Raw genomic sequence first — 144,179 nt, 5'->3', positions numbered from 1 at the left:
TAAGTTTGATCTTTCTGCAGTCCATGGGACTCTCAAGAGTCTCCACCAGCACCATAATTCAAAAGCATCAATTCTTCGGCGATAAATGGACATAAATCTGATATCAGGAATCACAAGACAGAGAAACCAGTAGGAGAACACTTCAGTCTCCCAGGACATTCTATACAAGATCTCAAAGTAGCTGTCTTACTGCAAAGGAATTTCAGAAATAGACTGGAAAGAGAAGTTGCTGAATTGCAACTAATTACCAAACTTAGAACCACAGAGAGACCTCGTCTAAACAAAGACATTGGATTCTTATCTCATTATACATGACAAAGCTTAAATGTGAAACTACTATATGAGATAGACTCATGGCATGCAAAGTGAGATATGTCAAGCCCTTATTTGTTATAATTGTGGATGATTATGGCGTACAGCTGATGAGAAACCCAAATTAACAATTTCAACTTTGGGGTTTTCATCAGCTGTGCGCCATAATCATCACAATTATAACAAACAAAAGCTTGACATATCTCGCTTTGCATGTCGTGAGTCAATCTCATATATTAAACTCCAGTAGCTGATGAAAACAATTGCTTACATAAATGGACTCTTCCACGATATTCTAATTTTTCGAGTTTCACCTGTACACGGAAAAGTATGGTAACCCTCCCGCCCGCCCGTGTTCTTACTAGAAAGTATGAAAAAGATTTCGTCCGGATTGGCACAAGGCATAGTACTGCCTCTTCCCTCCTCCACAGACTGACTTCTGCCGCTGCCTCCTGCCCAGCTTTTCCTGTTGTGTTAGCGAGACAGTCTGCGAGCAGGTAGGGTCTCAGACTGCGTACCAGATGGAGCTAACTCATCTGCCCATCCCTACACTGAAATACGTCCCCTAAATCTCTAATCTGTCCTATCAACAGAAAACAACAAAGAATGTGTCCCATTGCTGAAGGCTCCTCAAAATGAATGCCCACAGGAAAAAAATAAATAAATCTTAAGGTCAGGTAATAATCTTCAACCTCTGTTGTTCCGGGTTTTGTGGCATCCAGAAAGACAAAATGAACTTCCTACATAGAGCCAGGATCTTTTCCTTCTTGCACAGCGGGAAAACAGGAAGAGAAGCATATTTTATAATTCTCTTAGGTTTATAGTAGAGGACCCATACGTAAAGCTGTGTTTTACAATATGTGGCCCAGAAAAATTACACAAATGTGCACACATACAAAATAAGTGAATAAACAAGAGGGGATAAATGAATACTCTCTTGCGCTGAAAAGCAACTTGCCTTTAATAGGAAGATGTCTTTAATAGCAAGATGATACACAGGTATTGGTTCATATTTCGGGGCATAGAATACCAAGAATAATATAATTGTGCATTTGGATGTAATTCTAGCTTCCTCTAGTGGCCCAAGAGTAGAACTGACACCCTTCTATTGCACTCTGTCCAAATCTTCAACACGCCAGGCACATTCAGAATTAGGCCACAAGTGCTTCCTGGTGGAAGTGTTTCACATGTCATGAGCTGGTCCTCCAGGTGATTGTTTTTGCTCCCAATGGCCCGGTCAGGTCAGCACAGGGGGCAGAGGAACCATGGGTCTAACCCAGTGAAAGTAATGTTAAACTCCTGGGTTCCTAGGTGCCAATTCTTTCAGGCATTCCATGTTTTGGTGTTGCCATTATTGGGAAAGCTGCCAACTGGAAGTACCCATGGATTCTTTTCTGATCTGTGCCCAAGCTGGACTGTCACTTTGTGATGTTTGGAGACAGAACAGATCGCAATCCTTCCAGTCTGCTGCTAGTGCAGCCTCAAGGCAGCGAGAAGGATTCACAAGAGAGTGACTTAGACAAATACGCCCTTGTGAGAGCCTAACTGCTGGGTTTTGCATTTTCAGAGGGTTAGGGTTTGCTGCCGAAGAATTGATGCTTTTGAATTATGATGTTGGAGGAGACTGTTGAGAATCCCATGGGCTGCAAGAAGATCAAACCTATCCATTCTGAAGGAAATCAGCCCTGAGTGCTCACTGCAAGTGTTACGCCTGTATGCCTTGACCCAATAAGACCAGACGAAAATATTTCAGGCAGCAAAGTTTTCAGAAAAAAAGTCTCTTTATTGCAATAAGGTGCATTCAGTAAGCAAAAGGCAAATGCACACCCCCCCTCCTGTGGGGCAAGCTTAAGTACTCTCTATGACATAGTAAAGCTCCTCCTAAATCCCTCCTCCTGGCCTATCAGAACTAATATTATAATACTGCGTTAGCAAATCAGAACATTTCCTTTGTCCGGCTGCCTTTGTCTGTTTCAAGCTGCTTTAGCCGCCAGGAGGTGCTATATGCTATTATTACAGTGCCTAAATGCCTAGCCGTTGACCTCCAACTGCACCTGGGACCTTATTTTGGCTTCTGCTGATGTTCACAGGAAATGGCTCGGTCAGGGGGTGAGTTGTGGTTAGCTACCCAGACAGAGTGTGGAAAAAGAGGAAGTCTGCGGTCGGCCGTTTACTGGCATTCTGCTGAACTGCTGAACTGCTGAAACTGCTGATATGTCTAAGTTTATCTAAGAAGCTGCAATGTAAGGATTTTAGCTGGCAAAGTTGAAGCAAAGTTCAAGCAAAGTTGAATCTCTAAAATGGAGTGGGGGCATCTCCAAAATGGGGTTCAGGGGCTCGTATCTTGGTGCCTCATTTCCCCCCTTTCAATCGAGAGGAGCAGCTTGTTCTGCTTCCTCTTCAGATTGACCTACTGAGATTTCCTCTATAACTTGATCCATCCAGTGTTCAAACACCCCTATAGGGTCTTCAAAATGTTCATCAGGTTCCCATGTATCATCATCTGGTGAATAACCTTTCCATCGTACTTTGTATAGTATTTTACTATCTGTGGTTTTCATGTCCAGGATCTTCTCCACTTCAAAGACATCCGTATCATATTCATTGATACCTCTGCCGCTTTCCACTATCCCTTCTCCTCCTGCAGCCACCTTCTCCTCAGCCCCACTCACAACCGTTGCCATGTATGAGGCGAACGTTGTAATGGTGTCCTTCTCCAGTCAGTCCCTTGGACTGTAAGCAGTTGCGTGGCAACCACAGGTATATTTGGTAAGCCTGCGGTTCCTGTACATAAAAGGACTTCCCACCCCCCTTTGGTGACTCTGGGTGGCGTGTCCCCTGGTGTGAAAGCTTCAAATTTCCTTGTGACTACACTGGAGAAAGTCGAATAAGAGCCAGTGCCTCACCCCAAGTTCATTCCTCGAGGACTAAATTCTGGTTTACTGTTACAGCTGAATATGGCCCATATTTCTTATGGAGGGTGATGACATTTACTGGAGGACTGGAAGGGACTAATGAAATTAGTGTGAGAAGAATAGGATCAGTGAATATTTTACCTATTCTGACTTCTTGAGAGCAGTTGCAATGTAGCAAATAGTCAGGAATAACTTTCTAACAGTAAGAACTGTTTGGCTGTAGAATGGACTCCCTATTCTCTTTTCCAGTAAAAATACACCCATAGGTATAAAAGACTAGGCCCTCCCCCTCTGGTTCCCAACTATATACACGCAAGGGAATAGAAAGGGATATTGTTACTTTGACAAAGTCAATTTCAAGGGGTCAACAGGATTTTCCCTTCCAATTTCCCGTCCAATCCCAACAGCCTAGACCAACATTGTTCAAACCTCTAACACTCCCAATCTATAGAGTTATGCCCTGTCTAACAACTGGTCGACAAACCACTAATAACAATGTCCTTCTGACCAATTTTTCTGATGTGGTTCTGCTGGAGATGGTCTCCGTTGCATAAACTGGAGGTTTCCGGTGGCCCGTGCGTCGAGTGACAGCGTCCAGTGTGTCACAGCAGGGGCTACTTCAATTCGGTCTCCCGTGCGCTGGGCGTCCTTGCCGGTCAGACGCAGCAGGGGAGACTGGTGCACCGTGCGTTGAGTACCTACTCCTGGCTAGGCACAGCAGGGTGTCGACTCCAGGGGGTCACCTCCGCCTTTCACCGCCGTTGGGGTGGATAGGAGAACCGTGTATGGACCGTGTAAGAAGGTTGCGCTTCCACTCCTTTACCCACAAGCTATAGCCAGGCTGGAACTGATGGACTGGCTCAGCAAAGCTGCACGGTGTTTGCTCGAGGGCCCACCTGCTGAGGGAACGACAACACACAGACACAGAGAGACAGACAGACAGATAGAGAGATTATTTGTTTGTGGAAGGTGATATGCTCTTCCACCTGTCCAGTCCAGCTGGTTTTTCACGAACAAATGGAGGTGGCCTCCCATACAGGAGCTCAAATGGTGACAGTTCAAGTCTCTTGGTGGGGGCGCTTCGAATTCGGAACAGAGCTATAGGGAGGACATCTGTCCACTTCAGTCCGGTCTCTTGGGTTAATTTGGCCAATTGGATTTTCAAAGTCCGGTTCATCCTTTCAGTTTTTTCCCGAACTCTGTGGCCTATAGGCAGAGTGCAGTCTCCACTTTATCTGAAGTTTCTTGCACACTTCCTGCACTACCTGATCGATAAAGGCTGGTCCATTATCACTCCCTATACTCCTGAGCAGTCCGAACCTGGGTATTAGTTCGGTTAGAAGTTTCTTAGTTATTTCCCTGGCTTTTTCAGTCCGTGTTGGGAACGCCTCTACCCATCCGGTCAGCGTACAAACAAACACTAGCAGATATTTGCAAGTCCTTGCAGGTGGCAACTCAGTAAAATCCACAATCACATTCTCCATAGGGCTGGATCCCACATGTTGTACACCCGGTGGGGGTTGCATTCCTTGCTTGGGGTTGTTTTTGGCACAAAGGATACACCTCTGGGAGATAGCAGCAGTTAATTGTCACATACAATTTTCTCCCGAGATGTTCCCTAGCAGCAGTGCCACCCAAGTGTGTGGACTCATGATAGTTTCTCACAATTTTGCTGGCCAAGTGTTGGGGCACGAACACTCGGTTGTCTGGGAGGAGTAGCCATCCATCTTGCAGTCGGGCTCCCTCCTGTTGTGCCCATTCTTGCTCTTCAGGAGAATATTGAGGTTCCAAGTCTTCAGTGGTTATTTCTGGGATGAGTGCAGCCATGGTTGGAGGTGGTGATTGCATAGCTGCTTCTCGGGCAGCCTTGTCTGCCTTATGGTTGCCTCTGGTGACCAAATCCTTGCCTCGCCCATGTCCTTTGCAATGCAATACAGCAATCCTCTCAGAGGCCCACACCGCCTCTAATAGACTTTCCACTTCTTGTCCATACTTCAAGGCTTTTCCATGGGCTCCTATCAGACCTCTTTCCTTCCATAGAGCTCCATGCGCATGCAGGGTTAAGAAGGCATACTTTGAATCCGTATATATATTCGCCTTACATCCAGCTGCCAATTGCAGGGCTCTAGTGAGTGCAATTATTTCGGCCTTCTGGGCAGAGGTTCCCGGTTGCAGAGCTTCTGCCTCTACAATCTCATCGTTGGTCACCACAGCATACCCAGCCCTCCTAACGCCATTGGATACAAAGCTGCTCCCATCTGTGTAATATACAACATCAGGCTCTTTCAGGGGTTCATCTTTCAAGTCTGGTCTGCTAGAATAGACTTCGTCCATCACCTGGAGACAATCATGGTGTTCTATTTCCTCGTCGTCTGGTAGGGGCATCAGGGTGGCGGGGTTAAGGGTATTCACCACTCTTAGGTGCACTCTTGGGTTTTCACACAGCAGGCCCTGGTATTGGGCCATTCGGGGGTTTGTCAGCCAGTAGCTCCCTTTGTACTCCATGAGGGTGAGAACAGCATGGGGTACATTTACATACATTTCTTGGCCAAAGGTGAATTTATCTGCTTCTGTCACCAAGACTGCAGTGGCTGCCACTGATCTCAAACAGGGTGGCCATCCTTTAGCCGTTGGGTCCAGTTGCTTTGAAAGATAAGCTACAGGCCGATTCCAGCTTCTTAGCTTCTGAGTCAAAACTCCAGCTGCCACGCCATTCTGCTCATGCACATACAGTTGGAAGGGCTTCTCTGGGTTTGGCAGCCTCAAGGCCGGAGCCTCCATTAGGCATTTCTTAATAGTCTCAAAAGCCTCTTGCTGCTCTGGTCCCCACACAAAGGGTCTTCCTTCACTCCTCCTGTACTATCATTCAGGGATTCTGGTAAAACACTGAAGCCAGGTATTTAGCACCACCCTGCATTTCCCTAGGAAGTCCCACAACTGCTTCCTAGTGGTGGGCTCTCTTATGAGACATATGGCTTCTTTCCTCTGTGATGTGATATATTGAAGCCTAAATACTTGATTTCCTTCAGATACAATTTATGCCTTTCTCTGAGAGGCTTTGTATCCTGTCTCCCATAACAAGTATAACAGTTCTTCTGTAACTTCTTTTCCTTTTCTTCCAAGTTTTGGCCATCTTTACCAAATTTTTTTTTTTAATCCTTGTGGCCAGTATCAAAGGGGTTTGAGTAAGCCAAGATTCAATAATCAGTTCAAGTGTTTCTGGGCTCCTTCTGCCGCCCATCGTGGCAGGAAAGTGAGAGTAGTGTTTTACTGAGACTGGCATAGCCTAGGACCTTACATTAAGAATTATATGCAGGATATTTTTGGCCAACTCTGGGGATTATCTTCAGCCCACACCCCTGGTGGAGCTTGGAGAGTTTCAGGTATTTATTCTGTCACTTTTCCCAAGAGTAAATGGATGGGATTTTGTGATCAAGGCTGCCAAAAGTTCCTAAGAGTATTCTCTAGGCGCCATTAGTGACAATATGCTGGTCACTCGTGGAAATAGCTGCATTTCTGGTCCTTTGGGGACAAAATAATTTGTGCCTGTACCTTGAGGGGACGTCTCTTTCCAGTGAGGGCACTGGGTATTTGGGCATATACAGGAACTGATTGGTGAGGTGGCATCCTTCAATTTGACATTCCAAATGCCTCCCTGAACAAATCACTTGTGGCTCCCACAATGTTCACTGATTCTAGGCTTTTGGATTGTACAGGCGTGGTTATAACAGAATACTGGGCTCCCAGCGAAATATCTCTGGTTGGTCCCTCTGGGGTATCTTCCTCCAAGCCCTCTTCCTCTTTGTCCTCTTCCTCTTCCTTCTCCTCTATTCTGGGGCCATTCTCACTTCCAGTGTGTCTCCCTTTTCTACATATGACACACTGCTTCCTTCCTAGCAACTGACCTTTTCACCGGCCTCTTCCTCGGGTCAGACCCCTCTGGCCTCACCCGGGTCACCAGTCCTAGGACGCATGTTGCTTGGCCTTTCATCCTTACATACTCCTTCAATGCCTCTTCTACTGCTTTCTTCCAAGCGGCTGACCTCTTCACCGGCCTCTATCTCGGGCCTCTGGGCCCCTCTGGCCCTCCCGAGTCGCGGGTCCTCCTTGGGCCAAAGCTGCCGCCATAACTGCCGCCTTCTCCTTCATCCACTTCCTCTTTTCCTTCTTCTCCTCCTCCCCTCTATAGTCATACACTCGCTGGGCAATTGCCATCAATTCACTCCGGGACTTTCCTTGAAACCCATCCTGCTTTTGTATCTTTGTCCTTATATCTTTAGTGGATTGTGCGATAAATGAGCTATTGACCATCGCCGCATACTCGGGGAGGTCGGGGTCAAATGGAGTCCAGATTCTATAGGCTTCCATTAACCGTTCCAGAAAATCTCCAGGGCTCTCATCTGCCTTCTGGGTCACAGCCGAGACCTTGGACAGGTCTGTTGGCTTCCTAGCTGCCCTTCGAATACCTTGTAGGAGAGTTTCCCTATATGCTTTCAGGGCGTTTCGGTCTCCATCATTGTTTGCGTTCCATTTGGGATCAGACGAGGGATATCGAGTGGGCCAATCTGTTTCTAACACTCTCTGTTCCTTCAAGTGTTCTAATGCTTGTTGATCTATCCTCCTTCTTTCCTCTGTGGTAAAAAGGGTATTCAGCAACTGCTGGCAATCTGGCCAGGTTGGTTCGTGGGCAGCGAAGATAGATGCCATTAAATCCACCATAGCTTTAGGTTTTTCACTAAAGGGTGGTGTGTGTACCTTCCAATTCATCAAATCTGTGGTGGTAAAGGGAACATACTGCATGGTGTACGTCCGAGGTGGGGGTCCACCATCGACTAAAGGTGCATCAGGTGGGGGTGGATTGTCCCATACCACCCGAAGGGGGGCAATTAGGTCTTCTGGTGGTGCTTCCTTGCACCTTTTTGCATAGTCTTTCAGTGCCTGATTACGGGCCCTGCTGTAGGCTGCCGCTGCACTTTTATGCTTAGGATTGGAGGACCTATACCGGCTTATCCTTTCCCTTAATTCTCTGAGGTCTGGGTATATTTCTTCCAGGGTTTGGGTGTTAGGGACCTTCACCCTATTCCCCTGTCCCCCTTCTGCCCCAGCCGGTGGGTCTGCGTTCTGAGGCTGTTGTACTAGGGGCGCATAAGGGGGTGGCCGCGGAACCATAAGCTCCTCTTCTTGACTGTCCAGTACTGGCGGGTGTTTTGCTAACTTCTGTACACTGCAGATCTTAGCCCTTGGTGGCAATTTTCTGCATCTTTGCAACCACGGGGGGTTATCATCTACAGCCACCTTCCAGGTGGAGATGTATGGGATCTGGTCTGGATGATTGTCAATTATAGTCCGCCATAAGGGATTAATGAGATTCTCATCAAAGCTTCCCTCGGAGGGCCAGCCTGTACCCTGTGTTGGCCAGTCTACTTCACACAGGGATCGTAGGCGTTCTTTCCTCAACGGGAATCCCCAATCGTCGCCCTCTGTGGCTTCCTTCCAATGGTCCAGAAAACACTGGAGGGGAGTCCCTTTGCTGGACCCTCCTCCCATCCTGGGCTGCTGAGGTACTCCGCTCCTACCAGGGTACAATCACACACCTTTCTCCACACGTCGCTTGGCTAGTGGCACTAACGCCCCGGCCTCTCATGCATACACACAATCACTGGAGTACCTTATTCACACACCACACACATATACCTCCCAAAGTTTTTCCCCTTTTGTCCTTTTTTGCCTACCTACACATATCTATGTATCTACCTGCCCTACCTGCCCTACCTGCCCTACCTCTGCGTATATGGGTTCGCCAGAGGACCGCTTACCTGCTGGCTAATACCATACGCTGGGGAGCGATCAAATCCCCCTTCCTCTAATTAATATAGAGGGTCAGTACTCACCAAAAGCCGGCTGTCTTCCCTGTCTCCCCGGTTCTTTGTCCGTTGCCACTCCTTGCAGGGCGGAGGGGGGTCAAGATGCCTTCTGATCCCTTCCAACTCTTAAGACTGAGGTGGTGCGCGCAAGGTCACAGGGCTGTTGACCAACACCTGCCGCCCTACCTGGAGGCAAGGGGGCTGCCTCTGGTCGAGGGCTTAAGGCCCGATCCGAGTCCTTGACGGCACCAGAAATGTTACGCCTGTATGCCTTGACCCAATAAGACCAGACGAAAATATTTCAGGCAGCAAAGTTTTCAGAAAAAAAGTCTCTTTATTGCAATAAGGTGCATTCAGTAAGCAAAAGGCAAATGCACACCCCCCCTCCTGTGGGGCAAGCTTAAGTACTCTCTATGACATAGTAAAGCTCCTCCTAAATCCCTCCTCCTGGCCTATCAGAACTAATATTATAATACTGCGTTAGCAAATCAGAACATTTCCTTTGTCCGGCTGCCTTTGTCTGTTTCAAGCTGCTTTAGCCGCCAGGAGGTGCTATATGCTATTATTACAGTGCCTAAATGCCTAGCCGTTGACCTCCAACTGCACCTGGGACCTTATTTTGGCTTCTGCTGATGTTCACAGGAAATGGCTCGGTCAGGGGGTGAGTTGTGGTTAGCTACCCAGACAGAGTGTGGAAAAAGAGGAAGTCTGCGGTCGGCCGTTTACTGGCATTCTGCTGAACTGCTGAACTGCTGAAACTGCTGATATGTCTAAGTTTATCTAAGAAGCTGCAATGTAAGGATTTTAGCTGGCAAAGTTGAAGCAAAGTTCAAGCAAAGTTGAATCTCTAAAATGGAGTGGGGGCATCTCCGAAATGGGGTTCAGGGGCTCGTATCTTGGTGCCTCACAAGGACAGGTCCTGAAGCTGAGGCTCCAATACTTTGGCCACCTCAGGAGAAAAGAAGACTCCCTGGGAAAGACCCTGATGTTGGGAAAGATTGAGGGCACAAGGAGAAGGGGACGACAGAGGACAAGATGGCTGGACAGTGTTCTCGAAGCTACCAACCAGGGCCGTCTTAAGCCTATCCTGCGCCGTGGTGCAGGGATCTCTCCGGCACCCCCACGCCCCCCCCATCCTTTGGCAAACAGCGCCCGCTCGGGACCCCTCATGTTCCTTCCCGTCGCCCCGCGCCCTACTCCAGTCCTGCGCAGCGGCAGGCTGGAGAAGCGCTCAAAGGAGCGGCGGCAAGTGGTGTAGCGTGGGTTGTCAGCACCCGGGGCAAGGCAAGTAATTTGCGCCCCCTAACCCAACCAGATGCCTAAGGGAAATCTGCAAGCAGGATCAAAGCATAACATCACCCTCCCCTTCTGTGGATTGCAGGAAGCATTTCTGCTATTGAGGCCAAGCTGCTTAAAGCACAGGAACCCCTTTGAACCAGAATGGGAAATATTCTCTGCATGAGCAGGGGCAAGTGAGGAGCAGAGAGCAGTCATTTTGTCATGTAGGAGGCCACTAGCCCTTTAAGACAAACCTTGGATGACCAATTGAGGAGCGGATCGAGGCCGCTTTTGTGTGCATGCACACTTCTTCAGATACACTGAAATAGAAATCACCAGACCCTTAGGTATAGTGAGAGGGTGGGGAGGGGTATTACTCAGAAGGGTGGTGGGAATGGGTGATTGGCTGATAGGTATGGTAAACCTGTTGACAACTTAAGGACAGCAATTGGTCTTACAGGACCAATTTCAGTGTATCTGAAGTAGTGTGTGTTATTTTATGTGCATGCACACAATAGCTCATACCAAGAACAAACTTAGTTGGTCTCTAAGGTGCTACTGGAAGGAATTTTTTTTTTAAATTTTGTTTTGACTACAGCAGACCAACATGGCTACCTACCTGTAACTAGAACACAGAGGAGAATGCATTAATATAAGCTACTATTATTATCACAACAATTGAAACGCAATACTCAAAACGGTTTAAAGCAAGCAGAGAAACTCCCAGTTTTTCTTTTGGTTCCTTAGGGAAACGTGCAGAAGGAACAATTAACCAGAAACAGAGTATCAGCAACAATAGGCAAAGTTAGAAAACACCACCTCTTTTCAGAGGCTCTCAGATTAGGAGCATCTCACTCACCTCAGTCTGAGAGAGAGAGAGAGAGAGAGAGAGAAAAGTATCGTAACTTGGAAAGCTTTTCCTACACGGCTCCCTGCGTCATTTGCTGGTGGGGGGGGGGAGAGCCTGGCTTTGTGCATTAATGCAGGCTGGGGAGGGGGTTTGTTTTCTTAAAGGTGCACGTGTGCCCAAAGTTGGTGCGCCGTCTTCGGGGCGCGCGAGCCAAGGTGCCCTCCTCCTCTTTCTCCCGTCTCGAGAAGCCGAGGAGCTGGCCGGGTTGCAATCGGGAATGGACAGCCGGCAGGAAGGGGCTGGAGCCCAGCGCCCGAGTGGGAGGATCCGCTGCAGGAGCGGACGACGCGGGGGCGAGAGAGGGGTTGAGGAGCGGATCGAGGCCGCTGGGTTGCCGAGGTGCTGCTGGGGAGGTTGCGCGCACGGCGCACGGTTGGGTGCGCTCACCCAGCGCTGGGGCCGCTTTTGGAGAGGGGCCAAAAACAATATCCGTCCTTCCCAAAAGACCCCTTGGCTCCTCATCTGCTCATCTGCTCCCCCCCACCTCCACCCCTGGCTTTCCAGAGCGGCAGGGGCAGAGAGCTGCGGGGCTCTGCGCGCCCTTCCAGTGCTCCCTGGACGGGATGCGAGGGCGGCCAGCTCGCAGCCCGCCCGGGAGTGGCATGGGCGGCAGAGGCTGTGCTGCCGGCGCGCAAGCGCCCGGCTGCCAGCCCGCCCGTGGGGGCGGGGGCGGGTTGGGGAGGGGGGCGCCCGGTATGCCAGCGGGCTCACGGGGGCGCCCCTGGGGGGCCCGGCGCCCTGGCGCGCCGTGCCACTAGCCCCTATGGGTGAGACGGCTCTGCTACCAACATGAGCCTGACCAAACTGTGGGAGGCGGTGGAAGACAGGAGTGCCTGGCGTGCTCTGGTCCATGGGGTCACAAAGAGTCGGACACGACTAAACGACTAAACAACAACAACAACAAGGGTTTGCTGCTCTGATTTCTTTGTTAATAAATAGCTTTCACAATGCACACATTCTCATTTGATTAGGGTGCTTTCAGTTGGGGGGGACGACTTAATTTTGCAAATGGATCGTTGAGATGTCGTAAATGGGATGTTGGCCACAGGTTTTGTTTTTTACTTATTGGACCCCCCTTGAAAATTGGCAGATTTGAAGTAAAGAGGGGAGGGATACAGACAACAATTGGATGCCATTAGCTTGCATGGATGAGGAGCACCCATCTCACAACGAACACCCATCTGGAAGCACCCTAAGTGTGTAAGAGCTTCATGTGAAGACTGAAAGAAACCGAAGGAAGCAGAACACCTGTTCTTCAAAGACGAAGATCATTCCAGGGATACAAATGTGCATAGCTCCTAACAGGTTTGGTTTTTTTTAATGAAGAAGAAGAAGAGTTTGGATTTGATATCCCGCTTTATCACTACCCGAAGGAGTCTCAAAGCGGCTAACAATCTCCTTTCCCTTCCTCCCCCACAACAAACACTCTGTGAGGTGAGTGGGGCTGAGAGACTTCAGAGAAGTGTGACCAGCCCAAGATCACCCAGCAGCTGCATGTGGAGGAGCGGAGACGCGAACCTGGTTCCCCAGATTACGAGTCCACCGCTCTTAACCACTACACCACACTGGCTCTCTTAATGGGGGACGGGACTTAGGTACAGTTAAGTGGCAGTTGGTTTTTTTGTTTTTTGTTTAGAAGAATTGTGAACAAGGCAAAGGAATGGTCCACCCTAGGTCCTGATGGTGTCCCTCTCCCTCAAACAATTTTTTTTGTTATACTCATTTCAAAAAATTCATTTTGGTGCAATCTAGAATACACGTTAACAGCACAATCCTGTGTATGTCTACTTAGAAGTTGACCCTATTTTATTTTAAAGTTGTTTTTTTTAATTGGCTTTTATAAACAAGAATAATGTTATATAAACAAGTATACCAAGTTTTCTTATGTCATTTGTACAGTATATCACAAAATAGCAAAATAAATGTGTGTGGGGGGGGGAATCTACAACATATGTTTCATTATTAGTGGTCAATGTACAGGTTGAGTTCTGTGGGACTTAGGTAGGCGATTGTAGCCTTGAGGAGTGATCCTATGCTCTTTGGGAATGGTGGGTGAGGGGTCATTGGATGGTGTGGACCTCCTGCTCTGAAGTCACAACTGGAGGTCTCCTCAGTGGGGCAGAAAAGTCTTCATTGCTGTCTCTGTTGCTCCACTGGGAGCGTTCTGGAAAGGGGCATTTGAAGGATCTCAGGACTCCATGTTATACTGACAAACCACGTCGGTCTTGGAGCTCATGAAGTTAATTCTCCACCCCATTAGTGTCAATGGGAGGGAAGATCTTTAAAAAAATGGAAAGGGTGGGAGGAAGGAAAGCTACCCCCACCTCCTGGCCTAGCTGCAACTAGGCAGCAGAGTATAAGAGGTCGCAGTAGTTCTGCCATTGTTTCTCCCACCATGACACCAGACATCTTCATAGGATTGCTCTGTAAGAAATTTACATCTCAGAATTTAAATACGACCCGTCCAGAATATCAAAGTGTGCCCTAGCAAAGTTGTGAGAGCATCAGTCCCTGCAATTGATGTTTTTCGCCACATGGGTGTGCTTTTGCACAATTTTAAATGGCTAAAATAGAGGCACGAGATCCGTATGAGACCACTAGTTTAAATTGGCATTGCAAGCTTTCACGTTTCACAGAACTCTTGCGGCAACAAGCTTCCCTATTTAATTTTATTTGCATTAGGTCACAGAATCTAGACGTGCCAAGTAAAATAATGGAAAGCACACATCAATCCACTTCTAAAATTCTTCAGCCTCTGCGTTGGCATGCCACACTTCTGAAACACACATGCGCATCAGAAAAAGTTAATCCACTGATTTAAATTAAATTTGGGGAGTTGAGCTGGTTCTATTGTTAAGCAGGGTAAGGCGGTATTTGTGGGGCTCCATTAAAGGCTGGCAAATTGTACCACGGAGACAGTAGTACAAATCATTTAGGTTTTCTGCCTCAGGTGCAACAGTCCCTTGTGCTGACCCTGTGCTATGAAGGACCTGAAATGGGCAAATCAGAGCCGATTCATTCACATCCCTTGCTGGCTGCTGAAGGTCATGATCAAATGAGCCGAAGTATGAACTGTGTATAGGGATGGCAGCCTCAACAGCTTTCACCTTACTTTGTCCTCCTCCTTACAAGTTCCTGTTTAATCAATGAAATATTTCAGGTTTTGTATAGTACATTAACTGAAGGCATCAAGGAACACACTGCCAGCCGAAACGTACCCTTGCTGCCAATCTGGGCTGGCGCGTCCATTTAGGCGAACTAGGGTGCCAAAATGGAGGGGGCGCTGGCCAGGCTTGGGCGGGACGGGCTAGCAGCAGCTTCTCCGCTGTAGCGGAGAGGTGCTGCTTGCCCCCTACACCACCCCCCGGCTCCCGCTAAAGCAGGCTTTGGCGGGGGGGTGGGGGGGCACCAGAAGGTGGTTCGCCTAGGGCGCAAGAAGCCCTTGCACCTGCTGCCAATAATTATTCAGTGACTACAGCCAGGGGTAGATATAGGCAAAATTTAGCACAAAAGTAATAAATTCACCATTTAGCTTCAACCTACTTGTTGCATACTGTACAAGTTGTTGTTATTATTATTATTATTATTATTATTATTATTATTATTATTATTATTTATTGTTTGTAAGCCGCTTGGGGACTCATTTGAATGAAAAGTGGTATAGAAATATAATGCACAAATAAATCAAATTCAATCACTGTTGCAAGGCTGATAGCAGCGAAGCGTTGGAAAACTCCATCCGGTGATGTGCCAGTGGAACGGACATCTCAAATCCAGCACCTCGCGCTGGTGGAAAAATGGATTCAGGAAATTAGAGCAAGAAGGACAAAACGACACAGCAAATGGCTTTTACAAAGTTTGGGAGGACTTTATTTCACACACAATGTCAGCGGAACGTGGCTTTCGACCAACTGCCAATCATGGAAATCTATGGAAAAGTACTTTGGAATATGAGTTTGACCAAACTGTGGGATGCAGTGGAAGACAGGAATGCCTGGTGTGCTTTGGTCCGTGGGGTCACGAAGAGTCGGACACAACTAAACAACAACAACACTTTGGAATAAGAGAAGAGGACACTTTCTGTCCTGAGCGGGTTTGGGAAGACAACAACAACAACAACAACAATTTATTATTTATGCCCCGCCCATCTGGCTGGGTTTCCCCAGCCACTCTGGGCAGCTTTCAACCAAATATTAAAAAACAATACAAGTTAGGGGACAGATACCGGTACATTTGTATTGTTTTGGATATCAACGAAAATATTGTGGCAGGAGAACAATGATGCTTCTGTGCTCTACAAAAATTTGGCCCACATACCTTAAATTTGTTCAGTTTGACAAGGAATGTATGAAACAGCCCTTGGGTATCCCTCCCACCCACGCCTGAATCTACTTGTCTTGTCTCTTTCTTAGTATCAGGACTCTTTGGTTGTCTGTGATGCCTAGCAGGCAGACTCTTTCTTCTTTCCACTTTGCTGGCAAACGAGATCTTGTTTGTGCTGCAGAGAGAAGCTCAGCTACCTCGGCATAGCTTTGTGCATTATCCCCCTTGACAGATCATTGCGCTTCTTCTCGCAATGCCTTTTGTCAGTCACCTTGCTTGTTTCCGCTTTGGATCTTGCCATTATCCAAGGAGACTTCCCCTCCTCTGTCCCTTTCACCTCTCCACAAGCACAGTGACATCCACTGGCAGTCTCTGGACCACTCCTCCGATGGCCAAGGCTTTTGTGAGCGATCTCTTTTATGACATGACACCCAGCATCAGTGCAGTCATTAAGCATAAGCTTTCTGGATACGCTCCTTAACAAGGCTGATACAAAGTGATCACTGGTGTCCAATCTGCAGACAAACAGAAAATTGGATAACATGGCAAACAATGGGATAATGGCTGTGGTGAGGATGCCCAGAAATATACCATGGCTTTATATACTGATCAGTGCTCAGCCTTAGTTGCTCAGAGACACACAAATAGCAGTCACCAGCTGCACCAGAAATCTGTGCCAACTGGGCAAGTTGGCAGTAAATATAAAATCAGAACGGGAGGTCAGCAAATCAATGTCACAGACCTACCAATAAGGTGCTATTGTTAATATGATGAATTTCTTGCATTTCTTGCTTAGGCTGAGAGGCAGTGACTGACCCAACGTCTCCGACTGAGCTTCACAGAACCACACTCACAGAATCTCAAAGAATCTCTTTATAGAATCATGTGATGGAAGGGACCTCAAATGTCATCAACCCCATACAACACAGGAATCTCAACGAAAGCATCCATGACAGATGGCCACCCAACCTCTTTCTGGAAACCTCCAATGAAGGAGAGTCTGCCAGCTCCTGAGGGACACCATTCTACTGTCAAACAGCTCTTACTGTCACAAAGTTATTCCTGATGTTCAGTCAGAATCTCCTTCCTTGTAATTTGAAGCCATTGGTTCGAGTCTTACTCTCCAGGTGTCATCCCCCCCCCCCATCTTATACAGGCGAAACTCAAAAAATTAGAATATCGTGGAAAGATTCATTTCTTTCAGTAATTCAACTTAAAAGGTGAAACTAATATATGAGATAGACTCATGGCATGCGAAGCGAGATATGTCAAGCCTTTATTTGTTATAATTGTGATGATTATGGCGTACAGCTGATGAGAACCCCAAATTAACAATTTCAACTTTGGGGTTTTCATCAGCTGTACGCCATAATCATCACAATTATAACAAGCAAAGGCTTGACATATCTCGCTTTGCATGTCATGAGTCTATCTCATATATTAAACTCCAGTAGCTAATGAAAACAATTGCTTACATAAATGGACTTTTCAACGATATTCTAATTTTTCGAGTTTCACCTGTATTTGTGCAGCTGGTTTTTCAGTCTAAGTGCTGGTATTTCAGTCTAAGTGCAGGACCTCACATTTGTCCCTATTGAAATTTATTTTGCTAGTTTGGGCCAGTTCTCCATCTGTTAAGGTCATCTTGAATCCCGATTCTGTCTTCTGCAGCATTAGCTACCCCTCCCAGTGTGGTGACACCCGCAAATTTGACGAACATCCCCTCAATTCCTTAATCCAAATCATATATAAAGACGTTGAACAACAACGGGCCCAGGACAGAACCCTGTGGCCCCGCACTTGTGCCATCCTTTTCCAGGATGTTGAGGAACCATTAATGAGCCCTCTTTGGGTTGGGTCAGTCAACCAGCTACAAATCCATGTAACAGTTACGCAGCCCACATTTTACCAGCTTCCTCGCAGCAATAGCATGGAGGACTTTGTCAAAAGCCTTAGTGAAATCAAGATACACTACATCCACAACATCCCCCTGATCCACCAAGCTTGTAACTCTATCCGAAAAAGAAATGAGTTATGTCTGGCATGACTTTTGAGAAACCCATCCTGGGTTTTAGTAGTCACAGCATCCTTTTCTAAGTGCTTACAGACCAACTGTTGAATTATCTGTTCAAGGACCTTTCCTGGTACTGATGTCATGGTCACCAGTCAGTAGTTACCTGGGTCTGCTTTCCCTTCTTTCTGAAGATGAAGACAACATTTGCCCACCTCCAGTCTGCAGGGACCTCACGTGTTCTCCAATAATTCTCAAAGATCATAGACAAAGGCTCTGAGATTACATCCACAAGCTCCTTGGATGCAGCTTGGATGCAGCTCATAAGGCCCTGGAGATTGGAATTCGTTTAACGTAGCTAAGTGTTCCCTTACTACCTCTTTTCCTGTCTTGGGCTGCACAAATCTTTTACTATCCTGTTGCATTTGTAGAATGTGGTGAAAGCATTCAGAAGTTTAATTAATTAATTAAGCTTGTTCCAGAAGACATACACACATTGGATTCGCCAAGGACCATCATATAAAGTCTAGTGTGCATGGACCAGAATATCCTGGTAACATCCCATAATCTTTTCTTCTTTGATTTTTTTTTTTTTGGGGGGGGCTGGGTGTTGTATTATTCCAGACCTATCTTCCACCCTTCAGAATCAGGGCCAGACAGGCTGGAGATCTTCTTTGTTAATTTGAATTTCAATTGAGACAAATGTAAGATTCTGCACTTAGCCAGGAATAACCAGAAGGAAGAGGACACTTGTCTTGCCAGTAGTGATCTCAATATGGGGGACCACTGTAAATCTAACCCCTCTGGAGGTAATTCAAAACCAGTTTTTGAGACGGCTGCTAAAATTACCCCAGTGTGTAAGCAACTCTGCTATCCGCCTGGAATTAAATATTGCATCCTTAGAAAATACTCCTCTGTTACTGGTTGACATTATGGCATAGACTCCCAAAACTCCACTTGATACAGTGTCTCTGGAGAGATGACCTTTCCAGCCCTTGGGCAAAAGTAATACACTTGAAATTTGTGTCCTTTGGGTTATCCCCATCCGAATTATTAAAATTGGACTTAGCCTTAGCCAAGAGAACTGTTATTCAAAAATTAGAGGAGATTGATCTCCAACATAATATCACGACGGGCAGTGGTACCTGCTCGCTGATAAATCTTGGCTTAACACCATCACTGAAACTACCATTTTACTTAACTCCTCTATCCGTTGCGACATACAGGTATGCTTTTATAAAGGCCAGATTCAATGCTTTTCCGTCAAACGTCATGGGTAACACACTCTCCAACGGCCTAATTTCACTTCTATGCGACTGTGATAGTGGTTCAATAGCATCCTTGAATCATACAATCTTTTGTTGTCCAATATGAATGAGGATACTTTAAAAAAACAAAACAAAACAAAACAAAATAAAATTTCTGGAACCACCATGCAATATTTGGCTATCTTTGAACACCTGTTGTGTTCAAATGCATAGTGAATAGATAGCAAAAACAGCTTTCCAAAATACAATATAGTACAGGGGGTCCCAAACTGTGACAGCTAGCCCTAGCACTATGTCTTCGGATTTGTGGTTGAAGGCAGGTGATGGCACCCCCATCGCATTAATTCATTTACTTGTATTTTATTACCGGTACTTCTTTCATTGGTTATATTTTATTGTATTGCAATTTGAATTCTGTGGAATTAAAACTGTGAAACAATAAAGTGCAATGTAAAGGAACTAAAGGGACGCGGGTGACCCTGTGGTCTAAACCACTGAGCCTAGGGCTTGCTGATCAGAAGGTCGGCGGTTCGAATCCCCACGACGGGGTGAGCTCCCGTTGCTCGGTCCCTGCTCCTGCCCACCTAGCAGTTCAAAAGCACGTCAAAGTGCAAGTAGATTAATAGGTACTGCTCCAGCGGGAAGGTAAACGGCGTTTCCATGCGCTGCTCTGGTTCGCCAGAAGCGGCTTAGTCATGCAGGCCACATGACCCAGAAGCTGTACACCAGCTCCCTCGGCCAGGAAAGTGAGATGAGCGCTGCAACTCCAGAGTCGTCTGCGACTGGACCTAATGGTCAGGGGTCCCTTTACCATTTACCTTAAAGGAACTAAAAGAAGCAGCAAATTGCATTTAAACTCATGCAACAGTCTAGCACGTTGTGTTCCAATAACGATAAAGTGGCCTGTCGAGATCCTCAGCTATTTTCAAGCTGTCTGCAGCCTGGGGAGTGGGAGTTTGGGAACCACTTACCTAGTAGATGAAATTTGGTCCACAATGAAATACTGGAGCTGCTGTTCATGGATTGGCCTCAAGATGGAGGCTTCTCCATTGAAACCAGAAAGCTTACTCTATTCTGGGAGGGGAAATAGTTTCTGCTTCTGAAGGTGACTTTTGCTATGAGGAAAGGCACCAGTGTGTTTTCCAGAGAAAATGCATGCAACCACCCATCACTTCTCCCCCTGCAAGGCTGCAAAAGGACCATATTTGGGTGTGATTTTCCCATAATTTTCTGAAAGCAGGTTAGCATCAAATTCTCAATATCTGCACAGAATATTTTTTTGGTGGGGTTGTAATTCTTGGGATATCTGGACAGCAAATGCCCATGAAAATAGCTGCTGTCATAATTGCTGTAGTTCCTATAGGTTAAGGAGACCACACTTAAGTTGCACAGCTTTCTCTTATTCGAAATAGAGCTGTGTCAAAAAATTCTCTTTCATCTCTCATAGGGTTGCCCTATTTCAAAAAGTGAAAATCCGGACACAAAGGTTGTTGCAAAATCTTGAGTTATTTTTTAGGAGATTCGCCTGGGCTGCTATACGCCTGGGTTTCCCCTGTACATTTTAACCAATTTTAGAAATTTCCACCTGGACGCTGTTTGCGACGGACGAATCCTGGATATGTCTGGGAAATTCTGGTCCCATGGCGGCCCTCTCTTTCAAAACATCAGAGGGAGAATTTTCTCTGAAATTTTAAAGCAGTCATTGCTGCCTGCTTAACTCAACCTTATGAGGTAGCCAATGGATTCTCCCATTTTTCCTTGCCTTTTAAACTTCTGGGGACAGGATGGATGCGCCCCACACCATTCACAATGGCTCAAGGCTCACTCCACAGCTTCTCACCTGTCACAACTTCCTGAAGAGCCTTAGGACTGACGCCTCGTCACATTGGACAGCATTGAACCCCAGGCATTTATGGAAGTGTGCAGCTTCCCCCACAGCTTCCTAACTTTCTGCAATTCCTGGTATCCCAATAGATTCAGCGGCAACCCTATTCCCAAAACATCTGAAAAATCTTCCCCTGCTCAGGAAGCTGGGTCAGCCCAGACTTATTTAAACTTGAATATATCTCTAGGAGAAGAACTGGAATGGAGTCCCTGTGGGAATGTTCAGCATGGCAGGAGAGGATATATTGTTTATTAATATCCTTCCTTACTTGCCTTAGCAAGTTCCTTTATGTAGCAGAGTTACATTCCCCCTTTTTATATGCACAGCAGATAAGCTGGTTGCAGGCTCATGTGAGCCTCTCACTATTATACAATTCAACCTGCCTCAGATTGAATTGTACATTCCTGGTAAGTTCCCTTGAATCCCACTTAAAGGAATAAAGACGTGACAATTTTATTCAAAGTCACTAAAATAACTTTACTCACATCAGTTCACAGTTGGATTCCTGAAGGCAGACTTAGTTACAAATATGTACATGTGGATTTACCCCATATGGGGGAATAATCCCAGTGCTTCTGCTAGCTGAGAGCTAGCAGAGCAGCCCTAGCTAAAAGCTGGTCAAACGAAGAAGGAAGTCAAAAAGAGAGAGGTGTGCTGCGTGACTCATCCTTTTGTTACCTGGACAGGTTAGGTCACGCCCACCTTCTATCACATGCAAAAGGAAGGATGCTCCAGCCAGGAGGAACAGGAAGTTTCGACTGGCTGGACCAAACATTCCCTCGCATGTCTTCTCTAGCATTACAAGGAATGTTGTACTTGACTGCCTCTCATGGATCACATCCCACAGTCCCTCCTTCCAGCAACTCCTGCAGCCAAAATGGTGCCCAATGTCCTGCTTTCCTTTCCTTCGGGCCACACCAGTGAGACTGACGGGGAGTTGGGTCTTATTCTCTGAGCAGCCCAGCCTCCATACACACTGCCAGGGTTTGCACCCCGGAGAGGCCACTTGGGTGCTGTTAATGCAACAAAAACAGCACAGGAGGCAGCAGTTACAAGTTATCTGTCTCTGCGGACACAGTGGGTGCTGTGATTCTCCCACGATTCTCTCGAGACGGATGAGTGCTGACAGCAATAATATCCATGAGCTGATCTTCGAACATTGTTTAAATCTTGCCCCTCGCTGGTCTCATACCCCTTGCCACAGAGATAAGTGGTGCATGGGTGTCTGCAAGTAATTTTTTTAAAAAATATATAATTAAAATAAGTCTTTATTAAATTTGTTTCTTTAAAAAAAAGGATTTCAAACATAAAACATAACAAAACATTAAATCTTACATCGCACAAATAATAAACATAAATTTACAATAGTCTCTTTCAAATTACACATCAACTTTAAAATATGACTTCATATTGCTTCTACAATGGTTTTCTTAGTATAATACTCATTTCATTACTCTAACTAATAATTTAGTTACTCTCATTGTTACAAACAAACAAAAAACAGCAACTATATATATATATATATATATATATATATTTAAATCTCCCACGTGTGTAACTTAATCTAAGCAAATCATTAGTTCCGTTTTCAAACCTTCTTTTTAAAAATATTCTTCCACATATTTCCATTCTGCTTTTGTTTTCTTTTTTTGTATATTTCTTATTGCTGCTGTCATCCTTGCTAAATTCATATATTCTATTAGCTTAATTTGCCATTCTTGGACTGTTGGTATTTTTTCTCCTTTCCAGGTTTTAGCTATAAGTATCCTAGCTGCGGCACATGCGTACAAAAGCATGTTTTTTCTGTCTTCAGGAATATTCTCAGGGGTCATACTTAATAGAAATATTTCAGGTTTCCCCCCAAATGTAATTTTCAACATTTTTTTCAAATTTTCATATATAATATTCCAAAATTCATAAATCTTTGGACATTTCCACCAACAGTGGAAATACGTACCTATTTCATTCTGACATTTCCAGCACTTACCCCAATTTGTTCCATATATTTTTGCCAACTTCTCTGGGGTAAAGTGCCATCTATATACCAGTTTCATCATGTTCTCTTTAATTCCAGAACATGCTGTAAATTTCATATTATTTTTCCATAATTTGTCCCATTGATCCCTATATATGGGTCTCAAGGAAAATTTAATGCGCAAGCTGCTGGCTGTATGTCAGGACTCCGCACCACCAGGGTACCTGCATAAACAAGACAACCAATCATGTGGAGCCCCTATAAGTGAGCATGAGTTTGTGGGCTGAGGTTTCTTTAACCTATATCCTGTGAGACATAAAGCCAAGGGCCCCATATAGCGGGTCTAAGATTGCCATGCATTGTGTGATATGGCATGTGCGAAAGAGATACATGTACGGGGGTTAGTGTACATGTACGTGCATGAGAGGTGTGCAAGGTGTGAGCTTTTGTTTTTTGTTGACGCATTCACTGTTCATGGGCACTCTACGATATTGCAGTGATCGCTGCTGGAGGACTTACAACCACAAGGCCTCGCAGCCCGCTACGTGACTCCAGATATAATTGCTCCAGTGTGCTCTTGTTCCATTTGATGCGCTGTGGCTGAGCCCTTGCTCTGAACACAACCCTGAGGGATTTGTAGCACCTTGTTCAAATTGAATCCAGCTCCTACGATCTGAGGTCAATAGATCTATGTCTTTCCTGGGCACAGGTTGGCTAGCAAGCTTGGTCAATAGACAGGTCACCCTAAAACAGGAATAATGCCAAGAAGGGCTTTTGACTTGCATGGTGCTATGTTGTTGTTGTTCAGTCATTCAGTCGTGTCCGACTCTTCGTGACCCCATGGACCAGAGCACGCCAGGCACGCCTATCTTTCACTGCCTCCCGCAGTTTGGTCAGACTCATGCTAGTCGCTTCGAGAACACTGTCCAACCATCTCATCCTCTGTCGTCCCCTTCTCCTTGTGACCTCCATCTTCCCCAACATCAGGGTCTTTTCTAGTGAGTCTTCTCTTCTCATGAGGTGGCCAAAGTACTGGAGCCTCAAATTCAGGATCTGTCCTTCCAGTGAGCACTCAAGGCTGATTTCTTTAAGGATGGATAAGTTTGATCTTTTTGCAGTCCATGGGACTCTCAAGAGTCTCCTCCAGCACCATAATTCAAAAGCATCAATTCTTCGGCGATCAGCCTTCTTGATGGTCCAGCTCTCACTTCCGTACATTACTACTGGGAAAACCATAGCTTTAACTATATGGACCTTTGTCGGCAAGGTGATGTCTCTGCTTTTTAAGCTGCTGTCTAGGTTTGTCATTGCTTTTCTCCCAAGAAGCAGGCGTCTTTTAATTTCGTGACTGCTGTCACCACCTGCAGTGATCATGGAGCCCAAGAAAGTAAAATCTCTCACTGGCATGGTGCTATACTATCTTGCTATTTTTGATGGCCCACGGTGAGAATTTGCGTGCTGACATTTCACGGCGCAACCTCGTTCTCTGGTTTATCTCTGTCCTTCCTTGGAATCAGCTTGGTCCCAGATAACCGCAGCCATTTCAGAGCAGACCTTGGCTGCTGCCTCAGCTTAGTCAGTTAGACCACTTAGAAAGAGATGGGGGAGCAATAACCTTACCGACTTTAGGAAGCTAAGGCTACCTCAATGTACAGGCAGATGGAGGGACGGTGCTCCATGTTGAGAGAGACAAAAGCCAGCTCAGATCTACTTTCCTGTCCAAGTCTCTGACTTGCCTTCTGCTCCTTTGCCTTGTGACGCTCCTCACTTTAGGTGAGAGATTGTCACGACTTTGTGGCTGAGGTGATTAATTAGAGGCATCATAGGGTTGGGGAACATGTGTCGGACTCCACATCTGCCCCACGACAGCAGGGTTCAATAAGCGAAGTGTCATATTCTCCTGCTCTCCACTTTGCCACTCTAATCAGCTGTGACACATAGACCAGCTGTTCAGAGATACAACCCCCCCTCCCCTGTTCCCAAAACTGTTCCGGAGAGGGAAAGATGGGGCCATGCCAAAATATGGACATAAGATATTGCCATCATACCAACAAGGCCTGGAAGATCAAATGGAACGCATAGGGGCGTACCCCATGAAATAAGGGCATTTAAGCCTGCAACCTTGGTTTACCTATTGTCCCTTGCAAATAGATAAATGAATTGCATAAATCTGCTTAGTTTGTGCAACATGAGTAGATATATCTACAGTGGTACCTCTGGTTAAGTACTTAATTCGTTCCGGAGGTCCGTTCTTAACCTGAAACCGTTCTTAAACCTGAGGTACCACTTTTGCTAATGGGGCCTCCTGCTGCCGCCGTGCGGTTTTTGTTCTCATCCTGAGGTAAAGTTCTTAACCCAAGGTTCTATTTCTGGGTGAGCAGAGTCTGTAACCTGAAGTGTTTATAACCTGAAGCGTATGCAACGCAAGGTACCACTGTATATCCTTTTGGGGGGTTGGGAACCTAAATACCTTCGGAGGATATTCTATTATTTATTTATTTTTTGTTGTAGAGTACAAATACTTGGTGCACAGGGCAGGAGGGATTCTATTAGCTCCTCTGTAAAACCGTGATGACAATGCAGCTTAGTTTGTTCCTGTTCAATGTTTTATTGGCTCTTATTTAGGGGGGGCGGGGAGGTAAAAAGAGCTTCAACCTTTGAACAACTTTGTGAACTTACGTGTGGTGTGAGGAGGAGTGATCGTCTAAAATGTGGCCTGCGATAATAATGAGTTGCTGGTAAGACCAAGGAAAACTGAGCTGAGGTGAGTTCTCTTAGCAACCTGAGGTTTCTGTTGGTCAGAAAGCTGAGAAGACCAGGAGCGTAGCAAGGTAAATTGGTACCTGGGGGCAAAAATGTTTTTGTCACACACACCCCAGAGGTGTAGGAAGGTCAGGTGGTACCCGGTGCGAAAAATTTCTTGTCACCCCCCCCCCCATTGATTCCCCCCCCCACCACAAAAATGGTTTTACGTTATTTCATATTTTCTTACATAGGAATAATAACTAATAATAATAATAATAATAATAATAATAATAATAATAATAATAATAAATGTTTATTTATATCCCGTCCTCCCCGGCTGAAGTCGGGCTCTGGGTGGCTAACATCAGATACATAACATTGGTATAAAATCAAACAATAATTAAATTACCTCCTAAAAACACCTCAAAATCAAATTAAAGTCTAATTAGATGGCTTTCCACAGGGTTAGGGTTGGGAACAGTAAGTGTTCTCTGAACTGAACTTTCAGCTTTCATGACATAGGAAAACAGCCAAGTAAACAGCTATTTTGGAGAAGGAGGGTCAAGATATTAACCGATATGCATGAAATTTCATATATAGCTGTATAATCCCTAGTATAGTAAGATAAGACATTTGGAGCAGGCATTTTCCAAAAAAAAAAAAAGGTTTTTTATGAACCGCCCTAGTAGGGCAGTAATTGTTCCTTGATAATTTGTCACCCCCTCCATTATGGAACATGGGGCGGACTGCCCCCTACGCCCCCCTGGCTACGCCCCTGGAGAAGACCCTGCCTGAAAGATGGAGCCAGGGGTTCTGCTTGATTAGAGGGGAAACTCTGCTTTCTGAGCCTATGAAAGAGGGAGACCAGGAAGAGTGGCAACAGAGACTGGCATGGAGGAGAAGGCCTTCACCACCAGAACTTCAGAAGCTGCAAAGAGACATCCTGTCACAGGAGAGGAAGGCTTCCACCTTAGTGCAGAGGTTGCAACAGCTCCTAGGGCAGACGTATCCTGTGTTGGGCTGTCATCACAGGGTCAGTAATGTTCATTTAAAACACCTCTCATTCCCTTCAGACCTGGACACCATGGGAGTAATGGATTTGGAGAGCAGCATTCATCTCTATAGTTACATGGCCATCGATTGTATACTGGAATTCAGACTTAAACAATGCTATTGCGAGGAGGGTGTGCCACACATAATTTGCGTGTGTCAAGTTGGGGGGAGATTTCTTTGGAGAGTTGCAGCCTCTGTAGAAAATGCTGGTCTTGACAAATCATTGGTCTGCCTCAATAAAAGGTACTTGCTTCTATTCGGTGGTGATGCTTGCTGAATGGTCATGGCTAGTTTTTCTTTTCTTAAGTATTCCATACTCTTAGCCATAAACTAACTTCTTCTTTTTCTTCCTCCTCCTCTTCCTTTTCCAATTACTTCCAAACCCTGGGGATATTATAGGTAAAGATGAAAAAAGGATAAAGGATCCCTGGATGGTTAAACCCAGTCCAAGGTGACTATGGGGTTGCGGTGCTCATCTTGCTTCCAGGCCGATGGAGCCGGCATTTGTCCACAGACAGCTTTCCAGGTCATGTGGCCAGCATGACTAAACTGCTTCTGGCACAACGGGACACTGTGACAGAAGCCAGAGAGCACGGAAATGCTGTTTACTTTCCCACCACAGCGGTATTTGCACTGGCGTGCTTTCGAACTGCTACATTGGCAGGAGCTGGGACAGAGCAATGGGAGCTCACCCCATCACAGGGATTCGAACCGCCGGCCTTCCGATCGGCAAGCCCAAGAGGCTCAGTGGTTTAGACCACAGCACCACCCACTGAGGGATATTATATACACCTAACAGTAAAACAAAACAAAAAAACCCCACCAAATTGGTTATTCGTTTTTTAATAGGACAAGGTTAAATGAACCAAGAGATAATATATATTCATTTATGGGATGCGGGTGGCATTGTGGTCTAACCCATTGAGCCTCTTGGGCTTGCCGATCCGAAGGTCGGCGGTTCGGATCCCCGCGGTGGGGTGAGCTCCCATTGCTCTGTCCCAGCTCCTGCCAACCTAGCAGTTCGAAAGCATGCCAGCGCAAGTAGATAAATAGGTACTGCTGCGGCGGGGAGGCAAATGGCATTTCCATGTGCTCTGGCTTCCGTCACAGCGTCCCGTTGCACCAGAAGCTCACTTCATCCTCCCCTACATTCAAATCTCTTTGAAAGAGCCAACTTTCTGTTCAAAGGCAGGGATGACTGGCAGCAGTGTGGACAGTTTCAGATCAATGGGGGCTACATCATAAGCCACTCTACACATTACAGGGGATGTGCCTTTCCAAATCAAGGGGATGGAGTTGGATATAACATTGATCCTGAAGTTTAACAGTTTAGGGTATTTCTAAGTTACATATGGTCTCCAACATGGGCATTGTACAGTACCTTCCTGTCAGTTTGCATTTCTTAGTACCAGGGACATCTTTTCTATTCTAATTAATTCAAAAGAAGCTTCTCTGTGTGAAAGAAACAAGCAGAAGGTTCATGATGTTTGGGTTATTCCTTCAGAGAAGCTGAGTACAGCTGGCTTAAACTGGCTGTTATCTCTTTCTGTCAAGGTCATGCTGACTATAATAGTAAGGCCAGAAGGAGCCTAGGTTTTACTCTTTTCTATCTCTCTTTCCATCTGTGTGGTGTTCTGTATAAAGTATCCTTAGTGTTAAGGTTTAGACTTACAATGGACACTCAGGTTGCGAATGTGATCCGTGCGGGAGGCACGTTCGCAACCTGCAGCGCCACTTCTGTACATGCGCGGGTTGCAATTCTGCACTTCTACGCATGCGTGAGCACCGAAACCCGGAAGTAACCCGTTCCAGTACTTCCGGGTTCGGCGGAAGCACAACCCAAAAAAAGTAACCTGCAGCGTTCGCAACCTGAGGTATGACTGCACTGTATTATAAGTGATTGTAAGTTTAAGTTAAGTCTGCTGCAACTGGATTTCTTTTGGACAGTGCCAGTCCTGAATGTCTAGGATTTATGACCATGATGTTCATTTGCCTTCAGTAGCAGTAAAGCTCTGATGGATGAAATACAATTGCCTCTGGTCTATTTTTGGGGAATCCTGCAACATGTTTAAGTATTTACTCTGCTAACTATACATTGGAATCTACTCTGGAACAATGTTGAGTAGAATACATGACCCTTCCTTACTGAAAACCAAGCAATGTGCCGGCATCCAATAAACAGCATCCTGTGACAGCTGTTGGCATCCTTTGTAGAGTTGATTCCTTACTTGTAGTCCAGAACGTTTGGCTGATTGCCCCATCAGTCAACGACCAAGTCTCCAGATAGTTCAGAATAATTTCCCAGTTTTGGGAATCAGTCTGGAGAAGGTGACAACCTCCAGCTAAAGGGAAGAAGCAGAGAAACAGGAAAAAGCAGTCTGAATTGAGATAGACCAAAACAGAGAGCTTCTAGCTTCCAGCTTCTAGCTGGTGTTTGCTGAAAAAGAAGAGTTTGGATTTGATATCCCGCTTTATCACTACCCAAAGGAGTCTCAAAGTGCTCAACATTCTCCTTTCCCTCCCTCCCCCACAACAAACACTCTGTGAGGTGAGTGGGGCTGAGAGACTTCAGAGAAGTGTGACTAGCCCAAGGTCACCCAGCAGCTGCATGTGGAGGAGCAGAGACGCGAACCCGGTTCACCAGATTACAAGTCCACTGCTCTTAACCACTACACCACACTGGCTGCTGGAGGGAAGCTTAAATTGCTCTTGCGAGGGGCTGTTACCCTGTTTGCCTCCACTTAGGTAAAGGTAAAGGGACCCCTGACCATCAGGTCCAGTCGTGTCTGACTCTGGGGTTGCGGCGCTCATCTTGCGTTACTGGCCGAGGGAGCCGGCGTACAGCTTCCGGGTCATGTGGCCAGCATGACAAAGCCGCTTCTGGCGAACCAGAGCAGTGCACGGAAATACCGTTTACCTTGCCGCTGGAGCGGTACCTATTTATCTACTTGCACTTTGACGTGCTTTCTTTAAATTTTTGTCTCCAGTGGCAAAGTGCAGTGCTAGCCTGGAATGTCTCGCCAGCGCTTGGAAGAAGGAAGCATGTAAGAATACTTACCGGGAGTCTTTTCCACCAAAGTCAAGAGGACTTTCTGAGAGAGAGAGAGAGAGAGAGAGAGAGAGAGAGAGAGAGAGAGAGAGAGAGAGAGAGAGAGAGGAGGTTTCTGCCACCCCATCTCTGTGTGGGAACTGGGGGACGGAGCGAGCAGAGGCTGGTGTGGGCTGTCAAACAGCAGGGTAGTAATATCCTCATTATTACCTCAGAGATGCCAGGGCTGCGGACGCAGCAGCCCTTGTGCTGACCACACTCGGCTGCTTGACAGTTTGCAATGCCTGTAATTGCAAGAGAGGCTCCTGCTTCACACCTTGCTTCTCATTAGCTCCCCGCTGCTCTGCCACATGGGCAGATGAGGAGGAGGGCTTGTTGAGCCCCTGCCCACCCCCCACCCCCCAGCCCACCCCACTTCCCTCCCCACACACACAGTGCTGAGAACCGGTCCAAGACAAGCAAAACGGTGAACCTCAATGCAATGCCCAGATTGGTAGCCATGTTAGTACCTAGCAATGAAAATAACAAAGGATCTTGCAGCACCTGAAAGGCATATTTATAATGTAATTTTTTATTATTATTTACCAGTTGCTGCAAACGGCAGGAGGGTAGAGTGCTGATCTGCTTAGCTCTTGCTTTTATAATAAAGATATAACCCAAAGTTGACTGAACACAACTCCCAAAAATGGGGTCAGGGCCCCTAAACAACTAAGTGGGAGTAGACAAATATACCGGTGTATATATATGCTATATACTCAGAGAGAAACTGACTTCTTATCCAGTGAAATGAGGAAGAGCCGGCATCTCGTTAGGGTTTCAGTTATGAGAGTTTTCATTTGAGTAGTGTATATATATATTTTTGTCTAATTGCACTTAGTTGTTTAGGGGCCCTCACCCCATTTTTGGGAGTTGTGTTCAGTCAACTTTGGGTTATATCTTTATTATACCTTTACCTCGTTTTAGGGATTAGTCACGGCTGAGTATTTTATACTTTTTTCCTTGGTTATTACACCCCGTGATTGTCTTTCTGTTTTTTAGCTCTTGCTTGTAGGCTTCCCATGAACAGAATGCTGGACCATAGTGGACTTATGTTCATAACTTCTTATTTGTCAGCATTTAAGGTGCCGTGAGGCCTTTTTCTCAGTTTAATGTATATCTTCTGTGTTTGTCTCTAAAGCCACAGCCTGGTGCTGTTACAAGCAAAAGCAGCTCTCAGTTTATTATATATTACCTTGGCTTAGAAGAGGGGTCAGCAAACTTCTCCAGCAGGGGGCCGGTCCACTGTCCCTCAAATAACCCAGAGATGCATTTTAAATAAAAGGACACATTCTACTCATGTAAAAACACCAGGCAGGCCCCACAAATAACCCAGAGAGGCATTTTAAATAAAAGGACACCTTCTACTCATGTAAAAACACCAGGCAGGCCCCACAAATAACCCAGAGATGCATTTCAAATAAAAGCACACATTCTACTCATGTAAAAACACCAGGCTGGCCCCACAAATAACCCCGAGAGGCATTTTAAATAAAAGCACACATTCTACTCATGTAAAAACATGTTGATTCCCGGACCGTCCAGGGGCCGGATTCAGAAGGCGATTGGGCTGTATCTGGCCCCCGGGCCTTAGTTTGCCTACCCATGGCTTAGAAGCTATGCGTGTAGAGTTTGCCTTGATAATGTCCTACCTATTTTGCACCATTGATGCAGTGAGCCAAGCAGCACAACATTCACACAAGTGCGGGGAAAAAATGTGTACTTTCACATTTTGACCCCCAAAATTATGGCCAATTAGTGGGGCAAAAACAGTAGCGCTCCTTGTTGTAACTGTATTATAATTGCTATCTTTATGATGTCTCTTTAATGATGAAAAAGTGATAGTATTCGTTTTGCAAAACCCAATAATAATTATAACTATAATTATATGCACATGTATCTGATGGAATAGCAGCCCAAACAAGGTTTCTCTATTTTATATACTTATTAAGGACAGAGCTCCTGATATATTGCCCATGAAAATTATGGGGATGTAGCAACCAGCCTTGTTTGGCTCAGGGCATAGTTCTACTTTGTTCACTCCATGTGGCTGGGTCTTAAAAAATGACCAAGCCACCACTTAGGGCAGAATGCGTGAATGTTGCTGGCTGTTAACCAGAAAGTTGGTGGTTCAAGCCCACTCAGGGACAGCTGTGGGCAGGATTCTTCTGTTGCAGGGGGTTGGACTAGATTACCCTCAAGGTCCCTTCCAACTCTACGATTCTACGATGGGTAGCCATGTGAAAAGATTTCATTTCATGTTTTGAAGGCAAAAGAGGAATTCCTCTATTGCACCTGGCCTGCAGCAGTTTCTCTGGGAGAAAAATTGCTCCCTCTCCTGGACAAAAATACACACTGTTTGAGCCAGGACCACAGGAACATGGGAAACGGTGGAAAGGGAAATGTTACTGCGCTGAACATGTATTTAGAACTGGTTCAAACACCCTGCTTATCGAGCATGCATTCTGATTTGTTTGCACATAGCTTGCGCAGAGGTTAGGCTACGCCTTTATGAAGCAGTGGTTCCGATACGTTTGTGGGGAGCTTATTCAAATAATAAGCATTCATCCTGATTTGCTTGCATGTGTTTATACACATTCCCATTAATTATACTTTCATCCTGCACATTACAGTGCATTTCCCTATCACTTTCCTAACAGCAAAAGCCTGTTGTTGTTGTTGTTGTTGTTGTTGTTGTTGTTGTTGTTCATGTGGCCATCATGACTAAGCTGCTTCTGGTGAATCAGAGCAGCGCATGGAAACGCCGTTCACCTTCCTGCCGGAGCGGTACCTATTTACCTACTTGCACTTTGACGTGCTTTCGAACTGCTAGGTTGGCAGGAGCTGGGAAAGAGCAACGGGAGCTCACCCCGTCGCGGGGATTGAAACTGGCGACCTTCTGATCGGCAAGCCCTAGGCTCTGTGGTTTAACCGACAGCGCCACCCGCGCCGCTTGTTCCAAATGTAGCCACGCTATAGATTTGCAGGAGACTGCTGCAATATTGTGATTTTGTTTTAATCTCTAGGATTTTTGCCTTTCTACACAGCTTCCCCACACTGGGTCAACTTTTTATAGATCTATCCACCACAAGTACAAAATCTCTTTCCTGGCTAATCACTGCCAGGAATAGGAGCCAATTCCTAGAGATCAAGGCCCCTTCGCCCACCAATAAAATATTTGAAGGGGCCAGCCCCCCCCCCATGGTCCAGTGGTTTGGACTCCCTTCCAAGTCAGTGTTGGAAAACGCCCTGGGGGTGCCTGCAAGCCCCTGGAACTCTGAGTGCCCTCCGGTATGCGCAGCTCTGGAAAAGGCACCTCCCTTCTCTTCCAGTGCGCTTCTAGCGACATACATCATATTGATATATGCACACTAAGCTTTTGGCATAACACAACAAGAAGCGTGAGACATCATAGAGCTAATCTACTATTTATTCACACAATATGTACAGACAAAAGCATAATGGCGTCCGTTCTCTCCGGCGCCGAGAGAACAAACAGGACAAGTAAAAGTGAAAGTACATTACAGCGGAAGAAATAAGACTGTCTTCCATTTCCCACACTCCTCCCAGACAGGCATGTGATTTACAACAATCTCATCTGCAGCATCGGAGGAGTGAAATTGCTAACCGTCAGTAGCCTGCATGCGAATCAGCCTCTTCCCTTGTTGGAAGACCGGTCTCCCCTTCCCATAATTTAGCAGTGTTTAATATGCCGTGGGTGGCGCTGTGGGTTAAACCACAGAACCTAGGGCTTGCTGATCAGAAGGTCGGTGGTTTGAATCCCCACGACGGCATGAGCTCCTGTTGCTCGGTCCCAGCTCCTGCCAACCTAGCAGTTCGAAAGCACGTCAAAGGGCAAGTAGATAAATAGGTACCGCTCCAGGTGGGAAGGTAAACGGTGTTTCCGTGCGCTGCTCTGGTTTTCCAGAAGCGGCTTTGTCATGCTGGCCACATGACCCAGAAACTGTACGCCGGCTCCCTCGGCCAGTAACATGAGATGAGCGCCGCAACCCCAGAGTCGGATACGACTGGACCTAATGGTCAGGGGTCCCTTTTACCTTTTTAATGTGCTTGTGGAAACACCCAAAAGTCCTATAACAACTATGGCATTTGTTTCCTGATTATGTCACAGGCTCCAAAGTAGGAGAAGCCAGCAGATGATGAGCTTCGATAGGTAGCAAGTAAGAAACAGAGCTTTACTTTAAAAATAATTCACCGCTGAAGGCTTTGCACGTGACAAAGAGGAATGGATTTCTTTAAATAAAATGTTGCAGCAACATGAGAACATCTATCCCATGTTTTCAGGAATGAGTGCCTATGCACTTTTGGAATTTTTTTTTAAACTCTTCAGCATGGGAGCATACAGCATAGCATGCATATGTATAGCCTCAGTAATTAAAATTGTTCACTCAGATATTAGTTGTCACATTGTGTTAAAGGAATCCTCAGCATATTCCCTTGAAAGGGTTGGGCTGCCCGCCGTCCTGTCATCTGTTCATGTGCCTTGAATATACCCAGCCAGAATGCCTCATTGGCAGGTTCTGTGGAGTTTCAACCGCTTTGTTACCCCCAAACCATGAACAGCAACAACACAAAACCTTCCCTTGGTGAGAAAGACGAGTGGTGGTTGGGGTGGGGACGAGGTGGAAGCAAACTATGGGACACAGATAGTCTAGTATATTTTCCAGGGTGGTGAGAGGGAGACATTCAAAACTGGTTTGGGTGTGGTTTGCTGAGTAAAAGAAAAGAAAGAATTGAACTGAACTCAACAACAAAAACAAGGTCAAGGACACCAATTGTAAAAACAACAGACGATGCCATCCTGGTAATAATAATAATAATAATAATAATAATAATAATAATAATAATTTATACCCCGCCCTTCCCAGTTTAAAAACCCGGCTCAGGGCGGCTAACAGCAAATATAAACCACTGATTAAAATGCGACTTAGAAACAGCATAAAACAGCATACATTACAACATAAAATGCAATATCAATAAAATTCAAAAAATCAGGGGTCATTTTTTTGGGGGGGGGGTGGTGGAACCCAGTCAGTAGACATCAAATGAGCACCAGGGCTAACTGGCCAAGTTGGTCCTACTAGGGCCAGCAAGAAGACCAGGGAAGAATTTTAATGTGGGGTCCCAGAAAGGGTTTCTTAATAGAAGAGGAAAGGGAAAAGGGAATGGACGATCAGGCTAATTCAAATTGGGCTTGAGAATACCACAGGCTGTGTGCTGGTAGGAGTTATTAGAATTGCGAAAACTGGGCTCCCAGCTACCAGGCCTCTAAAAACTACATCTTTAAGTGAGAAATGGATTGATCTTAGACCCTCCAAGTGTCCCTATTTTCCAGGGACAGTCCCAGATTTACAGAAGCCGCCCTGGTTTCTGATTTGATCATGGAATGTCCCGCTTTTCCTTGGGGCGTCGCTCTTTTCATTGAATAAATGTTGGAGAGTATGGAGTTACGTGACACACACACATACCCCGAGCCAAGGAGATAAGTATATAACCTTTAGAATGCAACTGAAGGCAGCCTTGTATAGGAATTTTTAAAAAACTGTTTAATGCTTTTATATGTTGGAAGCTGACCAGAGTGACTGGGGCAACCCAATCAGATGGGCGGGGTATAATGAAAATGATGTATAGGTGGTATTTGACCCCTGTGAAATTATCAAAAATGTATCATGGACAAAGTAATAAGTGCTGGAAATGTAAACAGACAGAAGGAACCTTCTTCCATATGTGGTGGATGTGTCCCAAAGTAAAAGACTTCTGGGAAAAGATTTATAATGAAATGAAAAAAGTGTTGAAAAAGAAACCAGAAGCCTTTTTACTGGGCATCCTAGGCCAAGATATTTCTAAATGTAGTAGAAATTGGTTTATGTATGCCACAACAGCAGCTAAAATTTTGATAGCTAAAAACTGGAAGACAGAAGAATTACCATCGATAGAAGAATGGCAGATGAAAATGATGGACTATATGGAGCTCGCTGAGATGACCGGGAAACTCCGTGACCAGAGGGATGACGCAGTGGAAGAAGATTGGAAGAAATTTAAATTGTATTAAAAAAATTATTGTATGATTGATAATTAGATATAACTAGGAGAAAGTTAGGCTGTAGATGTAAGTGAGGACAAGTGATTAAGATAGATGATTATAAGTTAAGAAAAATAGATAAGACTAGATATTTAGATAAGTTTTGGTACAAATATGATTTGGTAAGATGTTTAGAAGTTACTAAAGATGATTGACAAGGAACTCAGGAAGAGGAGATAGGAGGAAGTCCAATACAATGTGAGGAAGAAATATTAGATATAAGACAGAAATGTATGTTATTTTGTTTGTCTCGTTTATTTTTATGTAAGTGTAGGTATGTGTGTATTTTTTGTGTTAAAAATGTTTAATAAATATTACTTTAAAAAAACACAGATGGGCGGGGTATAAATATTATTATTATTATTATTATTGACATCCCTATTTTCATTGGAGAAATGTTGGAGGGTATGTTGTCATCTATTTAATCTACAAGTGTATCAATGAAAAAGCATGAATATTAACAGCACTATCTGAAATATGCCTAATTAGTAGCAAGTTCCCTTGAGTTCAACATTACACTTAAGGAGCCATCAATAGCACAGCCTGCGATTTCACAGTCTACCACAAGAGTTCTGTAGAAAGTAGGAGACTGGCGTCTATGTGAGCAGCGCTCAGCCATTGATTCTTCTTGTGGGAAGAGTTGGGGGGCAAACATTGGAGCCAACCTTGCCCCCCCAAAAAAAATATTTGAGGGGACCAGGTGCCCCCAAAGCTGGTGGGAATTGCCATTCTAACAGTGCGCGTGCCCCGCGTCATGTGATCGATTATGTGGGGCAGGGCTTACCTGGACTCCCCAATATTTTATTCAAGTTGGCACCCCTGGGTGCAAAAATTGTGTCTCTATTGTCTCTATTTTCACATGGGAAACAGTGGAGGGCAGGGAATATGCTGTCTCCTTCCTATAGCAGAGGGATTGTACACTTCCCATTCATTATTGTATTTTTATGTCGTACCTGGCAAGGATATTTGATAACGTTTAGTAGTGTATACATTTTTCGAATAAATATATAACCGTCAATGAAGCTTATGCAGAAGCATCTTATGGTAAAGCAAGGCAACACACACACACACACACCTGATATTGGTGTGCATTAAATTCCTCGCGCAGACAAGGCCTCTCTCTGTTTTGTGATTCTTGCAAATCCCTCTCTCCATCCAGAGATACCTGTTCCTTTCAGTGTGTGCCCAGCTCTCTTCCCTCATGTGCTGCAGAAAAAATGTGAGGCATGAGTTGGCCAGAGCTTTCAGTGGGCAGAAGTCCATAGCAAAGCACTTGGGCTATGCATGGTATTTTCAAACCTGTGCCAAGGCAAGAGATTCACCTGCGTGGGGCAGACAGTGAGGAATTGTTCAAAGCAAAACACTGTGCAATCAAGTAGAGATAGTGGAGGCAATGGGGTCAGGCAGGCTGCCCAGGATGTCTTTCATCTCGGACTTATATTGGTGGCATGTAAAGGGTGTTCTCGATGGCCTGGTGCGCAGGTGAAAGGCAGGCTTGTTTCTGCTGTCTATCTGCCATCTCACTGAGGTCACAGGTTTCGTTCGGGTAGCTCACTTCAAAGGCACTTTGGTGGGGCTTGATTTTTTTTTAAGTTGGGGGATAATAGCAAAGCTTTTCAGAAGCATTTTGCTGCGCAATAAAATCAAATATGTTTAAATGCAGCAGGGAGGGCTGACCCTGTTGGAGCAAAGCAGCTTTACAACAGAAGCCAGGAGGGAGATTTTGAGGCAAATCCTCAGGGGAGCCACGGGCAGGGACGTCTTACCCATAGAGGCTAGTAGTACAGGGTGCCAGGGCCAAGTTCTGGAAGGTGCCAGGGAAGAGGCGGAGGCTGGACGTGGTGCCTCCCTGCATCAGCTCGCCACCCTCGCCCACCTCCACCATGCCACGACGAAGCAGTGCTGCACCTGGAGCCTCCATCTGCCATGGCCACTGCAGCAAAAAGCGGCCAGCAGAGCCGGGAGGCGCTGCGTCCAGCCTCTTCCTCTTCCCCGCCAGAGGAACCCCCTCCAGCCACTGCCCACTTCCTCCAGCCCCGCCGGCAGCACCGTCCTCCCTAAAAAAATTCTGGGAAACAGGGAGGTGGGCGCCGGAGGGAGCTTTGCACCACGGCGCTGGATATGCTTAAGATGGCCCTGGCCACGGGGTTCACTTCTCCCTGTTTACGAACTTCTCTCTGTGCAGCACTCATTAGGCTGCAAGATGGTGACCAGGGAGGGAGGAGAAATTTGATTTAAAGGCGAATCTATCCAGTTTGCACTTTCTGAAACAAAAGAGGACCAAAACACACCCATCCTTTGAAATCTGCACTTGTCTGAGTTTTGTGGCACGATTCTCCAACCATGCCATGTTTACAAAAATGCATGTATTAGTTAAAATTGCATGCAAAAATATTCTGCCACCACACCATACTGCTGATTTTTGTTTTGCTTGTGGTGTAGATCCTTTTCTGCATGTGCTACTGTCAAGTCAGGTGTCGCCCACACTTTATTTGTGCATCTGATTCTTCCTGCCTAAATGCAGAGCATGACCTCTGTTGAAACTTATTTTGTTAGTGTTGGCCAAGTACCGTATTTTCCGGCTTATAAGACGACTGGGTGTATAAGACGACCCCCAACTTTTCCAGTTAAAATATAGAGTTTGAGATATATTTGACCGCAGATTCTCCACCCAGCGTATAAGACGACCCCCGACTTTTGAGAAGATTTTCCTGGATTAAAAAGTAGTTTTATATGCCAGAATATACAGTACTCCACCCTGTCTAGGTCATATTGAGTCCTGTTTCTGTCTTCTAAGGTATTAGCTACTCCACCCAATCTGGAATCATCTGCATAGCTGATTGGCATCCTTTGTCAAAGTCATTTATAAATATGTCAAACAATGGCAGCCCCAGAACACTATCCCCAGGACATTCTTCTCCAGACTGAGAAACAGGCAGAGGGCCTTCTCGGTAGTGGCACCCGCCCTGTGGAACGGCCTCCCATCAGACGTTAAGGAAATAAGCAACTATCTGACTTTTAGAAGACACCTGAAGACATCTGAAGGCAGCCCTGTTTAGGGAAGTTTTTAGTGTATGATGTTTTATTGTTTTTAATATTCTGTTGGGAGCTGCCCAGAGTGGCTGGGGAAACCCAGCCAGATGGGTGGGGTATTATTATTATTATTATTATTATTATTATTATAGCTGAATGGACCATAAACCAGCTACACGTCCACTGAACAGAAGCATCATCTAGTCTAGACCATATTTTACTAGCTTGCTTATATCAATATCAATATCAATATCACATGGGAAATTGTTAAAAGCCTTGCTGATACCACGATATTCTATGTCCACAGCATTCCTCCGATCTGCATTGATCTGGTTCTTTAAAAGTGTTTTCCCCGCAAAGAAAGCAAATCCCAGACTTCTTAATTTCCATGTCTGTGTACATCCACATTTCGCCTGAGCATTTGTGACACAAACACACATTTGATTAAGGTGCATTTGAAACGGCGGTCCAAGCTTTATAAAAGTGCACCTGTCTGCCTGCCTGTCAGTCTTTTCCAACAGGTGGACCAGAGTTTAAAGGGAAACCAACTCGGCGCACCTGTACTCGCTTGAGCAGCGGTAAAAATGTTCTGCGTTTTCCAATAGTAGTCCACTAGTGATGAAAGAGGTTGAGGCGATACGGCTTTGATGCGGAATTTTTTCCTTATCCTTCTGTACAATAATTTGAGTTTTGCTAGCTAGTTCCCATAGAAACCTGTCATCCACAAGCCTCTGTAATCTAAACACAACCTGTACAACTAGTTAGTTGAATTTTCTATTTAAAAAACAGCATGCCATGGGCTGCATTAAGCGTGAATTCCTCCTGTTTATACCTAGACTAACTACACTGACAATATGTCTTCATTTGAACTTGCTGCATCCCAGCGTTGAATGATTCAAGGGAAAACTGGGGAAACCCCTTTTCAACAGGAATGCCAAAGAATTTGGTGACTAATTAAGCTTTCTGGGTCTGTTCCTTCATACCATTGCTTTGGAAGCTTACTTTATCAAAAAATATTCTTAATTTAATTGAAGATTGTTACATTATTAAATCATAGAATCATAGAGTTGTAGAGTTGGAAGGGACCCTAAGGGTCATCTAGTCCAACCCCCTGCAAAGCAGGAATCTCAGCTAATATACCCCACCCATCTGGCTGGGTTTCCCCAGCCTCTGTGGGCGGCTTCCAACAGAATGTTAAAATACAATAATCTATTAAACATTAAAAGCTTCCCTAAACAGGGATGCTTTCAGATGTCTCCTAAAAGTCTGGTAGTTGGTTTTCTGTTTGACATCTGGTGGGAGGGTGTTCCACAGGGCGGGTGCCACTACCGAGAAGGCCCTCTGCCTGGTTCCCTGTAACTTGGCTTCTCGCAGCAAGGGAACCACCAGAAGGCCCTCAGCACTGGACCTCAGTGTCCGGGCAGAACGATGGGGGTGGAGACGCTCCTTCAGGTATACTGCTAAAGCATCCATGACAGTTGACCATCCAACCTCTGCTGGAAAACCTCCAACAAAGGAGAGTTCACAGCCTTCTGAGAGATACCATTCCACTATCAAACATCTCTCACCAACAGAAAGTTCTCCAAGATGTTTAGTTAAAAATCTCCTTTCTTGTGACTTGAAGCCTTGGATCGAGTCTACCCTCCAGAGCAGGAGAAAACAATCTTGCTCAATCTTCCTTGAGATATTTGAAGGTGGCTATCATATCTCCTTTCACTTTCTTCTCTTCCAGGTTAAACATACCCACCTCCTTCAACCATTCCTCATAAGGCTTGGTTTCCAGGCCCTTCATCATCTTGGCTGCAAACATTCCAGCTTATTGATATCCTACTTGAATTGTGGCACCCAGAATGGGACACAGGATTCCAGGTGTGATCGCAGAATAAAAGTAAAGGATTAAAACCGAAGGTGAAAAGGCGGGGGAAGTCAAACGTCAAGATTCAGAACTAGATTTTTTTTTTTGTGTAAGGTATATAAACAAGAAGAAGAATCCTGACTTTATGTGTATTTGTATTTGTTTTTGTATTTGTAGGTGTGGGGTTGGGTTTGTGTTATACTATGAAAATGCTAATAAAATTTTGTAAAAAAAAATAAAAAAAAATAAAAGTAAAGGGACCCCTGACCATTAGGTCCAGCCGTGGCGGATTCTGGGGTTGCGGCACTCATCTCGCGTCACTGGTGAACCAGAGCAGTGCACGGAAACGCCGTTTACCTTCCCACTGGAGCGGTACCTATTTATCTACTTGCACTTTGACGTGCTTTCAAACTGCTAGGTGGGCAGGAGCTGGGACCGAGCAATGGGAGCTCACCTCGTCAAGGGGATTCGAATCGCCAACCTTCTGATCAGCAAGCCCTAGGCTCTGTGGTTTAACCCACAGCGCCACCCGCATCCCCCATCCCTTGTTCTGCACACCATACTTCTATTGATGCAGTCTAGAATAGCATTAGCTTTTTTTGCTGTGGCATCACACTGTTAACTCATGTGAAGTTTGTGGTCTACTGAGACCCCTAGATCCTTTTCACATGTACTACTGGCAAGCCAGGTGTTCCCCATCTTATATTTATGCAGTTGGTTCTTCCTGTGTAGAACCTTACATACATCCCTATTGGAATTTATTTTGCTAGTTTTGGCCAGTTCTCCAATCTGTTACAGTCATCTTGAATTCTGATTCTGTCTTACTGTCAGAAAGTTATTCCTGATGTTCAGTCGGAATCTCCTTTCTTGTAACTTGAAGCCATTGGTTCGAGTCCTATTCTCCAGGTGCGGCCCCCCCATCTTATATTTTTGCAGCTGGTTCTTCCAGTCGAAGTGCAGGACCTCACATTTGTCCCTACTGAAATTTATTTTGCTAGTTTGGGCCAGTTCTCCAATCTGTTAAGGTCATCTTGGATCCCGATTCTGTCTTCTGCGGAATTAGCTACTCTTCCCAGTGTGGTGTCATCTGCAAATTTGACAAGCATCTCCTCAATTCCTTCATCCAAGTCATTTATAAAGATGTTGAACAACAACAAGCCCGGGGCAGAATCCAGTGGCCCCCCCGCTTGCCACCTTTTTCCAGGATGATGAGGAACCATTAATGAGCATTCTTTGGGTTTGGCCAGTCAACCAGCTGCAAATCCATGTAGCAGTTACTCATGCAGCCCACATTTTACCAGCTTCCTCGCAACAATATCATGGGGGACTTTGTCAAAAGCCTTACTGAAATCAAGATACACTCCATCCACAACATTCCCCTGATCCACCAAGCTTGTAACTCTATCCAAAAAAGAAATGAGTTCTGTCTGACATAACTTGCTTTTGAGAAACCCATGCTTGGTAATCACAGCATCCTTATTTAAGCATCCTTATTTATTGAATTATATGTTCTAGGACCTTTCTAGGTATTGATGTCAAGCTCATTGGTTGGGAGTTACCCGATTCTTCTTTTTTTTCCCCATTTTGAAGATGGGGACAACATTTGCGTGTCGAGGACCCCAAGCCACCCCCCAATAATTCACACTTCAGACATAATCTTTGTTTGGGTTTTTGGCAATAATTTAGGCCACAACTTTATTAAAATACAAATTATGTGAGTGGTTGCGCAGGCTTTGGTTCTGACTAGCTGTCCGATGGGACAGAGCTGACCACCGGTCAGCGGCAGGAGATCCCATCCGGGGAGAGATCTGGAGGCTGGGGGCAGAGCCCTCCCCCTCCCCGGAGGTTCCCAGGGGCTCCTGCGTGGCCCTGTCCCCCCACCGGGGGTTCGGACAAAAGCAATGTCGAGCCCCTGGCTTCCTTTAACGGAATTCCCTACACCATCATCATTTGGAGGGGCGACCACCCCTCCAATCACAATCACAATGAACCAATGCCTAACCGCCAACCTTACAAGTTGTGACTAGTTGCTACTGCAGTAGGCGAAAACCAGATGGCCACAGCCAATCAGCCAAATGGAAAAATTCCTACTGGGCCCCTGACCCAAAAGCAGATGACCCCATGACAGGCAGTTGCAAGGTCAAACAGAGGCCTAAGGGAACTAAGGGAGGGAAGGGCGAGTGATCCGAAGCACGCAGCCAAGAGAAGGCTTACCCTGCATGCCAGAGTATAAAAAGGACGCTGGGCTGTCCATCACGAATGGCAACATATAATTCTCCCTAGCAACACAGCAAAGGCCTATTGAAGCTGTGGCCAGCCAACTATCCCGCCCAGCTGCAAGGGAGGTGGCTTGCTAGCCCCCACCGCCACACGTGCTCTCCCTGAGGAGAACCCGATTTGCCCACCTCCAGTCTGCAGGGACCTCACGTGCTCTCCAAGAATTCTCAAAGATCATAGACAAAGGCTCTGAGTTTCCATCCGCAAGCCCCTTGAGTGCATCTCATCAGGCCCTGGAGATTTGAATTCGTTTAAAGTAGCTAGATGTTCCCTTATGACCGCTTTCCTTATCTTGGGCTGTAGCTCTCTCCTTACATCATTTATTTTGTTATCACCAGGTTGGCCTTTTGGGTCAAGACAGAGGCATATTAGGTGTTAAGTAGTTCTGCCTTCTCTCGGTCACACAACAGCATTTATCTGTCTTCTCCACGTAGAGGACCTGCCACTCGCTTGTTCTTCCTCTTGCTTCAAACATAACCAAATAAACCTTTTATTGTTATCATTTTTAACCTCCCTTGCAAGCCTGAGCTCATTCTGAGCTTTAGCCAGCCTGACTTTCACCCTGCAACTGCTGGCTACTTGTGTATATTCCTCCTTTGTGATTTCCCCTTTCTACCATTTCTTATATATGGCCTTTTAAAAAAATTCTCAGCTCATCTGCAAGCTCCTTATGCAGCCATACCAGTTTCCTTAGATGCCTGTTCTTTCCTGTTGGAATTGTCTCCATTTGGGACTTCAGTATTTCTCCTTTAAAAAATGCCCATCCATCTCGGACTTCCTTTTCTTCATGTGTGTCATGAAGAGTGCTTTTTGTATCAAATTGACTATATTCAATTTTGATGAATTTACTGAATCTGAGAAGTTACCGTATTTTTCGCTCTATAGGGCACACCGGATCATAGGGCGCACCTCGTTTTTAGAGGAGGAAACAAGGGGGGAAAATATTTTTCTGGTTTTCCTCCTCTAAAAGCCCTGGTTTTTTTGAGGATCAGCTAAAGGTTTTGCAGCTTTTGGGCAAAGGGAAAAGCCCTGCTTTTTGAGGATCAGCTAAACGTTTTGCAGTTTTTTTTGCAAAGGGAAAAGCCCTGGTTTTTTGAGGGTCAGCTAAAAGTTTTGCAGCTTTTTTGCAAAGGGGGAAAAGCAAAGAGGAAAAGCCCCATTTTTATGGGGTTCAACTCACATTTCTGCAGCTTCTAAAGGAAAGGGAGCCTTTTCTAGTTTCCAGACAGATAATCTAATCAGCCAGTCACATGTCGCTGGGGAAACAAACAACCTCCCTCTGCAGCACATTCAACAATGGAGGGTGGGGCTGAAAGGGAGCCAGGACTCTTATCTCTCTCCTGATCTCTTGCTGATCAGCTGCTGAGCGGGGTCCTTTCAACACCCCCTTTTCTCTTTGTAAAATAAAAAGCATGATCCTCTTTTGGCCCCTGGGCAATTCAGCTCCAGGGACCACCATTCGCTCCATAAGACGCACAGATATTTCCCCTTACTTTTTAGGATGAAAAAAGTGTGTCTTATGGAGCGAAAAATACAGTAGTATATGTATGTATGTATGCATGTATGTATGTATGTATGTATGTATGTAAAATATTGCTTCATTTTTTCTCCCTTACAAATTCCTTCCCTAGTTTTATTTGTTATTATTTTGATCTGAAATGTGGAGGGTGGCAGCAAAATGAGAGTGGGACTTTTCTGCAGTGGCTCCTCTCTTGTGGAATGCTCTCCCCAGAGAGGCTCACCTGGTACCTTCGTTACATAACTTTAGGCACCAGGCAGAACCATTCCTGTTCTCCTAGGCCTTTGGCCAATTAAACTATCTATGGTCTTTTAAATGGTGTGCTTTTTTTGCTTGTTACTATGCTGTGTATTTTTGTGTCTTTCTATTGTAAACCAACCTGTGATCCTCGGATGAAGGGCGGTTTAGAAATTTAATAAATAAAAATAAATATTAAATACACAAATAAATAAATAAAAATCCAGAGAAGTGCAAAAACCTAAGGATAATTATGATCCGATAAATTTGGGAGGTGCAGATCAGGTCAGTTTGCACTGGAATTCAGAGATGACTGGGGAGCTCCTGTTCTGCCCTCAGTGTTAGACAAGCTCATAAGCCAGTGTGGTGTCGTGGTTAAGAGTGGTAGACTCGTAATCTGGTGAACTGGGTTCGCGTCTCTGCTCCTCCACATGCAGCTGCTGGCTGACCTTGAGCTAGTCACACTTCTTTGAAGTCTCTCAGCCCCACTCACCTCACATAGTGTTTGTTGTGGGGGAGGAAGGGAAAGGAAAGGAGAATGTTAGCCGCTTTGAGACTCCTTCAGGTAGTGATAAAGCGGGACATCAAATCCAAACTCCTCTTCCTCTTCCTCCTTCTCTTCTTCTTCTTCTTCTTCTTCTTCTTCTTCTTCTTCTTCTTCAGTGTAGTGGTTTTCTGCAAGGAAGGAACCTATGTGATTGGATTGGTGCGGCTCCATGTGCAGGGACATGGGTGGCGCTGTGATCTAAACCACTGAGTCTCTTGGGCTTGCTGTTAGCAGGAGCGTCCTACTCTCATGTAGGACCCTGGCAGAGGCACATGCCCGGCTGGCATGTTCTCTCCTCCTGGTCATTCGTTCAGGAGCTTCAAAAGCTTTCTTTTGCCCGAACATCACAGCGACTGATACCAAGAAGCATCAGCACACTTAGGGATCCGCAGAGTCTTCGCAGCATGCGTAAACAGACCACAGCAACTCTAGCATTGTGGCTAATCTACTTTATTTACATATAAACACACACGGAGCACTGCAACTTGGCTCCCTCTCTCTCTAGCATCAGACAGCAAAGAGAAAGAACAAAGGACAATAGTCCCACTTCACAGAACACAATAACACAAACATCCTGTCTCCGTCACTTCCAACTCTGTGGAATGAAAACATGCACCGTCCTGTGATAGACAAAAATCCCATGACTGCAGACGCTGGGAATGAATCTCAAACAGGGACACGGGTGGCGCTGTGATCTAAACAACTGAGTCTCTTGGGCTTGCGAATCAGAATCCCAGTGACAGAGTGAGCTCCTGTTGTTCTGTCCCAGCTCCTCCCAGCCTAGCAGTTTGAAAGCACGCCAGTGCAAGTAGATAAATAGGTACCATTGTGGCGGGAAGGTAAACAGCAACAGCGTTTCCATGTGCTCTGGCTTCCATCATGGTGTCCCGTTGTGCCAGAAGTGGTTTAGTCCTGCTGACCACATGATCCAGAAAGCTGTATGCGGACAAAAACCGGCTCCCTCGGCCTGAAAGCGAGATGAGTGCCGCATAGTCGTCTTTGACTGGACTTTTAACTGTTCGGGTGTCCTTTACCTTTTTACCTATGTACCAGCTGTAAGGAGTAGCATTTTATTCCGCACTCAATCTTGTGCCCAAGTCGGAACAGATTTAACTGATTTTATCTGGGAAAGGTTTAGCAAATTGGTTGCAGTGTGACTCCGAGGGCTAAATTTAATTGATTAGTTAGAAAGCAGATACAACCCTCTGTTAATAACCCCAATAAATATAAAATCTTATCACCTGGTGGTGCAGTGGAATTAAAGGTCACCACTGAAAAACAGCAAAGAGAGTTTGCCTGTTGATTCTATTGCATCTTAAATTAATTTTATAAAATTATTATCAGACCACGGGTAATCTGCAGAACAAATCCTCCAGTTTGGTTGGACTCTGCATGGGCTGCAGTTTAACCCTGGGTTGCACCCAGTGTGGCCAGGGACTGAGAGAGTACACTTGAGAGAAAGGAACAAAGTTCCACGCCTGGTGTGTCAACCTTCTGTGGACAGAAGCCTTGAACCACCCAGGAGGGATACTTTGAAATCAATTGGGCACTAGGACACTGGCTAAGAACTGGGCATGATGGCTAGGAATCACCGTAAGGACAAGTGACGAAAGAGGCATATAAGATTTCGAGTCCATTCTTATTTAATGGGGTCTTTACTTACCCCTTGCTTTGTTCTTGCCATTTTGCACTCTGCCTCCGCTGACATTTTCCCAAGAAACAGGATCCTTGCAGACATACAATGCTTCTTCTGTACTGGGGATGATGTTATCGGAGCGAGCTTGGCCTGGAGCACACAGTCAGACAGCCGCTAAGCTGGGGTGGCCGAGGCTGACAGACTGAAACAGGACTCCTGATCCCCCATCTAATACACTCTGGGCTTTGTGAGGCCTTTTGGGAGCCAAACACATTTCTGCTTGTGTGTTGTTGGTATTTAGGGTCACCAACTTGCCCGAGAGAGTAAAATATTTTTTGTTGTGTGTGTGTGTGCGTGTATACATACGTGTGCGATAACCACTAATGGCCGCACTGTGCATGTTGATCCATTTGAGTCTTTGCACATGGAACAGGGGCCACTGCCCCCAAATCAAGCTACTCCACACACTCCACTGGAAAAAAACCCACTAGCGAGATTAATATAGCATTAGTCAATTTCATTTAGTCTGACAGAGGCCTGCCTTTAAAGCTCTTTTGTTCTATTTTTTTTTTATAAGAAATTTATTGGTATTTCAACACAAAGCAAACAAAGCAAATACATACATACTACAAAAAGTACATATAAACTACAAAATACAAAAAACAAACAAAAGAAACACATACATTACCTGACAACCCACCTACCACAGGAACACACCAATTTAATTATTATAACCTTATTTCAAATCTTACTTAGGGGACTTCCTCACGTCCTCTCTTCTGCGTTCAGTACAATTTTACTGTAGTAACTTTGTAACTACTTTAACTCTTATTTTACAATTATTCTTAATCCTAATCTAACATCTTATCTCTATCAGCTTATTCATAACCATAATACAAAGCATAAAAAGAAATCACAATCTTAACTTGTTCTAGACCCCCCCATCTGTTTGTGTTACACATACTGCATTTTATCACCCATCTCCAAAGAAACGTTCAATCTGCCTCTTTGCTCCCTTACTACACGTGCTTGATAAATGCAATTACTTCTGTTTACACCATCTCAATCCTCTCTGCGTTTTCTGTTTCTCATTGCCCTGGCTCAGATATAAAGGGAAGCCAAGAGTTCTCATTCCCCTCCTTTGTACCTGAGAAGTAAGGATAAGAGCTGTTAAGACTGTGGAATATTTGGTGCTTATTTCTGTTTCTAGACAAGGGTTTCCCATAGTGCTCAATATTGACCCCCTGAGGTCTATGGGACTGTGCAGGGAGTGAATAAAGACCTAGGGACTGAAAGGGGGTTGAAATAAAAAAAAAAGAAGTTTACGCGGTACGGCGTGAAAAATGTAATTAGGTACTATGAGCTTCAGAAATAAAGGGCATTCACAGGTACTGAATTTTTGCCAGTGAAGAACATCTGTATTTAATAAGACGATTCCACAATACAACAGTACCCTTATTTTTTACGATTCCTAGTTATGGTAACTGATGATGAATAAATGTTGATTGTACATGGATTTTTCTTGACTATTTTACTATTTCATTTTAAAGGCTACTCAGTTTTGTTTCTCTGCTCCTTTGGCAAAATCAAAGCGATGCTAGCTTGTAGCTCCATTTGTAGCAAAAACTTTAAATAATAAATTTAATCACTGACTGAATAACCCGTACTTTTAATACAGCTGACATTATAGTTTAATGCAAAAGCAAATGTAATGCATTCCCCCCCCCCAAAGTAAATTTTCTGGAATAATTGCCTCTCTGAGTCAGAGATTAGTGTTTAGGATTGTCACCTTAGCTTTATGGAATTGCGTATTGAATTATGGGCAAGGAAACAATCACACACACACATACACCCATCACAACTGATATGTTAATTCAGAATTGTTGATCCCATTCACACCTGAAGACAGAATTTTATCTGTTTTGAAAATGAACTTCTCTTGCTGTAAACCGTAATAATAGTAATAATAGTAAATTATTATTACTATTATTATTAAGATATGAAAGAATTTGGACAAAATAAAAAAATTCCTTCCAGTAGCACCAACTAAGTTGGTTCTTGGTATGAGCTTTCGTGTGCATGCACACTTCTTCAGATACACTGAAACAGAAGTCACCAGACCCTTATATATAGTGAGAGAGTGGGGAGGGGTATTACTCAGAAGGAAGTGGGAATGGGTGATTGGCTGATAGGTGTGGAAAACCTGTTGACAACTGTTAACGACTGCAATTGGTCTTACAGGGAAAAGCAAGGGGTGAGATGGCTAAAAATAGCTTTGTCATGTATAATGAGATAAGAATCCAATGTCTTTGTTCAGACCAGGTCTCTCCATGGTTTTAAGTTTGGTAATGAGTTGCAATTCAGCAACTTCTCTTTCCAGTCTATTTCTGAAATTCCTTTGTAGTAAGACAGCTACTTTGAGATCTTGTATAGAATGTCCTGGGAGACTGAAGTGTTCTCCTACTGGTTTCTCTATCTTGTGATTCCTGATATCAGATTTATGTCTATTTATCGCCGAAGAATTGATGCTTTTGAATTATGGTGCTGGTGAAGACTCTTGAGAGTCCCATGGACTGCAGAAAGATCAAACTTATCCAACCTTAAAGAAATCAGCCCTGAGTGCTCACTGGAAGGGCAGCTCCTGAAGTTGAGGCTCCAGTACTTTGGCCACCTCATGAGAAGAGAAGACTCCCTGGAAAAGACCCTGATGTTGGGAAAGATGGAGGGCACAAGGAGAAGAGGACGACAGAGGATGAGATGGTTGGACAGTGTTCTGGAAGCGACTGGCATGAGTTTGGCCAAACTGCAGGAGGCAGTGGAGGATAGGGGTGCCTGGCGTGCTCTGGTCCATGGGGTCACGAAGAGTCGGACACGACTGAACGACTGAACAACAACAACATCCTTTGGCGTAGGGTTTGGCCTGTTTGTCCAATATAGAGAGCTGAAGGGCACTGTTGGCATTTATGTATAAGCTCATCAAGGGGTAAATGAACTCAGAAGTTTGAGAAGCCCTGATCTAGACCATCTCCCTGGCCTGGTGCAGATATTATGGGAAGCTGTGGTTTTCCATGATGAAGGCATGCCCCAAACCCTTCCAGCCTTCTGTTTTCATGGTTTCCTATTACATCTGGAACAAGCCTCTGAAGAGCTGGATGAGGTGGCTGTGCCTGCCAAAGGCTATTGGCTATCCACCCAACAACTGAAACGAACAGTACAAACAGCTAGTCTTGCCTCAAAAGCCGGCAGGCCTCAACCATATGGCCAGCACTATAAAAACTGCCCATTAAAAGAATAAAATTATTCACAGGGGAATAGGCAGTGCCATTCAACAAGCAATAACGCATACGGGCGATCATGATCAGATACTGCATGCAAAGCTATGCTCTTAAACAATGAGAATGAACTGTGCATGTGAATCAATTCGAATAAAATATCGGGGGGAGGGGCAGGTAAGCCCCGCCCCTCATAATCGATCACAAGGCACAATGCACACGCACCATTTGAATGCCAATGCCCCTCAACTATTTTATTGGGGGGGGAGGGAGAGAGAGACCCTAGGATAGGGGCAGGCAACCTAAGGCCCAGGGTCCGGATGCGGCCCAATCACCTTCTCAATCCAGCCCGTGGGCAGTCCAGGAATCAGTGTGTTTTTACATGAGTAGAATGTGTCCTTTTATTTAAAATGCATCTCTGGGTTATTTGTGGGGCATAGGAATTCATTCACCCCCCCCCCCAATATAGTCTGGCCCACCACATGGTCTGAGGGACGGTGGACCGGCCCATGGCTGGAAAAGGTTGCTGACCCCCTGGGGAGCCAGCCAGCTCCTATGAATTGTGACTTGTGCGTCAAGCTTGTGCGAGGATCTGTAAACGCAATGGAAAGGAAGATGTTCAAAAGCTGGGCAAAGGAGTGTGAGACACACTGCTTGCTTGCCTGGGATGTTCCTTGGCACAGATGTAGACATCAGGGGGGTTGGGGGGGCCGTCCCCCGATATTTTAAACAAGGGGGCCGCCCCCCCAAAAGATCTGCGGTGATCCTTAAAAAGACGTGCCACGATGGAGATGCATGGCCCTACCACGTCCTTTTGAGGATTGCCAGCATCTTCGCCCTGCGCATCCTTTTCACAAGGTAAGGCAGGTGGGGGTGGGCCGAGTTGCCCTGACCAGACGGGGGGGGGGGCATTGTACGTGTGACATCATGCACATGGGCACAGCTCGGCGCGCCTGGTACACATGCATCTCCCCCTCTCTGTCTCCCTATGTACAACCTTTCCCTTCAACCACCCACCCCACATCAATCAGGCATCAAAGTACCAATCATTTGCTAGCAGCTCCTTGCAAGTGCTGGCCTGAGGTGAGTGGGGCTGTATGAGAGCTGCTACTCCAGAGAAACAGATGTGAAACTGCAGGAGCAATTAATTAAGTGATAGCCCCATCTTCTTTAATAGGCCTGTTTGCAGTTTAAAAGCATTCTGGAATAAGCGATAATTACTTGATTGATGGTAATTTCTCCTGCTAAGGGATGCTAGGATATGGTACCCTGAAGAATATCAGCTAAGTAAATGGTTGCCAGCCTGAGCTATGGCTATCATGCACATTAGGTTATTTGTCTGGGCTTATTAGCTGTCGTTACATTTTTTTTTAAAAAAAAAAATGTCCAAAGTGGCTATGAAAGCACTGACGGAAAAGAGTGCCATAGAAAGAACATTGGCATAGGAATAGAAGAGAAAGGAGCCCTGATGTAATGGGATGCTGCTATGACCTCATATGACCTTCAAGAGGCCACACGCCAGGTAAGAAATCGAATCAATCAATCAATCAATCAATCGTATGTGTGAAAGATTCTATTTGAGCAGGCATTTTAAGCCTAGCCGAATTCCAAAGGATGCCTTACACTGTGTGAGAGAATAGGCTATCTTAAGACCTGTACAATGTGCGTTTTTATTATCACGGCAACTACCAAACTTGGAGATTCTTCCTTATCAGCTAAGGTATAAGCAGGGAAATGCTCTGTGGACATTTTTAGGGAACATGACACCTGGTCTGTCGTTTAAAAGACAGGTTGTATTATTTTATTGTTTTTACTCATTATTTTAAGGCTACCAGGCAGAGTTGCTACAAGTTCACTGGCACCGGAGCAAGCTTTGTCAAACAGAGAGTGTAATGATTGTATCACAAATATTTGATGGTGTTACAATTTTATTGCTTAACTGCCAAAAAATTAAAAAAAATTGGTGTGTGTGTGTGATTTGTGTTTTCTTTGGCTTAACTGTAAAAATGTATTTGTGTGTGTGTGTGTGTTCCATCATGGCTAATGCCTAAAAACAATAAAATGAGCTGAAGTTTGAAATTCTCATAATGTTATATAATAATATATAATGCAAACAATATGTATCCTCACCTCTCTTTGTGGTGAATGCAAGTGAAGTGACTTGTCTGAGTCTGTATTTATGTGTTTCCATCCGTTTTAACCATTGCAACGACCCTGTGTATTTATGTGGGCATGCATGCCCTTTTCCTGATTAAACTAACTAACTAACTAACTAACTAACTAACTAACTAACTAACTAACTTAAAAGTGAAAAATCACTATTAGAGTTGGAAACTAAAAGCTAATGGTGAAGGGAGCCTTTCTAGGAGGTGGAGCTCTGCTATAGTAAAAAGATGCAAACTTTATTCATATATACCTGGAGGGAAGAGGCACATTTATCCCTGACCCCAAGGTCACGCAACAATTTGAGCCCCTCTTGTGATGAGTGTGAACTTCTGTAGCAAGGAGCCTTTTGAATCCATGGCAGCTCCCTGCGTGACTAGGTACCCTAGAAGACAAGGTCACGCTTTAAAGATCAAGACCCCTGCCTTAAATTGTTCCCAGTAACTAGTGAGGTGAGGTTGCTGCGAAACTGGAACTTCCAGGTGAGTATGTCCTAGACCAGCTGTAGCTTCTGAGCATGTTTTAAATACAGTCGCATTTAGAGCATGTTGCAGTAACCTAACCTAAGGTCCGTATAGTTAAAGCTATGGGTTTTCCCAGTAGTGATGTATGGACGTGAGAGCTGGACCACAAAGAAGGCTGATCGCCGAAGAATTGATGCTTTTGAATGATGGTGCTGGAGGAGACTCTTGAGAGTCCCATGGACTGCAAGAAGATCAAACCTATCCATTCTGAAGGAAATCAGCCCTGAATGCTCACTGGAAGGACAGATCCTGAAGCTGAGGCTCCAATACTTTGGCCACCTCATGAGAAGAGAAGACTCCCCAGAAAAGACCCTGGTGTTGGGAAAGATGGAGGGCACAAGGAGAAGGGGACAACAGAGGACGAGATCATTGGACAGTGTCATCGAAGCTACCAACATGAGTCTGACCAAGCTGCGGGAGGCAGGAGTGCCTGGCGTGATCTGGTCCATGGGGTCACAAAGAGTCGGACACGACTAAATGACTAAACAACAAAGGCAGGCATGTCCAAAGTCCGTTTTGGGGGCCTAATCCAGCCCCTGTGGCAGTTTATTTCCTGGGGTAAAATCCTAAAAAAGGGTCAACAACTTCAGTCAACCCTTTGGGTCAGCCCTCACAGCCCTTCAGCACTTCATCAAATCTGGCCCCCTTTGAAAAAAGTTTGGACACCACTGACCTAAGACATATGTTCGTATGTTACCAATACATGAGTAAACAAAGACAGACCAGTGCCATTTGCGTCTTCCAGGTTACAGAATGATCAACTGCCGAGAGGTTGGAGAGACAGTGAAGCAGAGGGCCCAGTTCAAAATAAGATTTGTGCACATAGTCGAATCTTATGTCAACACTGGCAACGTCATAGTGTCTCCCAGCGCACTTGAGAGCAGCAGAGTAATGATGGGGATTCACGACAGGTTTATGGCACCCAGAGCTCTGATCTCCATCAGAGTTGAATGGCCACAGGACTCCAGGAAGGGGGGAATGGCTGGAAGTGGGCTGCTGCCATCGCTGCCCACAGGATCTGCCATCTGGGGTGTTTGCCTCACTCTCTCTAATGGCAGGACTGCCCTTGCATTGACGTATGTTCAGGTAAGGGCAGCCAGATGTTTCAAATCAAGCAGTTTCTGCACTTCAAGGAGTTCCAAAGCAGGGAACTGACCCGGGGGCAGGTAGCTTAGCTCTTTGCCTTGTTTCGCCTTTCCTACTACATACTTGGGCAGATTTAGATAGGATGGGATGGGAAATGGCAATGTAGCTATGAGAGCCAGTGTGGTGTAGTGGTTAAGAGCGGTGGACTCATAATCTGGTGAACCGGGTTCGTGTCTCCTCGCCTCCACATGCAGCTGCTGGGTGACCTTGGGCTAGTCACACTTCTCTGAAGTCTCTCAGCCTCACTCCTGACAATTAAGTCCAGTTGCAGACGACTCTGGGATTGCGGCACTCATCTCGCTTTACAGGTCGAGGGAGCCGGCGTTTGTCCGCAGACAGTTTTTCTGGGTCATGTGGCCAGCATGACTAAGCCGCTTGGAGGCTTAAAATACAAAGCTTTGGCCTAAAGTTACTTGAACACACATATCTAGTTTTATATTTTTTTTCAGAGTTTTGGCACATCCACATCATAGTGTAGTATGATAAGTGTATTGGGAATTGTAGCTCCATGAGAGGTAAACTACAGTTCCCACGATTCTTTGGGCAATGTCATTATCCTTTAAATATACAGTGGAGGGGCTGAATTTACAAAATCTGTGGCAAACCCAATACAAGGCAAGCAGGAAGGTCTTTGGTTTAGCCCTGCCTAGCTTAATTTGATTTATAATCTTCCCAACAATTATATATATATAGGTTTGGGAAGCCTTTCTTCCAACCATTCCTCTCTTTCCATAAGTCTTTTCATAATGAACTATCCTAATGTCAGCCCATGTCAGTGGTTGACTTTGGCCCAGTCTCGATTTCCAGGTTCTTTCTCTTCTGCCTCTTGCCAAAGATGTGGCATAATCTCTTTTGCTGGAAGCAACTTAAAATTGGCATAATATTAGTTAGAGCAAGCTTGTTCCTCCCTATCAATAGCATCTAATCAGCATCCTTACCTGAAAGGTAATCTCTGCTGATCTCCCGTTGGCCATCACACAGCTTCTAGGAATAATGGGCGCTTTGTTTATTCAATGTTACAGCTGATACAGGAAGGTCAGATCCCCCCCTGGGCCCCCTCCCTCCTTGTCCTTGGCTGCAGCAGCAAAGCAAGCAATGTCCAGGTATCTGCGAAGATACGGCCCATGCCACCCCCACAGTTCCCAGTACGGACCCATGGACAATACCCTTGCAGGGAAAACAAGAGCAGATGATGTACATCACAGAAGGAAGCACCAGGTTTCCAAAATAGTGTCACTCCTGTTATTGAGGCATCTGTTGCAGAGCCCATTTTTCCAGCTTCTTGTGGAACAGGAGAGAGGCATGAGCTTTTCGGCCCTGCTGCTCAGAGCCAGGTAAATGGCTCCCTGAGGTTTATTACAAATGCACTAATGTTTCTCTTCTTTGATGCTTTTGAATTATGGTGCTGGAGGAGACTCTTGAGAGTCCCATGGACCGCAAGAAGATCAAACCTTTCCATTCTGAAGGAAATCAGCCCTGAGTGCTCACTGGAAGGACAGATCCTGAAGCTGAGGCTCCAATACTTTGGCCACCTCATGAGAAGAGAAGACTCCCTTGAAAAGACCCTGATGTTGGGAAAGATGGAGGGCACAAGGAGAAAGGGACAGCAGAGGACGAGATGGTTGGGCAGTGTTCTCGAAGCGACTAACATGGGTTTGACCAAACTGCAAGAGGCAGTGGAAGACAGGCGTGCCTGGCGTGCTCTGGTCCATGGGATCACGAAGAGTCGGACACGACTGAACGGCTAAACAACAACCACCTTCCTCCTCAAATTATCATTTTTCTCCTCAGAGGACGAGATGGTTTGACAGTGCTCTCGAAGCGACTAACATGGGTTTGACCAAACTGCGGGAGGCAGTGGAAGACAGGAGTGCCTGGCGTGCTCTGGTCTGTGGGGTCACGAAGAGTTGGACACAACTAAACGACTAAACAGGGACGTCTTAGCCATTGAGGCTACTGGCGCAAGGTGCCACGGCATCAGGAGGGCACTTGCGCCCTCCAGCCCCGCCGGCAGCGCTGCTCTTGCCCACCTCATCTTGGGTTGCGGACGCGGGGAGGCTGTCAACAAGCCTCCCATCGGCGCTGCAGCTAGGGCTCCCTGGACGGCAGCGCCGCGCTGCCGCTTCAGCCGAGCAGGTGGAGGCGGAGGAGGAGCACAGCTAGCAGCGTCCCCACCCGCCCCTCCACGCCTTCCGGCTGCTTGCCGCGCCTGGCCCTGCCCGGCGGAGAGCAAGTTCGGCGTCCCCACCGCACTGCGCCCTCCGGCTTACTGCTGCACCTGGCCCTGCCCGGCGGAGTGCGAGGGGCGCCGGAGGGATCTTCGCGCCAGGGCGCCGGATTTACTTAAGACGGCCCTGCGACTAAACAACAACATTTCTCTTGCGTTTCTCCCCCACCCCAACCATTCTGCATCAATTTATGAGGGGGGGAAATTGCACCCACAAATTCTGAAAGAGGAGAGCATTTTGTGTGTGTGAGAGAGAGAGAAATTCTCATGCTGGGTTGTTACTGTGCTTGTTTCACTTTCAAGGTGTCTAAGGGTATTTCATAGAATCATAGGATTGTAGAGATGGGAGGGAACTTGAGGGTCATAACCCCCTGCAGTGAAGGAATCTCAACACACAGCCCCCCCCCTTCCTATTTGAAACTACACCGGACTCTACTTCGCTTTGCAAATGTGCTAGCAGTTTTTTTCGGTACACCACCATGAGTACCCTTAAAATTAAAAATCCACAGATCATCTCTCTCTAGCAGTCTGTAGTCTGCATTTCCTTAAAAAATAATAATCCTACAATGATCTCAGCCGGGCTTTCATGCCAGCACCAGAAGTTGCAGAAGAGGTCTACCGTGCTCCCCGATAACGAAAAACAAAAACGGGGAGCACGCCACTCTCAAGTGCTCAGCAGCCAGCTCCCCTGGATTCTTGTTTCAATCAAAGTTCAGGGAAAGACATCCTGAGGTGTCTCCTCCCATGAGACTTTTTTTTTTCAGATGAGGAAGTGCAGGCACCTGGGGAGACTGCAGAGCATTACAGCAAATGTTTTATGGGAAGAAAAGCATGCACACATTGCCCACAGGTAAAGCCCTCCCCACACCTGCTGGAGTTATAAAGAATTTCTAAAGTGCTCTTTAGAAAGAGGCCGAAAAATGAAATACTGTATTTTTCTGCGTATAAGACTTTATTTCCCCCCCCTAAATTTTTGAAGTTTAAAATAAGGCGTCGTCTCATACACAGATAGTGCAGAGTGCATTTTCATAATTTTGGGTTTACAGAGGGGTCGTCTTATACATGGGGGCGTCTTATACATGGAAAATACGGTATCTCTCGGGGGAACAAAGCTTCCAGGAAACTGGGCTGCCAGTACCAACACTTTCTGTTCATCTGGCCTACACAGCCTTATCTCCTCATCAGGACAAAAAAGGGGGGGAGTTGTGGGGGTCTTCCTTGTTTCCTCAAGAGATCTAAAATTATGATAATAGTTCTACCGAGATCTCGGAGAATCCTGAAGTAGAGCCATCATGGCCAGGGAAAATGTTGGAAGAGTCAGGGGTAAGCAGATGAGTTTCAAGAAGATTTGGAAGTGTGGTGTCAAATATTGCTTGTTAGCATCTGCCACCAGTAGGCTTGAGAGTTGTGCTGTTATATAGAAGAGAAGAAGAAGAGTTTGGATTTGATATCCCGCTTTATCACTACCCGAAGGAGTCTCAAAGCGGCTCACATTCTCCTTTCCCTTCCTCCCCCACAACAAACACTCTGTGAGGTGAGTGGGGCTGAGAGACTTCAGAGAAGTGTGACCAGCCCAAGGTCACCCAGCAGCTGCATGTGGAGGAGCAGAGACACAAACCCGGTTCACCAGATTACGAGTCTACCGCTCTTAACCACTACACCACACTGGCTCTATATACAGGTGGGTAGCCGTGTTGGTCTGCCATATTGGTCTGCACACGAAAGCTCATACCAAGAACAAACTCAGTTGGTCTCTAAGGTGCTACTGGAAAGAATTTTCTATTTTGTTTTGGCTCTATATAGTGTTGCTATATAGTGTTGCTGCTCCCAGTTCGCACAACTCTGGATGCAGTTATATAAAACTTCCCAAAGACCAAACATAAAAATAAGACATTTATATTCCACCAAGTGTCCGTTTCTTTAAATACAGCCTTTACATAATGTATGCTATACCGAAATTATATTCAAGTACAATACAGGATGTCTCAAAGCCAAAGTTCCATCCAAACATTCCTTCGTTCGATAAAGGGAAAAGCATCTCTACAAGTATACTTGTTGCTAAAGGATAAACTACAGTCCGGGGGGGGGGGGGGCTGGACTGTCCAATCCCTGGGAGTGTTGTAGCTTTGCTCTCAATCACTCAAACAGGCTTGGAAGCTGTGTGAAATCCTAAGCAGGACTCCAGCAACGAGATCACCGGATGCAAATGTCTGTTTCAAATGTCTTCTTCCAGTCGGCCTGCAATGGACTGATATGACAGCAAAACACATACTCAAATAGAAAAGTTAGCTCCATGAAATTGAAAAGGCACTCTGTTCCACTGTGGTTTGAGTGATTGAGAGCAAAGCTACAACACTCCTGGGGTGTGGTCCATTCCCCCCGGTATGTGGATTATCCTTTAGCAACAAGTAGCAACAAGAGATTCTCCAGAAACTGTTTTCAGCAGCACAAATATTCATGTTTCCTATGTAATATCAGCATTCACTGAGACTTCCCCCTCACAGCTGCGGGCTTGCTAGAGAGATGTGTACGTCTGGCCATTTGCAAAATGCTTTTGTTTCACCACTGAGTACTGAGTAGCCATTTTTGTTTAAAACTATTAAATTATTAAGTTTAAATTATTAAATTTAATAATTAAAATTATTAAAGTTAATAATTAAAATTATTAAATTATTAAGGGACACGGGTGGCGCTGTGGGTTAAACCACAGAGCCTAGGGCTTGCCGATCAGAAGGTCGGCGGTTCGAATCCCTGCGACGGGGTGAGCTCCCATTGTTCGGTCCCTGTTCCTGCCCACCTAGCAGTTCGAAAGCACATCAAAGTGCAAGTAGATAAATAGGTACCACTCCAGCGGGAAGGTAAACGGTGTTTCCGTGCACTGCTCTGGTTCGCCAGAAGTGGCTTAGTCATGTTGGCCACACGACCTGGAAGCTGTACGTCGGCTCCATCGGCCAATAAAGCGAGATGAGCGCCGCAACCCCAGAGTTATCCGCGACTGGACCTAATGGTCCTTTATAGTTTATAGTTTATAGTTTTACCTTTATAGTTGCATTGGATGCTGGGTGTAACACATCTGGTGCAATTTGGCACAGAAACCACCTAGATAATTATCGCCGATGTGAACCTTTGAATCGGGGACTTCCGGGCTCAGAGTCTTAGCTACTATTGTACATCAACTGTTCTACAAACTTTCACGACAGATCAGTCTTTTTTCATATTGTTTCCCCTCATTTATTCTCATAATCTTACCGGCACTTCCATTGATGCAGCAGTTCCAACAACTTGTCACATTCTGTTACATTCAGTGTTTAATAGGCCAAAACCTATAGCGTCACAACTACTTTTCATTCAGTTTTTTTCCTTTACATAATTTATTAATGAGGAGCATAATATTTTTCTACAACACAAACTATGACAGGGACGAGGCTTTGTCTGCAACTACCCTCGGCAAAGGCTTTAAAGGGACACGACTCGCGAGTTCCATAAGAAATTTCTGTTTTAAGAGAAGACAATATCCATGTATGTATGGCTTTGTGTGGACAAATGTTTGCAAATTCGTTTTGCGTGGTTCCAAAAAAAAAAAAAACCACTACTGAGCAATAATAGATTTTTCGTCTACGCTTTCACAGTGTTCACAGTAATTTCCCTAAGTTAGTGTCAGGGACTGGGCAGAGGAGGAATGGTGGAGACCGCCTCCCCATCCTGATCCTTCCAGGGAAGAGGAAGAGGAAGAAAGTATAGATTTACCACAGTGGTTTGAGGGAGGTGACAGCTCAGAGGCAGATGAAGGGGGAAAGTTGAGAAATAATGGGAGAGAAGGAGAAGGAGGCAGGACCAGGGCAGCAGCTGGCTGACACAGTGTCATTAGAAAGCACTCCAGACCCCCCATCTCTGAGAACCCGGCAAGCCTTAAAATTAGGAGAGCAAAGAGCACAAAGACAGAGGGCACCAAGCAGCACCCATAGCAGTGATGAATGAGGAAGTGGGAGAGACAGGGGCGGGGTGGAGATTCACTCGGGACAATGCCACTATCCAAGAGGCTGGGTTCTATAGCCTCTCTCTGTAAATATTGAAATAAAAAGGGATGGTAAGAAACTTTCCTGGGCAACCAGCCGGAAGCTGCTGACAGCATCCTGACAGTTAGGGCTGCAACCCTGTTGTCCCTACATGGGTAGAAAAGGAAAGAGAGACACCCCACACCAAAGTAGTAGAATCCTTTGGTCTCCTACCAGGCCAACCCCATGCAGCTGGGCACGGCAATGAACATGTGCATTCATTTCTAACTTCCTCTGAACTGCGTTCAGTGGCTCATTCTTCCTCAGATGCTGTGTTGGACTCCTTTCCTGCTTCTACCAGGGGACACATCTTTGTAGTGGGGATTCTGAGGGAGAAGAAGCTGCCAGATACAAGACCTCGCCTTGGAGAGCACAGGGAGGTTGCAATACTGCATGCCTAACAGCTCAATGGCCAGCAGAGACGTAATGTGGTGAGGAAGGGAGAGTTATACCATTTTTATGGGGTGCCTTAGCATCTTCCAAGATGGCCTGCCTTGTCATTGGGAGCCAGTGCGGTGTAGTGGTTAAGAGCGGTAGTCTTGTAATCTGGTGAACCGGGTTCGCGTCCCCGCTTCTCCACATGCAGCTGCTGGGTGACTTTGGGCTAGTCACACTTCTCTGAAGTCTCTCAGCCCCACTCACCTCACAGAGTGTTTGTTGTGGGGGAGGAAGGGAAAGGAGAATGTTAGCCGCTTTGAGACTCCTTCGGGTAGTGATAACGCAGGATATCAAATCCAAACTCTTCTTCTTCTTCTTCATTCTGAAAATGGACTTACCATGTGAGTGCTGCAATCATTACTTGAAAAACATGACGATGAGAACCCATGCTAGGTCTTTGTACCTTTTATTATCCCAAAGTCTCAAAGTTGAGAGTTGCTAACTCAACTATAAATATACCTCTACGCCATTCTTGGTCATTCCAGTGGACCAACAGTGGGCTCAGGATCACAGCGGAGATATCATTTCCTGTAGCTGGATCCTGACACCTGGTAATCATTGACAGACCTGTGTCCACATGTTCATCCAATCTGTTGGGGGAGGGGGTAACCTTTATACTCATTTGCATCACAGCATCTTATGGTAGATTGCTTGTGAAGTACTACTTTATTTTAGACTGGAGATAGACCATTATTTTTCAAGAGCTGAAAGTAATCTGAGAGAAGCTTCATTTCTTATAGTATTACTTTTGTTCTATTGTTGACATGGATCAAGCAGGTCTTTGAAGCAATACCTAAACTTGCAAGACATGTTTCAGTAGAGGAAAAAAGAAGGGTCAGGGGACATATTGTGGGCAGTGCTCCCTCTTAACATGATCAACTCTGAAATATTGTCTGTCTCCAGTTTTAGACAAACTGAGTATTACTGATCACCATGTTTTAGGGAAGCTGGGGGAGAGGTGTGGCATGCTTCCTACTACTACACAGAGGAGCATAGTCAAGTCAGCTTCTCAGGCTGCTGCGCCACCAGCACAGAAGGAAGTCAGGCCCACCAAGAGAGACAGGGAAGAAGAGCAGGGAGCTGGATTCCTATGAGTCTTCTCTAAATGAGAGGTGAACTCAGCATCTTAAAGACAAATATGTAGCAATCCTTCACTCCGGACAGTTCAAGAGAAGATTTCTTGGTTGCGCTGGAAGACTCCATTATTTAAGTGGCAGAAGAATGAGTTAGTTTAGCTCATCTGGAAGGCACATGAAGACCAATGACCATTGCCTATGGAGTTCACCAGGAGTTCTTTCTATTGCAACAAAGGACTTTAGAATGGATACACATGACAATTGTTGGTGTATTTTGTCAAATTCTTTGTGGTGTTTTGTAGATCCATCCATTCTATTCTTCAATGCATAATCACCAACAGCAATGGAGGTTCTGGTTTCTGAAAGGAGTCAACCATTTGGTTTCTTAAGTGTTCCTACATCATCCCCTTGCAAATCCTGATAGTGGGATTCTTAAACTCACCGCAGGCCACGATGTACTCTGCAACTGTTAGAAACTCCAAAGGCAGCTTTTCCATTGCTTTGAAAGATGCCTTCATTTAGAATAAGGGCTTCCTCTGCATGTATGTACATGGCTACCCTCTGTGCTGCTGATGGGACACGAAGCATAATAAGATCTGTTTCTTTCTTGGGGGGACAATTCTCTTGTAAAGAACCAATGTTGGCTGCAACCCGAATTGCACTGAAGTCATCAGCAGAGTTTTCCTGTATTCTAATGGAACTAGATTGCATGCAGAAGGGAGGATGGGTAACCCTGATATTTTCAGACGTGGGTTTTCATTTGAAAATAAATGAAGAAATGGAAAGCATCAGATTGCCTCCAGCGGAGACTGCTACTCTAACTCTGCTTTTCCGTCTTTGCAAACCAAAGGTGATATTTGAGAAAACTTGGTTCTTTCATTTCATAACTTAAGTGCATTGAGCAATTTCTTAAATACAGTTCACTCAGAAAATAAAGTTATTTTTTGCTGTACAGAACTTTCCTGTCATTAGGGATAAACCTGATGCAATATTAGGTGAGCTTGTATCTTGTATATAAATGCACACGTCCTTACATGAACACACTCAAACACCTCGACACACATGCTTGCCAGGCACCAAGAGCTCACAGCTTTCTAAATTGATAGCTACATGAACAAACTATGAACGTTCCCGCCCCCCCCATACATTTTTGGCAGTGTCAAAAATGCCTCCCATTTCAATTATTTTCTGTCACTCGTTGCAAAATAAAATAAAATAAGTACGATCATTTATTAGTGTAAATTGCTCTCACTCTCACATGCCCAGATCTAATTGACTTCATTCTGATGTCATCCTGTTCAATGTGTGATTCTGATGGGGGGGGGTTCACTTACGTGATTAATCCAGGAAGGAGAAAGAAATAGCAATCAAGGAAGAATTGATAGCAATGCAGAAACCGCAGAAGGAACCATGTTGCCATTAAGGATTGCAAAATGTGCAAATTACTGAAAATTATCTAAGTTGTCGTCGTCCCCCCCCCGAAGGGTAGTCCACCCAAATGAGGAACTTTTGTTTCAACCCCAAAGTTTAAAGTGGGAAATATTGCTTGCCTATCTAGTCTAAGCCTAAAGTACTGCTTTTCAAGACAGTCTTAAATAAAACACGGGTGGGGTGGGGGGAGATAAGTTTTTTGTCTTCTTTCGTGCATTCCTTGACACTTCAACATTTAAAACTCAGTTTCAAAAAGGCGTTCCATAAACGGGTTAGCGAAAGGAGAACGGAGTTTTGAATTCTTCCTTCACAAATGTTCCATGATTTCCGCTGAATTTTTCAAATGGGAAATGAAGCTAGCAACTTCAAAATCCTTTCCTCTTCTTCTCTCCAGGTGGCACCTGAGGCGAGCCCAGCCCTGCGTCTGTCCAGAGCCTCAAATGTCTCAAGATGTGAAGTAGGAGCTCTGCATGGAGTACAGGTGGTCAATGGGGTTTCCCACTCTGGACTGCAAGGGCCCAGGTTCCACAGTTGTTAAGAAACAGTCGCCCAGGTTGCTGAGGGAGGTGTCGTCACTGTCCATCTCACACAAAAGGTGCTCAGAACCTTCAGAACAGAGAAAAAAGATTTGTTCCACTCAGGCAACAATCCACTCACACAACAATGAAATGAACGGGAGCGGCGTTCGGGTGCAGAGTCGAGCTCCTGCGCCATTCTTTTTCATGGCGCTTGCGCGAGTGAACTTCTTTCAGAAGTGCCATCAGGATTTTGACTAAGCCACTCTCATGTGTTTGAGGTAGCTAAACAGACATACAATCTGAATCAAGGATCTAGACAAGGCATTGGCAAACTCCGGCCCTGCAGATGTTTGGGACTACAATTCCCATCATCCCTAGCAAACAGGACCAGTGGTCAGGGGTGATGGGAATTGTAGTCCCAAACATCTGCGGGGCCGGAGTTTGCCTGTGCCTGATCTAGACGGAAACCAGACACGTTTGAAATCTCAAGCTCCACTGGCTTAAGCATGGAAGCCCAAACGCAGCACAGATATTGTCTTAGAGGGCTAGTGGCCCTTGACATCCTAAATCCACGTTTTTAAGGGATTCCCCTTAGTCCGCCTGAGACGTTGCAATGGGACATACAGAAAGAAGCCGTTTCAAACTCTGACTCAATTTACAGCTCCCTCAAAATGTGAAATATGCAGGCCTTCCGGTCTTACCATAAGGGTGCATGTGGTCCCCCGGCATTTGTGGTGGAGTGAGCCCTTGCCGGAAGGGGTCTGAGCTGTAAACACTTTGATCAATGACCAATACTTGTTGTGGAGGTGGTTGCAAGGTGATGTAAGAGTTCATGATTCCTTCGAGGCCTGTGTTGTTGCCGCCACTGTTTGTCTGAGCTGGAAGACAATGGCAAACAAAATGCATGAGTTCATAAGATCACTCTCCCAATACCTTATTATTCCACTTATGTCAGAGAGATCTGGCTCTTATCTGTCTTCCATACTGGTGCCTTTTTCCTTAATGAACTTTTTTTCTTGGCTTTCCAGTCCCAGGAGGTGTGAACTCTTTCCCAGCTCCCCTGCTTTCAAAGCCAGACCCAACCAACCCATATACGACTTCTACTTTTCCCCCAGTCTCGGAATAAACGAGTTAAACCATCAGTCAACTCAAATATTTGAGCTGCTTAAAGAGTCACAGCCAGCCAGACCTACATATTATCAAGTTCGTGAAAAATATAACTATAAGCTCCTTTGGAACTGGGATGCCAAGTTCACTGTAAGACAGGACTCCTGTGATGGTGATGGTGATGATGATGATGATGATGATGATGACGACGACAACAACAACAACAAAACAACAACAACAACAACAACAACAACAACAACAACATTTAAACCTGCTCATCGGGCTGGCTTTCCCCAGCCACTCTGGGCAGCTTACAGCACATTAAAAATTGTAAAACATTAGACATTAAAAACTTCTGTAAACAGGGCTGCCTTCAGATGTCTTCTAAAAGACAGATAGTTGTTTATTTCCTTGACATCTGATGGGAGGGCTTTCCACAGGGCAGGTGCCACTACTGAGAAGGCCCTCTGTTGCACAGAATGGAAAATTTCCCCCCATGTGCAACCCCCCTCTCTTTCTCTCTTTCTCTCATTCTTTGACATGCAAAAGAACCTTCAACATGTTCAGCCTTAGAGTCAATCCAGAAAAGATGTTGAAAGATAAGTGACTGGATCTCAGAGTTGTTTTTCTTTTTAGTTCAATACATCTGAGGGGGTTTGGAGACATTGGTTTGGGAAACTCAGCTGCTTTTTGTCTCACAGAGGGAAGTGTACACACTTTAAAGGGGGTGACTAAGATCAGGAAAAGAACACAGGAAGGGTTTCCAACCACTGCTTTTCCAATCCCATGTCCCCTCACCCACTCTGTGGCTGCTAAGAGAGAGAGAGAGAGAGAGAGAGAGAGAGAGAGAGAGAGAGAGAGAGAGAGAGAGAGAGAGAATATGAATCTTCAGAAGACCCAGCCATGGATTTCCCAGTGCCTTGTTTTCATTAAACTAGATGTGTTCAGTGTTCAGGGTGGGAGGTGAATAGCATCATGCAAAAGAGGGACCATTGTGCTAGAAGAGTGACCTAACTGAGGAAAGAGTTGATATGCGAAACATGTTCAGCCCTGTATTATTAAGGGGAAATTGGGAAGCAAAGCTAAGGACTGAAAAAGCTATAGAGATTACAATGGAAAACCCACGACAATCTGAGGAGAGTTACAGGTAGGTAGCCGTGTCGGTCTGCCATAGTCAAAACAAAATTAAAAAAATTAAAAAAAAATTCCTTCCAGTAGCACCTTAGAGACCAACTAAGTTTGTTCTTGGCGCGAGCTTTCGTGTGCATGCACACTTCTTTAGATACACTGAAACAGAAGTCACCAGACCCTTATATTTAGTGAGAGAGTGAGGAGGGGTATTACTCAGAAGGGTGGTGGGAATGGGTGATTGGCTGATGGGTGTGGAAAACCTGTTGACGACTGTTAACGACTGCACTTGGTCTTACAGGAAAAAGCAAGGGGTCTCTCCATTACTGGCCACAACAACACCAAACATACCATCTCAGGACTATTTAATTGCTCATCTTCTAACATTGTGTATGCAATCAAATGCCAACAGTGTCCTTCAGCTCTCTATATTGGACAAACAGGCCAAACCCTACGCCAAAGGATAAATGGACATAAATCTGACATCAGGAATCACAAGACAGAGAAACCAGTAGGAGAACACTTCAATCTCCCAGGACATTCTGTACAAGATCTCAAAGTAGCTGTCTCATTATAAAAGAATTTCAGAAATAGACTGGAAAGAGAAGTGGCTGAATTGCAACTTATTACCAAACTTAAAACCATGGAGAGACCTGGTCTGAACAAAGACATTGGATTCTTATCTCATTATACATGACAAAGCTATCTTTAGCCATCTCACCCCTTGCTTTTTCCTGTAAGACCAACTGCAGTCGTTAACAGTCGTCAACAGGTTTTCCACACCTATCAGCCAATCACCCATTCCCACCACCCTTCTGAGTAATACCCCTCCTCACTCTCTCACTAAATATAAGGGTTTGGTGACTTCTGTTTCAGTGTATCTAAAGAAGTGTACATGCACATGAAAGCTCATATCAAGAACAAACTTAGTTGATCTCTAAGGTGCTACTGGAAGGAATTTTTTATTTTTTATTTTGTTTTGAATCTGAGGAGAGATTCCCAGGTAGGACACGGCAGCCAAGAAGTCCTAGGAGCCAAGGAGAAGTGAATCATAACTTCTCGGAATCAATAATGTCTAGTTTTTCAAGGCAACAGTGGCAAGCATGGTACCCAAGAACTGGGTGTTGAGGAAACCATGGGATAAGTCAAATCGATATTGTGGGGAGGACCATAGCTGTGCATGGCATGCTATTAAAGTCTCTGATGAAATTAAATCTTGCCCTTTGCAGAGGACTGGTTTACTGGCCCCCGAATGTTGTTGATGCCCTCCCTCCTACAGCGTGGCATATTCTGCCTTCTGGCTCAAGTAGGATGCAAAGAACCTGCGTTTGAAAGGAGGGGGACCAGGAAAGTATTCGGTCCTCCTGTCCAGCAGCTCCTGGTGCCTCCATGGAAAGAGAACCCACTTTCCATTTTCAGAATCCTGGCTGTAGGTGGTGGAGTTTAAAGGGAGAGGGAACAGGAAGGTCCCGTGACAGAAGGGGGTTAGGAGGCAGGCTTACCAGAAGTGAGCCTCTGTGTTGTTTGCAGATCTTGCTGCTGCTGCTGCTGTCGTCTTGCTAATTTCTTCATCTGTTACAAAAAGGGAGGAAAGGTTAGAACAAGCCAATATCCCCTCCTCTTCTTTTCTTAAATGGCGGGAAAGCATCCACAGGGTTAGCAGAAGCCAGATGCTGCTGTTGACAGTTCTTAAAATGGGCATCTTAAGATGGACGGAGAGAGAGCTCTGTCTGAGAGCTTCATCCAGCCTGTGCAGCTTAGTGCAACTATGCTAGATCAGACATCTCCAAACTAAGGCCCGCGGGCCGGATGCAGCCCACGCGAGCGAATTGTGTGGCCCCTGACGACCCCCGCCACCCGCTCTTACTGACGCGGCGCGGTTGCCCATCTCCGGGTGGGCGCAGCGCCGGAAATAGCTTGTGCCCATGTGCAAGCGTCATTTCCGGCACACTTTTGGGTCTGCGGAGGCCCGTGCGCACACGCACAAGCTATTTCCAGCACTGCGCCAACCCGGAAGTGTGCCAGAAATGACACTTGCGCACAAGCTGTTTCCGGCGCCACGCTGCACCAGAAGTGCACCAGAAAAAGCGAGTGCGCATGCGTATGGGTGCACACTCCCCCGCCCTCCGGCCCACCGCGCAATCAGCACCGGAGGAACCGGCCCAAGGCTGGGTAGGTTTGGGGACACCTGTACTAGATGGACCAATGGTCTATTAAACAGCTTCCCAAATCCAAAAATGCAGTCTGCAAGTTGCTTGTTCCTACTCCAAACTAGGACTACATTTCCTGTTTAGATAGCTAGCCCTCCTGTCTAAAAATGGATGAAAGGCCCCAGCGTCATTATGTAGTGAGTGATTCAAGTAGAAATGTTGTTACCTTAGCTCTTTGATTCTGGAACCAGACCTGAACAACTCGGACGCTCAGACCCGTCTCGGCTGCTAACGTTTCCCTTACCTTCATGAAATGTCAGAACAGCAGACATGATTATTTGCTTAAACAGAAGCAAAAGGATCAGCAAAATACTAAATGTGTAGGACTTTCAACACAAATTTCAACATTTTCATTAAAGGTGGGTTGTTGTTTTTTTCCCCCATTGCGGCACAAAATCTCAAAGTTTGCAGTTGCTCCCTGGATTTTTCACCAAAATTCAAAACCATAAGAATTGGAAGTTTTTGAGATTCGGCAGTCGGATTTCAAGCATGTGTCTCCAAACAGGGGAGCTGTGAAAACGCACGGAATACTCTTCACAGTTCTGATTAGTGTGCACCAGTGTGGTGTAGTGGTTAAGAGCAGTGGACTTGTAATCTGGTGAACCGGGTTCGTGTCTCCGCTCCTCCACATGCAGCTGCTGGGTGACCTTGGGCTAGTCACACTTCTCTGAAGTCTCTCAGCCCCACTCACCTCACAGAGTGTTTGTTGTGGGGGAGGAAGGGAAAGGAGAATGTGAGCCGCTTTGAGACTCCTTCGGGTAGTGATAAAGCGGGGTATCAAATCCAAACTCCTCCTCTTCTTCTTCTTCACCGAAAGTGATCACGGGGGTGAAGCAACTCCCCTAAGAGGAAAAGTTGCAGCATTTGGGACTTTTTGGTTTAGAGCAAAGGCAGGTGACAGGATAGATTTTTTTTTAAATTATGCATGGCATGGAGAAAGTGGGCGAAGAAAGGTTTTCCTTACTCTCTTGTAACACTAGGACTTGTGGACATCCAATGAAGCTGAATGTTGGAAGATGCAGGGCAGACAAAAGAAAGTCCTTCTTCACTCAATGAAGAAGAAGAAGAAGAGTTTGGATTTGATATCCTGCATTATCACTACCCGAAGGAGTCTCAAAGCGGCTAACAGTCTCCTTTCCCTTCCTCCCCCACAACAAACACTCTGAGAGGTGAGTGGGGCTGAGAGACTTCAAAGAAGTGTGACTAGCCCAAGGTCACCCAGCAGCTGCATGTGGAGGAGGGGAGACACGAACCCGATTCCCCAGATTACGAGACTACTGCTCTTAACCACTACACCACACTAGCTGAATAAACTATGGACTTCTCACCCACAAGAGGTAGCAATGGACACCAACTTGGATGATGAAGAGGAAGAGTTTGGATTTGATATCCCGCTTTATCACTACCCGAAGGAGTCTCAAAGCGGCTGACATTCTCCTTTCCCGTAATATTTGAAAAAGAGGGATTTGAGGAAGTCATGTTATCAAGGGAGAAAAGATATGATTATAAAAAGTTTATATGTGTGTTATTGTAGTCGGTTATGTATTTTTAACCTTGTTACTGTAAGTATATTTTAACTGTTTTGATTTGTTGAAAATGAATATATATATATATACTCGAAAAACTCAAAAAATTAGAATATTGTGGAAAGGTTCATTTCTTTCAGTAATTCAACTTAAAAGGTAAACTAATATATGAGAATGACTCATGACATGCAAAGCAAGATATGTCAAGCCTTTATTTGTTATAATTGTGATGATTATGGCGTACAGCTGATGAGAACCCCAAATTAATAATGTCATGAGTCTCATATATTAAACTCCAGTAGCTAATGAAAACAATTGCTTACATAAATGGACTTTTCAACGATATTCTAATTTTTCGAGTTTCACCTGTATATAAACATTCTCCTTTCCCTTCCCTCCCCACAACAAACACTGTGAGGTGAGTGGGGCTGAGAGACTTCAGAGAAGTGTGACTAGCCCAAGGTCACCCAGCAGCTGCATGTGGAGGAGCGGAGACGCGAACCCAGTTCACGCGATTTAGAGTCTACCACTCTTAACCACTACACCACACTGGCTTTAAAAGGGGGATTAGAGAAATGGCTATTAGCTACAATGACTATGTCCTATCCAGGGGCAGTATGCCTCTGAAGAGTAGCAGCTGGGGAACAGAAGTGGGCGAGGGCTTTCCACGGGCACGTCCCTGGCCATTGTGAGAACAGGACACAGGAATAGCTGGGCCTTTGGTTTGATCCAGCAGGGATCTAATGGTTTAATGTGGGATTATTATTTTTCTAAACAACCCACAACTCTTTAATTTTCCCCTGTAATGGTAAAAAAAAGGTAAAGGACCCCTGGACAGTCAAGTCCACTCAAAGGTGACTAGGGGGTTGCAGCGCTCATCTCACTTTCAGGCCGAGGGAGCCAGCATTTGCCAGCTTCCCGGGTCATGTGGCTAGCATATCTAAACCACTTATGGCGCAACGGGACACCGTGATGAAAACCAGAGTGCACGGAAACACCGTTTACCTTCCCGTCACAGCAGCAACTATTTATCTACTTGCACTGGTGTGATTTTGAACTGCTAGGTTGGCAGGAGCTGGGACAGAGCAACGGGAGCTCACCCCGTCATGGGGATTCGAACCGCCAACCTTCCGATCGGCAAGCCCAAGAGGCTCAGTGATTTAGACCACAGCACCACCCACATCCTCTGATCAGTAGCTGCTGGGGAACTGAAGTGGGGGAGTGGCTGTGCTGCTCAACTCCTGTTTGGAGCTTTCCACTGGCATGTGGGGGGGGGGGGTGAAACACAGAGCAGTCAAATACAACATTCCTAGAGCAGACATGTTTAGACATGAAGAGGGATGTTTGTCCAGCCAGTAGATAAACTTCCTGTTTCCTCCTGTGCTGGGACAAACCTCCTCTACATGTGACCAGAGGTGGGCGCGACCTTACCTGTGCAGGTAACAAAATAGCACAGGGCAGGCAGCCATCTCTCTCTCTGACTCCATTCCTCAAAGAAGCAACATCTCCTTAGCCTGAGATGTTCTCTTCATCTCAGCCAAGAGAGGACAAAGGTACTATTTCCTTATGGGATAGATTCCAGGCGTATATATTTTGTAACTTAAGTCTGCCTTCTGGGATCCATTTGTGAACAGAATGTGTGAGTAAACTCTTTTATGCTTTTATACAAGACTGTGTCTGTTCTTTTTTAGGAGGGAATAAAAGGGGAATTACCAGGAAACTTATTTTAGAGGCTTATGGAAGCCTGGCAAACCTAGCTGCTGTGTAGGTTTAAAAGGGGAATGTTACTCTGCTAAATCATAGAACTGGTTAACACAAGTTGGGAAGGATATAATTAAACAATATATGCTCTCCTGCCTTCCTGGACATTCCCACAGGGCACCCCACTGGTCATTGTGAGAACAGGATGCAGGAATAGCTTTGGTTTGATCCAGCAGGATTCTTACGTTCTAATGCAGGGATCTTTTTTTCTAAACTAAACAACCCACAACTCTTTAGTTTCCCCCGCAGCTAAGGGGCTCTCAGGCTTGAGTAGGGCTGCACAACTTGCAGTCCATCAGCACGTCATCTACATACAGTGGCTCATGTCTGGGTCATTAAATCTCTCTTGTCCTTTTGCTGACTGCTCAGGAGTGATGCTCAAGTGCCTGGGAAATCACAACAGAAATTGTCTGTTGGGCCGCATTCTGTTCAGTGGACCACAGGCCTGCATCCGACTGCCACCGACAAGAGCACAATGTCTAGGAATTATTAAGACGGGAGTCCACTCTACGGCCATGGGATTCAACAACGTCTTAGGCAGTGTAAACTGGCTACCTCTGGTGATTCCAGTGTTCATGGTGCCACTTTCTTCTTATGATCAAACTGTACCTTCCTGCACGGTTTAGAAGACACTTCAAACGATGCCTTGAATGCCCGGCGCTGCTGGGTCGTCAAGATGGTCCGGGGTCGTTTCTGCCGCTTGTGGTCCTTGCTCTCCTCGGCTGTTTTCCCAGTGCCATCTCCCATTTTGCACAGGCTCCTTTCATCGTCACTTTTACCTTAAAAGATTGGGGAAGGGGATAAAATCAAGCACAGTGCGATTCACAGGACAGGCTTTGTTTAAAACGAAATCCCCCAAATTGAGAAGCCGCATGGAAAAGCTCCCTAATAACGGGAAGATGCTAAAAAAATCCCTTCAGAATTTGCACAAATAGGGCTACAAACCACTCATTTGGTAAGGAAAGGAAAGACAGTGGAGAGAGAGAAGCCCCGTGCTGCCATTTTTACACGCGTGTGGCCGGGGTGGTTGTAAGGAAATAACAAAGCAGTCAAAAGAGGATTATAAGATCAACTCAAAGCTGGTTACACAACAAGTCAGCAGTCATCTCCCAGTGGCATAAATGCCTTCCTAAAGAAGGGTATTTAAACATCCTTCTGCAAACTAGAAACAAGATGGCCAGACAGGCTTCTCTGGGCAAAGGTTTCAAAGGTTTCAAAGCGGGAATTACCTCAGACAGCCTAACCCAGGGGTCCCCAAACTAAGGCCTGGGGGCCGGATGCGGCCCAATCGCCTTCTAAATCCAGCCCATGGATGGTCTGGGAATCAGTGTGTTTTTACATAAGTAGAATGTGTGCTTTTATTTAAAATGCATCTCTGGGTTATTTGTGGGGCCAGTGGCGTACCGAGGGGGGGCGATGGGGCGGAGCGCCCCGAGTGCCAGCCTGGGGGGAGGTTGACACTCGGCGCCACCCCCCCACTCCCAAGCCGATGCCCAGCACCCTTTCCATGCGGCGGTGGCAACTTTTAAGGCTGCAGCGCACGGGCAGCAGCACAGACACGCGCGCCATCTTGGGTCGCGTGCGTGCGTGCTAGGGAGCAGCGCCCTGCCCCTGCGGGGGGGGGTGCCCCGTGTTTGCCACTCCGGGTGGCAAAGCGGCTCCCTAATCCACTGTGTGGGGCATAGGAATTCGTTCATATATATTTTTTCAAAATATAGTCCGGCCCCCCACAAGGTCTGAGGGACAGTGGACCGGCCCCCTGCTGAAAAGGTTTGCTGACCCCTGGCCTAACCCTAACCCTAGATTCAGACCATTTCAAACTTTTAAAGTCAACAGTAACACTAGGAATTAAGCCCAGAGATTAACTGTTACCAAGTGCAGTTCTATACGTACAGGTATCATATGGTGTTTTTAGCTAACACCCAACCTATAGCTCAGCTCCAAAAATATCCCCATTGCACTGGAGAAATCTCACCTCAAGGTCACTCTCAAAGCATGCATCATGGCAGGCAGAACTCCACTGAAGAGTAATTAAGCAGGCTTTTCAATTAGCATGTGTGTGAAACTCCAGGACACTTTGCCTGGGAGAGGTGGAAGCTCTTAAGCCATCGGCCTCCATTACTGGAATAAGGTAGTCCTAATTTGGCAAGGTTGGCATTCCAGTAAAATGTTTGGCACTAGAGTATGTGCCTTCAATACTATGCCACTTCTGGCTGCACATGGGGGTGGCGGCGGTTGCGCCATTTTAAAAAAATGTTCCCTCATATTAACAGTTCCTTGCAAACAGAAAATGAGCACAGCAACAGAGAATGGTTCTGGCCCTAAACGCAGACCCAGCTGTGGTAATTTTCAACTTGCACGGTGCATTTAAAAACAACAACAAATCTGTGGAGTGGTAAAAGCCTTCTGGGAAATGATACATAACGAGTTAAAGAAACTGTTTAAGAAAACTTTTGTTAAAAAAAACCAGAAGGCTTTTTGTTGGGTATACAGTTGTACGTCTAGTTACGAACTTAATTCGTTCTGGAGGTCCGTTCTTAACCTGAAACTGTTCTTAACTAGAGGCGTGATTTCGCTAATGGGGCCTCTTGCTGCCACTGCGCCGCCGGCACACAATTTCCGTTCTCATCCTGGGGCAAAGTTCTCAACTCGAGGTAACTCTGCCAGGTTAGGGGAGTTTGTAACCTGAGGTGTTTGTAACTCGAGGTACCACTGTAATAGGTGAAGAGATACCAAAAGAAGACCAAATACTTTTTATGTATGCAACAACGGCAGCAAGAATGCTACTAGACCAGAGATGGAAGGAGGGAAAGGACCGACTAGAGAAGAATGGCAGACTAAATTGATGCAGTATGCAGAGATGGCGAGTCCGATGAGAAAGTACAGTCATACCTCATATTACGTTCGCTTCGGGTTGCGTTTTTTCGTGTTGCGAACGTGGGAAACCTGGAAGTGTTTACTTCCGGGTTTTCCCCGGTGAGCATGCGCAGAAGAGTTCTGCGCAGTTTGCACATGCACAGAAGCATTCTGCATGGTTTGCGCATGGGCAGAAGTGTGATATCATGCTTTCACGCATGCGCAGAAGCGCCGCTCAGGTTACTGACTTTTCGGAGTGCAAACGGCACCCCGGAACAGATCGGGTCCATAACCTGAGGTACCGCTGTATTTCTAAAAGACTGGAATAAAATTTTAATGTATTTAAAAGACCACTGTAAACAGTTAAAATCATTGGCAGGGATACAATGACACTTGTAATGTGAAATGAACTTTGGTAACAATGAATATATAACAGATAGATAACAGTAAAAGATGCAGAATATTTTTCTTTGAATATGGAACTTTTGGAGGGACGGAAGGGGGTCCGGAGGTTTGAAAGAACCTTTTGCTTTAATGTTTTGAAATGGTTAAAGTTAAAATGTATAAAAGTATGTAGAACCAATAATGTTTTTATAAAATAAAATAAAAACAGCGACAAATCCTCACATGAAGTCTGGACTAAGTATGGTCCATACTTCCACCTCAGTCCCATCTCCTGATGTGTTGCATGTATGGAATAAGCCTGAGTAGAGTTCAAAATAGTAGCATTTTATTAATGAGTATTTGAAAACAATGAGTCGATTGCTCTAATAAAGCCAGTGTATGAAAGACACTGATTCTGAATATCTTTTTTAAAAGGAACCTCACCCTATGTTGCTTGTGTGTTTTCATACATCCAACAGTTTATTTTACGATGCAGAATATGGGATAACTGGAGGCAATGGGACAAAAGGGAGTCGAGTTTGCATTGTGCAAACACATGTTGTACATTCCCACATGTTTCAGAAACTAGGCAGACTCCAAGTTTGGACCAACTTCTGAAAATGCTCTGTATTTTGCAACTTTTAATCGAAAGGACATCAAGTCCCAAGACTTGGAGTCTATTCAGAATATACTCCAATTGAACCTGTTTTCTAGTCGCTGGCAAATCACAGTCTCATTTTTACCACTGGATGATGTTTTTTGTCAAATATAGTGTGAATATTGTGTTATTTGTTCAGGATTTCATTCCCTCCACAGAGTCTCTTGAACTTAAAACTCCAAGTGGGCAACAGTGGATGTACCTTGTCCCTATGTTTGCTGCAGGAAACAGCACAAGTGCTCGATAAACACATCTGATTGCCGTATGTAGTGTGACCCTGTTCCTAGACAAAGGTGCTTAAGGTTTTTCTGACCCTTCTAGCATTGCTAAATCTGCAATAAATTGATGGTTCAAGAAAATGGAAGCCTACTGAATTTTTCAAATTCCGATATATCACGTTGGACTTTAAATTATTATGTTGGCCACTCAGAAATCAATCGCATAGGCGAAGTGACAATTGGTTGGTTTGTGTTTGGAGGCCAATCATTTGGCTAAGCATGAGATTTCAGAACTTGGCACCGTCTTCATGCGCCTGTCTGGTCTCCTGTTTGGGCTTGTAGTTCAGTGTCTACAATGCTGCCAGATTCTTAACTAGAGCGAAACACCTCCCCGATGCCGTGTTTGCCCTTCAGCGCATTATTGCCAGGAGGCATTCCTGTTTCTTTTTTTCGCAGGACGACTAGAGAAACGGGCTGATCAAATATTTCCCACATCTGTCCATATAAGAGAATGAAATAGGGAAATGCTTTGAAATGGATGGGGAAGGGGTGGGGGGGTGGGGGGAAACAGCGCAGAGAAGTCTGGGGGAATCCCATCCCATGAAAGAAAAGTGGCCGTGTCCCCCCACCACCCCAAACACCTGCTCTCCAAATCCCTCCAAATGATGGGAAGTTGATTCTGCTTTAACGTGGCAATGCTTTTAATTAACTCTGCCTTTCAAGCCTTCCTCGAACAGGGTAGGAATTAATTAATCTTTAAGACTCCTCCTGATGTCACATGGGAAAGGACTACAGGCGGTTCATATTGTCTGCCCTGACCTCTGCGCAACCCCAGAGCTCACTGGGGGCGGCGGGGAAATGATGAAGAACCGGCTTCGTGTATGAAGATGAAGAAATTCTTTGGTTGGAGGGAATTAGGGAAAGGAGGGATGTTAGTACACTTTTAATTGGAAAGTGGGCTCCTCTTTCACAGGGGCCTGTTTACTTAGGCTTGGACACTGGGGCTCAAGGGAAGGAGTCATTGAACTGAGGGCTTTGCAGATTATGGGCAACATATGGCTTCCAGTGCTTTGGTCTTCATTTTCATTTTCTCATAAAGTGGTCCTAAGTTTGCATTGTGCTCCTTGTTCCCTTATCGGGAACTTTAAAGATCGGGTCTTTAAAGGTACATATATGCTGACTGGTCAAGAATATGCCATAATCTCATCACAGCCTCACAATTAAATGTCACGGGGGAAAGTCTGCCCTTCCTCTTACACACAGAATGATAGAATCATAGAATTGTAGAGTTGGAAGGGACCACGAGGGTCATCTAGTCCAACTCCCTGCAATGCAGGAATCTCTCGCCCTACATGGGGCTTGAACCCGCGGCCCTGAGATTAAGAGTCTAATGCTCTACTGACTGAGCTATGGAGCGCTCCACATTTATTTTGCTTTTTAGAAAACTTACATTCCGCCAGTCAACCAAACAGGTTCTCAGGCCAGCTTGTAGCAAATCAGGACAGCCCTTTGAGAAGTTAAACTGAGAGGGTTACAATGCAATATAGAAAATATACTGGTGCTTTTAGTTTACATGTGAGAGATTAATGGCCCAGTCCTGTTTATGACTACACTCTACTGAAGATAGACTTATTTTTGAATAAATGTGGTTTAGGGTTGGACCACACAACATTGTTGTTTATCATCAGCATCTACGTTAAAAAAAAAAAAAACCAATCTCTATTCAGGCCCAAATAAACAGAATTGAACTCCTTGATTAATTGCAATTCAGCAGCTTCACACCAGAAAACCCTTTAGAACATTTTTGTTCAAGTATGACTACCTTAAGAGTGCTCTGGTTTCTGGGTGCTGCCATTTCTCATGTCAGATTTGGGTCCATTTATCCCAGAGGTAGTGAGCCTTTCTGTTCCAATGGGACAGGTCTGCCTTTGTTATGTGGTCTGTATGTGGTCCAACTAGCAATGGAAAGAATCTGAGGCTCAAAGGGGACTAGCTGTCTGCAAGCAAGTATGTTGGAGCAACTTCGGCTTTGAGCTGTAGATGATGTCAGTGGCGTAGGAAGCCTTTTCGCTGCCCGGGGCAGAGGAGTGGAGGCACCCCCCTGGGGGCAGGGCGTCACAGCACGTGCGTCATGACGGCACGACGTGTCGGATGCACTGCCCATGCCCGGAATTTCCGGGCATGCGTAGTGGATCTGGCCGGCACTGCTGCGAGCTGGTGAGTGAGCCGTGGGTTGGGCAGCCCCACGACCCGCCGCTCGCTCACCAGCTCGCAGTAGCGCCGGCTGGATGCATCCGGGCCGGTTCTGCTGCTCCTGCGGCGGGCGAGCGGTGGCTCCTGTGGCTGCCCCGTACAGATGGGGTGCTGGGCAGCGGGGGAGGGGCTGGGGATGTCACCCCCCTCCCCTGGAACCCGGGGCGCAGTGCCCCCTACACCCCGCCGTTCCTACGCCACTGGATGACGTCAATTGGTACTCCATTATCTTCTCTTCTAATTCTGTAGTGTAGTAGAGATTTAGGTTTGCGCAATGAAAGTGGATTAAAGCACATTTTCTTTCTTGGAGGGGGGGAGGTCAGATTGTCCTTAGGAAAGAGACAGGTACATGCACAAAAAAGGTGCAATAATGGCACCTCCAGGCAGATAAATCAAAATAAATGCTCGTTGTCACATGATCTCCTCACTATCAAATCAGAAGCAATGCTCAGTAAAGAACAGGCACCACATAACCACCACATGAAGCTTTGTGCAAGCAAATCAGGACAAACGCTCCATGAACAAGCCATCTGGAGAAGCCCTTAATATCTATTGTTTTTGCATTTCATATCCATTTGGGCCCCCCCCTTTACTTTTTCAACCACCATATCTTTCCAATTTAGAATTACGATGCAAGTATCTGATGAAATGGACTGTGGCCCACAAAGGTTTCTGCCATAATCCATTTCTGCCGCAAGACTCTTTATCGCTTTTGCCTTATTCTACTCGGTGCTTGGAGTTGGGGCGTTGTGTTCAATTTCAGGAAATATTCCTGAAAGAAACCTGTGAATGGTACCTCTAAGGGGCAATAAAAGACACATGAGAACCTGGCAACTAGCCGTGGAATGGGCCTGAGGCTCAACAGGCCGAATCTGGCAGTCTCAGCCTTCTGCTCCACTGAGCCCAGTCTCCTTCGCGAAGAACGTGATGCAACTGCTCTCACTTCCGAAAACTATCTGGGCAGACCAATTGTGTCTTTTCAATCGAACCTGGCTCTTTCTCATTGCGTATCTAGTTACTTCACTCTATTTACCACCCATCTGCCAGTAGATGGCAGCATTTTGCTGGTTTTGTTCTACACGCCAGCTCTATTTTCTAATGTCACCTCTCTGTCAAAACTGTCATGATCAAAGCCATCACGGTGCTGTAATCCACCTGAAAAAGTTTGGGATGTGGGTGAGTGTGGGTGTCCGGCCCGTGCTACAATCCTAACCTTTCTCTGAAAAAGGTTTCATCCCCACTCTTGGATTTACAGCTGGCAAAAGAAGAAAACTTTCCCTACGTACATTCTTACCCATTCCTCCTTTCTGCCTCTTATCTCTCTCGTTGCTCCAACCGGAGCCAAGACTCTATGACACGGAGGGAGAGGAATGCCAGGAGGGCCAGTGGCAGAAACTGCACAAGTGTTAAGCCCCCAGCAGCACCCAAGCAAACAGTCTTTCAAGCCAGAGACGGAAGGCAGCACCCGCTGAATCAGATTCTCCCAAGGGATTGGGACCCTCAGAACCACAGGAGTAATGGAAAGGCTCAGGAGGTGCCAAGAACCTGCTGAAGTTGTCTGTTCCTTGTGATCTGTCCAGGGTACTGAAGGACCAGCGGCTAACTCGGTTTCAAAGTTCCTTGGTTTCTGATTGAACATGGGGTCCCTGCCCACTGCTCAGCTCTGCCCGCCCTTGACCCCGACCAAAGATTTGGAAGGGGATCTTGAGATGGAGGAAGAAATCAAGGAGACAGCTGAAGGATAAAGTGTCGTAACAACGAATCTCACACTGAACGGATAGATGCATGCTTGAGTCATGACAAAGAAACAAAGAGGCGAGAAGGCTTCTTGACCAAATGACAACGAAAAAAGGATACAAACTCAAGGAAAACATATACCAGCTGAAAATAAGGCAAGCAAATAAAAATAAAAAACCGAGGAGGATATTGATAAAAACACTAAGACCAATATTAAAAAAAACAAATAAATACATGAGAAGTAGGAAACAGGTCAAGGAGATCATAGGGGCATTAGATAATAAGGGACTGAAAAGGTTAAGACCCAGTAGATCCCTGAGATCTTCCCAAGAGGATTTGTTGATTGTGCCACAACTTGCGGAACGTCATCCGGTCACCCCGTAAAAGTGAGCGTTCTCCGTAGTTGTGCCTGTCCTCTGAGACACCTTCCATCCTGTGACTCAGGAGCCATCGACTGCTGGGTACTTCTGGCAGTTATTAAAAGCTCGCTTGTTTGTTCAGGCTTCCCCTGATTTGTAGCACTGATCCTGTTGCCTCGAATGGTATAAGATACCTGTACTATTTTTGAAACTGAAATGGTTTCGAATGCGTTTTTATTTACTTCTTTATAAACTGCTTCAAGGTTTATTCCCAATGATAAGTGGGAGGGGGAGGGGGAAAATGGGCAGTTCCAAGACAATGCATGAGACTTGACAGAGTCTGAGACCTAGTTTTAACTGAGTTTACGAAACTACCTTTGGGCTGAGGCTGGGCTGATTCAGTTTGTGGCTGTTGGGCCACGCTCCTCCTTGCAAAACAGTTCCCTGTGCATGGAACACTAACATGTTAGGGAGAAGGCTTAGCCAGAACTCAGACATAGTCCAGAAACAGGTTAACTGCTTGTGAGGGAACAGAGTTTTTTGATGGATTAAGCAGATATGGAGTTATTTTAATCAGATACAGGTTTGTTTGTTTGTTTGTTTGTTTGTAAGTTAGGTGTATTTTATCTATTGCTTTTAAGTATTGCTCCCTTCCCCTGGGGTTGGTGTGAATCAGAAATAAATAAATGAAGAAGTGTGCGTGCACACGAAAGCTCATACCAATAACAAACTTAAAGGTAAAGGGACCCCTGACCATTAGGTCCAGTCGTGTCCGACTCTGGAGTTGCGGTGCTCATCATGCATTACTGGCCGAGGGAGCCGACGTAAGCATCTGGGTCATGTGGCCAGCATGACAAAGCCGCTTCTGGCGAACCAGAGCAGCGCACGGAAACACCGTTTACCTTCCCGCCGGAGTGGTACCTATTTATCTACTTGCACTTTGATGTGCTTTCGAACTGCTAGGTGGGCAGGAGCTGGGATCGATCAACGGGAGCTCACCCCGTCACGGGGATTCGAACCGCCGACCTTCTGATCAGCAAGCCCTAGGCTCTGTGGTTTAACCCTGGGTCCCTTAATAATAAACTTAGTTGGTCTCTAAGGTGCTACTGGAAGGAATTTTTTTATATTTTTTATTTTGTTTCGACTACGGCAGACCAACACGGCTACCTACCTGTAAATAAATAACAGATATTTTGCAGCCCGGAGGATTTTGAATTATAAAACTAAGAACAGATTGGGGGATGTCACCAGGGGACATTCGATACCCAGACCCCCAAATATCACAACAAGAGCCCTTCTGAGGCACACAGTAACCAGCAGCACCCTTAAGACCCCCTTACCGGAATCAGACGCGGTCGGGCTCACGAGGCTGAGGAGTTCGCGCTCCTTCTCATAGTCGCTCTTGCAAAGCAGCTGGTCCTCCTTCAGGACAAATTCGTCCCCCTTCTGAAGCTGCTTCTCGCAGACGCAACAGCAGAAGCAGCCCACGTGGTACACACTTTTTTGGGCTCGCATGACGAACTCGCTGGGGGCAATTGCTCCAAAGCAGGTGCTGCACTTCACTGCAAAGAGTCTGCCATGGAAAAGGCCCAAAGCAGAGTGTTAGGTTTAGGCCTCGACTGGGGTGGTCAGCTCAGCAGTGGGTTTTGGGAACGGACCCCATTACTCCCTTAAAAGGTAAAAGGAACCCTGACAGTTAGGGGCATTGCAAGGGGCGGGGGGGGGGGCCACCCTGGGTTCCATAATGGAGGGGGTGACAAATTATCAAGGAACAAAAAAAATTGCATTTTTTTTTGAAAAAAATGAATATTTTTTTTAAAATGCCTGCTCCGAAGGTCTTATCTTACTATACTAGGGATTATAGAGCTATATATGAAATTTCATGCATATCGGTTAATATCTTGACCCTCCTCCACCAAAATAGCTGTTCACTTGGCTGTTTTCCTATGACATGAAGGCAGAAATTTCAGTTCAGAGAACACTTTACTGTTCCCAACCCTAACCCTGTGGAAAGCCATCTAATTAGACTTTAATTTGATTTTGAGATGTTTATAGGAGGTAATTTAATCATTGTTTGATTTTATACCAATGTTATGAAAAAAAACTCCCTGAAAAAACTCAACAACTTTGACCTGAACCCCTCAAAGGGGGGTAGATCACTGTCAGGTTTTAACTCTGTGAGTAGATCACAGTCTCTTGGGAGTTGGCCACCCCTTATTCCAGCCTAACCACACGGTATGTACAGTGGTACCTTGGTTTACGAACTTAATCCGTTCCGGAAGTCCGTTCTTAAACCAAGGCGTGCTTTCCCATAGCAGCGAGGGACTCGATTTACAAATGGAACACACTCAACAGGAAGCGAAACATGTTCTTATTCCAAGGCAAAGTTCACAACCCAAAACACCCACTTCCTGGGTTTGCAGCGTTCTTAATCCAAGTTGTTTACAAACTAAGCTGTTCTCAAACCAAGGTACCACTGTACCTGCTTTTTCATATTTAAAGTGTCTCCCCCCCCCCAGACCTTCATTTCGTCTATTATTTATTGTTCCCAATAACGAAAAATCAAAATATATTACAAGAAGAAGGCGGGCTGATTAAGAAAGGGGGTCCCTACAAAATGGACCACCAGTGGTTGTTGCTGGAAGAAAAGAACAATGAAAATGCAGACAGACAGCCGGAAGGCGCTGCGCCACATCATATCTCAAATTCAGCCCAGGGAGGAAGAAAAGATAATCTTGCAGTCCTGGCCAGGGATAGCAGCAGGAGGAGGTACAATCCTGCGGCAGACACTGCACTGAGCTGCCTGGTAACAGGAGACATGAGAATGAGCTTGACCCACTGACGGATGGGAGATTCCTCTGCTGACTTTCCGAAGCACCACTTAACTCCGACAAGCCTGTGGTTTCTGTAAGATGAGCTAACACCACACTGGATATTGTGCTATGCCAGATATTTGGCTCTTATTCTGCCTAGAAGATGCAGAAAACAAAATCCGCCATATGGTGAAGCTAATTGCAAACACTCGCTGCTCTTACTGAGGGTCCTATTTTTCAAAGGTCTGCTGAGATCCAGCAACAGCAGCAGTGAGAGCATCCAGCAAACGCGCGTGCTCTTTTCATGCAGCCGGGACCCTGCCGCACCGGAGACAAAGATCAGCGCTCCAAATGGTTCGTAAGGACAAAATGTATCACCTCTCCCTCCCTGACCCTCTCAGACTGCAGATGGGCAAGTGGTGCCACAGAATCTCCACTAACGGTGACTTCACAAATTACATGAGGATGAGTCAACTAGCCTATTCCTCTCCGCCCCCTGGGCCTTGTTTTCGTTTCATTACTTGATAGGATAGAGGCCACAGGCTATCACCAAATCTAACACCTGATATAAAACTATCCAGAGCAACTGAAGGAGTTACAATCAGGTATATTTGCCTTCTTTAACTGACTTTTCCTTGGCACGGAGCATTAATTGTGAAGCTATCACAGAAGGAACAGGGGGAAATTAGATGGGATTTGCAGGGCTGCCCCTCCCAATGAACAACATTTTTCTGACATGACAGAACAGACAAGAACGTGATTGACAGGGGCTTCTAGATTGTTGTTTGTTACCACGATAGTTGTATGTTGCGCACTTGAAGAATGACCTTCAAATCCCTCCAGAACAGGCCGTGGAGAGTCAGGGATTCCATGATAAATACTGGACGGGCACAACCCAAGAACTCCCTCCATCTCCTTATCCCACAGCTTTAGCTGCCATTAATGTGCATAATGCGTTTTCCCCCCATTTAAAAGGAAATGGAAAATGGGGGGGGGGGACAAACTGCTCCCCCCCCCCAAATCTGGTTGCTTAGAGGGTGGTCCCCCTGCCCCCACCAGTGCAGTGCTTAGAAAAGCACAGAAGCCCAGGCTGAGGAGAAAGAGGCAGTTGGAGGGTGATCCTATCCTGTGGGCTCTCGGCAGCTTATAGCAATTGCATCAGAATCCATTGCTTTCTCCAGAGGACTCACCATTTATTAAGTTTGAAGGCTTAAGGGAACAAAGACGGGCAAAAACAAAGCAAAACAATAAATTCCACCCACACCCTATTCCTTCCTTGCTGTGCTTATTCTCCCAAGTTTCTTTCAAAACACAAAAATTTCTTCTACAGTAGTTTCATTTCCCCATCTAATTTTTTTTTGACCGCAAATGCACAATTAAAAGGAAATGAAATAAATACATTAAAACGATGATAAAACTTTGGTTCGTTTATGCTTCTTTTACCATGTTGGAGCGATCAATGATGTGGATCTACCATAAACAATGCTGTCAACCCTTCTTTCTGATACTTGGTAAGTCTTGAGGTGAATCTGAGTTTGAGATAATAACAGCTTGCATTGGTAATACAGTGGTACCTCTGGTTACGTACTTAATTCGTTCTGGAGGTCCGTTCTTAACCTGAAACTGTTCTTAACCTGAAGCGCCACTTTTGCGAATGGGACCTCCTGCTGCCGCTGCACCGCCAGAGCACGATTTCTGTTCTTATCCTGAAGCAAAGTTCTTAACCTGAAGCGTTATTTCTGGGTTAGCAGAGTCTGTAACCTGAAGCGTATGTAACCTGAAGTGTATGTAATAATAATAATATAATAATAATTTATTATTTGTACCCCGCCCATCTGGCTGGGCTTTCCCAGCCACTCTGGGCGGCTTCCAACAGATATTAGGATACATAAAAATGTCACAGATTAAAAACTTCCCTGAACAGGGCTGCCTTCAGGTATTTTCTAAATGTCAGGTAGTTGCTTATCTCTTTGACCTCTGATGGGAGGGCGTTCCACATGGCAGGCGCCACTACCGAGAAGGCTCTCTGCCTGGTTCCCTGTAGCTTTGCTTCTCGCAGTGAGGGAACCGCCAGAAGGCCCTCGGCGCTGGATCTCAGTGTCCGGGCTGAACGATGCGGGTGGAGGACGCTCGTTCAGGTATACAGGACCAAGGCCATTTAGGGATTTTAAAGGTCAGCACCAACACTTTGAATTGTGCTCAGAAATGTACTGGGAGCCAATGTAGGTCTCTCAAGACCGGTATTATGTGGTCCCGGTGGCCACTCCCAGTCACCAGTCTAGCTGCCGCATTCTGGATTAACCTGAGGTACCACTGTACCCTGGTTGGTTTTCTGGGTTGCGGATTGTACTGTTTTCCAGTTCCACTCCTCCTGGAGGATGGATTGCAGAGGGTAATGATATTAGGCAACTTCGGTTCTGCCCCTTGACATTGACATTATGGGATCCCTCAAGTATCCATTGTGTTCAACTTTCAAATGAAGTCAGAGGATATGGAGATTGGTGTCGGCGATACACTGATAGCACCCAGCTCTATCTGAGCCAAGTGTGGCACAGGGGACATGTTTGGAAGCAATAGTGCCCCAGATGAGAGTAAAAAAAATAATACTGAAACTCAATCTTGACAAGGCAGAGGTGCTGTTGTTTGGTGGCTTGTCTGGCCAGAGACGTGATATTCAACCTTGAATAATAAGGGGTGCATTCTGGGAGTGTTGTTAGGTTAGAAAACCACTCCTGTCCCACAAATTTGTCAAATCCTCTTTCTAACATTCTACGTCAGGATCACCACAATGTCTTTTTGGCAATGAATTCTGAAAGCTAATTATGCACCATGTGAAGAAGCATATTATCTCGCCCATCTGGAATTTACTGCGAATCAACTTCATCTGGTGAATGCGAGCTCCAGTATTAAGGGAGGGAGGGAGAGAACATCGCTCTGCCACTTTTTTTGCACTTCCCTGTTTAGGGAAGATTTTAATGTTTGATTGATTATTGTATTTTAATATTTTGTTGGAAGCTGCCCAGAGTGGCTGGGGGAGCCCAGCCAGATGGATGGGGTATAAATAAATTATTATTATTATTATTATTATTATTATTATTATTATTATTATTACCTTATAAATACTATTTATAATTTTATGTTTCTGTACCCCGCCTTTCCACCAAATGGTGCTCAAGGCAGCTAACAAACACGATAAAACCAAAGGAGGCAAAACTCCACTAAAATCCATTTAAAAAATCAATTGCAACATCCTTTTCAAGTCAGCCTATGGGCCAAAGTCTTGTCTAAATAAAAGCATGTTTATTCTGCCAACAGAAGGTCACCAAAGATGTGGCCAGCCTTCCTTGCAAAGCTGGCAGGGGAGGCAATGCTCCTCTTGAGGTGCATATGAGGATCATGCCAGGGTTGGAGGTAAGGAAGGACAGATCACTTTATCAAGCCCGCCCCCCCCCCAACACACACATACATTCTGTGTGCACAGACCCTGCAAGGATACAAACTGTATGTGTTTAGGCTCTGTACACATGGTTGAGAATTCACCGAATACTTTTTGCTTTTACAGAGGTCTTGGCCGTGAGTACAGAGTCTATATATGTCCCACTTGTATGCGCTGTGGATTTGTGCAGACAGTACGTCAGAGGTGGCGATGCCTGCCATCACGATCCTGCTCCCTCCCGTTTGCTCGCATGTGTTCACACCACTGCTATTTTTCCTATAATAATAAAAAAAGGTGGCGGAACTCACCATGAACGCCTCCCTTGTTCTCTTATAATGGCAATGGCGCCCACCAGAGAGGTGCTGGAACTGAGTTCTGGCTGGAAAAAAGCCCTGGTTCACAACTACATATTTGAAAAAGCCATTCTACTTTAAGAAGGGTGGACCCAAGATAGACAGAGAGTTCCTGCCAGTGCTGGTGAGGTATCCTTGTTTTGTTTTAGTTACAGGTAGGTAGCCGTGTTGGTCTGCCATAGTCAAAACAAAATAAAATAAAGAATTCCTTCCAGTAGCACCTTAGAGACCAACTAAGTTTGTTCTTGGTATGAGCTTTCGTGTGCATGCACACTTCTTCAGATACGCATGAAAGATCATACCAATAACAAACTTAGTTGGTCTCTAAGGTGCTACTGGAAGGAATTTTTTATTTTTATTTTTTTGTTTTGTTTTGTTGTTTTGTTTTGTGTGTGTGTGTTTTTTTACAAAACGAAAGTACAGCAAAATTAAAAGGTCCCTTTTTAACCTCTCCAACCACGATCATGAGGCAAATACAGTGGTACCTTGGGTTACAGATGCTTCAGGTTACAGACGCTTCAGGTTACAGACTCCGCTAACCCAGAAACAGTACCTCGGGTTAAGAATTTTACCTCAGGATGAGAACAGAAATCGCACAGTGGCGGCGGGAGGCCCCATTAGCTAAAGTGGTACCTCAGGTTTAAGAACGGTTTCAGGTTAAGAACGGACCTCCGGAACGAATTAAGTTCTTAACCCGAGGCACCACTGTAGTCTCAATCTTGAACCATCCTTCAATGGAACATTTCGAGATTTAGATTTCTGAGGCTTACCACAGTCAACCCTTTAAATCTTTGTAGTGTTCTCTTTCTGTAAATAAAATACCATCATTGTCAAGCTAACAGATTGAAGAGGGACAATTTCTGAGGTTGTTAGCATGACCCTTATCTCTCTCTGCCTCTCCTACCTCCCCCCCCCCCCCCCCGTGGTGGACAAACGTCCATTTTACTGCCTGGCAACGGGGTAGGGGCTAAGCCTGCAAAAATATGAGTGTTTTTTGGCTGGAGTACCGGAGGGCCTGCAGCCCTACCGAGAGAGAAAAATTAAACACCCCATGCCATGGCTCCAGAAAGGGGAAGAATTAGGTTTCATACCGTGAAGGCTGGACCATGGCATTCTTTAGCTAATGCTTAACAAACCCCTCAACAAAAGGAGCCAACTTAGCTGCATGTTTGTAAAATGTATTCTCAGCAGAATCAGGTTTATTGGAGAATTTTGTGGTCCCCCCGCCCCTTTCTCTGCATCCCTTCCTTGACTAAATCCATGCCCATTCATGCCAACAGTGCAAGATTTCATGCTCTGAGAGGTTTAGCTACCAGGGCAAAAATTAGGTATATCGGAAAATCTCCGTTAATTTCAGCTATAGCACAAATGCCCTAGCAGATGGGTGCACTGCAAAGAAGACAAGAAATAACGCCTATATAAAAACTAAGGCCTTCGAACCAATTTATGTTTCCCTACTTGTGGCCTGAAATAATGCATGAAGAAATATTAGAAAACAAATAGCACTATTGCCGCTATTAGGCCATGTTACACTGGGAAGAAGAAGGAACACGGGTAGTGCTGTGGGTTAAACCACAGAGCCTAGGGCTTGCCGATCAGAAGGTCGGCGGATCGAATCCCCGCGACGGCATGAGCTCCCGTTGCTCGGTCCCAGCTCCTGCCAACCTAGCAGTTTGAAAGCACATCAAAGTGCAAGTAGATAAATAGGTACCGCTCCTGCGGGAAGGTAAATGGCGTTTCCGTGCGCTGCTCTGGTTCGCCAGAAGCGGCTTAGTTATGCCGGCCACATGCCCCGGACGCTTTACGCCGGCTCCCTCGGCCAATAAAGCGAGATGAGCGCCGCAACCCCAGAGTCGTCCGCGACTGGACCTAATGGTCAGGGGTCCCTTTACCTTTACGTTTACACTGGGAAGAACTCCTGCTCTAAACAAACTGAAAAATAAACAATATATGCGTGTGGTGTTTGTGGGAGGGCAGGTATTGAAGCCTCACATCCCCAAATCAAAAACATAAAACGCACACCAGCTGAAGACAGAAAATAGATTTTTAAGGGAGAGGATAATGTTACAATAAAGCCTGGGTTATACCTACTCATTTGGGTGGGGTATTTATGTGTGTATGCCCATGTCCTACGAGCCTCTCTAGTAAAACAAGTCATGCAGGTTTGTACAATAATAGGGAAACCTGAAGATCCTATCGAAACCATAGTAAGGCAAAATAAACATTCAGGACAACTTCCTAGAAAGATTATGGTTCTTCATTTTCATTCACTGTGCTAAAGCTTACTTGGTTGGTCTCTAAGGTGCTACTGGACAATTCTTTTTAATTTTTTAAAATTCATTTCGTGTGCTAAAGCTGTTCTCCTTTAGTTCAGACTGAAGTCCTGGACTGACCCTAAATCAGGGGACAGCAACCTTTCTCAGCCGGGGGCCGGTACACTGTCCCTCAGACCATGTTGTGGGCTGGACTACAGGTGAAACTTGAAAAATTAGAATATCGTGGGAAAGTCCATTTATGTAAGCAATTGTTTTCATTAGCTACTGGAGTTTCATATATGAGATAGACTCATGACATGCAAAGCGAGATATGTCAAGCCTTTGCTTGTTATAATTGTGATGATTATGGCGTACAGCTGATGAAAACCCCAAAATTGAAATTGTGAATTTGGGGTTCTCATCAGCTGTACACCATAATCATCACAATTATAACAAATAAAGGCTTGACATATCTCGCTTTGCATGTCATGAGTCTATCTCATATATTAGTTTCACCTTTTAAGCTGAATTACTGAAAGAAATGAACCTTTCAACGATATTCTAATTTTTCAAGTTTCACCTGTATATTTTGAAAAAAATAATGAACGAATTCCTATGCCCCACAAATAACCCAGAGATGCATTTTAAATAAAAGCACACATGCTACTCATGTAAAAACACCAGGCAGGCCCCACAAATAACTCAGAGATGCATTTTAAATAAAAGGACACATTCTGCTCATGTAAAAACACACTGATTCCCGGACCGTCCACGGGCCAGATTGAGAAGGCAATTGGGCCGCATCCGGACCCCAGGCCTTAGGTTGCCTGCCCCAGCCCTAAATAGTATCCAAGTTCCCCCCATCATCCCTGCTACAGTAAGCAGGAGGTAAGTTTCATGTCCCCTTAATTTAATGGGGGGGGGGTGGACCTGTCGCCAAGAAAACAAAGTGTTCACTTGACTCCGAGTATATTTCACGAAGTTAACTAGAAAACATAACATTGCTAGTCAAATTTATTATCATAAAACAGGGAAGGAGCTAGCTGTCAGAATTAATTACTCCCAGGCAACTTGCAGCATAGCACAGCATAAACACGTCCCTCCAGGCTGGCGTTGGGGGGGGGGGGTGTCCAAGAACCTACAAAGGGGGTCCGACAGACCTTGCTAATTATTAAGTCCTAGTTTAAACGTATCCCCAGAAGCTTTTGAATGCTCTTCTCAGAGCTTCTGCCTCTGCTGAGATTTATGATTAGACAGAAGATATAATCGAGGTGGCCCATTTAGGAGGCTGAGTGTCCCTTCATTCGGATCACAGAATCACAGAAGTGTAGACTTTGAGGAGACCCTAAGAGTCCTTTGGTCCAACCCCCTGCGATGCAGGAATCTCAACTAAAGCATCCATGACAGATGGTCACCCAACCTCTGCTTAAAAACCTCCAAGGAAGGAGATCCCTCCAAAGGGGGGGGGGAGTTGTGGGGGGACACACACAAGAATTACACACAGAAGTTTGTTTAGAGCAGCCTTAACATTACAGCCTTTAACAGATCACAGATAATTGGAATAAATAACTTTTGTGAGGAATTTGGGTGAAAAAATTTTAACTGAAAGCTATTTTTTATGTTATACAGTGGTACCTCGACTTACGAATTTAATCCGTTCCGAATGCACATTCGTAGGTCAAAAAAATTGTAAGTCAAAAAAAGCAATTTCCCCATAGGAATGCACTGGAAACGAAAAATTCGGAAAAATTCATAAGTTGAGTAAACCGCATCTAAAATTCGTAAGTCGAGTAAACCCCGTCTAAAACCGCCAATGGTTGTCCATTTGTAAGTCAAAAAATTCTTATGTCGAGTAATTCGTAAGTCGAGGTACCACTGTATATATATTATATATATGGGACTAAGCAAAACCTCAACAAAATCACTGTTGTGTAGTACATGGTATGAGTCGGTATACCTGGATCTAGTGGAAAATCTGGGTGATCTGCAGTAGTTCAGCCAGGATTTCTGATAACAGCAGCAGCAAAATAGCTACCTCCCAACTAAATTATAGTGCTAAAATGAAGAAAGCTTGGGATAACCATGAGTAGATTCACGTACGGAAGGGCTGGCAGTTCAGTTCTGGTCCACAAAGTAAATTGCTTGGGCTCAGAATTCTTGAGAGATATGCTTTGGTGGATGTGTGTTTTTATTTGGTTCGTTTTTTTAAATTTCTATTTCTGTATCAAAATACGCACATCTGATAAAGGAGAAACATTCATTTACCAGCTAAACAAGGCAAATTTAATAAGAACATAAAGAGCCGGATGACACGCAGGAATATAAAAGGTAGTGCGAGGCTGGGGAAAGGTTAGGCAGCTGTGGGGGTTTACACATGCCAAAATTTCCTCTTTTACATAGCTATTAAATGAACAGGAGCTCAGCCTTCCTTAAGATCTAAAGGAGGTGCCGGGGGGGGGGGACTGGACATAAGTGATTAAAAAATAAGTAAGAGTGAGCCCATGCTCAGTATGGGGTTGCAGCTGAGTCCGACATAAGAAAGGGTTGAAAAATTATTCAAATCACAGTATAATCGTGAGTCAAATCATTATTTTTTTAGATATTCAATATGGTGTAGGAAGAAAAGTCACTGGTGCCCAATGGTGGTCACAGTCCCTCATGACCCTATAAAACAATTTAAGTTTTCAGTGTGAGTTTGTTAGATGGAGATGTTGTTGTTTATAGTGAAATACTGAAGAAGACAACATCGAAACAGTGTATTTATCCGGAACGCTGTCTCACCGGATGTATTTAGTTACTCAGATTGTACAGCTATTACTTCGCTGCAAATTATAAAGACATAATTGTGCCCGTCATGGTGCTGGAGGAGACTCTTGAGAGTCCCATGGACTGCAAGAAGATCAAACCTATCCATTCTCAAAGAAATCAGCCCTGAGTGCTCACTAGAAGGGCAGATCCTGAAGTTGAGGCTCCAGTACTTTGGCCACCTCATGAGAAGAGAAGACTCCCTGGAAAGGACCCTGATGTTGGGAAAGATGGAGGGCACAAGGAGAAGGGGGCGACAGAGGATGAGATGGTTGGACAGTGTTCTCGAAGCTACTAACATGAGTTTGGCCAAACTGCGAGAGGCAGTGAAGGATAGGCGTGCCTGGCGTGCTCTGGTCCATGGGGTCACGAAGAGTCGGACATGACTGAACGACTGAACAACAACAAATTGTGCCCATCATTCATCGGTCTATGTGTTGCCTCTTTTACACTAGGTCGGAAAATAAACTGGGCATTTTCAAGAGTTTGTGTCAATCGCTCAGGAAGCCCTGCAGACCCAGGATGGGCACTCCCTCCTCCTCCGTTCAGATGAGCTACCAATAAAAGACACCAGGCCATCAAATGGGATCAAATCAGGCCACAACTGACTACAGATGAAGAGGTTTGGCATAGGCAATGGGTAACCATGGGTAACGCGGGTGGCACTGTGGGTTAAACCACAGAGCGTAGGGCTTGCCGATCGGAAGGTCAGCAGTTCGAATCCCCGCGACGGGGTGAACTCCCATTGCTGAGTCCCAACTCCTGCTAACCTAGCAGTTCGAAAGCACGTCAAAGTGCAAGTAGATAAATAGGTACCGCTCCAGCGGGAAGGTAAACGGTGTTTTCATGCGCTGCCCTGGTTAGTCATGCTGGCCACATGACCCGGAAGCTGTACGCCGGCTCCCTCGGCCAATAAAGCGAGGTGAGCGCCGCAACCCCAGAGACATCCGCGACTGGACCTAATGGTCAGGGGTCCCTTTACCCTTTACCTTTACCCATTTAATTTCCGGCCAGCCTGCCAGAAATGTCATCAAGTGTCAACCCGACAGCAGGGATTCCTAGGACTTACATCAAATAGGGGGCTCTCCAGGCCCAAGCCCCAATCTGAGCATATGGACAGAAGCAACTCCTTCACGGATCCCTTTAACGGTATACCCTATTTCTGGAGGGGAAGGCGAGGGTACCGCCACCCCCCCACACTCCATCCAAGACTAAGGCTACCCAATCCCTAAACAGCCCAAGTTGTGACAATTGCAAAACCCTCAGGCCATAAGCCAATTCACCTGAAAGGCAAATTCCTGCCCGGCCCAGAATACAACGACCACCGTTGCTATAGCAAGGCCAAATCAATACAGTACGTGAAATCATGACACAGTGGTTGGGTGAGACGAATGGGAGCTGGGTTTCCGGGCAAGTAGCTTTAAATCCCACGGGAGTGGACCTGAGGGAAACCTGATTGCTCTGTCACAAGTGTGCCCTGCCCTCTGAGCCAGCCTGACATTTGCCAATTCACAGGCTGGTGGTCTGCTGGGGATAGCTGCCAGCATCCAGCTGTCCCGCAACATTGCCGCACCCCAAAAATGGGGTAACCAGACTTGGATAACTTTGTGAGCGATAGATGTGCCCTCAAAAACACCTCTGCTCTTTCTCCATTGCCGCCTTCCTTACCTTGGGGAAGTGGAAGGAGAGAGCTCAAGAGAATAATTTTTTGAGAGTGTGTGTGTGTGTGTGTATACATACAGTCATACATTGGAAGTCAAATGGAATCTGTTCCAAAAGTCGGTTCAACTTCCAAAACGTTTGAAAACCAAAGCGCAGCTTCTGATTGGCTGCAGGAAGCTCCTGCAGCCAATCGGAAGCCCCATCGGATGTTCAGCTTCCAAAAATAGTTTGAAAACTGGAACAGTCACTTCTGGTTTTTGATCGTTTGTGAGCCAAGGCGTTCAGAAACCAAGGCACAACTGTGCAATCAAGCAGTGTATAAATTTTATGAAATAAATAAGAGCAGCCCTTTCTTATCATAGAATCATAAAATTGTCCCGTCCCTAGCTGGGCTCAAACCACCAACCTTCTGGTTAGCAGCCAAATGCAATGGGCAAAATGAAGACTTGTGCTTTTAGGCATGGTGAAAACACCCATTTCAATGTGGCGCTTTTAAAAAGTAAGTTTGGAACAATGTAACACTGAAAACAACGAGAAACATTTTTGAACACGTTTAAAAATGTTTGCGAAAGATTTAGCTCTGTACTGTACTGAAATTCTGATACAGAGGTCTTGCACGGGACCTTTGCATTATAATTTTTTTTTAAAGTCCAGATGGTTGTACTGCGATTCCTATCTCTGAGGTAACCCTCCACAAATGTGGAAATCTTGAAAGAATAGCTTCACCGGGTTCAAACATACCTCCAGCATGCAGTCAGCGGAAATGGGCACACTCACATGGTTTGGGCTGCCACAAAGCACTGAGGTTGTGCTCGAGTGAGGAGCAAAAAGAATCGAGGGTGTGGAAATAGGGAATACCCACCAGAATCACCACCACGCACAGCAGAAAGAAAAATGCTCTAATGAGCTGCCACACCAGTGGTGACTGCAGATGTATAATTGACTGTTTTTACTTAGCTGCTTTTCTGTGGTAAGAGGAAATCTGAATTAAGTGTTGTTGTTGTTTGATAAATTTTCATGAATTACAAAAGAGCAATGTCTCTTTTTGTTGTTGTTCAGATTTATAAAGTCTTTTGGTCACGTTCGACGTAAGACAATGCGGTTGAATTAAATGCTTAGATGGCAGATGAAAATGATGGACTATATGGAGCTCGCTGAGATGACCGGGAAACTTCGTGACCAGAGGGACGACGCAGTGGAAGAAGATTGGAAGAAATTTAAATTGTATTTAAAAAATTACTGTATGATTGAGGATTAGATATAACTAGGAAGGAAAAGCTAGACTGTAGGCGAAGAGTAAGGTTAAGTGCCTGAGATAGATGAATATAAGTTAAGAAAAATAGATAAGGTTGAATATTTAAGTAAGTTTTATAGTAAATATGATTCGGTAAGATGTTTAGAAATTACTAAAAATGATAGACCAGGAACGCAGGAGGAGGAGATAGGAGGAAGTCTATTACAATGTGAGGAACAAACATTAGGTATAAGATTTATATGTATGTTTTCATGTTTGTTTTTGTTAGTTTTAAATGTGTATGTTTATTTTATGTGTCAAAAATTTTCAATAAATATAATTTTTAAAAAAGAAGAAGAATTAAATGCTTTTACAAAGCAGCCTGACATTTTGGTGACAATGATGTCATGTAGGCAGCACATGAGCAGCACTTGATTCCGCAAGGAAACTCCACCTGGAAGCCCCCACAGAGGTGGCAGATGGCTGTGTCATTTTTTGATTAAGCAACGCAAACTGTATTATTTGCTGCATGTATTGTTTGAGGGATTAGGCTGGGATAACTTGAGCGAGCGGCTAGTAGGAAACAGATATATTGGAGCAGATCAGTCCTCCAACTGGGGTCTAAACGGTTCTTTGTCTCCTCAGCTGCAGTCAAGGACTTCCATTTCCCTTCCTTGTGACAGGAAGCCAGCTGGGGAGGGCTGGGAGAGGACATAGGACTTTACAGATGCTCAGTCCGTGTACAGGTGTGCCAATAAAGAAGCTGTCAGGTGCATTCGAGGTGTAGGTTCCTTGTCAATCCTAGCCCCCTATCACTGATAATTCAAAGTAGCTCGAAGGCAATATCCTTTCAGGACAAGGCATTGTTTGTTATATTTCCGTAGGAATTAGCTGCCATAAAATCAGTGGGCAATATAACATTGAATCAGAATAAACTATAGTCGATGAACAAAGCGGCTGACAAACAGAGTTGTGGCGGGGGGGGGGGGGAGCCTGAGATTGTAAAATGGAGTTATCCATTTCCAGTTAGACTCTGACTTCATGATCTAATCTTTCATCTTTTCATTTATCAGCTCATTCCCCTGTGGCAGGTGGGAAATTATTTTTGTTGATCCTCCCCCTCCTCTTTTTTTAAAGCTCTATAGCTGAAACGTGCAATCCACTGGTTTTCAAAATTTAATTTATAAAATGAAAAACAGCTGTTGTGGTATCAGTTACAAGCCAGATGAGAATCTCCCAAACCCCAACTGGACAGTGGATCTAAGTGTCTCAAAAGAGGCATTCTTCATTCATACAACCGTGTGCTACCTCATCTATATGCATGCCCTTTCGCTATCCTGCTCAGGATTTCTCGAAGAAATGTATCTTGAACGAGCAGGAAATGCTCAGCCGAAAGGAAACGGTCTTTGTATTTTTACTCAGGAGTAAGCCCCACTGAACTGAGTGAGCACACTTAGTTATGGAGCGAAACGATTTCCACATAATATTACCATTTTTGTCTACCTATGTTACTTGGCTGTATTCTTTGGTACAGACAGATTTTTCGATTTAGTGCTTCTGAGCATGCGCGAGCGCCGAAACCTGGAAGTAACCCGTTCCAGTACTTCCGGGTTCAGCGCAGAGTGCAACCTGAAAACACATAACCCGCAGCGTTCGCAACATGAGGCGTGACTGTAATTCAAAGGGACGATTCAACAGGAAATCGCTGAATTCATTTCTATCATCTGTAGCTTGAATCAGAAAAAGATGTTTGTTTGTTTTAATTCAATCACACTCTATGTGTAAATTAGCTGACCAATGCCTGGATGTCATCGAAAACTGTTGTGTGAATGACTGCTAATAGTATAATTATACCGGTATGTGTTTTTTTCATTTCATTTCCCCCCGACCTTGCTGTTTATAATTCCATGGGTTATGCCGAAATTCAGGATAGCACCTCATGTATCTCATGGAATGGACTGTAATCCATGGAAGTTTATCACAGAACAGATCTCTCTATCTTTGAGGCAGCACAACCCTTCACTATTTTTTATTGAAAATTTCGAATCTGTGATTGTGTGTACTTAATATGGACAGCCCTATTTCATAGCTGTTCAAAGCCATAGCAGAGCAACTTGCCCTAGTGTCGAACAGCATGATTTTGTCTATGCCACCAGGATGAAGAATCTGGTCCATTTATCGTTGCGTGAGATGCAGAGGCTATTCATACAAGCATCTCAGAGAGCGGATATTACCTTTAAACCTACTCGTTTTATTGCTTCTGCTCTGCAAATATTTGCTCAGCAAAGGAAAGGTTTCTTTCCATGGTATCTGTGTCAAAACAGGCCCCATTAATTTCTGATTCTCTTAAATCTTTCTTTCCCATAATTTCAGCTTACAAGGCAAATATTGATCATACCAATTAACTGCTGGCTAAATAATGTAAAGTTGCTTAATGTTTTCCATTCTGCATGGATGGCAACATGAACGTCGAGCAAGACACCAAAAACTAGCCTCACAAACACATCTGGTGCAATGAAGGGCTGCCTTGATCACTTCAGGAAAAGATGCCCTTAGAAGATGCCTAGCAACCATTTCCTGCCCGACACCAGGAAGAGTTTATCCTGCAGTCTCTGACAAAGGCAAATGTCTTCTTCCATTCTTTCACTAGTGTGACTGCATGCAGGGAAAAGCTGGGCCTACTATACTTCTGTTGAGCACAGCTTCTCAAAGAGCAAGGGCAACTTCCGTATTCTCAAAAGCCGCAATATTTTCTAGGTAGGAAACCCCGGCCTGTGAGGCTCACAGATCAACCACCTCATGCAAGGGCAAGACTCTGTTATGAAACTGATCTAGCAGTGTTTTATGGTTGTGAACCAGGGGCGTAGCAAGGGGGCGGGGGGTGCAGGCCGCCCCAGGTTCCATAATGGAGGGGGGGACAAATTATCAAGGAACAAATTTTGTTGGGGGGAAAAATGAATTTTTTTTTAAATGCCTTCTCCGAAGGTCTTATCTTACTATACTAGGGATTATATAGCTATATATGAAATTTCATGCATATCAGTTAATATCTTGACCCTCCTCCACCAAAATAGCTGTTTACTTGGCTGTTTTCCTATGTCGTGAAGGCTGAAATTTCAGTTCAGTGGAGCACTTACTGTTCCCAACCCTAACCTGTGGAAAGCCATCTAATTAGATAGACTTTAATTTGATTTTGAGGTGTTTTTAGGAGGTAATTTAATTATTGTTTGATTTTATACCAATGTTATGTATCTGATGTTAGCCACCCTGAGCCCGACTTGGGCCGGGGAGGGTGGGATATAAATAAAAGTTTATTATTATTATTATTATTACTTGTTATTATTCCTTTGTAAGGAAATATGAAATAACGTAAAACCATTTTTTGCGGGGGGGGGGGTGAATCAATGGGGGGGTTGACAAGAAATTTTCCGCACCGGGTACCACCTGACCTTCCCATGCCTCTGGGGGGGGTCACAAAATTTTTTTGCCCCCGTGTACCAATTTACCTTGCTACGCCCCTGTTGTGAACCATGCAAGTGCAGGCATGTTATTTACAAATACAGTGGGACCTCGGGTTACAGGTGCTTCAGGTTACAGACTCCACTTACCCAGAAATAGTACCTCAGGATGAGAACAGAAATCGTGCACCAGTGGGAGGCCCCATTAGCTTTTTTTTTTTTAAGGACCTATATGTCTTTTATTTACCTTTTCAAGCAAGAAGTGGTGGGCCTGGTCCAGGTTCCAAGCTTTTTACTGCTGCTATTTAAACTATAAAACCAACCAATTTTATTTCTAGAAACCCCAGAATCACAAGGGAAAGAGCCAAGATAGAACGAGGCATGCATTTGGGATTTTTGCATTTTGGAAGTCAAACCTACTTGCTGCTACTGTTCTGCTCAAATAGAACTACCAATATGAAATGGCGCCCCATGAACTAAAGGGGTGCTTTGAGTTATAAAATATGCTAGGTTTGAAATTATCTAGGTGGAATTTAGAAGGGGGGAAACATGAAACAAAGAATAGGAATACACTGTTAAATATGTACAACTAGTGTCAAAACTCACAGCATAATTCAAAGGTGTCCTTGGATGGTTTTTTTAAAAAATCACTAAATTTATCTCCAGAAACAGAGGAGGTGAAAAGCAAAATGTTAAACACTATTGTACCTGTTACAAGATCACTACAGAGTATTTCTTTATACCTGTTACAAGATCACTACAGAGTATTTCTTTATACCTGTTACAAGATCACTACAGAGTATTTCTCCCTCTGCCAGACTCAGTCAGCAAAACGATAACTCAATGATGTTGACTCCCAGTTAAAAAATAGGGAGTCTGCCCACCCACAACAACAGTGATGGCAGATATCCTATGTGGGTTGACCTTGCAAGAACAACAGCTGATTTCAAGAGCTGAAGCCAAAATATACTCACTGTGTAAGACAGTGGCTTCATTCAGACAACACATTTCTAGCCTTCCAATCCAAACCATGGTTTGCAGGCTCAGAAACAAGATCGGAGTTTTCCTAGCCCCTTCAACCTCGCCTCTTCCCTTGTGCCCTCACATATTTATCCACTTATCATTTTATTTATTTGCAGTGTTTATAGCCCACTCTTCATGGAATGTTTTCAGTACCGGAGTACAGAACAAAGTAATAAAAATAAAAACAGAAAGACAATATACAAAAATTACAAAATCACATAAACAGGTCTAATAAACATCTTAACAATTCTATCATAAGATAAAGAAGCAAAACTACAGCAACAAAAACAAAATTTTCAATTTCACCAGCTTATCTTAATCGGTTTTATTTTAGCTTCATGGAACCCTTCCCGTTTGCTCAAACCACAGTTTACTCTCACACCTGAGCTTGCAAACTGCAGTTTGGGCAAGTTGTCCAAACTGAGATTTGCAATTCTAGTTCATAGGATTTGCTTGGACATAATAGCGAACTTTGGTATGATCGAATTGGGAAGAATTTCCGTAAGCAACGCCAAGTGGGGGAAGTGGGAAAGGGATGCAGAAGGAGGGAAGAAACAAACACGGGGCTCATTCCTGATCCTGGTTTGGGGGCTCAAAAATATGAAACATAAATGCAACCAGTAGCTGGCCTAGTCTCCATGTATGCGTGTCTCATGGGGTGCATGTATGCAATGCATCTCAAAGGTCATTGCAATATGCAATATGTAGACCCTCAAACCATTGCACACCCATAATAAATGAGTGACGTTTCAGTAGTCTAAAACAAACCAGAATGTGATTCTATTTTTTGTATTATTTTTTCCAAAGTTTAGCTAGATTCTGTATTAATCCTAAAGTGATTTAAAAAAAAATGAAGTAAAAGGGAAGAAATGGGGATACCAAGGATACTTTAGGCTGCTGTTGGCCCTCTCTGGCAATCTCCTTTTAATCTGTAACTTGATTAGGTAAGGTTGTTATATTATACATGACATTAACTGATGCTCCCCAATATCCTGTACGCTATTCCCAAATCCGGCTTGGAACTGTAAATTCTCTTTAACTATTGAGCAGCCCGGCCAAATGTAGCACTTCCTCAGATTTCTAGGAGCAGCAGAACCATTTGGAAATGATTAGTGCTACACTATAACTAAAGACCGATGGGAAAATATTAATCTGGATAATGACGAGTGATCACAAGGCACAACACATGCCCACACACCCCCTTGCTTTCACAACTGTTCTGTTTGCGTTTTTCCTATTGTATTCAGCAATGGCACGCATATGGGGGATCTGGCTAAGTTTTTGAATTTATAAGACTGTATCCATTCAGTAGTTATTTCTGACCATGTGCAGTTGCAGGGTTTTTTCCTGGGTGTTTATGTTGTCTGACTCAAATAGTTGCCCAGCAGGGTGAAGACAAAGCAAGAAACTGGAGAGAAAGGATAGAAAAGAAATAAAAAAAATCAAGTAAGTTATGAGAAAGAGGGGAAACAAGAAAGTGGTGTTATCCAGCTTGTGGAAGTGGGTTAAAAAATAAATAACTGAGGTCAAAATCAGAGTCAAGATACAGACCAAGCTCTTTCGTGTTGTAAACCAGCCATTTTTTTAAATGTTCTACCTTGAGGAAGAAGCTTCCGAGTTAACCCAATCGCTTAAATATCTCTGTGACAAACCAGGCAAATTAGCACATGCATTGTTATGTATTGAAGTTCTCACCCTAGGCCACTAGGGGTGCTGTGTATATAGTTTCACTCTGCCCACCGTGACTGCAGTTCTCACTCAGGTCCACAACATGCAAATGAAGGATTGAGAGTGCCGTTCATGGATTGGGTAGCTAGAGAGAGTTGTTACTGTTGCATGTTACTGAGTACTATATAAGCAGGCTGGCTCAGCCCTTCGGTTCAGTTCTGTTCCAGCCTGAGAATAAAGAGAGCTGCTTGGAGAATCACTGCGTCATCTGCTAATGCCCACCAGTGCTGTCAAATATCCCGTTTTCCCCGGGATTCTCCCTTATTTCAAGCAGTTTCCCGCTGCTCTCCCTTATTTTTTATTTCCCTTAAATTTCCCGTTTTTAATGGAAGCAGCTCCTCCCCTGCTGGCCAGGGACTGGGTGGGAAGACCTCGCCTACTTGGAGAGAAAAGCCTCAGCCCTCAAAGCAAGTGGGAGCCGTTTCCCGTGCTTACAGGGGGGTGTATTCCTCCCCCTGCATCAGCTCCTGTCTGTTGCCGCCGAGCCCCTCAGCCGGCCAATAGGGTTAGCTGGAGGGCGGAGCCTGGCTGCCTTTCAGCAGCTGCTGCTTCCTGTCCTGTTTTGATGGGATCAGACAAGAAGACGATGGGGCTCCATTGCGCGGAGCACATGGCTGCCCTCCTCTTTGCTGGCTGCCCTCCTCTTTGCTCCGCTCCGAGCCCGAGCCCGCTTGGAGTTTACATTGCTGCTCCGCCCACTTTTGCTCCTGGCTCCGCCCACCACTGACATGTGACTGTCCCCGGGATAGGTGAGACTGCTGATCCCTTATTTTCAAATCCGAAACTTGACAGCTATGATGCCCACCCACTACTTAATATGCATCACCAGTGGTCAGGAGTGGCGTGTGGCAGATGGGGGCAGAGAAGCAGAATGGCAGATGGTGATGCCAACTTGGAGCTCCCTGATTTTGCCACCACCGTACCCTGCCCATCAAATGCCCTGAGCCAAGAGTATGCCATAGAACACACCCAACACTCTCCTACAGTTCCTCGGAAAGTTCTGCCTGCCATTTGTGAACTTCCCGTTGAAGGACCATCCAATAAGCTTACAAGTTGTTGTTTTTTGGAACACGGTTGAAAATCGTTGTGGTAGAATGTATGAACTGGCCGATACATATTTTTTTATTGGAATGACCATTCCCCACATCAAATGGGGTGCACATTTTGCATGGTCGCACACAGCCCCCTTAGATCCCACAGCAGCACCTGGCAGTTCAGACTGGCACCACCTTACTGGGCAGGATACCTGTGGTCTCCGCCTACCCCAGTCAGCCGCCAATCCTGCGTGGGCAGGTGTTGCCAGGGGGATTGGCCAGGTGGGAGGAGGGACCACACAGTACACAATAGAGGGTGTAGCTTACCTGAGAAGCAGCAGTCTGCTCCAGAGCTTGTCCCACCTTCCACTCCCTCAATTAACTCTTACTTTACAGGTTAACCTCTTTTCCACAGGCACACAGGCGCTGCTATGTCAAGGCCGCTGTTGAAGGGCCGGAAAGGAAATTCCCTGCATTGGCAGGTTTCGCCTTTCCCGTAGCAATTCGTCACAACTTTGGTGGTTGCAGGCCTTGGGCAGAATCCTTTAGTCATCTTCCTAAATGGGGGGGGACGTGGGGCGGTGACTCCACGCCCCCAGTGTGGCGGCAAAAACAGGGTTCCCATTAAAGGGGCTTGGGGGGGGGGGAGGCATTGGCCATATGCCCAGAGATTGTCATTGCCCTCCCCCTCCAGCGGCGGCAAACGGGGGGCGGGCTATCTGCTTGAACACATGTTCTCCAGACTTAGCCCAGTCCCCAGACATGTTGGATAACCCTGAAGTTACCCAGACCCCCGGCTGGGGGGCTGGGAAGGAAAACGCCCAATGCCTGAGCCAAGGTCTTCCTACATCTGAATCTTAATAAAGTTGTGGCCAATTTTAATCCCATAGCACATTGTCTTGTGTCATTATTCTGCTCAGGGGCTGCATGGGGTTTGGGGGGGACTCCGCCTGGCCACGCAAACTAAACTTATTGGTTTTCTGTGGAGATGCATTTGACAATGTGAAAGAAGCATCTTCCAAGATACTTTTGGGTTTAGTCACTGCATCCTGCATTTCCCCCTCCAAGATGGCCCTCAAACCATCATGAAGCTGGGGACAAAGTTCCCTTTTCTTCCAGGGATGAGGGTGGTACTCCTCAAAATGATACTCCCACAAAAAAATGCAGATTGTGATTTTAAGGCAAGCAGTGTTTGTGACTCTCCGCCAATTATTCCAAGCTGTGGATCCTTACAAACGGCTGGAAACATACTGTTCTGATCTCTGCCTGGTTTGAAATTCATAGCTACCTGCCAAGTATCTTCCCAAACACCCCAAACCCTTGTTACTCTGCACACCTTCATGTCAATGTTCTCAGCTCCTTGTGATTTGAATGGCTGCTCAACATTCTCCAGTGTGCCTCTGAACATCTTTTACCACATCATCCTCAAATGTCCCAGTACAATTGTCCCCCAGTTTCAACTAGCCTGGAAGTGAGGTGCTCAGCTATGATCTGAGCCCCCACAATGGGTCTCTTCTCTTCCAGGCCTTGGGCAAATTCATCCAGAGAGGTGGACTTACAGGAGTCAAAGGCCTCATTCTCACAGGGAGCAAAGCCGTTTGCGCGGTCAGGCAGAGTCCCCCCCCCAAACCCCAGGCAGCCCCTGAGCGGAATAACGACACAAGACAATGTGCTATGGAATTCAAATTAGGCCACAACTTTATTAAGATTCAGATGTAGGGAGACCTTGACTGAGGCATTGGGCGTTTATCCTTCCCAGCTCCCCAGCCAGAGACCTGGGTAACTTCAGGGTTATCCAGCATGTGAGGGGATTGGGCTAGCTCTGGAGAACATATGTTCAAGCAGATAGCCCCCCTCCCCTGTTTGCCACCGCTGGAGGGGGAGGGCAATGACAACCTCTGGGCATATGGCCAATGCCTCCCCCCAAGACCCCTTTAACAGGAACCCTGGTATTGATGCCGCAATTGGGGCGTGGGGTCACCGCCCCACCCCACCCCCTTTATGAAGATGACTAAAGGATTCCGTCCAAGGCCCGAAACTGCCAAAGTTGTGACGTGTTGCTATGGGAAAGGCGAAACCTGCCAATGCAGGGAAATTCCTTTCCGGCCCTTCAACAGTGGCCTTGACATAGCAGCGCTTGTGTACCTGTGGAGAAGAGGTTAACCTGCAAAAATGAAAAGGTTAATTGAGGGTGGGAGAAGCTCTGGAGCCCAAGTGGTGCTTCCCAGGTATGTAACACCTTCTATTGTGTGGGTCTGTGTTCCCTCACCTTACCTGGCCAATCCCCCTGGCAACACCTCCCCCAGGTGGGATTGGGCAGCTGACTGGGTAGACAGAGACCCCAGGTATCCAGCCTGGGAAGGTGAAGCCAGCCCGAACTACCAGGAGCTGCTCTGGGATCCAGGCAGCTGTGCACGACCACGCAAAATGTGCACCCCGTTTGATGCAGGGAACGGTCGTTCAGACTGCAGGATGGAGAGCACATGGCAATGTTCTTCCAAACTCTCCAATTCACTGCACACAGAAAATGGGCTGCCAGTCTAGCTGTATCCCTGACATGCAATTCCCTTCCATATACTCCCTGTTCTATAGGACATATAAATAAAACATCCAAACATTCATTTGTGGGCACAACATTCAGATCGCCAGTGTCGAAGCAATGATTCTTCAACATCAACTTCATTGGACTGGTCATGTTGTGCGGATGCCTGATTATTGTCTCCCAAAGCAGCTACTCTATTCTGAACTTAAAAATGGAAAGCGTAATGCTGGTGGTCAACAAGAGAGGTTTAAAGACTCTCTCAAGGCAAATCTTTAAAAAATGTAGCGAAAACACTGGCAACTGGGAAACACTGGCCTGCAAGCGCTGCAATTGGAGAACAGCCTTTACCAAAGGTGTCACGGGCTTTAAAGACGCTCGAACTCAGGACGAAAGGGAGAAACGTGCTAAGAGGAAGGCACGCTTGGCAAACCCTCACCGTGATCGACTCCCGCCTGGAAACCTATGTCCCCACAATTTTAGCTTGTTAAACTACTGCTCATTGTTAGAAGAACTGCCTCATGTTTGCTTTTCATTGTGGTATTAAATTAAATTAACATACCTTGGCTGATCGCCGAAGAATTGATGCTTTTGAATTATGGTGCTGGAAGAGACTCTTGAGAGTCCCATGGACTGCAAGAAGATCAAACCTATCCATTCTCAAAGAAATCGGCCCTGAGTGCTCACTAGAAGGACAGATCCTGAAGTTGAGGCTCTAGTACTTTGGCCACCTCATGAGAAGAGAAGACTCCCTAGAAAAGACCCTGATGTTGGGAAAGATGGAGGGCACAAGGAGAAGGGGGCGACAGAGGATGAGATGGTTGGACAGTGTTCTCGAAGCTACCAACATGAGTTTGGCCAAACTGCGGGAGGCAGTGAAGGATAGGCGTGCCTGGCGTGCTCTGGTCCATGGGGTCACGAAGAGTCGGACACGACTGAACGACTGAACAACAACACCTTGGCTTCAAATAGTAAATAAGCCTCGGCTCTACCGAATCAGATTTGTTTCTATGAATTAAAAATTGCTCCCACCAATCAATCCAGGTTTAGCTGTTGAATCTACCAGTTGCACTGATGTGCATGTTAAGCCCTATGGTGGATTCAATTAGGTTACAGTGTTTTTGTGTGTCAACCTCCCAAATTACACATGCTGGGGGCAGAGAAGCAATGGGAGAACTTCCCCCCGGAAATGTCAAGCTGATAGAAAGGAATCTCTGTCTGTCTCATGCACAGCTGGGAGCCAATGTATTCCACTCCCCCAGACTCAGATACACTTCTGTTGGGTCGGTCATTTCCCTCTCCATTTTAAGGCATGGTAACGGTTTCGTCAACAGCTGCTGCATCCCATGTTCATTGCATTCACTCTGGGAAATGGTAGCCAAAACTGAAGTTATTGGGAGTGTGAAAGGGAAAGGGATAGCAGCAAACCATCAGATTTGGTGAGTAAGCACAAGGGGCTTTCTGCTGGCAGCAAACAGAACCACACGCCAGCACCCACCTGTGAAATAACTCTGCAGCAATTTGGCTGTAGTAGTGGGTGCCAGAGATAGCAATGAAATGAGAGCATATACTTCAGACTTCCTAAAGACTTTTTAGGTAACAGATGAAAGGGCAAAATAGTCATGCCCCAAGTTGACTGAATCACAAGACCCAAAGGCACCAGATGTTAAATTTACTATTTTAAGGCGGGATCTGACTAAAGCCGCTTTTCAGCTGTAAGTTCCTCAAAGTAGTTTACAATAAAATTGTGTTATAATTTTTTTAATTTTTTTATTAAAATTATTTATACCTCGCCCTTCCCGATTCAAAAACCGGGCTCAGGCGGCTAACAGCAAATATAAAACATTGATTAAAAGCGACTTAAAAAACAGGTTAAAAACAGCATAAAATGCAACATAAATGTAGCATCCATGTCAATAGAATTCAAAAAATTCAGGTTTTTTGGGGGGGGGGACCCTGTTCAATGAACATCAAATGATTGCTAGGGCTAACTGGCCAAGTTGGTCCTGCTAGGGCCAGCAAGGAGACCAGGGAAGAGTTTAAATGTAGGGTTTCTTCATAGAAGGGTTTCTTCATAGAAAAAGGAAAGGGAAAAGGGAATGAAGGATCGGCTAGTTCAAATTGAAGGCCAGGCAGAATAGCTCTGTCTTACAGGCCCTGCAGAAGGAGATCATGTCCTGCAATTATAATATACCATATTTTTCGCTCCACAAGACACACTTTTTTCCTCCTAAAAAGTAAGGGGAAATATCTGTGCGTCTTATGGAGCGAGTGGTGGTCCCTGGAGCTGAATTCCCAAGGGGCCAAAAGAGGATCATGCTTTTTATTTTACAAAGAGAAAAGGGAGTGTTCAAAGGACCCAGCTCAGCAGCTGATCAGCAAGAGATCGGAGAGAGATAAGAGTCCCAGCCCCCTTTCAGCCCCACCCTCTTGCCCAGGCCTCCTTTGTTGAATGTGCTGCAGAGGGAGGTTGTTTGTTTCCCCAGCTACATGTGACCGGCTGATTAGATTATCTGTCTGGAAACTGTAGAAAAGGCTCCCTTTCCTTTAGAAGCTGCAGAAATGTGAGTTGAACCCCATAAAAATGGGGCTTTCCCTCTTTGCTTTTCCCCCTTTGCAAAAGGAGCTTTGCTTTTCCCCTTTGCAAAAAAGCTGCAAAACCTTTAGCTGATCCTAAAAAAACAGGGCTTTTCCCTTTGCAAAAAAGCTGCAAAACTTTTAGCTGATCCTCAAAAAACCAGGGCTTTTCCCTTTGCAAAAAAGCTGCAAAACCTTTAGCTGATCCTCAAAAAACCAGGGCTTTTCCCTTTGCAAAAAAGCTGCAAAACTTTTAGCTGATCCTCAAAAAAACAGGGCTTTTCCCTTTGCAAAAAAGCTGCAAAACCTTTAGCTGATCCTCAAAAAAACAGGGCTTTTAGAAGAGGAAAACCAGGGAAAAAAAATTCTGGGTTTCCTCCTCTAAAAACGAGGTGCGCCCTATGGTCCGGTGCGCCCTATGGAGCGAAAAATACGTTAATACTATTCTACAACAGCAGCTTTTAAAGGTTGGATTTAATAGAATAAAAGCATATTTACAGCAGTCTTCAAGGTCACAATCAACTGGCCTTGCTGGATATTCCCGGGAAGAAAAACCCACAGTATAGATACCAGGAAAGTGAATTCACTACAGCTGAAACAAATATTCGCAAATATTCAAATATGAACCAACATTCCAGTTTCATGGCTAAGATTTTGATTGCGACCATTTCAAAATCAAAATCTGAATTCACATCTTGTATGTGAATGTTTGCTTTAAAAATAAACAAATCAAAATGCTGGTGTTTTAGTGTCGTTGGCATTCTTGGTTGTTTTTGCAAATATACATTGAACCAAGATGGGGGATAGTAGGAAGAATGTTGGACTTGGACAGTTTTCAGATTGTTACTCAGCCACGTAGCTCACTCAATGACCTTGGACCAGACATGCTCACTCAGAGAAACCCACCTCAAACAGCTGTCATGGATAAACTATGTACAGCAGGGGTGGCCAACTTCCAAGAGACTGCGATCTACTCACAGAGTTAAAAACTGGCAGTGATCTACCCCCTTTTTGTTGAGCCTTTTTTTAAAGGAAAGCCTTGTTTTGGGCGGTTCACGTAAAAGTTGTTGAGCTTCTTTAGGGAAGAGGAAAGTGACATTGAGGTTTTTTTTAGGAAGGAAAGCCCTATTTTTGGTGGTTCAGGTCATTTTAGGGGTGCAGGGCAAAGATGTTGAGATTTTTTTAGGGGAGCCAAAGTTTTTTAGCTTCTTTGGGGGGAGCCACTGATCTACTGGTGATCTACCACAGATGCCCAGTGATCTACCGGTAGATCACGATCTACCTGTTGGACATGCCTGATGTACAGCATCCAAGAAGCTTACTGGAGGGATGCTGGATTAAAATGAATGAAATCTACCCTTTACCAATACGTTACATTTCAGCTTTCAGATACAATCTGGGGATCAAACTAGATGATATTTGGAGTCACCCCGAACTCTAAAATTCTACAATTCAATATACCACCAAATACTAAAGCACAGCCCTTTAGATGTTGTTGGACCCAACTCCCATCAGTCCAGCATGGCCACAAGTCAGAGATGGGGAGAGATGTGGTCGAGAAAGATCTGGATAGGCCAAAGGTTAGTCACCCCAGCTATATGCTTGGAAGGAAGTCCCACTGAAATGAGAGGGACTAGTTACTTTGAAGTACATACGGATAGGCTCAAGGTGAAAAAAAAACCACACCACGACAAATATTCAACGCAGTCAATACTAAGTACGATGTCTGTCATTTATGTAATATTGCCAGATACTATATCTACATATCAGCAGGCATGGACCTTGGTAATGTGGGAATGTTCAGGGATGCAGGAGAGGATATATTGTTTAATAATATCCTTCCTAACTTGCACTAGCAAGTTCTTTACTTAGCAGTTTCACATTCCGCTTTTTAAACGCACAGCGGGTAGCTGGTTGCAGGCTTGTGTAAGCCTCTCACTATTAGGTTCTTCCCTTATATCCCTCTTAAAAGAATAAACACGCCACAATCTTGTGTAAAGTATATACAGTAAAAGTAGTTTACTCACATTCAGTTCACAGTTGGTTCCCTGAAGGCAGACTTAGTTACAAAGTATATACATGTGGAGCTATCCCATATGGGGATAATCCCAGTGTCGTCTGTTGGCTGGAAGCTTAAAAGCTGCTCCAACGACAGAGCAAGTCAAAGAGAGAGAGAGTGATGCGTGCCTTGTCCCTTTTGTTACCTGGACAGGTGAGGTCACGCCCACCTCTAGTCACATGCAAAGGAAGTATGTCCCAGCCAGTAGGAAACAGGAAGCTTTCGACTGGCTGGACCAAACATTCCCTCGCATGCCCACTCTAGGAAAACAAGGAATGTTGTACTTGACTGCTACTTACGTATCACATCCCACAGGTAATACGCCACCCTGTGCAAGGACATTTGATGCCCTCCCCACCCCCACTCCAGTCCTTGCAGCAATGGCTTAAGTCAGGCCTTGGGAAGGAGGGGTGAGGCTCTGGCAGGGTCCTAAAACTCTCCTACCTCCTTCCCAAACAAGGCACCTTCCCCAGATGGACTGCTCATGCTGCCCTAAATCCGCTTCTGCATATCAGATATTACAAATTACTGATTATGTACTAGAATTACATGCCAAATGCTACTAAAGATCAAACATTGAAACCCAGTATAAGTGGATATCAAACGCATATACACTACCCTTAGGTCAGCCAATGTCTAGAGGCTATTTCCCCTTTTTTTCTATACATTCACTTGTGGCCCCCTTGAACCAGCCCCTAACCAGGAAACTGCATGGGACAGCAATCCCCACACATACCTGCTTAAGATATGCTCAAATAGTATTGATCCAAGTGGACGAACAGTAGCAGCAACAAGAGATCAATAATATGGACCCCAAAAAGTTCTAAACTTCCTCCCACAGTCCACATGTGCCAAGGAAAGCCGGTGTCGTTGGCCTTATGCCCTGCACCAGGAAGTGACAGCGCCGAAAACATGGAAGACAGGCAGTTCGCCCACTCAAATGTGGCAGGAAGGAAGCTCCTTTGGGTCTCTGTATCTTCAGCCAATAAGAAGTGCAAATAAAGTCCAGACTGCTCACAATGCTCCCTTCACAGCTGTCATTTCAACCAGGAAAGATAAGCCTGCTTATTAGCATTCAGCACATTATTATTATTAGCATTCAGCTCTTATGGGTCAGATCCGTGCCATATATTTGAAGTACCATTATAATACTTTAACAGCCACAAATTCCTCCCAAAGAATTCCGGGGAGTGTAATTCGTTGTTCCCCTCGCAGAGCTACAGTGGAGGGGTTGATTGTTAAACTGCTGTACTTTTCCGTGTATGAGGTTTTTTCCCTTTAAAAAAAATGTTAAAAAAATGGGGGTCGTCTTATACACGGATAGTGCATAGGGGGGGACGTGGGACTGATTGCTGCCGTAAGCCGGAGATTGTCAGCGACTATTGGGCGTGTTATTGGTGGCTGCGGCAAGGCCTGGTGTTGATTGGCTGTTGCTGCCGCAATTGGGCGGGCAACTGGTGGCTTCTGCCGGCGAGGGGACAGACGAAAGTTGGCTTTCACGACGCATGCAAGTGGCTTCGTAGGTGAGTCAGGTGAGCGATTTTCGGCAACCCCCCCCCAAAAAAAAAGATCAACAACTCTGGACAATCTCCCTCCATTTTCTTAATTTTGAGTCCCCTAAAATAGGAGGTAACTTATACATGGGGGTGTGTTATACACGGAACAGTACGGTACTCTGGAAACTGTAGCTCTGTGATGGGAAGAGGGATCTCCTATCAACTCTCAGCACCCTTAGCAAGCTATAGTTCCCAAAATTCTTCTGGGAAAGCCTTGACGTTAAATGTGGCATAATATTGTTTTAAATGTATAGTGGAGATATAGTTTATCTACCTATGTATCTATCTGTTTCATAAAACTTATATACAGCTTGATTGTAGGGGGGGAAAAACCTCAGCATTTACAATGGAATCTGACAGCACAAGTGTCCCAACCAAGCGCCAATTAAATGGTTAAGCATACGCTGCAACTCTACCCAAAATGCAAATCAGGCTCATCTGGAGAAGATTTGACATCAAAATTTGCACAGCAAAATTCAGAGAATTGCTTTATGGAGTCCTAGAATACACCTTCCTGTGGTGAGATAACATATATTTATCAGGTTAAAGCAAGAGCCAGCAGCAATCACAGATTTGTTGTGGTAAAAAGGGGGGGGGGTAAAAAGGTAAAGGATCCCTGGACGGTTAAGTCCAGTCAAAGGTGACTATGGGGTCGCGGCGCTCATCTCGCTTTCAGGCCGAGGGAGCCGATGTTTGTCCGCAGACAGCTTTCCGGGTCATGTGACCAGCAGGACTAAACCGCTTCTGGCACAACAGAACATCGTGATGGAAACCAGAATGCATGGAAACGTCGTTTGCCTTCCTGCCGCAGTGGTGTCTACCGTATTGGCCCGAATATAAGCTGCACCTTTAGAATTCAAGGGGGAAATAGGGGGAAAGACAATACCCGAATATAAGCCACTCCCTTTAAATTCCGCAGGCACTTACACCCATTTTACCGTATGGCTGTTGCAGCAGCGATATCAGAAAAGCCCATTTTTGTAGGGTCGCGAATTTAAGCCGCACTTTAACTTTTCATTGTCAGAATTTGGGGGGGGGGGGAGTGAGGCTTATATTCAGGCCAATATGGTATTTATCTACTTCCACTGGCATGCTTTCGAACTGCTAGGTTAGCAGGAACTGGGACAGAGCAGCTGGAGCTCACCCCGTCGCGGGGATTCGAACTGCCGACCTTCTGATCGGCAAGCCCAAGAGGCTCAGTGGTTTAGACCACAGCGTTACCCGCAAGCTGAGCACCAAAACTCACTACATAAATCACTCTTTGGTGAATTCACTACACCTAAAAGTAATGAAGGGAGGAATTGGGGGGTGGAAAGGTGATAAAAACTGTTGGAGGATTGGTGTAGCCATCAGTCTGGAAAGTAGAGAAGTACTGCCCATTTAAGATTTTCCATTCCAAAGAAAGAAAAGTGTGTTGAGGTTTATTCTTGTACTGTTTATATAGTGTGCATCACTTAGTGCATGAAATCCACTGTGAGTTTCTGGTGAACACCACAGGCAAAAACAAACAAAAACCACAGTATCACAATGCCACATTTATAGCAGTTGAAAGGTTTTGTGCCCAGAAGGTTTACTGCAAACTATTATCTAATCCACTTTCACGCATCAAATTACTCAAAGATTTACAGTGAGCACCTCTCGCTGAAAAGCTTTCTGGTAAATCTGTTGAGAGAGCTCTGTTGCATCCACAAGGTTCAGGGTCAACAGTGCATTAACAACAGCAAAGTATTCAGTGACTGGCTAACTTGTTCCCAAACAAACTATTTTATTCATGTGTTTTAACTTCAGGAAGCAATTAATCGTTGCCGCAAAGATAGCATGCACCTCTGGAAAGAGAAGAGATGGAGGCAGAAAAGAAAGCTATGCATCCATCACTTTGGCCTAGGAGTGAGCAAAAAGAGCAGAGAGATTTGGAAAGGGCTTCTTCTAAAAAATTGCATTATTCACAGTTTATCCCTATATGTGCTTACTCAGAAGAAAGACCAACCGAGTTCAAACAAAATAGAAAATTCCTTCCAGTAGCACCTTAGAGACCAACTGAGTTTGTTCCTGGTATGAGCTTTCGTGTGCATGCACACTTCTTCAGATACCTGAAGCAAGCAAGGTAATCTGAAGAATTGCAAGCAAGATACCTGAGGTATCTGAAGAAGTGTGCATGCACACGAAAGCTCATACCAAGAACAAACTCAGTTGGTCTCTAAGGTGCTACTGGAAAGAATTTTCTATTTTGTTTCGACTATGGCAGACCAACACGGCTACCCACCTGTAACTGCAACTGAGTTCAGCGAGACTTACTCTGAAATGAGTGCGCATAGGATTGCAACCAGGATGTGGAAGCAAGGTGGCACCTGTTCAAAGTTTATGACAATTCTTTATCTCATTAGCCATTACACATCACCCCAGCCCACAGTTTGTGTTTCTCCAATTAAACAAATTAAGAAACTGAGAGGACTCGACGTGTCACCTCATTCAAGGTGCGGACCCCACTCAGCTACAATTGTGGAAGGAGAACTTGAAAGCAGGCCTTCTTAGGTAAAAAGGAAAAGGACCCCTGGATGGTTAAGTCCAGTCAAAGGCAACTATGGGGTTGTGGCCCTCATCTCACTTCAGGCTGAGGGAGCCGGCATTTGTCCACAGAGAAGCATGACTAAACTGCTTCTGGTGCAACGGAACACCGTGACAGGAACCAGAGTGCACAGAAACGCCGTTTACCTTCCCGCCGCAGCGATATCTATTTATCTACTTGCGCTGGTGTGCTTTCGAACTGCTAGGTTGGCAGGAGCTGGGACAGAGCAACGGGAGCTCACCCCGTCATGGGGATTCGAACTGCCGACCTTCTGATCGGCAAGCCCAAGAGGCTCAGTGGTTTAGACCACAGCGCCACCCGCGACCCTTCTTAGAGTGCAATCAACACACTGTGTGCTAGCAATGAGCAACCTGCAGTGTGTATCACACTGGGAATATATCAACAAGTGGAAAATCACAGCTAATATGTTGGTGGATGACCTTCATCATAAAATACCCAGGAGGATTGAAGCAGATTAAGTTAAATAGACTGAATCTGAATCCAGAATTGACCAATGTCCTATTCTGATGTTCAACACCCACATAACATGAGGGAGAGCAGAAATGTCCTGCCCCTTCCATCTTTTCAGGATTCTGATTCGGCCGGTTCAGACTCATCTATTTGACTGAGGCCTTCACAATGTGGGTTTATAACTGAGATGTCTTCTCCTAAGGGTGTAGTAAGTGGCATATAAAGCCGGGTGTTTTCAACTGTGAGATGTTAGAGAATTCTGTCACTAACACAAGTATTTTTGACAGTAGGGACCACGGCTCACCAAATAACACCTGTGTGTATAATAATAATAATAATAATAATAATAATAATAATAATAATATTTTATTTGTACCCCGCCCATCTGGCTGGGTTTCCCAGTGCGCATGCAATTACATGCAGAATATCATTGTGCTGTCAGACATTCCTTGGAGAGCCAGTGTGGTGTAGTGGTTAAGAGCGGTAGACTTGTAATCTGGTGAACCGGGTTCGTGTCTCCACTCCTCCACATGCAGCTGCTGGGTGACCTTGGGCTAGTCACACTTCTCTGAAGTCTCTCAACCTCACTCACCTCACAGAGTGTTTGTTGTGGGGGAGGAAGGAAAAGGAGAATGTTAACCGCTTTGAGACTCCTTTGGGTAGTGATAGATGTATTCAAGTCTCCAGGGCCAGATGAACTACATCCAAGAGTACTAAAAGAACTGGCAGAGGTGATTTCAGAACCACTGGCAGTAATCTTTGAGAATTCCTGGAGAACAGGCCAAGTCCCAGCAGACTGGAGGAGGGCAAATGTTGTCCCTATTTTCAAAAAGGGGGAAAGAGAAGACTGAAGCAATTACCGCCCAGTCAGCCTGACATCAATACAAGGAAAGATTCTAGAGCAGATCATTAAGCAAACGGTCTGTGAGCACCTAGAAAGGAACGCTGTGATCACTAAAAGTCAGCATGGGTTTCTGAAAAATAAGTCATGTCAGACCAATCTGATCTCATTTTTTGACAGAATTACAAGCCTGGTAGATGAAGGGAACGCTGTGGATGTAGCCTATCTGGATTTCAGCAAGGCCTTTGACAAGGTGCCCCATGATATTCTTGTAAGGAAGCTGGTAAAAATGCGGGCTAGACAATGCTACCATTCAGTGGATTTGTAACTGGCTGACTGACCGAACCCAAAGGGTGCTCATCAATGGCTCCTCTTCATCCTGGAGAGATGTGACTAGTGGGGTGCCACAGGGTTCTGTCTTAGGCCCAGTCTTATTCAACATCTTTATCAATGACTTGGATGATGGGCTTGAGGGCATCCTGATCAAGTTTGCAGATGACACCAAATTGGGAGGGGTGGCTAATACCCCAGAGGACAGGATCACACTTCAAAATGACCTTAACAGGTTAGAGAACTGGACCAAAGCAAACAAGATGAATTTTAACAGGGATAAATGTAAAGTACTACACTTGGGCTCTGGTCAGATCTCACCTGGAATACTGTGTCCAGTTCTGGGCACCACAGTTCAAGAAGGATACTGACAAGCTGGAACGTGTCCAGAGGAGGGCAACCAAAATGGTCAAAGGCCTGGAAACGATGCCTTATGAGGAACGGCTTAGGGAGCTGGGTATGTTTAGGCTGGAGAAGAGAAGGTTAAGGGGTGACATGATAGCCATGTTCAAATATATAAAAGGATGTCATATAGAGGAGGGAGAAAGGTTGTTTTCTGCTGCTCCAGAGAAGCGGACACGGGGCAATGGATTCAAACTACAAGAAAGAAGATTCCACCTAAACATTAGGAAGAACTTCCTGACAGTGAGAGCTGTTTGGCAGTGGAATTTGCTGCCAAGGAGTGTGGTGGAATCTCCTTCTTTGGAGGTCTTTAAGCGGAGGCTTGACAGCCATCTGTCAGGAATGCTTTGATGGTGTTTCCTGCTTGGCAGGGGGTTGGACTGGATGGCCCTTGGGGTCTCTTCCAACTCTATGATTCTATGATTCTATAAAGCGGGATATCAAATCCAAACTCCTCCTCCTCCTCCTCCTCCTCCTCTTCTTCTTCTTCTTCTTCTTCTTCTTCTTCTTCATTCTCGAAGTGAACTGCACTTTCTTTAGAGCTCCCCAACCTCTCTCCCATTACTTCCTCCAGCCATCTGTCTCTATGATACAAGCCCTCATCGAGCAACCATTTGTGGTTTCCCTGCAGGTAATGTGTGGGGTATGCGATAAAAACTCTTTCCTTTCTTTCTGGTTAACCAACATTCTCAGGCCAGATCAGAAACAAGCCCGGTCCTAAGAGTCCAGCGTATAAGCATTTTAAAGCGTCATTAAACTTTTAAGCTGGTCCGTCGAGATCGTCCCGTAAGCTTCTAATTATTATGGATGGAAGTGGGGAAAGAGAGCATTTTACCTGAGCTTGTCTTAAGTAGATTTGCCCCCCTAATGGTTTTCCTACCAATGTACCGTGTCCATTTTGCTGCTTAAAAGGACATCTCCATTTCATACGCCCCCCCCTTCCTAAGCTCTTTAACTGTCAGCGGAGAATTCAAAAGATATAAATAATTAAATCTTTTCTCTCTTCCCCCAAGCAGTGAGTATTCTTGGTATTCCTATCAGCCGAGCAGCTTTGCACTGCAGAGTAAAATAAATAAGGTAAGTTGCATCTGCGAGGTGTTGGGGAGCTTTGCAGACATGCAACTCTGCGAGAAGGTAAGAAAAAAGCCTAGTCGGGCTCAGGGTGGCTAACATCAGATACATAACATTGGTATAAAATCAAACAATAATTAAATTACCTCCTAAAAACACCTCCAAATCAAATTAAAGTCTAATTAGATGGCTTTCCACAGGGTTAGGGTTGGGAACAGTAAGTGCTCCACTGAACTGAAATTTCAGCCTTCACAACATAGGAAAACAGCCAAGTGAACAGCTATTTTGGTGGAGGAGGGTCAACATATTAACTGATATGCATGAAATTTCATATACAGATGAAACTCGAAAAATTAGAATATCATGGAAAAGTCCATTTATGTAAGCAATTGTTTGCATTAGCTACTGGAGTTTAATATATGAGATAGACTCATGACATGCAAAGCGAGATATGTCAAGCCTTTGCTTGTTATAATTGTGATGTTTATGGCGTACAGCTGATGAGAACCCCAAAGTTGAAATTGTTAATTTGGGGTTCTCATCAGCTGTACGCCATAATCATCACAATTATAACAAATAAAGGCTTGACATATCTCGCTTTGCGTGTCATGAGTCTATTTCATATATTAATTTCACCTTTTAAGTTGAATTACTGAAAGAAATGAACCTTTCCACGATATTCTAATTTTTCGAGTTTCACCTGTATAGCTATATAATCCCTAGTATAGTAAGATAGGACCTTTGGAGCAGGCATTTTAAAAAATATAGTTTTTTATGAACTGCCCTAGTAGGGCAGTAATCGTTCCTTGATAATTTGTCACCCCCTCCATTATGGAACATGGGGCAGACCGCCCCCTATGCCCCCCTTGCTACGCCCCTGGTTACAAGACAGATTTAAACCTAAAGCACCAAAGGATAGCAGCAGGCAAGCAGGTCAGCTGACCACAGCTTTCCCCGCTAGGATGGGTTGCATTGCATTTTTAGTTGAATTATAGCAATTGTTTCAACATTTGCATCTATTCAGACAAAAAGAATCAGGGAACCCCCCCCCCCCACCACCAACACAAAGAGTCTTCAGAGAGAAAAACGAAAGCAAGTAACGCACAAAATTATTGGAGGTGGGTGGAAGGAGTGTGATTTGGATCATGGCAGCAGTCCCAGAACAATGTAATGTTTAAATCACACACACACACACACACACACACAAATATTCTCTGGAATGAATCCATACCTCCAAAGCTTCTGTCAGTGCTACTTGTGAGGAAAATCAGCTAACCCTTATTGTGCTTGCATACAGCTTGTGCATGGTGAACAGCTAACAGCCCACACCCAAGGCAATCCTATGACCAACCAGCCATAAAACAAACAGCCTGACGTTCTTCAAAATTATTTGAAATTTGGGAGATAAAAAGTGGCCATACAGTCATAGAATTGTAGCGCCGGAAAGAGTCCTGAGGGTCCAGCCCCCTGCGATGCATCTAAACCACTGAGTCTCTTGGGCTTGCCGATCAGAAGCTCGGCAGTTCGAATCCCCACAATGGAGTGAGCTCCCGTTGCTCTGTTCCAGCTCCTGCCAACCTAGCAGCTCGAAAGCATGCCAGCGCAAGTAGATAAATAGGTACCACTGTGGTGGGAAGGTAAACGGTGTTTCCATGCGCTCTGGTTTCCATCACGGTGTCCCGTTGCGCCAGAAGCGGTTTAGTCCTGCTGGCCACATGACCTGGAAAGCTGTCTGTGGACAAACGCCAGCTCTCTTGACCTGAAAGCAAGATGAGCGTCGCAACCCCATAGTCGCCTTTGACTGGACTTAACCATCCAGGGGCCCTTTACCTTTTTACCTTCATCGGGAAACAGTGGCTAGTTTTGGCCAGAGGAGTCTGGCTGCTTTTGGAGACAGGTATTGCTCAACTGAGAGGATTTGTGGTCCTGCTTCTTCAGTAAATATGGGTGTAGCACTCTGGAGCTAGCTTCTCCCATGGGAGGAAACAGACAGACAGGCTTGATTTTCATGGCTATCACCGAGGGTGAGGGAGAAGGGATAGGGACAGTGGGAAGAGGAATGATGGCTCTGTTCAAAGCGATTTGTTCCGCTGTCAACAAGAGAAAGCTCTCCCTAAGTGTAGCATTAGGAGACAGAGCCCACAGGGGGAAGACTGGGACAGACAGTGTATAGTCAACCATGACAGGTCAGCAGCTGGGCAGAATCGATACAGGGCCCTGAAGGGCTGCAAGAGTACAATTAGTGTCTTGGGGACAGGCAGCAAACACGCTAAGCTCATCTAGGAATTTGTGCCTTAAAAGTTGCACAGTGACAAACGACAGAACCCAGCAAATCCTTCTCAGAAGAGCACGAAGGAGGATCGATTAGCGTACCGAACAGTTCGAGCAAACGCTGTTCTTTCCTCATCAAACGAGTAGCAATCTGCTTTTTCAACTCCAGTAACGAAAGAGAAGAAACTTGGAGAAGCAGAGAGAGTGGGGAAAGGGACCCGTGGCACATATTCAAAACTTCAACTGGCTGTAGAATGATTCTGTAATGCTACCCATATGATACGACTTAATACCACCATGTAATATTATAATAGAAGTTTTCCTGAGCAACTGAAATTCACAAAGTGGTGAGTAAGCTCTCAGTTCACCACATCCCTTCTTCAGGGAGGAGGTTAAACAAACCAAAGAGCAAAAAGGAAGGGAGGAGAGAGAAAAGAAACTCTTTCTTGGCGTGATGAAAGCCTTCGTTTTCAGTCTCTAACAATCTTAAAATGGGAGGAGGAATTTTTGCTGAATTCGTAAGACTGGATCATCTGTGTCTGGAGCAAAAAAGATCTCAAGAGTCACCTAGAAACACATGAGGAATTTGTTCAGTTTGTATTCAGGTATGAATTCACCTGATCTGCATCTCCTGGAATATCATGTACACCAGAACATTCTTGTCCCTCAGTTCCACACACTGTGGCGGGTGGGTGGTAGACCTCTTTTAAAAATTATTTCCCTTCTTGTTTTATAAGTAATAGCTACTCCAGGCAGCCCAACTGCCACCACAACTGAGGCATTCATAATTAGTTTCACCTTTTAAGTTGAATTACTAAAAGAAATGAACCTTTCCACAATATTCTAATTTTTAGAGTTTCACCTGTATATGAGATTGACGCATGACATGCAAAGCGAGAAATGTCAAGCCTTTATTTGTTATAATTGTGATGATTATGGTGTACAGCTGACGAGAACCCCAAATTAACAATCTCAACTTTGGGGTGCTGAAAGACACTTTTATTAAGATACCAGAAGCCTTTTTACTGGGACTAGTAGGAGAGGAAATCCCCAAAAAAGACTTAACATTCTTTTTGTATGCTACAACTGCTGTGAGGCTACAACTTGCCAAGAACTGGAAGAGCCAAGAAATACCAACAATAGACAATTCCTTTCCTTTTTATATATGTAATACTATGTTATCTTTTTTACAATCTTACAAAATTAATAAAAATCATTAAACAAAACAAAACAAAGCCACTCTCAGCTTAAGTTCTAGCTGAGTCCTATGCTCAGTCCCATGAGGTGTGTGCATGGCGTGTCTACCTCATCCATGGGAGTAAGCCAACACTGAGGCTGCTAAATATCCATCATCTCTGCTCCTTCCTATACAATGATAATTGCTAGACACAAATCTAATCAGGGATGAAGCGAATGGCGGGAATCCAGGTCTATTCTTTGCTCTTTCTAAAATAGAGTTCTTAAGCTGGGTGAGAGCAGCCCACATTTCGTATGCCCTTCAACCAAATGATTTAGAAGCCTGTAACCCCATCCAGATTTTTTGAGAGCCTTGAGGGACAGAACTTCACTGAGCCCCTTATGCATAGCTGTCAACTTTCCCAATTTTTTTGCGGGAAATTCCCTTATTCCAGCACCGTTTCCCATTGCAAAAAAAGGGAAAATTTGACAGCTATGGCCATTTCCCAATGCAAAAAAAAGCAAGGTTGACAGCTCTGCCTTATGGCAGTGCCCCTTCATCTGCTAACCATGCTCTTTCCCTACTTGACTCCTCCCACCTTTTTCTAACCACGCCTCTTCTCTCTTTAGTCCCTCCCCTTCTCCTCCACATCTTTCCCACTTTGGTCCCTCCTGAATTATACGCAAGTCTTGCCCAGCACGACTGCTCGCTATTGCCAAAGAAAAACAATATGAGCATTTAGAGTTCACTGGCTGCCTCTTTGCAATGTTTTGTAAAAAGGTATTAAGTGGGAAATGCACAAATCAACAGCAGGCATTCAGAATAACTGGCGACTGGCAAAAATTGAGGTTTATTGTTTTTTCTAGAATAAGAAAAGAACTAAAAGTGGCTAGGAAAGACTGATCGCCGAAGAATTGATGCTTTTGAATTATGGTGCTGGAGGAGACTCTTGAGAGTCCCATGGACTGCAAGAAGATCAAACCTATCCATTCTGAAGGAAATCAGCCCTGAGTGCTCACTGGAAGGACAGATCCTGAAGCTGAGGCACCAATACTTTGGCCACCTCATGAGAAGAGAAGACTCCCTGGAAAAGACCCTGATGTTGGGAAAGATGGAGGGCACAAGGAGAAGGGGGCGACCGAGGACGAGATGGTTGGACAGTGTTCTCGAAGCGAATAGCATGAGTCTGACCAAACTGTGGGAGGCAGTGGAAGACTGGAGTGCCTGGCGTGCTCTGGTCCATGGGGTCAAGAAGAGTTGGACACGACTGAACGACTGAACAACAACAAGGAAAGCATTATCCAGTACAATTAAGGGTTGTGGACTGGCCTTACCATCTATAAATGTGAATGATCAGGCCGCCATGTTGATGATTTTGAAAAACTGGTTCCAGATAGACAGATCCTCAGCATTGGCATTGTACACAATCAGACAAAGAAATAATTAAATCAAATCCCGGCACTGAAACATTGTTCGGTATTTGGAATGAAATTAAAAGGAATCAAACTGTAAAAAAAAAAAACAACCCATTACAGTGAGGAAATGGAACAAGAACATTTAACAGGTAATCTTTAACTTCTTTCTAATCATGGACTAATGGGATTTATTTAGAAAGATATTCAGAGATGTCATCTCTAAAACATTTAATTAAACAATGAAATGCAAAAGGCTTGCCCACAACTTTCAGTGTTATAGATAAAGAACACAGCCCATACTCTGATCACAAAACACGCCCCTCTTTGTGGAACAGCAGAATTTGAAAACCTGACATTAAAAGATAATTTGCACACACACACACAAAATACGTAAAATATACAAAATTGCTACAAATATCAGGTTACACACCTAAGATCCTGAGATCAAGAAGTAATGGATGCTCTGAGAAATTAAAGTCTGGTTTGTAACCAAGATCTATTCCAAACCTTAAACATGTAGGTTCCTAGGATAGACAGAGAACGGGAATATTGTATACCGTATTTTTCCGTGTATAAGACTTGGTTTTTCCCCCTTAAAATGATGTCAAAAATTAGGGGGCATCTTATATAGTACACAGATAGTGACTGGCGATTGTTTGTTGCCACGAGCAGGGAGGGCGTCTTATACATGGGAGCGTCTTATAGACAAATCTTATCTCAACCAATCTTGGTATAGATAGGAATGATTGAATGAAAGGTTGGAAAAAGGTCCTGGGTGTATGAAGAAGAAGAAGAAGAAGAGTTTGGATTTGATACCCTGCTTTATCACTACCTGAAGGAGTCTCAAAGCGGCTAAGATTCTCCTTTCCCTTCCTCCCCCACAACAAGCACTCTGTGAGGTGAGTGAGGCCGAGAGACTTCAGAGAAGTGTGACTAGCCCAAGGTCACCCAGCAGCTGCATGTGGAGGAGAGGAGATGCGAACCCGGTTCACCGGATTACGAGTCTACCGCTCTTAACCACTACACCACACTGGCTCTGTGAGGGCTTGTGCATTTGTATGAATATGAGGCGCAGAGCTTTTTTCTGGCTAGAACTCTCCAGAACTCAGTTCCAGCACCTCTCTTTTTATAATAATTTTTATTAAATTTTGCATACATTCTTTTAAACATCCATTAATGTTCATCTCTTATACATATTTTTGACTTCCATCAACCACTTCTCAAGATTTTCAAATTTCCGAATTTCTTCTTGTATTTCCAACTTCACTATTACTTTTTATCACAATAATTAATTATTACCTTCCAAAATTATTTCCTAAAATTAACCTTACAAAACTTCTTGTAAACCTGCTAGCGTGCTTTGTTGTTTACAATTGTCTTTCAAATATTTCTCAAATTTAGTCACCCACCCACACCCCCTTCAAGTCAGAGTGAGCGTTTTGCGTTCCCCCACAATGCTTTGCGGCACCTTATTTGCATACATATGTTCCCCCCATACATGCAAATGAGGTGCCGCAAAGCATTGTGGGGGGAACGCAAAACGTTCACTCTGACTTGAAGGGGTGTGGGTGGGTGGTACCCCAGGTCCAGGTGGACTGAGTAAAGCAAGCTCAGCTAATGCTTTTGCAGTTCTGTGGTGAGTCCTAAGCCCAAAGCCACTGGATTTGCTCTGGTTTGTGCTTGAGGCTCTAGGTGGAGGTGTCGAATGTCACCCCTTGAAGATGGCACCTTTGTGCCCCCTGAGAGGGCAGTGCCCTGTTGAAATGTGCCAGGCTGCTGGGTGGAGCCCTGGCTGGGCAGAACTGTGCTTCTGTGGCTCCTCCGAGCAGGAAGGATAAAGCAAAGTGTGTGCTGTGTAAGCCAGCTGCTGCACTGAGCAACTTATGAGTTGTGGGGTGGGCATGCTGAGAGTCACCCCCCCTCTCCTGGAACCCGGGTCGGGCCCCCCTGCCCCTCCCCCAAGCAACGCCCCTGTCTCTACCTTCACAAGGGCTCTGGGACAGCATGCTTCATATAGCCTGGAACCTTAGCTACAAGTGACGAAAACTTACAAATGTGTTTTTTATTTTATCCCCCCCCCCATAAAATGGAAGCCTGAGTAAATGATTGTGATTGCGGTTTTGTAAAAGCAATTCTCGGAATAGCAGTCACAGCTGTCATTTTGATCTCCAAGTTGGTACCCAAACTTCATTCCCGCTCACACAAAAACCGACCGCGATGAAACACAGCCCTGCTCCATCTTCGTTTCTTCTGCTGCAAAATGTTAAGAGTTGCCAGAGGAGGGTTTGATCGAACAATGTTGGCAAAGTCACACTGCACTGCAATGGAATGATTCGTTTATCATGAAACAACATATTACATTTCCCAAACCACTTCATTGGCAGTTAGCCAGCTGAACTCAACAGCAGAGCAGCTCCAAAATATTTGGTGCAAGAACTGCAGACAGTGCCAGTCCAACAAACAGGCAAAGAGGCAGCTGTTTCGAGTGATCAACGTTGGCCACCATTAACAAAGTGGCAGCTCCCCACCAAAGCGATGACCCAAAGAGTTCAAAGCAGTCTCTCTCTCTATATATATATACACACACACACACACACACACACATATATATATATATATATATATATATATATATATATATATACAGTGGTACCTTGGTTCTCAAACTTTATCGATTCTGGAAGTCCGTTCCAAAACCAAAGCATTCCAAAACCAAGGCGCGCTTTCCCATAGAAAGTAATGCAAAACGGCAAGAAGCTTTGTAGATAAATGTGGAAATATTATTGTAATTATGAATTCTACAGTGACTAATATGTATATGATTTTTAAGCAATGATAGATTTAAGAAGTATAGAAATTTGAAAGCCATTTGAAAAGTCTGAGGGAAGTCACGGCTATGATTGCCAAAGTAGATGAATGTATGTGAATTTATATTTTACTTTTTTGTAGTAGTTATAGATTAAAACAATAAAATATATATAGAAAAAGAAAGTGGTGCCCCGCAAGACGAAAAGAATTTGTTCTACAAATTTTTTCGTATTGCGGTTTTTTCGTCTAGCGAAGCGGCAATGACAGCCACGCTCCGCTAAACGAAAAGAAAAAAAAAAGACGAAAGTTTTTCGTTTTGCGAAGCAGCCCCATAGACTTTTTCGTCTAGCGGGGCACCACTGTAATGCAAAACGGATTAATCCTTTAAGACTTTTAAAAACAACCCCTAAAACAGCATAATCAATGTACTGTATACTATGAAACAAATAAGACAGTATTGTAGAGGATAAAAAATAAAAATTAATTCTTTTTCTTACCTGCACTGATGTTTAGATTTTATCCAATTCCGCAGTCACACAATCAATCAATCAATCAATCAATCAGTAGCTGAACTGGGTTCCACACAGTCACAAAAACTAATTAACCAAAAAAGCCTCAGAAACAAAAACGCAAAATAAATAGCAAAAACCAAAGCGCCACTTAATCCGTTCCTGAAGTCCGTGTGGCTTCTGAAATGTTCGAAAACCAAGGCGCAGCTTCTGATTGGTGCAGGTGCCCCGGAAACAATAGCCAGCAACCACATCGGATGTTTGGTTTCTGAAAAAATATTCAAAAACTAGAACACTGACTTCTGGGTTTTTGGCGTTTGAGAACCAAGGCGTTTGAGAACCAGGGTACCACTGTGTGTATATATGTATATATTGTCACAAGATCTAGGCAAGCAAAACATCTGCACAACCATCTTTCTTCTTTATCATTAAGAAAATTGGAATTTTCACTCTCGAAAGACTCCCTATGGTTCTGCAAAGGTTTTCTCCAAAAGAGACAATGGGGCTATGCAGGTAGGGGCAGACCTGCAGGTGGAGTAGGAGACAAAGTCCAAAACAGGTACCCAGCAATGCCACCCTTCTGTTTTTATTGTGTCACTAGGGGTGGGAAAGTTTGGGTTGTTTCAAGCATCTGAATATCTTGGGCCACTTCGTTATTTCAGCAAAAGGTCATATCTAAAACAACTTTCTGGAGAAAGTACTTAAGGAAACCAACTTGAATTCCAAAACTTTAAATGTATGTTCTTATTCAAAACAAAATATAAAATCAAAAAATCCTTCCAGTAGCACCTTAGAGACCAACTATGTTTGTTCTTGGTATGAGCTTTCGTGTGCATGCACACTTCTTCAGATACACCGAAACAGAAGTCACCAGACCCTTAAATATAGTGAGAGAATGGGGAGGGGTATTACTCAGAAGGGTAGTGGGAATGGGTGGTTGGCTGATAGGTGTGTGGGGGGGGAAGCTTAACTTCAGCAGGATTATTTATTATTTATTAGTTAATGCTTAGCGTTGTTTATTTCTGCTCTGTGTCACTCTTGCGTGTGTTTGTGGCTAAGCCCATTTTCAATCTTTTTGCATTAATCTGCAAGATTTTCTGTTTTGTTTTGTTTTTTAAAAAAAAAGAAATAAGTTTAAATGCCAATTAAACACACACTTTTCAACCTATATTGCCCTAAATTTGCCATGTAATTTCTCTCAAAGTCTGCATTTTTCAAGGCACTTTATCCTAAAATATACATTTTTAAAAGCAGCTTTTTTAAAAAATTAACATTTTATTGATTTGTTAGCAAAATAATAATAATACAAACATAACAAAAAGAAAGTAAACAAAAAAAATCTGAAATTCAAACCATGAAGTGACACTACCTGGATGGACAAAAATACAAAGATGCAGCAAAGTTCCAAAGGGATAATAGCAAAGACTCCCTTTACAAATGATACAGATATATAAAAGTATGCCTTGCTTTTATTGAGAATAAAAGTTCTATATAGTCTTAAATGAGCCAGACATTTGCATATACTGGTGTGCCCATGTGCCCCGATATATGAGAAATAAAATCATGCAGTATAGGTCATTTGAGCCCTGCCCTTTAGATACCTTTTGTATGTGGTGTTTTTTCAAGGAGGGCAGTAAACCAAACCCTGTTACGCCAGCGATCCAAGCAGCTTTCTCAGTGAAGAACTGCATTGCACAATTTGGAGAAGTTTGAAATCTGAAAGATACGTACAGTATGCTTCAAACCACACTTTAGTCCAGGAGGCCAGCTCAAAGTGGAATTTGGCAAGAACCAATATGTTGTAACGTGGGGATCGTGATTCAGCAAGTGATTTCAGCTCTGACATAGCAGGCAGGAGACAGCTTCTTCGTGTAACGCTCTTTATTCAGGCAAACAGGACTGGGGAACTGAGGAGAGGGATGCTACATTTATAGGGACAGAAAGACTGGCTAGAAAGGATACATTTTGGAGGGAACAATCTCAAGCAATCACAAAGCTGCCTTTTGGTGCAAACCAATAAGACTGAGGATCCAAATGCAGCAACTTGAATGAACCAATAGTAGCTGTTCCTTCTGGAACAGGAAGGCAGTTACTTTCCCCTAATGTGAATACAGACAATAGTAATACAGATATTATAACCCTTGAATCAATACACAACACCCCTTCCCCCCCCCCCCCGTGAGCACAGCAGATGTAATCCCTCAGATACTGTGGGGTCCTGCAACTTCTACTTGATCTCCTGACAACAGGTGTCGCATCCCTACAATAGTTGCTTTAATATTTAATTCTGTGGCTGGTGTAATTAATTTCAGCTCAACTGCTTCTTTCAATCTGGCATGTAGTCTTTCTCTAACTCTTGTGCTAATGAATATGCTGTCTTCTATTACCTGTGCACTGTTTTCGTGTGGGGAGCTGAGGTACCCCACCCCGCCCATCTAAACCAGGCATGCCCAACCTTCAGCCCTCCAGATGTTTTGGACTACAATTCCCATCATCCCTGACCACTGGTGCTGTTAGCTAGGGATCATGGGAGTTGTAGGCCAAAACATCTGGAGGGCCGCAGGCTTAAACCATTGTAACCAAATCTGTCTCATGGAAGGAACCAAAACTAAAATCTGAAGAAGTGTGCATGCACACGAAAGCTCATACCAAGAACAAACTTAGTTGGTCACTAAGGTGCTACTGGAAGGAATTTTTTTATTTTTTATTTTGTTTTGACTATGGCAGACCAACACGCCTACCTACCTGTAACTAAAATCAGAAAGTTGCTATGAACTAAACTATACAGCTGAGTCATTAGCAAAGACACCAAAGGCGACAGAAATCAAAGACTCAAACGACGTGTAATCTTAATCCTCTCCAACAGAACTTAATTTTCATTTTTCCCACCAACAGAACTCAATTTTCATTTTCACACCAAGGCTCCAGCCCTTCAGCCAGCTTTTGCTGTTTTCAACCATGATCGTGCAAAATAAAACAGTAACTACAACAAACAGAACATTCACAACAGCAGTTACATCTAATCTATTTGCAATACTGTTGGGAAGGCAGAAAAGTGGTTCAAACTTCAGAAGACGCCAAGTCAAATCCTGCCACTGTTAAGAGAGTCAAGAAGCCGGAAGAATATCAATCTGGTTTCGCCCTGGATAAACTTCATTAATCAGATTATTGTTTGTGGGTTTTGTGAAGTAGTTCCCATTCTAATCACATCCCACCCCCCACCCCTTGGCTTAATGGGTGGTAAATGGGAACACAATAAGAACAGAATAAGAATAAGAATAAGAGAAGAGGGGTCCCAAAACAGCTTCACGGTCACAATCGTCTACCTGTTTAATTCTCATATGCCGCTGAACACAAATAGGAATGGCAATAGGAACAGAACGCTTTTCCAATTGCTTGAGGGCTAGGTGGTTCCATATACAGGTGAAACTCGAAAAATTAGAATATTGTGGAAAATTTCATTTATGTAAGCAATTGTCTTCATTAGCTACTGGAGTTTAATATATGAGATAGACTCATGACATGCAAAGCGAGATATGCCAAGCCTTTATTTGTTATAATTGTGATGATTATGGCGTACAGCAGATGAAAAGCCCAAAGTTGAGATTGTGAATTTGGGGTTCTCATCAGCTGTACGCCATAATCATCACAATTATATCAAATAAAGGCTTGGCATATCTCGCTTTGCATGTCATGAGTCTATCTCATATATTAGTTTCACCTTTTAAGTTGAGTTACTGAAAGAAATGAACCTTTCCACAATATTCTAATTTTTCGAGTTTCACCTGTAGATAGATAGATAGATAGATAGATAGATGATAGATAGATAGATAGATAGATAGATAGATAGATAGATAGATAGATAGATAGATATAGTAAAAGAAGACAAAGAAAGAAAAGAGGAATACTATTTCCTTCACTCTAATAACTAATAGCATATAATTAACAATATATCGTGGGGCAGTGTGGGTGTAGGGAGTATAGGATAAACCCTGCAATTGGAAAACCATAAGGCTTTTGGGAACCAGAGGCAGTTCTACCAGACAATAAGATTATCTGAGGCAGACACCTCTGCTAGCAGATTTGGGGCACCTTCGAGGGTGGCAGAAAGGAAGAGACAGGTCTGATTCAACACCAGGAAACTGTCATTTGTTTGTTTGTTTGTTTGTTTTCGCGGAGCATTTGCTCATTCCAGTCAGATGGATGGGGTGCAAAAATAAAATTATTATTATTATTATTATTATTATTATTATTATTATTATTATAGATTTGTTCTGCAGCTAGTCTAAGGTTACCAGGTTTTTTTCTCGATGAATCTGGGGACACTTTTCAACTTCAATGGATTTTGTATGGGGACTGATTTGTAAATCCGGGGACTGTCCCCAGGAAACGGGGGCGTCTGGTAACCTAAAGCCAGTCACCATAACTTCTCACCATTCTAAAAAAATATAAAAATAGTGAGCATTTAGCCAGAAGCAGGAGAAGAGAAAATTATTCTGTTTTATCATACAGCACAGAAAGTTGATCCTGCAATCAATGGAAAAAAGCGAAATTTTCAGACAAAGGGAAACAGGCAAAATGTGCAATAGTAGCCTACATCTTAACAATATTACCCTTTTGTCTTGTTATTTGGTTATTGGATTCATCTGATTATGCAGAAGGCACGCTGCCTTTCTTTTTCTCACAAGCATTATGCTTTAATTATCACTTGCAAACATATATACCTGCCATGTGACATTTGAAGGACACGCCTCATGGGCAGAGAATGTCCCTGAGCAACAACTGTCCTTCAAATGAAGTCATCCTTCAAATGAGTGAACTTTCCCTGCACTCTCAATTCACTGTCTACATTTCCCAGCACCTGCTGAAGGTCTCTTTGCAATCTGGCCCTGCAAAGAAACTCAGTTTTGAGAGAGAACAGAACGAGTAACAGTATAACTCTGACCCGAGAACATGCCAATTTTCCAGCTACACGGAGCTCATTCGCAAGCCAGATGGAACTAAATCTCCTGCTGCACGCACAGCAAAGATATTTAAAAATGCAATTATAAACAACAACAACGACGACCAGGTATTCACAAAACGTTCGTCTATTCTAATACTTCCAAAGGGTATTAGAATGTTACTCCATTGCAGCAAGCAAGCACAACATAAGAGCATTGTAGGCAACAAGCTTTCCTATGCCAAATAGCAATGCACATAAACTCACACAGAACAGCAGGCCATTAATGGAGGCAAGCCCCCAGAAATTATGGGAGTGATGGGTTCTCCCTCTACCATGCCCAGTGCAAATCCAGCCCCTAATCTAACCAGGGGAACTGCCATTTGGGTAAGTCTACAAAAAAAAGGTACGGGCTGGGTTGCACTATGTCAGCAGAGGGGAAGAACCCCAAAGCAGGAACAAAATATTTACTTTTAAAAAGAGATCAAAACATTCATGTCGACACAGATGTTATTAATAGCTGTAATTTCATTACAATTAAATGCAAATCGACATTACGTATTTATATCAGTTTTACGTCATTTTAATGGTAGCGAAGAGTGCTGAGGGTTGTAGCTTGGCGAGGTGCTGAGCATTTTCTGTTAGCAATCCCTACATTTCCCCCAGATTCTTTTGGGAGACGATGCCACCATTAAGTTCTGTGTATGGTGCAGAGCTTAATGACAAGCCCTCTGGCTAAGATTTAGAGGCCTTCCTGGGCATTACTTTCTCTCTGTAAAGAAAGTATTCTGCCACAAAAGTGTATTCTGGGTTAAAACTGGTTGTTACTCTTTAAAAAAAAACAACTATCATTTTCTTAGTATGGAAACACAAAGGTGTTTGGATTACTGGTGCTACCCCCCCTCCTTCTTATTCAGTTGCCTGCAATTGCATCTGCTCAGCACCATCAAAACAGCCACTGTCTCCTCAGTCTAAACCACTGAGCCTAGGGCTTCCCAATCGGAAGGTCAGCGGTTCAAATCCCCGCGATGGGGTGAGCTCCCGTTGCTCGGTCCCTGCTCCTGCCAACCTAGCAGTTCGAAAGCACATCAAAGTGTAAGTAGATAAATAGGTACTGCTCCAGCAGGAAGGTAAACGGTGTTTCCGTGCGCTGCTCTGGTTTCGCCAGAAGCGGCTTAGTCGTGCTGGCCACATGACCCAGAAAAACTGTCCGTGGACAAACATCGGCTTCCCTCGGCCAGTAAAGCAAGATGAGTGCCGCAACCCTAGAGTTGTTCGCGACTGGACTTAACGGTCAGGGGTCCTTTACCTTTATCTTTAAGTGCTTTCAAAGGACAATTTCAGGTTGCCTCCAAGCTGTCAATGTTTTGCAGGAGGGATTCAATTGCATACCAGAAAATTTAGGTTTGCGCACGCAATTAAAGTGGATTCAAGTGCTCTGGCACAACACGTCCACTTTTTTTAGAAAGTGCATTTTGTGGTTAAGGAAGTAGCAAGGGGGTGCATTAAAAAGTGTGGGGTAGCAGCAATTTGATGGAAATGCATATTCCTCTAAAAAAAAAAATCAGGATGAATTCTCACTGTCACATAACCTCCCCGCAAACAAATAAGAACGTATGCTCAATAAATAGCAGGCATCATATAAACTCAGTGTAACCTTTGTGCAAGTAAATCAGGATGAATACCCAGCAAACAGGTAAACTGGAGAAGTCCTAAATCTCTTATTATTACAACCGTTGTGCACATGGTTTTAGTCAGAGCAAACCCATTGAAATAAATTCACCTAAGCAAGTAAAACCTAGTTGAATACTACCCATTCTTGCCAATCCACATTAACTCCATAAAGCCATGGGAGAAAACACAGGGTTCTTGTAGGTGTGTCTGGGCATTCGGTTCCACCAGATGTCTCAACACTATGATATGAACAAAACACCGAACGAAACCAGTTCGGGAAATTCTAACACAAACCCTTTCCGATTCAGGGCTACAGAATATGGTACCAGTTTTGACACAACCACCACCACTCTTCTGAAAAACTGCTTTGTTTCTCGCAGATAAATCCGCCCTAGAACCATGGGCCTCGGGAGGACAGCAGTCAGCCTTGGCATAGTTTGAAACTGGCTGCCTCCATTGTCCCACCCTGTAAAACTCCACTAATGGATGGATAGATAGTGGGTTTCTGTTTAAAGCACTTAGCTAAGGTGGAAGGTAACTGGACAGATTAATAGAACTGCAATAGAAATAAGTCACGTTAGAAATAAGTCATTTTGGAGACAGTTCTGGGGGAGGGGGGGGAATGTGTGAGGATGGTTGTCCACATCCTCTGCTTGTGGGTTTCCTGGAGGCCTTTGCATGTAGCAGGAGGCTGGACCACATGACCCAACAGGGCTCTTTTACGGGTTGCAGTTCAACACTGAAGTGAGGGACATAATGGGGCCATTTGCCCAGTAGCACTTTGAAGGAAACAGGAAAGAATGTGGTGTGTGTGTGTGTGTGTGTGTGTGTGTGTGTGTAGGCACCGTATTAGCTGATCCCTCCCTTTGAGAGTTGCACCCTTGCCTAAATCTGGGCACTCTCCTTCACAAAAGACATGGGTATCACTTAGGTGCGTGGGAATCAGAAGCTGCACACAGAGGATAACTTGCAGCAAGCTCACATGTCTGCAGTGTGAAGCCATGAGGCAAATTGTGACTCGTGCTTATTCTCAAGTTGCCCTTAATATGAAAGGGCAGCATTCATTCACCAGCGCTCACTCAAACTGCGGGGTGGGGGGAGCTGTTGTCCCCCGCCCGCCCCTCAGTTTCAGTGAGATTGATCCAGAGAATTTTGCCCTATTGTCCTAGAGAAGATTTGCTGAGGTGTCGTTGGGAACTTGGGTGGGCACCTGTCTAGACTGTAACTGCCAAGTTGGTCCTTACTGGGGGGCGGTGGGGGGGGGGACTCCAGCCATGACGAGAAACCTTTTCCTTCTCTCTAAAGCGAGATGTGGCTCGTTCAACCGGGAGTGCGAAGAGGCCTGCAGGATGCCGGCACAGGCCATCTTGCAACTGGCAGACCAAGTTGTGCCCCGAGTCTGTGCAATCCCGTGTGTCCTGGCAGCCCGACCCTATTCGTCCAGTCCTCCCTATGCTTTGGCCCAAGTCTCCTAGGACTGCACGGTCTGCACCCGCCTTGAAAGGAAACGCAAGCGCTCCGGGCGCACAGGTCCCGGTGGGTCTGGGCGCCTGGACCCCACTGGCCGCCCGCTCTTCTGCGGGTTTCCTCGACTGCAACCCCGCGCCTTCGCTGCGCTTAGCACGGAAAGCGTGCCTCGCTCGTGGGAACAGGCCCCGAGGCGCCTTCTGGCTCCGACGTGCCTTCCGCGCGCTCGCGCGGGTCTTGGGTTAAGGAGAGCGCGGGGCCCCGCTGCCCGCCCCGCCGGCGCGCACTTACTTCTCGTAGTCGAGGCGGCAGTAGAGCTTCTGGTCGCGGAAGAAGCAGGTGCCTCGCAGGGGATCCTGGCAGGCGGCGCAGCGCACGCAGCGCTCGTGCCACAGGCGCTCGTTGAGGCGCAGCAGGAACCGCTCCGCGATGATGCCGCCGCAGCCTTCGCACACCGAGCGCGCCCGCGCCGGGGCTCCCCCTGCAACGAACGCGAGGGCCGTGAGGAGCCGTCCCGACTAGATCGCCCCATCCGCTCAGCCTTACCATCCAAGGCGCACCTCAGGCCGACAGCCAAGGAGGCCCCTTTCTCCCGCTGCAGTCCCCATCCCCTCGCGGCCAGCACCATTTCCTTGCCCCTGGCGCGAGGGAGCTGAAAAGTGGAGCCCGCCCCTCCGCTGCCCAATTTCCCTGCGCGCTGCGGACTGGAGAACAAGGCGCGCGGCTCTCTCGGCGCGGGGCGGCTGCGGAGGGCCACTTAGGCTCCGCGCGAACGAACTACTCCAGCCTGCGGAAGAGACAGCCCTTGGCAGCCGCCATTCGGGGACTCAAACCCGTTTTCTCCGACGGGGCGGAGGCGCTTGCGGTTCCTTGAAAGCGCCACGACGCGCCTCCTCCCCACCTTCCGTGCGCCCCTGCCTTAGATCCATGGAGCCAGAGGGGACTCCCGGCTAAGAACGTAAGTTAGGATCGGGCTGTGGCTCGAAAGTAAACACCGGCTTGAGGCCAGTCCGAGAAAACAAGGCTATGACCTTGAGGTGGGAATCTGCGCAGCCCCAAATGGACTTGCGACGGGGCGCCTTCGCACGCCGATCCCCCTCAACCCACGAGCTTTATCTCGTTTCCCTACATCTCTCAAACTAATTGCGTCCCTTGCAAACCCCGACGGAGATTTCTCTCTCCCTAAAGATGTCCGTTTTCAGTAAGGGGCGAGCTGATCTTTAATTCAAAACGAAGGCGCGGGATCCTGAGCCGCTGTCGAAACGATCTTTGGTTTAGATGCAAAGCATCCCGCCCGCCGTCGTGGCGTTATGAAAAGAAAGTTTTTTTAAAAAAAAAAAAATGCAGTTGGATTTTAGACAACAAAAAAGGACTCTGTTTTTGTTTGGTTGGTTTTCTTTTTTTCTAAGGGAGTGACTAATAAAATCCTATTGCACTTGAATAAAGGAGGCAAAATTCAGGCTGAGCGAATGTTTGCCGCCCTAGGGCCAAATCGAAGCGGAAACGAGAAAGGCTTCGAATTCTAAATGAAAATTTCTTTTCTCTCCTTCTTAAAAGGTGTCTTATTCATATCTGCTTCTCTTTCGAAATACAATGTGAAATATACTTCTGAGACTCGGTCATTTGGTGACTTGAACAAATGATTCAAAGGCGCGCTTCTCCCCGAAGTCACCTTCCGCCCCTTCCAGGCTGGAAAATATTGGGCACCCGGGGCTGTATATTTGGAAGGGAAAAGACAGAACCAAGATTTTGCTGCCTGGAAGGGGCGAAATATTTCAAAATTTATCCATGTTTTCTTAGGTACGGAATCGATCTTTTCTGCCTAGAATTTGCGGTCCTGTTATATTATCTTTTGTCCTCGGGTCAATCCCGGGACAGTCCCGTGTCACCTGCGGTCGCGATGTTCTCCATCTGCCCACTGCGCGACCCTCGAAACTTGAAACGCGCAACGTCCAGGACAAAGAGGCTTTCATTGCGCGGCGCTGCTGACGGAGAAGATGCGCCGACGACGACGACGACGACGACAGAGGAACAACTGCTGCGCAGAGTGCGGGCATACAGAAGCAGAGGAAAGAAGTTCTCCGCTATTCCCTTCCAAGAAACGTTATTAGCCCTGGCGCGATGATTATCCGCTCCAGCTCCATGCAGCGTGTACAGAACAAGATTTCTGTACTAGTTATTACCCTCATAGATCTCTCTGTGTTTGTAGGCTTGGGTAAGTAAACTAATAAAGACATAGATATTGCTATTTGGGCAGGTTCTTTCTTAAATTCTATGGGTGATGGTGAAGACACAATGGGTCCCTTCTCTCTCTCCTTCCTAGCGAAGGCACTTGGGACGCTTATTTTCTTCCCACAACGGAGAAAACCGCCCCCCCCCGCCCTCTTTTCCTTCCTCCCACCTAAGACGCACCCCAGAGCTGGCCGTTTGAACCCTGCCGGGCTGGCGACACTGCAGGCGCCGCCTGTCCTCCGTCTTTTCCTTCGGGATCGGGAACAAACGAGCAGCTCCCGCGGGACAGAAAGGCAGGCGGAGCAACTCCAGCACCCGAAGGGATCCGGCACGGAAGCAGGGCTCGCTTTGGGAAGGGGCTGCCTCGGCGGCGCGCGAGGGACCTTGGCACTCACCCAGCACCGAGGAGAGGGAGGTCGGCTGCGGCGGAGGCGGCTCGAGAGCGTCGCGCAGAGTCTCCTCCATTTTCAGGCCGTCCAACATGGCCCACAGTGGCAGGGTGGGCAGGTGAGCCCGCGACTCCGCTTTAAAAAGGGCCGGAGGGGGGAAAGTCAGGGCCAGGGCGCTTGGGATCTCCCCCTCCACGCCTCCCGGCAAGCTGGGCCTGCGGCTCCCTCCCGCCGCGCGCAGCTTCTTCCCTCTAGCGGTTGCTGGACGCCCCGAAGGCGCCCGCGGGAACTCGCGCGCCCCGCAGCCCGGCAAGCCGCGGAGAGTGGCTGGGTTCCGGGTGCCTCCTGGCTTCGCGGGCCTCCCGCCTTCTCCGTGCGCTCGGGGCGCACGCGGCAGAAAGCGCTTACCTGGCTGCTGCAGCGGGCCGAGGCTGCCGTCGGAGACCGGGTTGGCAAGCCCCCTGCGCCCAGCCTTCACAAGGGCGCCACGTCCTTCGCTGCGCTCCAAGGCGGGAGGTGGGCGCCGCCAGCAAGGGGCAGCGGGCGGCCCCCAGCGGCCCGGAGTTCGGCCCTAGGTAGCCGCGGTGCCATCCCCGGCTTGCTGAAGCCGGGCCAGGCGCGCGGGTCTCCTGCAGAGGGCTCGGCTCGGCTCGGACTGGGCTCTGCCCCCTCCCCGCTGGGCGAGCCCCGCAGTCGGAGGACGGAGGTTTCCTCCCCCCCCCCCGTGCGAGGCTCATCCCTGCCCCCCACCTCACCTCAAGCCGGCAAACCCGGCGCTGGAGCAGGACAGGAGCCCGTTCCGCTTGGAGGAGACGCGTTCACACGTCAGGGCGGGGAGGGGTTGTCCTTAGCCGGCCAAAAAGATCGACAGAGGCCCCCAAGTTCAGATGAGGGAGTGACGGAGGGAGGAGGGCAAGGGCGATCTGCAACTTGCAAGAAGCCGAAGTATTTCCGAGACCGACGTCGCAAGGCGACGTATTGTTTAGAAAAACGCATACTTTGGCTCAACAGGGTTAGCGCTATATATGCATTGTTGTTATTGCTGTTGCTGCCGCTCCTGGGACAGAGCGATTCTCATCCGTTCTTCCCTCTATCTAGATCCGGCGACGCGACCGGGTGGGGCGGCGCTGAGCCGTCGGGGAAGGCAAGAGTTCTTCGCTGTGCGAAGCGCTTTACGCCCGAGGCACGGTTACTCAGGAGTAAATGCCGCTGATTTCAGAATGCATCGAATGGGAGCCTTCGCTTCGCTGTGACTGTGACCCACAGTCCAGTTAAGGCTACATTGGCTTCGACCCCGACCCTCGTGCGAAGGAACCGGTATGCGAATGCCTCTTCATCAGGGATTCCTGGTTTGGGGGAGACCCAGCCCTAGGCACCCTAATATACGCATTTCGCAGGAGAAGAAGAAACCGGGGATGCTCAGAATCCCTCCTCCCAAAGCAAGCAAAACACCCCCCCCCAACACACACACACCCAAATAAAGACAAAGGAAGCAGGCAACGTCCGCAGCTCACCGAAAAATCAAGAAACTCAGCCTCAAACTAACAGTGGGAAAAAGTTTTAACACCCCTGTATCTTTTTTACAGATAAAACGGAGTTTTGGAAATCACCAAGGCTTCCCGAAGTTGGAATGGTGCCCGTAGACGCCACCATGGGCGTAGCCAGGAATTTTGTTGTGGGGGGCAGACAAAGTGGTTGAGCTCCCCCCCCCCTTTCCCCTTTTAAATCAAAGTTGTTGGGCAGTTGCTGCAGGAACGTCGACGCCACCGGGTTTCGCGTCGGTCCAGGAACTCACACAAGCCTTTATGAGGGCTCATGTATACGACCAAGTTCTACCTTGAGGTGCAGTCACGTGTGGGTGATGCGCGCGCCAGGCGCTTTCATGTCGATTCAGAAGGAAGTCCCATTCATTCCCATGGTTCCAAATAAGAGCAGGGAATCTTAGTGCGCTCTTGGAAACGCCAAACACCTCAACAAAGAGATGCTAATAATAGCAGTGCATGATGATGATGATGATGATGATGATTGCGTGATAAAAGTATTATGTTATTGTTGTTATTTCTTGCATTTATATCCTGTCTTCTCCGCACCAGGAGCATGGGCGTAGCCAAGGGGGCAGCTGCTATCCAAAGTCCATCAAAATCAATACAAATCAATACAAATCTGAGGTTCTGCCGCCCCAACAAAAGCCTGCCCCCCTAACAGAAACCCTGGCTAGGCCCATGACCAAGGTGGCACACACGGTTCTCCCCCTCTTCATTTCATCCCCACAACAAACCTGTGAGGTAGGTTTTTTTTAAAAAAAGGTAAAGGACCCCTGACAGTTAAGTCCAGTCCCGAACGACTCTGGGGTTGCAGCGCTCATCTTGTTTTACTGGCCGAGGGAGCCGGCGTTTGTCCGCAGACAGTTTTTCCGGGTCATGTGGCCAGCAGTGAGGTAGGTTAGGTTGTGGCATTGACTGGCCCAAGGCCAAGAGGATTCCAACCGTGGCCTCCCAGGTCCTAACCCCACACTTTAACCACTGCACACACCCCACCCACTGCCATCGGAGCTTGCCAGGATAAGTGACTGACACTTGAAATGCATTGCTTTTTCAGCTCCCATCCTCGCTTCTGACCGATCATTTCCCGCTTTGATTGTTCTTGATCAACAATCTCACAGAAGCCAACTCCTAGGGCGGCCCTCCCAATAAAAGCCCCCCCACACACACACACCAGTTGATAGGCATTGCCATTCCAGTGGTGCGCCTTGGGCCACGTCTTGTGATCCATAACGCGAGGCGAGGCTTAACTGCCCCCACCCAATATTTTGTTCAAGCTGGCGCCCCTGAACAATATAGACGCTTACTCAGAAGTAAGTTCCTACTGATTGCAATGGGGTGTATTCCCCTGTGAAGTGTGCAGAGCAATAGACTCCAACGCGCTCTGATGAGGGCGTTTAAACAGCAGGTTTGGACCAATATACGAAGGAGGGATGTGTGACGGAGTGGGGTTGGGACTGGAAGAGCTTTGTTTCCTCTCGTGTGGCCTTGGAGCAGGGATAGCCAGCTGGCTGGCGCTTGGAGTCCAACAACCTGGTGAGGGCACCGCTACCTCTGGCCTCGCCTTTGCGTTATAGCTGATTCCAAGGAAGGGGAAGGGGAAGGGGAAGGCAGGGGAGTTGAGAAGAGCTCTCCAGGAAGAATTGCGCGACGGAGCGAGAGACCTCAGGAAACTTTGCTCCTCTCCTCCTCTTGGATATTGCGCGCAAAACCTCAAAGGGTGCATCCAGACAACCAAGTCAATCCTCACTCTTTCTTTCTCTGCTTCCACATCCTGCCATCTCCAGCGCACGAGGCGGCTTACAAACTGGCAAAAAGTAATTTAAAGAGCAGAGTTCTGTTATCCGCTGCCCGTGGGTGTGCAGCCGGACCCCGAGACTCCTTAGTGGCTTGGCGCATGGACCACAACGAAGCCGTTTGCGCAGCAGGGCAAGTGTGGTGTAGTGGTTAAGAGCGGTAGACTCGTTATCTGGGGAACCGGGTTCGCGTCCCCGCTCCTCCACATGCAGCTGCTGGGTGACCTTGGCCAGTTACACTTCTCTGAAGTCTCTCAGCCCCACTCACCTCACAGAGTGTTTGTTGTGGGGGAGGAAGGGAAAGGAGAATGTTAGCCGCTTTGAGACTCCTTCGGGTAGTGAAAAGCGGGATATCAAATCCAAACTCTTCTTCTTCTTCTTCTTCTCCCCTTCGCCATGCATGGCGTCAAGCACCGACAATGCATTGTTGCAACGGGGAGGGGGGGGAGATTATGGGGAAACGTGGGGACTGAGAATGGGAGCGGCGCTTTGCACGCAGAGAGTTCGAGCTCTGGCCACCACCCCCAGCTGAAGCATCTCACGCAGCAAGTCTAGGGCAGCTCCAAGGGAGCCTCTGCCACGCCAGGCAATACCGGGCGAGAGGGGCCAAGGTGCAAGGTGGCTTCAGGGATAGCTTTTAGAGTTTTTGAGAAGAGGCGCTGGAGCCGCTGCTTGGGCTGCCCCTCCTCAGCATCTTGAGGAAATGTCCGCAGTTCGCTTGTTGACTCATCAGAGGAGTCTTTGGGTGCCTCCGTGTGGGCACTGATGGAACTTGGGAAAGGAAGAGCCGGCTCGGGACAATTGCGTCGCCAGCAGCAGGTGGAGCTGCTTTTCAACAAGTGGACATTTACCGAAAAGGGTCGAGGTAAAACAACAACTGGAAAAGATGACCCTGGAAAAGACCCTGGTGTTGGGAAAGATGGAGGGCACAAGGAGAAGGGGACGACAGAGGATGAGATGGTTGTTGGACGGTGTTCTGGAAGCGACTGGCATGAGTTTGGCCAAACTGCGGGACTCGGGAGGCAGTGGAGGGTAGGGTCACGAAGAGTCGGACACGACTGAACGACTGAACAACAACAAACAACAACAACAACAACCAGATATTTAAAGAAAGCCAACAAGGGGAGGGAATGCATATAATCGGGTAGTGATCAAAAGACACATTCCTATATTGCAACAGGTTCCATTTTCTCTCCTCAGCTGTTTCTAGACTGGAAAAGAAAGGGAACCCGGACGGACTTTGAGAAAGTTGCCTGGCTGAACTCGAGGAAGACGGCTTGGCTGCCTCTTAGGGAAGACCCAGGTCATCAGCCTGAGTTTCCACAGCCCCCACCAAGCAGGAACCACCATTGGCAGCAAGAGCAGCAGATACCTTCCGTGCCTAAGATAATATTTCATTTTCTTGCTAATTACGCTGTTTTAAATCTACATTTTATATCTGACTTCCTTTGGTGAAATGTTTCATTTTGAAGATTTTTTAAAAAATCAACTTTGCTGCATTAAATGTGCATTCTGCAGTTGGCCTTGGTCATGTTTTATTTTGAAATCTTTTAAGATAATATTTTAGTTTCCTGCTAATTGTACTGCTTTGAATGTATACTTTATATCTGACTTTCCTCTTGTAATGTTTTATGTTGGAATGTTTTATTTGGTGTTGCAAACCAATTTGAGTTTTCTTTCTTAAAAATGTAAAGCAGCTTAGAACTGAAATGAGGAGTAATAATAATGAGTTTGTCCATAGTTATTTTTCAAACTTTACTAATTCAGTCCCTGTAAGAGGGTGTAACCAAGGACTTCAGTGTGCTTGACCATACAGTTTTGGCTGGGAGAAATACTGCAAAACTTTTGAGAATATGGCTGTGAATACAAGACATTTTGTTCTAGAATCCATGGAGACTGGGCACTAGTCCTCACACAAAGGGACACGGGTGGCACTGTGGGTTAAACCACAGAGCCTAGGGCTTGCTGATCAGAAGGTCGGTGGTTCAAATCCCCGCGACGGGGTGAGCTCCCATTGCTCAGTCCCAGCTCCTGCCCACCTAGCAGTTCGAAAGCATGTCAAAGTGCAAGTAGATAAATAGGTACCACTCCAGTGGGAAGGTAAACGGCATTTCTGTGCACTGCTCTGGTTTGCCAGAAGCGGCTTAGTCATGCTGGCCAGATTACCCGGAAGCTGTACGCTGGCTCCCTCTGCCAATAAAGCAAGATGAGCGCCGCAACCCCAGAGTCGTCCGCGACTGGACCTAATAGTCAGGGGTCCCTTTACCTTTACTAGTCCTCACACATTTTATATTTATTGTAAAAAAAAAAATTGCTCCTGAACAGCAGAAAACTGGTCTCATTCCCAAAACAAAAGCTCAGTGTGTCCATGGATGACCTAATCAAGGGGAAGGTCTAGACTCAATCTAGATGGACACAAACATTTCTGTATTGAGAAAAAATACATTTTTGTGCTGCGGACATGTTAGTGTGTACACAGCCTACAGGGAAAAATGTGGTTTCAGGATGTGTAAGCCACTGATCCCTGAATTTTGGAGTTCTAGTGTGTTTCCATGTACTCATTTTTGTGGAATTCATGCTGGTCACGCGCACAAGTTTTTTTTTTGCACTGATCACATAAAACCCTCACCATCAAAATGCCATACTGTACCTTAAAAAAAATTAATCTGGATTTTATTCTTCCTGCAGGAAGTCCACGGAGTGAAAATAACCTGTTATACATCTGCAGTCCCCTCTGGTGTGGAAACTTGTTTGCATATTTTTTTTTTAATTTTTTGTCATAAGTATGATGTTTTGGAAGGACACTGCAGTCGGCAATATTTTCTCATCCCTTGCAAGCTCTGTCACCCAAAAATCTCGCACTCGTGGGTATTCATGACAGTGTGAAACTACTTGACCACAATGTTTTTCATATTAGGAGAATATTGCACAAGGATTCTGTTTTGTATTCCCACCATCGCAATATGCCAACTGGGACATCAATTTAAAATTGTGCTTCTTAGAAATTAGCACTTGAAAATAAATTCCAAAGGTTTTCTCCTCTAAGCACTCTTTTTCAATCACTTCTTTTGTATTAATTGCATTTTCCTGTTGTGCTTCCATCCCATGGCACTGCTGTGAGACCTAAAGGCTAGCAAGACCAACTAGCTGGGTCTTTCCCATCAGATGGTTGTCTGCAACCCCAGACTGATGACAACTGTGGATGTTAAGGATCCAACCTATATGGTACTTGTCCTTTAAATCTTGCATGGGGTAAAATATGGGAAGGCCGCTTTCATGCCGCTGCTGTGGTGTACCTTAGGCTGCAATCCTAAACAAACTTAGCAGAGAGTAAGGCCCGTGAACATTTGAAAAAACAGGTAAAGACAGGATTCCCAGGGGAAAAGCTGTGGAGAAAAACACAAGCCACCAAGTGGTGGTGGTTGGTAGTGCATTCATTGTAAGAGGCCAAAGAAACATCTCTAAGACAGAGCCAGAATGTTTGTGTAATATAATAAAATAATAATAATAATAATAATAATAATAATAATAATAATAATAATAATAATACCCTGCTCATCTGGCTGGGTTTCCCCAGCCACTCTGGGCGGCTTCCAACAAAATATTAAAAATGGAATAAAACATCAAGCATTACAAAACATAATATAAAATCGAAAAATCCTTCCAGTAGCAACTTAGAGACCAACTAAGTTTGTTCTTGGTATGAGCTTTCGTTTGATTCTGTTTCAGTGTATCTGTAGAAGTGTGCATGCACACGAAAGCTCATACCAAGAACAAACTAAGTTGGTCTCTAAAGTACTACTGGAAGGATTTTTCAACTTTTTTATTTTATGTTTTGTTTTGACTATGGCAGACCAACACGGCTACCTACCTGTAAATCAAACATTACAAACTTCCCTAAACAGGTAATGGGGCCCTTTATATGTCCAGCTGTCCTTTGTCAACAACAAATTGTCACAGATTTTTGTCTTGAATATGGTAATTTATGGACCTAATAGGTATCTAAAGCCAGTTGCACATAACAAAATATGTATTTTATCAAAGTGCAGTGATACCTTGGTTTACAACCATAATCAGTTCCGGAGGTCTGGTTGTAAACCAAAACAGGTTGTAACCCAAGGCATGCTTTCACCAATGGGGCCTCAAAAAAAAAATTGGTTGTAATCCAAAAAAGAAAAGAAAAAAGGGTTGCAATGCAAAAAGAAAGGGACACACACTTCCGGGTTTGATGTGGTTGTAATCCAAAATGGTTGCGTCCATAACCCGAAAACTCGCAACCCGCAGCGAGCGCATCCCGAGGTATGACTGTAGAGTAGTTTCTTTGGAAGACGATAATCAGGCATCCGCACAACATGACCAGTCCAACGAAGTTGATGTTGTTTTCGTAAGCTTCTGCGAAGATATTTAGGATGGTTTGGAGGTCATCCTCTGAGCATGCACACACTACGTTGTCATCAGCATACTGAAGCTCTATGGCGGAAGTTACGGTAACCTTACTCTTTGCTCTCACCGTTGACAAAGTGTAGGATCATGGCAATGAAAATGATATGCACAACAGGAACAAGGATGGTGGGAAACCAGCAGCGCCTCCTATTTGCTGTAGAGGCAGCATGGGGGGGGAAGGATGCCGAGGAGACAGCAGAGCCAGCCTCCAAGGAAAGTGCCACAGCCACTATTGACACTGCTGTAGCAGAGGCAGCAAGCCATACATGCCTTGGAGACTGGATCTGTTGCACCTATGGACTATCTTGCCTCATGGGTGGGCCGGCCCTGATCCCAGTCCCAGGTGCTGACTCAGCAGTTGCCACAGTGTCTGTTCTGCAGTGCAGTGGTACCTCGGGTTACGGACGCTTCAGGTTACAGACTCCGCTAACCCAGAAATAGTACCTCGGGTTAAGAACTTTGCTTCAGGATGAGAACAGAAATCGCGCGGCCACAGCAGGAGGCCCCATTAGCTAAAGTGTTGTTGTTGTTGTTTAGTCATTTAGTCGTGTCCGACTCTTCGTGACCCCATGGACCAGAGCACGCCAGGCACTCCTGTCTTCCACTGCCTCCCGCAGTTTGGTCAAACCCATGTTAGTTGCTTTAAGAACACTGTCCAACCATCTCGTCCTCTGCTGTCCCCTTCTCCTTGTGCCCTCCATCTTTCCCAACATCAGGGTCTTTTCCAGGGAGTCTTCTCTTCTCATGAGGTGGCCAAAGTATTGGAGCCTCAGCTTCAGGATCGGTCCTTCCAGTGAGCACTCAGGGCTGATTTCCTTAAGAATGGATAGGTTTGATCTTGCGGTCCATGGGACTCTCAAGAGTCTCCTCCAACACCATAATTCAAAAGCATCAATTCTTCGGTGATCAGCCTTCTTGATGGTCCAGCTCTCACTTCCATACACCACTACTGGGAAAACCATAGCTTTAACTATATGGACCTTTGTCAGCAAGGTGATTTCTCTGCTTTTTAAGATGCTGTCTAGGTTTGTCATTGCTTTTCTCCCTAGAAGCAGGTGTCATTTAAAGTGGTACCTCAGGTTAAGAAGAGTTTCAGGTTAAGAACGGACCTCCAGAACGAATTAAGTTCATAACCAGAGGTACCACCGTAACAGGACATTTAGAGGAGTTTGTTTGTAACAATCCTGCTTTCTCGAAAGGAGTGCCTGTCTCCCCCTTGCTAAATTAAGTCCTTGATTCGCGAGCCACTTTCTTTCAGGCACATTTAAAATTATCTGTGGAAGCCAAGTTGGGCCATGCCTGCCAGACCCAGACCCACATCCTTGGCCTTCCTGTGTTGAGAGGAGCGTCTGTCACCAACATCTGCAAACCTAGCAGTTTGAAAGCACACCTGCTCAAGTAGATAAATAGGTTTACCGCTGCAG

The 144,179-nt window shown here is 45.4% G+C and overlaps 1 protein-coding gene across 1 annotated transcript; it reads right to left on the bottom strand.

The window, feature by feature from the left end:
• Positions 1-63,577: 63,577 nt before the first annotated feature.
• LMX1A (LIM homeobox transcription factor 1 alpha) lies at positions 63,578-135,952 on the bottom strand. The gene is made up of 9 exons (XM_033151345.1): positions 135,731-135,952; positions 134,970-135,110; positions 132,646-132,829; positions 81,219-81,451; positions 72,023-72,192; positions 68,293-68,370; positions 67,419-67,488; positions 64,383-64,559; positions 63,578-63,769 (listed from the first exon to the last, which is right to left on the bottom strand). Exons 2-9 carry the CDS (start codon positions 135,067-135,069, stop codon positions 63,609-63,611), a joined length of 1,173 nt encoding a protein of 390 aa, XP_033007236.1. The 5' UTR covers positions 135,070-135,110; positions 135,731-135,952; the 3' UTR covers positions 63,578-63,608.
• Between the last annotated feature and the right edge of the window lie 8,227 nt (positions 135,953-144,179).

The sequence above is a fragment of the Lacerta agilis genome, chromosome 6, assembly GCF_009819535.1.
Source record: "Lacerta agilis isolate rLacAgi1 chromosome 6, rLacAgi1.pri, whole genome shotgun sequence".
Lineage (NCBI taxonomy): Eukaryota > Metazoa > Chordata > Lepidosauria > Squamata > Lacertidae > Lacerta > Lacerta agilis.
Note: the sequence above shows the minus strand (reverse complement) of the source record. Positions and strands in the feature narration are given on the sequence as shown.

Bases quoted from the DNA above. Each gene is read 5' to 3' on its own strand.
- LMX1A (XM_033151345.1), bottom strand. From the start codon at position 135,069: ATGTTGGACGGCCTGAAAATGGAGGAGACTCTGCGCGACGCTCTCGAG. The intron at 67,489-68,292 runs GTAACAACATTT...TTTTTGTAACAG, and splicing joins TCCAGAATCAAAGAGCTAAG to ATGAAGAAATTAGCAAGACG. The intron at 64,560-67,418 runs GTAAGCCTGCCT...ATTGTCTTCCAG, and splicing joins AACACAGAGGCTCACTTCTG to CTCAGACAAACAGTGGCGGC.